Source organism: Cygnus olor, chromosome 1 (genome assembly GCF_009769625.2).
Source record: "Cygnus olor isolate bCygOlo1 chromosome 1, bCygOlo1.pri.v2, whole genome shotgun sequence".
Taxonomy (NCBI): Eukaryota; Metazoa; Chordata; class Aves; order Anseriformes; family Anatidae; genus Cygnus; species Cygnus olor.
The window spans coordinates 133989397-134133575 of record NC_049169.1 but is presented as its reverse complement, the minus strand read 5'-3'; the positions used below and the strand labels follow the sequence as shown (position 1 = coordinate 134133575).

General features: G+C 38.7%; 1 protein-coding gene and 1 long non-coding RNA gene across 2 annotated transcripts in view; both read right to left on the bottom strand.

Annotated features, from left to right (window-relative positions):
• NLGN4X (neuroligin 4 X-linked) overlaps positions 1 to 56055 on the bottom strand; it is a 156950-nt gene extending 100895 nt beyond the window's left edge. The window contains 5 exon segments of the mRNA XM_040534216.1: positions 55221 to 55311; positions 55313 to 55456; positions 55458 to 55498; positions 55501 to 55577; positions 55579 to 56055. Coding sequence (XP_040390150.1) covers positions 55221 to 55311; positions 55313 to 55456; positions 55458 to 55498; positions 55501 to 55577; positions 55579 to 55691 — 466 coding nt within the window. The 5' untranslated portion in view covers positions 55692 to 56055.
• A 19808-nt stretch (positions 56056 to 75863) lies between these two features.
• Positions 75864 to 122977, bottom strand: LOC121058545. Its single transcript, XR_005814234.1, has 4 exons — positions 122567 to 122977; positions 81558 to 81641; positions 78219 to 78282; positions 75864 to 75924 (listed from the first exon to the last, which is right to left on the bottom strand). It is a non-coding gene; the product is annotated as an uncharacterized LOC121058545 (long non-coding RNA).
• Between the last annotated feature and the right edge of the window lie 21202 nt (positions 122978 to 144179).

Below are 144179 nucleotides of genomic sequence, written 5' to 3'. Positions count from 1 at the left end.
ATATTGTTCCTTCCAAATAAGACAGAAGTAATGACTCCTCCATGCCCTTATTATGTGTTCCCCACAAGCTGTTTCCCTGGGTAACAATAACTACATTAAATCAGACCTTAACTAGCTTTGATACGCTTTAAAAGAGGTTATAGAATCATAGAATCACAGAATATCCTGAGTTGGAAGGGACCCATAAGGATCATTGAGTCCAGCTCCTGGCACCACACAGGTCTACACAAAAATTCAGATCATGTGACTAAGAGCACAGTCCAAATGCTTCTTAAACTCCAACAGGCTTGGTGCCATGACTACGTCCCTGGGGAGCCTGTTCCAATGCGTGACAACCCTCTCAGTGAAGAACCTCTTCCTGATATCCAGCCTGAACCTCCCCTGTCACAGCTTGACACCATTCCCTTGGGTTCTATCACTGGTCATTAGAGAGAATAGATCATCACCTGTCCCTCCACACTCCCTTCGTGAGGAAGCTGTAGACCGCAATGAGGTCTCCCCTCAGCCTTCTCTCTTCCAGGCTGAACAGGCCAAGTGACCTCAGCTGCTCCTCATATATCTTCCCCTCTAGGCCCTTGACCACCTTTGTAGCCCTTCTCTGGACACTCTCCAAGAGTTTCACATCCTTTCTGTACTGTGGTGCCCAGAAGTGCACACAGTACTCGACGTGAGGCTGCACCAGCACAGAGTAGGGCGGGACAATCACTTCCTCCGACCAACAATGCCATGCTTGATGCGCCCCAGGATACAGTTGGCCCTCCTGGCTGCCAGGGCACACTGCTGGCTCGCATTCGTCTTGCTATCAACCACAATGCCCAGGTCCCTCTCTGCTGGGCTGCTCTCCAGTGTCTTGTCACTCAGTCTGTACGTATAGCCAGGGTTGCCCCGCCCCACGTGCAGGACCCGGCACTTGCTCTTGTTAAACTTTATGCAGGTGGTGATTGCCCAACTCTCCCATCTGTCCAGCTCTCTCTGCAAGGTCTTTCCACCCTCAACAGAGTTAACAATTCCTCCCAGTCTAGTATCATCAACAAATTTACTCAGTACACCTTCTAGTCCTACACCCAAATCATTTATAAAAACACTGAAGGGAACTGGCCCTATAAAGGAGCTTTGGGGGACCCCAGTGGTGACTGGCTGCCAGCCTGATGCGGACCCATTTACCACAACCCTTTTAGTCTTGCCCGTCAGCCAGTTATTCACCCATCGTATGCTGTTTTTGTCCAGCTGTATGTTGGAAATTTTGTCCAGTAGGATCCTATGGGAAACTGTGTCAAAAGCTTTACTGAAATCCAAAAAGATTACGTCAGCTGGTTTTCCTCAATGAACTACATGGTGATATAGAAGGTTATATCTTCCAACAGGTTAGTACAGGGCAATGAAATATATTGTCACACAGAGTGATCATGTTGTTCCATAAAGTTTCAGAGAAGGAGGCAACCACTTTAGAAAGATAGGAACGTTTTAGACATAATTACTTACTAGTGTTTAATTACAGTTACTAGTTTTGATTGATTGATATGGGAATTCTTTTCCTTACAAGTTTATTCCAAACCATTGTGTTGAAACAGATTAATCTCAGTGAAGAAAATAGTATATTTATGCAAATGTCAGTGCAGGGAAAATCTTCAGACTATCTGTACAGTTGATATGTGATCCTGACCACTGGCTAAGACCAAAAAAAGCTTACAATAAATAGTAAAAATAGTTGTCATTCAGGAGCTATGTCGTTACAAAAAGTTTTGGCCTGAGTGCACTCTGATAATACTATTCTGTATTCATATTAGCAGCTCATTCCCATTAACCATTATTTATAAATTTCAAAAGATAAAGTCCTCATTTATGTTACTTTGGACAAATAGAGTATCCATTTCTTTCAGTCAAAGTTTCCGGAAAAGTAAAAGCTTGTGGGTTGAGATAAAGATATTTTAATAGAACAGAAAAGGAAGATAACTATTAATATTAATATTGATGATGATGATGACGATAAATATACAAAGCAAGTGATACACAATGCAATTGCTCACCACCTGCTGAACAATGCCCAGTGTGTCCTCGACCAGTGCCGCCCCACCCACCCAGGTCAGCCACCCCATATAATTGTTCAGAATGATGTCATATGGTATGGAACATCATTCTATCAAGTTTGGTTCAGCTGTCCTGGTTCTATCACCTCACAGTTTCTTCTACGTCCCCAGCCTCCTCACTGGCAGGGCAGCATGAGAAGTTGAAAAGTCCTTGACTTAGTGTAAGAACTGCTCAGCAACAACTAAAAGATCAGTGTGTTATCGATGTTATGAAGGGGCACTTCTTTACTGTGAGGGTGACAGAGCACTGGCACGGGTTGCCCAAAGAGTTTGTGGAGTCTCCTTCTCTGGAGATATTCAAAACCTGCCTGGATGCCATCCTCTGCAATGTACTCTAGGTGATCCTGCTTGGCAGGGGAGTTGTACTAGATGATCTTCAGAGGTCCCTTCCAACCCTGCCCATTCTGTGATTCTCTGGTTCTGTGATTATTCTCATCCTAAATCCAAAGCACAGCACCATCTACTAGGAGGAAAATTATTTCTATCCTAGCTGAAACCAGGACAATAATTTGACATTTGTCGTAGTTACTAAAAGAAACACAACTAAAAACTATTTCTTATTCTGAAAATATTCTCATTTATTTAGATTGTATTTATTCATTCTGGAAAAGGTGATAAAGCTAATCAGCTTCATCTTTCATTCTGTGTTAATACATATGACTGCCTAGTTCTCTCCCACCAGGTTTTATGAATAATTCATCATGTTACATATAGAAATACTTTAAAAAATCTAAACAAAAATCTGTAAGAGATTTATTTTAATCTACAAAAAATAAAAATGTTTTGAACAAAAAATAGTGAAAATAGTTTTTAAAAATATTAAATCACATTAAATCACAAAAAATACTTTTTCGATAAATTTTAATATATAAATCACTGTTGTTTTTGAAAATTAATAACTATCATGGAAATGAATTAGTTACATATGTTCAAGAAAAAAAAAAATGTCTTTGTTATGCAGTTACACCACATATAGAACTTAAATTCTTCTAAATAAAGTACATTGCTTTGACAAAACTGTCTACAACTGCTCAGAAGAAAGAAGGCTTTGTGTAGCCAGCTTATCCTTTCAATGACCTCCAACACATAAGGGTAGTTTTTTTTGTAGTTCCACTGTAACTGAATCTGCTCTGTTTGACTGAGGACTGGACTGAGCCCGCAGTGCTTAATGATGGAATAATGAAACATTCATTAAAAAAAAAAAAAAAAAAAAAAAAAAAAAAAAAAAAAACATATAGTTATTTAAATTAATTCAGGCAGAAGCACTTTTTTTTTTCTTTTTTTTTTTTTTTTTTTTTCTGTACAAGCATCAGGAGCAACATAGTCAGTATGAAAGTGTGGCAGTGACCTCAGACAGCTTACATGTCTCTCCTGAATTGGTGCACCTGATGAGGTGTGAATGTAAAAATGCTAACATGTCTGTGTGCACAATACTGCACAGCATTTGCTTCCACCCATCTCACCCCTCTCACCAGTGAAGTCATCTTGCAATTCAGAAAAGATACCTACATGCTACTTTCTTGAATCACAAAACTGCAAATCTAACAATCAGTTCAATATACTGAAATATTTAAATAAACACCCTTTCCTTTTCTGTTATATGTGTTGTCTCTAAGCTGGCAAAACTCAGGTTTTTAGCATATGAGCAGTCCTGTTGACTTCTAAGAAAATACCAGTATGCACTGTGATGAAACTGACTTCAGTCCTGTCTGAGGACCAAGAAGATATTTTTGCCAACTTTGCCTGAAAAACAAAAACAAAACCAAACAAACAAACAAAACAAAACAAAACAAAACAAAAGGTCCAAGAATATGAAAGCCCCTGTAGGATATATAAATCTTACTGCAGAGTTTGTCCAGAAGTATATGTAATATACTATACTGGCAAGTGAGCAGGTATAAGATATAGGTAATTCTTTCTCCTTGCTGCCCTCAGGATCCTAAACTGCACCATTGCATTGTCACTGCAGCCAAGGCTGCCCTTGAGCTTTACATTCCCCCATCAGCCCCTCCTTGTTGGTGAGAATGAGGTTCAGCATAGCACCTCTCCTCTTTGGCTCCTCTATCACTTGGAGAAGGGAGTTATCATCAACGCATTACAGGAAATCCTACCTATGCCCTGCTGTGCTGTCCCTCCAACAAATATTGGGGTGGTTTAAGTTCCCTATGAGGACCAAGGCTTGTGAATATGAGGCTGCTTCTGTCTGTTTATAGAAGTCCTCATCTGCTTCTTCCTGATCATGTGACCCATAGCAGACTCACACTATAATGTTACCTGTCCCTGCCTTCCCTTTAACCCTAACCCATAACATTTCTGTCAGCTCTCAGCTATCCCCAGGCAGAGCTCCATGCACTCCAGCTGCTCATTGACATAGAAGGTGATGCCTCCTCTTCATTTCCCCTGCTTATCCTTCCTAAAGAGCCTGTGTCCTTCCATTCCAACACTCCTGTCATGGGATCCATTCCACCACGTCGCTGTAATGACAGTGAGGTCATAGCCCTGCAGGCATGCATATATCTCTAACTCCTTTTGTTTATTTCCCGTGCATGCTATATGCATTAGCATAGAGATATTTGAGTTGAGCCCCTGAGGAATTTGACTTGCTGGTTGTAGTGGCTGGAATTCCTTTGTGCTACTCTTCAGGTGCTCTCCTGCTAACCTGTGACCATTCTCCAGGCTCTGAGCATCTATCACTGACACTGGCATCAAACTTGGAGGAGCAGGATGGACTGAGGTTCCCCTTCCCCAGCAGCTCTAGTTTAAAACCTTCTTCACCAGCTTGGCAAGCCTATGACCAAATATGCTCTTCCCCTTCTCTGCTAGGAGAAGGGGAAGAGCATCAGCTGCCAGCAGACCATATTTCTCAAAGCAAGTCCCATGGTCTAAGTAGCTGAACCACTCCTGTCTGTGGCACCAGTCCTGCAACCATCCATTGATTTGCCAGAGCAGTTGTCACTTTCAATCCTTCCTTTTGACTGGGAGGACTGATGAAAACTACTGCACCTCTGAGTCCTTTACTGCTGCTCCCAGGGCTCTGTAATACCTCTTGATATTCCTCAGACTGATCCTGGCTGCATCACTTATGCCTATGTGAAACAACAGCAGTAGGTAATAGTCGGACTGTACAAGGCTCGCCTTGGTGGCATCCCTGATACAAGCCCCTGGTAAGCAGCAGACTTATCTCAAGAGAAGGTCAGGTTAACTGCTATATGCCTCTGTACCTGAGTTCCAAGATTTTATCTGTTTACAAACATTAAAGCTGAAGAAGGATTGTTTGAATTCATGCATGTTATTAAATTATTAGTTACATTATGCTAACCTCAAAACAGATGGCCAGAATCATGATTTAAGCTTTTATATTTCAACATCACAGCATTTCTATCACTAGTATCTGCTCCAAGTGATCTCCATAACTCGATAATATCAGTTAGCTGATTTTGATTCATGTTTGTGGATTATATAACTGCTCTAGTGGAATAATCTTTTCTCTGTTGAACAATGTTAATGATAATTCATGTCTCAGTTTAGTTTTCCATTCTGCTTTCTAAATTCACTTGCAGAATTTAAGCTTTGTATTTCCAATGATGGTTTCATGCTTTACTAAAAATTTAGAAAAGAACCACAGTAGCTTGTAAATTTTCATTATGTGACAGAAGTACAAGATTAGAAACAATTTTTTATTCTTTTATTTTTAAGGAGTACTTATATGGTATAATTACTACATTGCATGTTCCATATGGCAACATATAATATCATATATTGATATAATAATTATGTTAAGTAATATGATTTTACTATTTGGCTTGAAGAAAGACAAGTTGAATTTTGCATTTAAAGGGAATCATAGGAATCACAGAATTATATGTTGAATAACAAGGCTTGTACATGCAATGAGTTCTGAGAAATCAAATTCCAGTATTCTTTGGATAAACATAAATGAATAGTTCTTACCAAAAAGAACAGGTCAAACTTTTCTTCTTTTGGTTTCTTTAAAGAACATTATTGTATGCGTACTGGTGAAATCTACTGCCATACTTCAGTTCCTACAGGCAAAAAATAGAACTTCTGCATTTGTATTCAGCTGTAAAAGAGTTCTGAATGTTTTTTGACTCAGTTAGTGCAATTTACAATTTTAAACACCTACCGTCTATTTGACGAAATTAAATATAATTGGGTGTTTTGCTGAGGAAAATAAGATACTGGATGTAAGTGTGTTGAAGGTCACTGACAAAGTGAGCTAGCAAGGGTGTTCAAACTATATCTGCCTGTCTGGTTTTGTTACTCAGCCACTCATATCAGTACTAAAACACACTTACAGAAACAAAACAGACATATGGGCACCACAGCCAGCTTCCTACCACTGACAGCATCAAGAAGAAAATATCACACTTAAAAATCCAGAAAAGAATGAACGGAAGGAAGGAAGGAAGGAAGGAAGGAAGGAAGGAAGGAAGGAAGGAAGGAAGGAAGGAAGGAGTCATCAAATCTCTCAGGGTATATCTTTATTTTTTTTTCCTAACATCAAAAAAAAAAAAAAAACAAACAAACTTTTACAGGCATAAAGCCTACTGACACAGGCCAAATTTTGTTAATTTTACTGTGTGCACGCATGTGTGTATATGTGTGCCTGTGTGGCATTTGCCATGTTCTCCATGCTCCTTTTAACACGCCATACCTGGACCTTTTAGCAACATGGGAAAATGATGAGAATGCTCATTTCTTTGCTTTTTTTTTTTTCTTTTGGGTGCCACCAGTATTGTCAACAAACCATGATTAAAATAGCCATAGAAAGCAGAAGAAGAGAACGGAAGAAAATCAGCTTATTGATAACCACAGTCATTGAATCCCTCAGAAATAAGAGAAGCTGTGAAAAATTGGGTGTCTTGCATATTTTTTGTGTGTAAAATTTTCTGTTTTGCTTGAATTTCAACATAAATTCTCTAATAGATCTTCATGTAATCAGAACAATGTTTATATAAAGATTACCAACAGCTTCTCATAACATTAGTGATGGGTGTGCTTTGATTTTGCACAGTTTCTAACAACAGAAGTTGTACCTAAAGTTCAGTGCAAACATCCTTCTGATTTCAGCATTTAAATATAGCTTTGCTGTCATACACATTTTAACTGATATAATATTCATAGTGACCAAAGTGCACTGCCCCTCTCCATCCCATATAGACTTTACCACATTGTATCTCTTTTCACAGGTCTCTACATGGCGTCCCTCTTATTATTAATTTCTGCTATTAAAAAAAAAAAAAAAAAAAAAAAAAAAAAAAAAAAAAAAAAAACTATTACAGTAACAACCCTTAATTTGTGATTCGGGCTCCTGCCTTTGAAAATAGGTTGTAAATCCATTAACATCAGCGGTATGGTATAAAACAGGCCATTAAAATAAGTGATAATGTTCCCTATCTAAACAGTAGCTTACAGATTTCCACATAAAGAAACTGACATCATCTGACAAGTTATTTTCTTGCAACTCTTTCTTCATTGTTCTTCATGATATTGCATCCTCTAGCATCATACTTTCTTCACACTGGGCAGCTTTCTAAAATGATGTTTTTACAATCAAGACTTTCTTACAAGTCTTTGATCCTTCTCTTCATTCATGTTTTTATTCCATGATGTTTTTTGTTTTTTTTTCCCATTTTTTTCAGTTAACTTTACTCTAGCTTTATGCTTAACTACCCATAATACATATTCTACTACCCTAGACTATCAAAATAATTAGAGCCCATCCTGTCTTCAGTTATTGCCCATCTTCAGCAATTCAGTAGTAACTGAATGTTATTTCAGTTTCTGTGATTTCATATTTGTTAATTTAACTTTGTTCTTCATTTACTCTCTATTTCTTCTCTGGGTATCTATTTTTATAATAAAAAATAACAAGATAACGTTAATTTATCTTATTAAAGTAATTTAATTAACAACGCATAAGAGAGAATCAAAATAATTTACATTTTTGATAAACTGAAGTGTCAGAAGAGGAAATGCTAGCACATATATCCTTAAATTCATTAAGAATAAACCAATATTGTATTCTCTAAAATGTTTTGAGGATAAAATTGTTGATTTGTCAGGAAAACAGAAATACTTCAGTGGCTAATTAAATTAAGCTATTATAATAGGAGATTAGTAGAAACAGATAATGTTCATATTAAAATCAAGAAAAATAATGTTACTATAGACTAAGGAAAAAAGAAATTAAAAGCATCATAAAGCATTCAGATACATTGATAGAACCCACAGCTGTCTTTAAAGAAAAAACATGGCTCTTTGATATGCTAGAAATCTTTAAGCATCTCTAGAGAATACCAGCTAAAAAGAAACTTACAGATAAAATTTACTGAGATTTCATAAAGTTTTTGATAAACTCATTTTGGTGGGAAGATGTTGAGAACATAATATTCACAAAGAAAGACGAAGTAATATCATGGATTAAAAAAAAAAAAAAAAAAAAAAAAAAAGCTATACAGAGTATGTTAAATTGTAACCAAAAGTAAATTTTCAGCGTTGCAAAAGATTAATGGTGTAATGAAATATTCTCTACATTAATCTCACACTGTTTAACATTTTGCTAATGATCTGGAAAAAAGAAGATAAATGATGGTATCTTCCAGGAACAGAAACGACATGAGTCAAGACCAGAAAGAATACGAATATCTTCATATTAGTTTATGAAGCTAGATAAAAGATGGATGACACATAAGGTGCTGCTTTTCAAACTGAAGTCAACATACATCTAAATGCCTATGGAATATGACCTATTTACCCCAGCAATTTTCTACAGTCAGTCAAGAGAAAGAATGTCTGCCCAAGGTTGAGATGAATTGCAAAATTGTTGTGTGCTTTTTTCTCTTTCTTGAACAAAAAGCAAGACTAGCACTGAGATGGAGGTTTAAGTAGGAAGTTTACAGTAGGAAGTTTAAAAATGAATCACCATGCACAGTGGAAACTACTTGAGCTAGAAATACAATTTCTAAGTTCCAAAGTATCCACAACTTCCAAGAAAAAAAGACTTGAGTGTTACTCTAGTCGTAGCAGTGAGAACTGTTAAAACAACAACAACAACAACAAAAAAAAAAACAGTCCTTAGAATGTCAAAGCATATTATGAAGTAATTCTGAAAATATAGTAATTTTGTACATTAAAGCATAATAACCAGATACGGCAGGTCTTATCAGAAATGATTGTAGTGGGTTTACGTGGCAAGGTTTTGGTAGCAGGGGGCCATGTGGGTGCCTTCTGTGAGAAGAATCCAGAAGCTGCCCCATGTTAGATTAGGGCCTCGTCTCTGGCCAGAGCCGGGCCAGTAAGCGATATTGTTTGTGCCTCTGTGAGAGCATATTTAGGAAAAGGAAAAAAAAAAAAAAAAGAAAAAAAAAAGAAAAAAAAAACTGCTGGGGAACAGCAGCTGGGAGAGAGAGGAAAGAAAAACAGCCCTGCAGACACCAAAGTCAGTGAAGGAGGAGGGGCAGGAAGTATTCCAGGTGCTAGAGCAGAAGTCCCCTGTGGCCTGTGGTGAAGCAGGTTGTCCCCCCTGCAGACCATGGTACACCACGGTGGAGCAAATTTCCATGCTGCATCCCATGGAGGAGACGACAGTGGAGCAGGTGGACCTGCACTGAAGGAGGTTGCGGCCCAGGGAAAACCCCTGCTATTCTGGGCTGGAGCTGCAGCCCGTGGAGAGGAGCCCATGCAGGAGCAGGGGATCTGGGGGGAGCTGCCACCAGTGGGGCACCCATGTTGGAGCAGTTTGCTCCTGATGGGTGGACCCCATGGTACGGACCCATATCTGGAGCGGTTCTTGAAGACCTGCTCCCTGTGGGAAGCCCCCGCAGGATCAGTTTGGGAAGGATGGCATCCTGAGGGAAGGACTCCACGCTACAGCAGGGGAAGAAAGTGACCATGAAGGAGTGGCAGAGAAGAAGCATTAGGGACTGACTGCAGCCCCTGTTCCCTGTTCCCCTGCACCGTTTGGGGGGAGGAGGTGGAAGAGGGTGGATGGGGGGAAGGTGGTTTTGGTTTCATTCCTTTGTTTCTCACTTTTCTAGCTTGTTAGTAATAGGCACTGAATCTTACTGTCTCCTTACTCTGAGTCTGTTTTGCCCGTCACAATAATTGTTGAGCGATCTCCCCATCCTTATCTCAACCCCTGAGCCCTTCGCATTGTATTTTCTCCCCCTTTCTTTTTGAGAAGGGGGAGTGAAAGAGCGGCTGTGATGGAACTCGGCTGCCCACCTGAGTGAAACCACCACAATGATACATTCACAATGAGTTTTATTTTCACACAGAATATAGCAAAAATATATAAAGTCTTACATCAGTACTCTAAATTTTTAGAAGAAAAAATTGACTTATTATTAAAAGAAATTGAAATGAATTTGATCTAAAGAGCAGAAAAATAAAAGGGATACTATTATTGTTCCCCTATATTATGTGTGAGGTAAGACTTAGAGTAACATTTCTGTGAACACAAGTGTTAAACTCCTCTAAATAATTTGGTATGTTTAAAATTTATTCATCTTCAATAGTTCAACAGCTTTTTTTTTTTTTTTAAAGCAATGAAGTCATATGACAAAGAAAGAAATACAACACGTTTAACATTTTGTATTGTTTTAAGCATATTACACTAACTGACTAACTACTCTACAGAAGACAAAACATAGTTATGATTGTTTATTTTATTGACTTAAGTGGACTGCTTTATGCTTAACATTATTCTTATAGGAAAAATCATGGATTGTATGTTTCACAAAATAAATCAACCACCAACTACCAACTACCTGGGAAGAAAACTGCAGTGAAGTTTAAATGTGACAAAATTCTTTTTCACTATCAGGATTCCTTATTCTGGCGCATTATAAAGCAGCCAGTTTGAGAGAAGGAGAGAAAGGATCAGGATAAAAATTAATGGTGTAGTTTTATACAACAATTTAAACTTCAGGTTTAATGATGGCATAGACTAATTTGACTTTTGCAGAAACATACTTACTCAACATGTAACAACAGTGAAACTAAAAGCAAGTGCTAGAGTGATACTAGGACTGAAGACAGGACCTGTTACTGTCCCAAGTACTCACCTGGAATGACTTTTCTAAATTTGGTTTTCAGTGAAAGAATGGGAAAGGGAACTTGATACCAGCCCCACCTTTTTTTTTTTTTTTTTTTTTTTTTTTTTATCACGGGAGGATCCTTTCTGCCTTCTCCCAGTCAATCGTCAATCTCTTAGAGACTGCAGCAACAGAAAATCAGCTCCTCTATTTCACTGCCATCCCCACAGTACAACAAGCAACACCGCTTCTCTGGGCAACATGTTCCAGTGCCTCACCACCCTCAGAGTAAAGAATTTCTTCTGAATATCTAGTCTAAATCTCTCCTCTTTTAGTTTGCAGAAGTTACACCTTGTTCTATCTCTCCAGTATCTCACCTTACTCTCCAGTAAAGAGTCCCTCTCCAGTTTTCTTGTAGGCTCCCTTTAAGTACTGAAAAACCATTGTAAGGTCTCCCTGGAGCCTTCTCTTCTCAAGACTGAACAACCCCAACTACCTCAGACTGTCATCACAGGAGAGGTTTTCTAGCCCTCTGACCATCCTCATGGCCCTCCTCTGGACTCACTCTACCGGGTCGCTGTCTTTCTTATGCTGGGGGCCCCAGAGCTGAACACGGTACTCCAGGTCAGGTCTTATGAGAGCAGAGCAGAGGGGAAGAATCACCTCCCTCCACCTGCTGGCCATGTTTCTTTTGATGCAGCCCAAGATAGCTTTCAGCCAAGCCCAAGATGGCTTTCAGGGCTGCAAACACACACTGCTGGCTCATATTCAGTTTTTCATTCACCAGCACCCCCAAGTCCTTCCCTGAAGGGCTGCTTTCAATCCAGTCATATCCCAGCCTGTATTAGTGCTAACGATTGCCCCAGTCCAGGTACAAGACCTTGCTCTTGGTCTTGTTGAACTTCATGAGGTTCTCACAGGCCTGCCTCTCAAGTCTGTCCAGATGGATGGCATCCCTTTCCTCCAGTGTGTCAGCCACACCACTCAGCTTGGTATTGTCAGCCAACTTGCTGAGGATGCACTCAATCTCACTGCCCATTTCACCAAAAAAAGACATTAAATAATACCAGTCCCAATACCCAATAGCCTGAGGAACACCACTCATCGCTGGTCTTTCCCTGGACATTGAGCCGTTGACCTCAACTCTTTGAGTGCGACCATCCAGCAAATTTCTTATCAACCAAGTGGTCCATCCAAATCAAATCCATGTCTCTCAGTTTTAGAGACAAGCACGTACTGTAGGGCAGTGTCAAATGCTTTGCAAAAGTCCAGGTAGATGAGGTCAGTTGCTCTTCCCTTATCCGCCAGTGCTGTAAGCCTGCTGTAAAAGGCAACCAGATTTGTCAGGCACGATCTGCCCTTAGTGAAGCCATGATGGCTGTCACTAATCACCACTCTGTTCTCCATGCGCCTTAGCATGGTTTTCAGGAGGATCTGCTCCATGATCTTGCTGGGCATAAAGATGATAGCAACTGTCTTGTAGTTGCCTCATTCTTCCTTTTTCCCTTTTTAAAAATGGGGGTTATGTTTCCCCTTTTCCAGTCACTGGGAACTTTACTGGACTGCCACGACTTCTCAAATATGATGGACAGTGGTTTAACTTCATCTGCCACTGCCTTCAGGACTCTTGGATTCATTTAATCGAGTCCCATGGACTTGTGCACATTCAGGTTCCTGGTGGATCCAGACCAAACTGGATCTTCTCCTACAGTGAAAGATTCTTCATTCTCCCAGTCCCTGCCTTTGTCTTCTGGGACTTGGGCTATGTCACTAGGTGACATAGGTGCAGGTGAAGACTGAAGCAAAAAGTCAATGAGTACCTCAGCCTTCTACATATCCCAGGTAACCAGGTCTCCCGTTTCCTTCTGGAAAGGGCCCACAGTTTCCCTAGTCTTCCCTTTATCACTGATATACGTATAGAAGCCCTTCTTTGTTGCCCTTGACATCCCTGGCCAAATTTAATTCTAATAGGGCTTTAGTTTTCCTAACCTGATCCCTGGCTTCTTGGACGATTTCTCTATTCTTTCCAGGCTACCCATCTTGCTCTCTGTAGGCCTCCTTTTTCTGCTTGAGTTTGGCCAGGAGCTATTTTTTCATTCATGAAGAACTCCTGGTATTTTTACCTGACTTCCTGTGGTGGTTTTACTTGGGTGGGCAGCTGAGTTCCACCACGGCTGCTCTCTCACTTCCCCTCCTCAGAGGGGAATGGGGAGAAAATATGACACAAAGGGTTCAAGGGTTGAGACAGGTTGGGGAGGTTGGTCAACAATTATCGTGATGAGCAAAACAGACTCAAAGTAGGGAGATAGTAAGATTTATTGCCTATTACTAACAAGCTCTCACAAGAAGTGAGAAACAAAGGAATGAAACTGAAAACGCCTTCCCCCCCATCCGCCCTCTTCCACCTCCTCCCCCCTCGAGTGGCATAGGTGAACGGGGAATGGGGGCTGCGGTCAGTTCCTAATGCTTTGTCTCCACTGCTCCTTCACAGTCACTCTCTTCCCATGCTCCAACGTGGGGTCCCTCCCACGGGATGCCATCCTTTCCGAACTGATCCTGTGGGGGCTTCCCACAGGCAGTAGCTCTTCAAGAACTCCTCCCATATGGCTCCGTAACATGGGGTCCACCCATCAGGAGCAAACTGCTCCAACCTGGATCCCCCATGGGCAGCAGCTCCTGCCAGGTCACCTGCTCCTGCGTGGGCTCCTCTCCACGGGCTGCAGCTCCAGCCCGGAATCTGCTCTGGCAGGGGTTTTCCCCATGCCGCAACCTCCTTCAGTGCAGGTCCACCTGCTCCACTGTCGTCTCCTCCATAGACAGCAGCCTGGAGATCTGCCCCACTGTGGTACATCATGGGCTGCAGGGGGACAGCCTGCTTCACAATAGTCCTCACCACAGGCTGCAGGGGACTTCTGTTCCAGCCCCTGGAGCACCTCTCCCCCTCCTTCTTCACTGACCTTGGCACCTGCAAGTCTGTTTCTCACTGCTCTCTCTCTCCCAGCTGCTGTTCCCCAGCAGTTTTATTTCCCTGTCTTAAATATGCTCTCATAGAGGAGCAAACAACATCGCTTATTGGCCCGGCTCTGGGCAGCGGCAGGACCCTTATCTAACATGGGGCAGCTTCTAGATCCTTCTCACAGAAGCCATCCTTATGGCCCCCTAATACCATGCCATGTAAACTCATTACACTTCCTCTTTGTAGGAATGCATCATTCTTGAGCTGTGAGGAGGTGATACTTGAATATTAACCAGCTTTCCTGAGCTACTGTTCCCTTCAGGGCTTTATCCCATGGTACTCTACCAAGCAGATCCCAAAGGCTGATCTCCTGAAGTCCAGGGTAGCAAGCTTGCTGCACTCCCTCCTTGCTGCCCTCAGGATCCTAAACTGCACCATTCCATGGTCACTCCAGCCAAGGCTGCCCTTGAGCTTTACATTCCCCACTAGCGCATGTCTTTCCATTCCAACACTCCAGTCATGGGATGGATCTCACCAACGCCCCGTGATGCCAGTTAGATCGTACCCTTACAAACATATGCACATCTTTAACTCCTCTCTATGCTATTCTCCTTGCTATGCTCATTTGCATAGAGTCATTTAAGCAAATGTCCCTGATGAAAATGTCTTTTTTTTTTGGATAACGAGGTTGGAATTCTTTTGTCCTGCTCTTCTGGTGCTCTCCCACTGATCTCTGATCCTTTCTGTGGTTCTGGACATCTATTACTGGTGCTGGCATCAAACTGAAAAGAGTTGGGAGTTTTGAGGTTCCCCTTCTCTGGCAACTTAATTTAAAGCTCTCTTCACCAGCTTGACAAGGCTGTATCTGAAGATGCTCTTCCCCTTCTCTGACAGATGAAACAAATCAACCCCCAGCAGACCAGATTTCTCAAAGAGACTCCCATGGTCTAAAAAGCTGATTGCCTGGCTATAACACTAGTCTTGCAAGTATGCATTGATCCACCTGCACATTTCAGTTCTATGAAATATTTTTAAAGAAAGCATGATTCCATTATTATTATTATTTTCATCAGAAATCTATGCTGTCTTATAAATAGCAACTGTACCTACATGGTATATGTAGAAATAAATATATGACTCAGGATTGAGACTATATTGCCCATATTAAGAAGGGAGGCTGTTAATGTATATAACAATAACAAGACATGAGCATTCATATACTGGCAAATGGGATGGGTTGTTAATTCCTGGAAGAAGAAGAACAGCTAAATCCTGCAAAGAGGAAGAGGGACAAAAGGTAACGTTGATGTTTCTTTAAATCTCCAATGTTTCACGACGCTTACATCATGCTGCGTTGGGTTACATCATGTTACGACTCGTGATGTAACCCGTCGCAATGCAATGCACACATCGCATTCAGTCAGCACTTTTTCAACCTGTCCAAATGATCACCATAGCCAAGAAAGATTTGGGTAATGTTAAGTAAAATTGTTGCATTCCTATAGTATTTCTATGTGTTCATGAATAGAAATGTCCTTGTTTCATGAAAAAGAAGGAAGTCAAATAGAAGTAAAATATTTTCTAAATATATAAAACAAGTGTTTAGAGCATGCAGATAGGCTCATTCTGATGATATGAAAGGCCATCTACATGAACATATTATACAGTAAACTTAGAAGCATATAAGTCGGGGAGAAATGTCAGATATTTCACTATCACTATAAATATTTATTCTTTAAGTATAAAATATAACTTTCTGTTTCTTGTTTGTTGTTCTTGTTGTTTGTTTTTGTTGGTTCATTGGTTGGTTTGGTTAGGTTTTAATGGAATGCATTAAACAGAACTTTAAAGTTAAGGGTTTTTCTGTATGACAGTGGTATAATGGTCATATACTGCCACATCAAGTTTTGGCTTTAGGTGAAGAAATTATTTCCATGCAGCAGCAGACTGCTGAAGGCATCGAAAAAGCACCACTGCCAGGGCTTACATTGCACACATGGAGTCTGTAGCAGTTAAACTGGGTCTGATGATGGAGTTGCTAGAGAGCAGGTTATTCAGGTAGCTGGGGCAGAAGCAGCAGTTGTGATTAGAGCCAGATATCACACACCAATAGTAATCATTGCCTATTACTACAACTAGAACAAGAAAGTTGTTGTTTCACCTTTTGACAGGTAACTTTTACAGCTATCTCGATTTTGAAGTGTGATAGATATTGGAATGCAGTAGTAGCTTTTCTCTGTCATACCACAGTAAATTTGTTATATTCCACTTATATATTCCAGACAAATTTTTCAGAAACACTCCTTTTAGATCTTTACAACAGAAGAGAGATGACCATTATATTCATAAAAGCATCAACATTTTTTTTAATTCTACATTCACAAATATTCAAGTTTAGATGGACAAAACGCCTCTAGCTTAGGGTACAAATAATATGGAAAGCAGATTATTACAGTATATGACAGTATAATTTTGATTTTTCAGTATTCTTTTCCTCCTGCCAGACTTAAGTACAAAATATATCTAGTAGAAAAAAAAACAAAAAACAAAAAAAACCCTGCATTTTCTCTGTTGCTTTGCTCATGTTCAGTTAACAGATCACCCATCTACTTGATCGAGGAAAACCAGCTGACGTAATCTTTTTGGATTTCAGTAAAGCTTTTGACACAGTTTCCCATAGGATCCTACTGGACAAAATTTCCAACATACAGCTGGACAAAAACAGCATACGATGGGTGAATAACTGGCTGACGGGCAAGACTAAAAGGGTTGTGGTAAATGGGTCCGCATCAGGCTGGCAGCCAGTCACCACTGGGGTCCCCCAAAGCTCCTTTATAGGGCCAGTTCCCTTCAGTGTTTTTATAAATGATTTGGGTGTAGGACTAGAAGGTGTACTGAGTAAATTTGTTGATGATACTAGACTGGGAGGAGTTGTTAACTCTGTTGAGGGTGGAAAGACCTTGCAGAGAGAGCTGGACAGATGGGAGAGTTGGGCAATCACCAACTGCATTAAGTTTAACAAGAGCAAGTGCCGGGTCCTGCACGTGGGGCGGGGCAACCCTGGCTATACGTACAGACTGGGCGATGAGATGCTGGAGAGCAGCCCAGCAGAGAGGGACCTGGGCATTGTGGTTGATAGCAAGACGAATGTGAGCCAGCAGTGTGCCCTGGCAGCCAGGAGGGCCAACTGTATCCTGGGGCGCATCAAGCACGGAATTGCTAGTCTGTTGAGGGGAGTGATTGTCCCGCTCTACTCTGCGCTGGTGCGGCTTCACCTTGAGTACTGTGTGCACTTCTGGGCACCACAGTACAGAAAGGATGTGAAACTCTTGGAGAGTGTCCAGAGAAGGGCTACAAAGATGGTCAAGGGCCTAGAGGGGAAGATGTATGAGGAGCAGCTGAGGTCACTTGGCCTGTTCAGCCTGGAAGAGAGAAGGCTGAGGGGAGACCTCATCGTGGTCTACAGCTTCCTCACGAAGGGGAGTGGAGGGACAGGTGATGATCTATTCTCTCTAATGACCAGTGATAGAACCCAAGGGAATGGTGTCAAGCTGTAACAGAGGAGGTTCATAATCATAGAATCACAAAATTGATTGGGTTGGACGGGACTTTAAAGATCATCTAGTTCCAACCCCCCTGCCATAGGCATGGATGCCACCCACTAGATCAGGTTGCCCAGGGCCCCATCCAGCCTGGCCTTGAACACCTCCAGGGATGGGGCATCCACAACCTCTCCGGACAACCTGATCCAGTGCCTTACCACCCTCAGAGTAAAGAATTTCTTCCTAACATCCAATCTAAATCTCCCCTCTTTAAGTTTAAAAACTTTCTCCCTTGTCCTATCTTTATTTACACAAGTAAAGAGTCCCTCTCCATCCTTTTTATAAGAACCCTTTAAGTATTCAAAGGCCGCAATGAGGTCTCCCCCAAGCCTTCTCTTTTCCAAGCTGAACATCCCCAGCTCTCTCAACCTTTCTTTGTAGGAGAGGTGCTCCAGCCCTCTGATCATCTTTGTGGGCCTCCTCTGGACCCATTTTAACAGTTCCACATCTTTCTTGTACTGGGGGCCCTAGACCTGTACACAGTGCCCCAAGTGGAGCCTCACAAGGGCAGAGTAGAGGGGGGGACAAACACCTCCCTTGACCTGCTGGCCACGCTTCTCTTGATGCAGCCCAGGATATGGTTGGCCTTCTGGGCTGCAAGCTCACCCTGCTGGTTCATGTTGAGCTTCTCATCCACCAGAACCCCCAAATCCCTCTCTGCAGGGCTGCTCTCAGTAAGTTCTTCTCCCAGTCTGTACTCATGTCTGGGATTGTCCCGGCCCAGGTGCAGCACCCTGCACTTGGACTTGTTGAACCTCATTCGGTTCACGTGGGCCCACTTCTCAAGCTTATCCAGGTCCCTTTGTACGGCATCCCTTCCTTCTGTTGTATCAACTGCACCACTCAACTTGGTGTCATCTGCAAACTTGCTAAGGGTGCACTCAGTCCCATCATCTATCTCATTGATGAAGATATTGAAAAGCAGTGGTCCCGAGACAAACCCCTGAGGGACACAGCTTGTCACCAGCCTCCACCTGGATGTAGAGCCATTGACCACTACTCTCTGGGTGCGTCCATCAAGCCAATTCCTTATCCACCAAATGGTCCACCCTTCAAATCCATCTCTCTCCAGTTTGGTGATCAGTATGTCATGTGGGACCATGTCAAAAGCCTTACAGAAGTCCAGGTAGATGACATTGGTCGGTCTTCCTTTGTCACCTGATGCAGTTGCTCCATCATAGAAGGCTACCAGATTGGTCAGGCACGATTTGCCCTTGGTGAAGCCATGCTAGCTGTCTCAGACCACCTCCTGGTCTTGCATGTGCCTTAACATTGCTTCCAGAAGGATCTGTTCCATGATCTTGCACAGAGGTGAGGCTCACCAGTCTGTAGTTCTCTGGGTCTTCCTTTCTACCCTTTTTAAAAATGGGAGTGATGTTTCCCACTTTTTCCAGTCACCAGGGACTTCACCTAACTGCCAAGTGCCATGACTTTTCAAATATGGTGGAGAGTGGTTTGGCAGCTACATCAGCCAATTCCCTCAGAATCCTGGGATGGAAAACCCCATGGTAGCAGCACGGGGGGGGGGGGGGAGGGGGGAGGTTGGACAGGAGATCCCCACATGCCTCCTGGAGCCCGTAAAAGTCCTGTGCCAGATGAGGCTCGAACTCACAACCTCAGCATTGCTCCACGTACTGCCCTAAGTACTGTGTGCTGACCGATTGTGCCACTGGAGCGCCCCAACATTTTTTAAAGTAGAAAATCTGGGCTGCCGTGTCCACTGGCTTGGCCCCCCTGAAGATGGAGGCCATCTGGCTGGACTGCAGCACGTGGGCCACAGAGGCCTTCTCCTCGGGCACGCTGCGTGGCTTCAGGTTCAGCTGCTGAAGCAGCAATTGTCGCAATCTTTATCCTGAGCTTGATCAGCAATGTCCACTCATATCTTTCTATTCCCTAGGGACTCTTCATTGAGGCTCAGAGCCTGGAGCAAGGAGTCTATGTCCTTAAACTCAGCATAGCCAAACCCCTTCAACCTCTCCAGGTTGATAGGCTCCCACAACAAATGCACAGCACTTATGTTGAGGCCTCGGAAGAAATCCTTGATGGACTTGAGTAGACGAGGTTGGCCCCCTCAGAGCTGATGCAGCCGAAACCGCAGTGCTCGTCCACAAGTTACAGGGGATTTGGGGCCCTTGCTTCACCAGGGATGGCCCGGAATAGCAGCACGACAAGGCAGCACCCGCCAGCTCTCATGAGAGAGGCTGACAGGGAGTAGATGTTGCCAGGGCAACGGTGACTGCACCCACTCCCTCTGCCTAGAAAAAGCATCCAGGAGGGAGGTGACAGTGTCACATTGCTGCTCACCAGGCACGGGGAGGGATGACCAGCATGTGAGAACCAACCACAGCATGCTGCAGTGGTGGGCGTGAGAGCTTGTGTGGCGGGGCACTGGAATTCTGCCCCTCTTGGCTTGCAAGTCCATCCTATCTACTGGCAGTCTCTGTGACCACAGTTTTTGCCATGGTCTCCACCAGGCAGAGAGATTGTGGTGACCCAAATGGAGGGCCTGTCCAGAACTGTGGCTATACAGGTCTCTGGCTGCAGGAAGTGCCAGAGTCTGCTGCTGCCATGCAAAGGCGGCAGGTATTCCACCTGTGTGAGGTGCAAACAGGTGGAAGATTCAGTTAGCATGGTGGCAGAGCTGAAAGAGGTTGAGAGACTGAGGGCCATCGTGGACTGTGAGCAGGAGATCGACTGGTGGAGTAGCTTCCTGGTGTGCCAGAGGGAAAGGCACCAGGGAGATACCCCACAATTAGTGCTGGACCCCCTGCCTTTTCCCTGTTGGGCAGAGAAGGGGGACCTGAGGGAGGGGGAGGGTTGGGAACAGGTCCTTGCTTGGCATCATGGGTGAACCCCCACTCTGCTTCTCTTGCATCCCCAGGTCCCCCTAAGCAATAGGTTTGTAGCATTGGACATTGATGGGGAGGTAAGTGGGGAGGCACAGAAAGGTTCCTCAAAGAGGTTACCAAGGATGAGGCAGTCAACTCCACACATTCAGACTGCCTCTGCCGCGAAAGAAAGAAGGGTGGTTGTGGTAGGTGACTCCCTTCTCAGAGGAATTGAGGGTCCTATTTGCAGACCAGACCTGAGCTGTATGGAAGTGTGCTGCCTACCTGGGGCCCGGGTCAGGGACATATATAGGAAACTCCCAGAGCTGATTCACCCCACTGATTACTACTCATAGTTCAGGTGGGCAGTGATTAAATCACTCAGAGAAGCCTCTGAACTATGAAAAGAGATTTCAGGGGGTTAGGACATATAGTTCAAGGAGTGGGAGTGCAAGTGGTGTTTTGTTCTGTACCTTCTGGGAAGGTGAAGGACATGGAGCGGGCTAGGAAAACACAGGCAATGAATAATTGGCTGAGAGGCTGGTGTCAAGACAGGAACTTTGGGTTCTTTGACCACGGGGCAGTTTACTCGACCCCTGCCCTATTGTTGATGAATGTAACTCACCTGTCACAAAGGGGGAAACGAATCCTAGTGCAGGAGCTAGCAGAATTCGTTGAGAGAGCTTTAAACTAGCTATGACGGGGGAAGGGGATAAAATGGGGCTCACCAGAGAAGTGCCTAGGAGCACAATGCTGAAGCTGGGGGTGAGGCAGATGTCTCATCTGAAGTGCATCTATACCAATGCACACAGCATGGGCAACAAACAGGAGGATCTGGAAGCAATTGTGCGACATGCTAGCTTATGACCTAGTCGCTATAACTGAAACATGGTGGGATCACTCCCACGACTGGAGTACTGTGATGGATGGCTACAAGCTCTTCAGAAAGGACAGACAAGGAAGGTGGTGTGGCTCTTTGTCGTCGTTGCCATCGTTGCTGTGCATGGTGGTGGAAACGTCTGCCTCCAGGTCGTCGGTCTCATCAGGCTAGATATCAGGAAGAGGTTCTTCACCAAGAGGGTTGTCTCACACTGGAACAGGCTCCCCAGGGATGTAGTCACAGCACCAAGCCTGTTGGAGTTTAAGAAGCATTTGGACTGTGCTCTTAGTCATATGGTCTGGATTTTTGGGTAGACCTGTGTGGTGCCAGGAGTTGGACTCAATGATCCTTATGGGTCCCTCCCAACTTGGGATATTCTATGATTCTATTGCTTATATTGTCTACCTTTACAAAAGGTGTATACAGTGGATCTATAGAGCTATATGATCCTGAAGACAATGGCAGATGAAGTTGCTAAGCCACTGTCCATCAAATTTGAGAAGTCATGGCAGTCAGTGAAAAAAAAACGGTGACAAGAAAGGAGAAACAATGTGCGCTTGCAGCCCTGAAAGCCATCTTGGGCTTGGCTGAAAGCTATCTTGGGCTGCATCAAAAGAAACATGGCCAGCAGGTGGAGGGAGGTGATTCTTCCCCTCTGCTCTGCTCTCATAAGACCTGACCTGGAGTACTGTGTTCAGCTCTGGGGCCCCCAGCATAAGAAAGACAGCGACCCGGTAGAGTGAGTCCAGAGGAGGGCCATGAGGATGGTCAGAGGGCTAGAAAACCTCTCCTGTGATGACAGTCTGAGGTAGTTGGGGTTGTTCAGTCTTGAGAAGAGAAGGCTCCAGGGAGACCTTACAATGGTTTTTCAGTACTTAAAGGGAGCCTACAAGAAAACTGGAGAGGGACTCTTTACTGGAGAGTAAGGTGAGATACTGGAGAGATAGAACAAGGTGTAACTTCTGCAAACTAAAAGAGGAGAGATTTAGACTAGATATTCAGAAGAAATTCTTTACTCTGAGGGTGGTGAGGCACTGGAACATGTTGCCCAGAGAAGCAGTGGATGCCCCATCCCTGAAAGTGTTCAAGGCCAGGTTGGTTGGGGCTTTGAGCAACCTGGTCTAGTGGAAGGTGTCCCTGCCCATGGGCGGGGGGTTGGAACTAGATAATCATTAGGGTCCCTTCCAAATCAAACCATTCTATGATTCTGTGACACTTTTTGAAAATTGTGATATCTGGACTAAATCTCATCCTTTCTGCACCTTCTTTCATTCTGTCTTCTTACTAGAAGATAATTCAACTGCACATTTGTTTTCTCCAGTGTTCATCTCAGACAAACGTGTGTCAGGTTAGCAAAAAAACCACTGTTTAAACTGATTGAGTTAAAAAACGGTTACTGAAATGGTCTAGGAGAAAATCATCTGAGTAGTTTGTCTAACAGAGGCAGCAATTAATATCTTAGAGTGTGACAAGCAGTGACTTTTTTTGCTGCCACAGCTGCAATAAAAAAGGATGTATTCCTTGAAATATTTGAGCAGGTGAGAAGTCATTAGCAAACAAGGAAGGATTAAGATTTTTTTCTGGAGAAAGATAAAACTAATTTTATCTCTAAGAACTGAATCTGAAAACATTATGTAATCAGGAAGCAAGAGCTACAACTGATAAAAGAGTAGATGCCTGGGAATGACAAGCCTTTAGACACTTAATACAGTTGATTCTCAAAAATCTCTGATTCCAAGTTGCAACAGAAAAAATATCAACCGATTTCCACTCATATTGTTCCTAGTCCTTCTTCTATAATGACAAGCCATGCCATACAGATATAAATCAAGTAACCCTATTCTTCAGAGCATCTTAAAAATGTTAGTGAAGTATCTGGAACCAATTTACAACACAGTCAAAGTGACTTACTGTGACTGAAATAAAAAGACAAACACATTTCTGGAATGGGGTCATGATTCTGGTATTTTTGAAAAGTGTATGTATGTATTAGGCACATAGCTCCTCTGAAATCAGGCCAATTTACAGTCAATTTTTCTTGAAGTAAAATTAGTGCAAAGATTTACATCTTCAATGACTGTCCTGGTTTCAGCTAGGATAGAGTTAATTTTCTTCCTAGTAGCTGGTATGGTGCTGTGTTTTGGATTTAGGATGAGAATAATACTGATAACACACCCATGTTTTAGCTGTTGCAGAGCAGTGCTTACAAAGAGTAAAGAACTTTTCAGCTTTTCATGCTGTGCTGACAGTGAGGAGGCTGGGGATGCACAAGGAGCTGGGAGGGGACACAACCAGAACAGCTGAACCAAACTTGACAGGGTGATATTCCATACCATACCATATGACCTCATGTTGAACAGTTATATGGGGTGGCTGACCAGGGTGGGGGAGACCACTGGTCGTGGACACGCTGGGCATTCGTCAGTGAGTGGTGAGCACTTGCTTTGTGCATCACTTGCTTTGTATATTCTATTATTATTATTATTATTATTATTATTATTATTATTATTATTATTATTATTTCTCTTCCTTTTCTGTCCTATTAAACCATCTTTGTCTCAACCCACAACTTTTACTTTTTTTTCACACCCCATTCTCTCCCCCTCCCCACTGGGAAGGGGGAGAGGGTGAGCAAATGGCTGTGTGGTGCTTAGTTGCCTGCTGGGTTAAACCACAACAATGACCCATTCAAAAAATAAATAAATAAATAAAATAAAATAAATACAGTGGTCAAGTCAGAGAAATTGTATTAATGTCAGTAGGTTTAAATGGAGAATACAATATTTAGATGCTGCATTTTAACAGCAATCAATGTTTACCTCTGCTATGTTAAAATAACTGAATTGCTGCAGGAATTAGGGAGCAAAAAGGAGACTGAGCTTGCAGGTTGTCTCTGATCCACTAGACAGGCTTATTCTAGGGCTCTTTCTGGGACAATGCTAATTATGCATCAGCTGTCACTCAAGACTTTTCTTAAATGAACAATCTGGCCATAAGTAATTGTTTATATCATTGACTCTAGCAAATACTCATTCTTTTCTGAAGCAAAATTGTTAAACTCAGAACCAGCTCAGAATCCTATAAACATTGAGTAAGCTGAAAAGTCTTCCCTTCTATATTAAGCAAAACCTTTAAAGGAAAAAAATTGCGTTAATGGATTAACTTCTTGCTCTAAGGTTTGTGTTAAAACATCTAAATTTCCTTTTCTTAGAAGGATAATTTATTCTGGAGTTTTGTTTGTTTGTTTGATTGGTTGGTTGGTTTTGCTTTTTCCCCCTTTATCAGTAGGATAATTTATTCTGGAGTTTTCTACCATCTTTGTTAAAACCACTATGCCTTCCCTTCATCAAGCAGCAAAGATTTATGACATGACAGGCAAAGTCATAATAATAAAACTTCTGTTAATGAAGGCATTGCTGTTTTGGCTTATGAAGTCTGTGGCATCATATTTCACATTTGCAATGGAAATAAAAAAGATGGAACATACAGTCTGCGAATAGACTTTATGACACAGAAGTTACAAAATGTACCTTGGCATATGAAAATCAACTGTGATTAATCATCGAATCATTTAGGTTGGAAAAGACCTCTAAAATCATCTGGTCCCACCTTTGAGAAGCATATTCTTTCTTGTACTGATTTAGCTTCACAGATACTTGTTTATAGACACATTCTCATATTTACAAACTAACTACAATGTCAAAATTTGATGAAAGTTAAAATTAAGTACATAACCAGTTGAGAAGCAAGAGGGCTATGTGAAACCTTCAAAAAGTTCCATGCACCCCACCCCACATTTTTTGCGTAACATGATTTACTGTCTTGTATGTTGTAGATATAATCTTCTTACCTCATGCATTCTGAATAGACACGGAAAATTATTTATCTTAATGCATTACGTTGTCAATATTTTCACTGTTATGATCCTGAAGTCCCAATCCCTGTTTTAAACATGACAGTCTTACTGTCATGCACTTGTAGTGTTTATTGCACTTGTAGAAATGAATCTTCATATTCATCGTTAAAACAAATATTGACCTTAAGATAGTTTTGGATTACATTCAATAGTATTGCAAAACAATATGTCTCTTTCCTTATAAAATCTCATTATTATTTTGTGGAGATGGAATGAGAGGAGACTATTTTACAGTATTAATTTGCTGTAATAATGAAACAGCAGGGAGAAAGTGTGCCTTCAGCAGCTTTGGGAAAACGATCTAGAAAAGGACAAAATTACTACATTAAAATCCTTCTTCCTCAGCCCTCATTAAATTTATCATTCTCTCTTTTCTAAGATGGATTCTATTGTGCATGCACATGAGTCTGCTTGTGGGTCCTAAATATTGTAAAAGGATCAGCAGATAGCAGAGAGTCAAATAGGTTATTTAGTTGTTGGTCTTTGTTTTACCCTCAGCATGCCCAAGCATAGCACGAACTTTGCCAGAAGATGTGCTAGGCTAGCTGCAGTGTTTATTGTAACAGAACCATTTTAATGACAAACCATAAATATATACCCAAGTACTGCTTCTTCCATTGCTTATACACATACTATATGAAAACCTGGAAATGATACAAAGGAAGGCATGAATTTAGCAGAAAACTAATCTCAAAAACACTTGGTATTTAAGAGAGAAAAAACACATAAACAACTGTCCATGACATGCCACACCATATTGTTCATGCAAGTTACCCTCAGCAGTGTCAGAATTAAAGTCCGTCTCCAAAGTTGCCAAATGTGACTGAAAGACAAATCAGACTGCAAAACCTACCAATAAAAGATTCATTAACAGTCCAGAGGGGGGGGAAAAAAAAAAAAAAAAAAGAGTTTATCTGAAACCTCTGATGGGACTTTTATTACTCCCTGATATATACAAAAGAAAAAAAAGTATAAAAAGAAATAAATGTTTGTTCTTCAGGAATATGTTCCTTTATTAACATGCTCCCTCAGACCACACTATAAGACACTACCTTAAATCCTGTTCCCTTGGGAATTAATTCTGAAAACTTTGTGATGGCTGTGGGCCAAAAGCTGCTGTCAAATTTACTCTTGAAAATCCAGGACAACTTAGTCGTGGCCAACGTGACTGAATAATCTAGCTGCATGTCATGTTGTATAAAGTAGTTGTATTGCCTTAGGGTTAGGAACTGAACAGAAAACCAACAACCTATCAGAAATGTTAGAGGAACAACAAAAGTAACCATTGCAGCAAAATTCAGAATAGATGGGCCACAGCTGAGTATCTTCATTCCTTATGCTATGTTCAGAGGTATCAGAAAGAGTCAAAGAGCAGCAAAAGTCAGAAATCACAGAATCACGGAATGTTAGGGATTGGAAGGGACCTTGAAAGATCATCTAGTCCAATCCCCCTGCCGGAGCAGGAACACCTAAATCACATCACACAGGAATGTGTCCAGATGGGTTTTGAATGTCTCCAGAGAAGAAGACTCCACAGCCCCCCTGAGCAGCCTGTTCCAGTGTTCTGTCACCCTCACTGTAAAAAAAAAAAAAAAAAAAAAAAAAAAAAAAAAAAAAAGTCTCATATTTAAGCAGAACCTCCTGTGTTCCAGCTTGCATCCATTGCCCCTTGTCCTATCATTGGATGTCACTGAGAAGAGCCTGGTTCCATCCTCCTGACACTCACCCTTTACATGTTTATAAACATTAATAAGGTCACCCCTCACCTTCTTGAACTGAGGGGCCCAGAACTGGATGCAAGATGTGGTCTCACCAGGGTAGAGTAGAGGAGGAGAACATCTCTCGACCTACTAACCACACCCCTTCTGATACACCCCAGGATGTCATTGGCCTTCTTGGCCACAAGAGCACAGTGCTGGCTCGTGGTCATCCAGCTGTCCACCAGGACCCTCAGGTCCCTCTCCCCTTCACTACTCTCCAGCAGGTCAGTCCCCATCTTATACTGGTATCTGGAGTTGTTCTTGCCCAGATGCAGGACTCTACACTTTTCCTTGTTATATTTCATTAAGTTTCTCCCCACCCTATTCTCCAATCTGTCAAGGTCCCTCTGAATGGCAGCACAGCCTTCTGGCATGTCAGCCACTCCTCCCAGTTTAGTGTCATCAGCAAACTTGCTGACGGCGCACTCCATTCACTCATCCAAATCATCGATGAATATATTGAACAACACTGGTCCCAGTACCGACCCTTGAGGGACTCCACTAGATACGGGACTCCAACTTGACTCCGTCCCATTAACCACAACCCTCTGGCTTCTTCCCTTCAGCCAGTTTAAGGTCCACCTCACTACCTGATTGTACACACCACACTTCCTCAGTTTAGCTGCGAGGATGCTGTGGAAAATGGAGTCAAAGGCTTTACTGAAATCAAGATACAACACATCCACTGCTTTACCATCATCTATCCACCTGGTTATATCCTCATAAAAGGCTATCAGGTTGGTCAAGCACAACTTCCCCTTGGTGAAGCCATGTTGACTGCCCCTAATGACCCTTTTATCCTTGATATGCCAAAGACAAGGCCAAGGATAAGTTGTTCCATCACCTTGTGAGGGATGGACGTGAGGCTGACTATTCAATAGTTACCCGCATCCTCCTTCTTGCCCTTTTTGAAGGCCGGAGTGACATTTGCTTTCCTCCAATCTTCAGGGATCTCTCACGATGCCCATGACTTACCAAAGATGACGGAGAGTGGCCTAGCGATGACTTCCGCCAGCTCCCTCAGCACCCGCAGATGCATCATGACCCATAGACTTATGGATGTTCAGCTTGCTTAATCCCTCCTTAACCCAGCCCTCATCAACCAAGACAAACTCCTCCTTTATTCCAACTTCCTCTGGGGCCTCAGGGGCACGGGGCTCCTCAGGAGAGCCTCTTGCATTCTAGACAAAGAAGGCATTCAGTAACTCTGCCTTCTCTTTATCTTCTGTCACCAGGGCACCCACCTCGTTCATTAGTGGTCCTACATCGCCTCTAGCGCTAGTTTTATCCACAATGTATTTGAAGAAGCCCTTTCTGTTGTCCTTGATCCGTCTCTCAAAGTTTAATTCTAGGGAGGCCTTAGCTTTCCTAGTTGCCTCCCTACATTCTTTGACAACTGCCTTATATTCCTCGCAAGTGGCCAGCCCCTCCTTCCATGATCTGTAGACTCTCCTCTTCCACTTAAGTTTGCCCAGCAATTCGCTGTTTAACCATGCAGTTTAACCTGGCTCTCTTTCCTGACTTCCTATCTGTTGGGATGCTCTTTTCTTGAGCTCGGAAGCAGTCCTTGAATGATAACGAGCTATCTTGGGCTCCTTTTCCTTCAAGTACCTTGTCCCATGGGATTTCCCCTAGCAAATGCTTCAAAAGGCCAAAGTTGGCCCTACTGAAATCTAGAGTTGTGATTCTGTCAGTACTCTGTTCCTGCCACACGAGATCCCAAACTCCACCATCTCATGGTTGCTGCAACTAAGGCTGACCTCAACCTTCACCACTTCAATCAGCCCCTCCTTGTTAGTGAGGACAAGATCCAACAGCACTCCTCTCCTTGTTGGCACATCCACCATTTGCATCAGGAAGTTATCATCAGTGCACTGAAGGAATCTCCTGGACTGTGGAAGGATGGCTGAGTAGGCCTTCCAGCAAATGTCAGGGTAGTTAAAATTCCCTACAATAACCAGGACTTGTGTTCGCGAGGCTGCTATCAGCTGCCTGTAGGAGGCCCCGTCAACTTCCTCATCCTGGTCTGGTGACCTGTAACAGACACCCACAACAGTATCCCCCATGCCAGCCTGCCCCTTAATTCTCACCCACAGACTCTCAACTTGCTCCTCATCCGCCCTTGGACCGTACTCAGTACAATGCAGTTGCTCTCTCACATAAAGAGCAACTCCGCCACCTCACCTTGCTGTCCTGTCTTTCCCAAGCAGGACATACCCATCCATGACGACATTCCAGTCACATGAGCTGTTCCACCATGTCTCTGTAACTGACACTAGATCATAGTCTCCTGACTGAACACGTATTTCTAACTCCTCCTGCTTATTCCCCATGCTACATGCATTGGTGTACAGGTACTTCAGGGAGCGACCTAAGCATGCCAATTTCACCCTAGGGGGGTGGGAGGTCTCCCGGTCTTCAACACTGCTATGGCGCTGCCCTATCGCTGCAAGCCCAGCTACAACTCCCTCCTCCTTCAGATCTAGTTTAAAGCTTTCCAAATGAGCCCTGCCAATTCCTGTCCCAGAACCCTCTTGCCGCTGTGAGATAGTCTTTCATAATTCCCCTCAGACTACGGGATGCAGCTTCCTCCCCTCTTATCTGGAAGATCAGTAGCGGGCAGTAGTCTGTCGAGCACACCAGGCTGGGGAGTGTCCTGATGATATCCCTAATCTGGGCTCCAGGGAGACTACAGACTTCCCTTCGATGAGGGTCAACTCTGCATATCAGGTCCTCTGTTCCTCTCAGAAGGGAATCTCCTGCTACAATTATCCTTCTTTCTTTCTTTTCGGAGACTGTCTTGATGCATGGTGTCAACTGCCTCTTCCCGCGTGACTTCATAGGCGGACCTTCCACCACATCCTTACCTACCTGTCCTTCAAGATCCAGGGCCTTAAACCTATTATGGAGGGGCACCTGGGGAAGCGACGTAGGCAGGGAAGGGGATTGCCTGAAGCACCGAACTGGGACTCGCTTCCAACCCTCCTCATCTTTTTGGTCCCCTCCCTCTGCCCCCCCAGCGACTGGCGGGGGCTCCACCACACTCTGGGGGGCATCCCCCTAATGCCCTTCTCTCTGGCACATCAGGGAGTTACTTCACCAGTCAATCTCCTGCTCACAGGCCCTGATGCTTGTTAATCTCTCCACCTCTTCCTTGAGCTCAGCCACCATGGTGAGCAGACGTTCCACCTGAGAACAGGCAGTCTCCCCGTTGCCCTCCTTCCCTGGCAGTGGCAGGCTCAGGCACTCCCTGCAGCCAGAGGCCTGAACAGCCATGTCTCTGAGAAGGTCCTCTGTCTGGGTTTCCACAGTCTTTCTGGAGAGAGCTCTCTGCCTAGCGGAAACCATGGTAGGTATGTGATCTCGCAGACTGCCAATACTGGGTGCAGAGGTCCCATGCCCTGTCACACCAGCTGCACAGCAGTGTGCACTTGCTGCTGGCCCCTCCCTCCTCACGATGGGCAGGGACACGTCACCACCCTCACAGAGGCTGTTTTTAGTCAGAGGGAGTGGGTGCAGTTGCTGTTGCCCTGGCAACGCCCACTCCCTGTCAGCCTCTCTCTGGATAGCTGGCAGGTGCGGCCTGGTTACGCTGCTGTCCAGCGCCTCACCTGGCGAAGCAAGGGCCCAAGATCCCCCTGTATCTCATGGTCGAGTGCTGTGGCTACAGCTGCACCAGCTCCGAGGTGGCCAGCCTTGACTACGGTCCATGTAAATGCACATATAAAAGCTCATTCAAATGAACTGAAAACCTGTGAAGTATTAATTTCATGAGAATGAATGAAGAATATCAGTAAAGTAAATATATAGACAAGTTAGAACAACAAATAGGCATACTTACATTATTTGTCTACAGAAACCTAAACTGCTACACAGCTTGTGACCAAAATTCAGAATTTTTAATTTGCTTTAAAAATGTAAGTTGCATATTGTTAGATCATGTAGATCTGTGACTCGGGGTAACCCCCAGTTAAAGTTATGTTTCTGTTCTCCTGTTTACAACTGTTGTACCAAATGTGACAACTAGGAGTAGCCCCAAGTCCAGGCTCCAGATTTTACATCCTTAGCTCCTTTGTAGTTGTTTTCTATACACAATATATTAGTCTGTGAACAGGTGAGTTAGATTTTTGCTCCTTTCCCACATAATATATGCAAAATACTATTAATAGCCTAAAATCAATATAATTACTCACAGAAGTAAATACTCGTACAATATTAGATATAGAGCAGATAACCAGGAAGCAGAGAATTAAACCTTAGTTATCTACATATACTTAGAAGACGTAAAAATTCATTTTGGCTTCCAAAATCCAACTTAGGGCACTAAAGCAAAGAATGAACAGAGAGTCAGTGATCAGTGGAGAGAGGAAGCCTCTTCAGGAAGGAATTCATACTACCAGTGATAGGCAGTTTAGTACAAAATTTCTCTTGTAAACACAGTTTCTACAGTCCAGCTAGAAAATAGATTTAAGATCTGTCACAAAAAAAAATAATAAAATAAAATAAAAAATTGAAATGTAATAATAAAATCCAAATTGGCTTTCAGAGCAGTAACATACTTGTAAAACAAAGAAGGATGCATTAATAAATATACAATCTAGGCAATGTACAAAGATTTCAATTATGAAAAAAAAAAAAAGGCTTTTATGAGTTCATTAGATTTCTTCTATCTGTGAAGTAGACAGATTTATGGTCTGACATATCATAGGATCTATGTGTGTACAGAGATCCCTTCCCTGAGCTAGCACCGAACAGTCTTACTGGTGACTGGAAGCAGAATAACTTATTTTACATTCCTCCTGCCCAAGCTAATAAGTTATATTAAATGGTAACACTTAGTTTGGGTGAAGCAACCCTTTATGTTCCCCACACAGCACTGCACAATATAGATACATTGGTTCATTTGAGGTAAGCTTAGCAATATTTAGCAGAGTGTAGTATTTTATACTGAAGACCTTCTGCCAAGGTTTTGCCTCTAGCAGCTGACTATTAGACTACTACCTTAATTCACAGAAACATCTTACATTTCAAAATGTTATGGTTTTCTTTTATTCTTTTCTTTTTTAATGTTTTTAGTAAAAAAAAAAATCTCCAGCTCACAAATGTATACTTTTGATGGCAACTATTTTGAATATCATGGATTTATGATTATCAAATGGCAATGTTAACATAGGGAAAAATTATATTTGTAGGATGAAAATCCTTTTTATTACAGCATTACAAATATATAATGATTGTTACAATTTAACCTAAACAATACAGTGCTGCATGTTTTTTCCATGTCAGGGAAAACTGAAGTAAATGTAGTATTAGCTTAAATGAATATTGACAAACAGAAAAATCTGTTTCTAATATCTGATATCGCTAAATTGAATTACTACTGTTTACATGAAATTAAGATATCATTTGGTTTATTAAATGAAATATTGTTTTTTTCTAATTATTGTGAACATGAAAAGTCAAGTTAAAGTTGATCAGTTCCCTTCTTTCTCTAATAAACAGAAACTGTGTTTTTAAAATATTTTACACACAGACACACAGAGTTCAGCAACCTTAGCTTGCAGTACAATTTAGATTTCCAAATAAAATTTGATAAATTCTACTTTAGGTTAGCCTTTTACTTGAATTGACTTTGAAGGTTAAAAAAAAATGTATATGTTTCATATACATATTTATTTTGTTGTGTGAACTCATCTAAAATAGTACAGGGTGACTGAAAAAACATCGCCAGTAATATAAAGAATTTTTGTTCACCTCATCTATGTCTTTCTGTTTCTGAGAGCAAACATATCATTTATTTATCTGTACTATTTTCAGATGGCTTCAGACCACTTAAGTCCCAGATGCCATACCTTTTTGGTAATTCTCAAAGCTAATCATCCTGGACTCACAATCCCTCACTGTAATTATAACCTCACACATCACAGCACCAAGCTGTACCTAGGAAATGGATCTACAAGGTGATGTGATGGAAGGACCATATAGGGGACACAAGTCCTCCAGTTCCACCCCTGAGTTACACATCCATACTTGCAATGATCACATCTCCTGTCGTGGAGCTTTCCATGCAGACTTCCAGTGAGATCTCATATATTCATCACTTCTAGTGTTGAGAAGTCGGAGGAAATCTCAAACTTTTTGATATATATTCTTAGGTAACAATGAAACACCAAATTGCAGTTCCAGTAGAGATGAAACACCAAATTCTACATCCTGGGAGATGCAATTAAACAACAGTGAAGGGTGCTGCATAGGCATGAACGGTAACACCTGCAGGGCAGCCTCGTATAAATCCATTGTGTCCTACTTTATTCAACTTTGACAAGTATTCATTTCTTCAATATTCCAGTTGAACATTTATACAATGCTACCACTCTGACAAGCTCTGAATGAGGTTGGTATCCCCATATATTATTTGATGTCTTTTCTGAGACTGGACTACCTACCTGACTGCTGTCTTCCAAATAAGTTTATTGTGGAAAAATCTTTCACTTTTGTGAGATCTTTTATAGTTTTGCTATTACACTTTTTATTCTGTTATTATAATTATGCAAAATATTTTTCTCTGTTGCTCTAATTAGAGATCTAGAAGATAAAACAATATTCCTTTTAGCTCTGTTCTATACCTAATGTAGTTATTCACATGATATTGCTGGTCTTAACTTACAGTCAAAGAGCACATTTGGTCCAGCAGAGTTTTGCTGCAATTTGTTTGTTATCAGTGCCAACCAATGCTACTCTGTATTGTAAGCATATTAACAGTTTCCTGGTACTATTTTCATCTAGTGTGTATGTATGTAAAAATAACTCTTTCATAAAACATTAATTAAGCAAGTAGCTTAGAAACATCCCATGAAAACTGGAACCAGATCTTTTTTTTTTCTTTTTTCTTTTGTGATTGTCATACACTCATCTGTTCTATTTTTTTTTTCTTAGAAAGACTATAAGATTTCTTTTGTGATTACATTTTTAGTTAAGTTTCATAGGGAAATGAACCTTGTGGAATTATGTCCATCATTCCATAAAAATAATTACATTGCTAATTAATTTCAGCTTCAATTTCAATGCTTCATGTTGCTACACATTTTGCAAACAAGCAAACAAATAAACAAAAAATCAAACAGTAGTTTGAATAGCAAAGATCCAAATTAATGTACCCATTGAGGAAAGCAAAGATTAATTTAGGAGCTCTACCTTCTCTACTGCAATAACCATCAGCCCAGTCAGCATAATCATATTAACCAGTGCAGCATGCACCAGAGGGGGCAGGGATAAGCCACTGTACTACTTTGTTCTTATCATAGAATCATAGAATATCCTGAGTTGGAAGGGACCCATAAGGATCATCAAGTCCAACTCCTGGCACCGCACAGGTCTACCCAAAAGTTTAGACCATGTGAGTAAGTGCACAGTCCAAGCACGTCTTAAATTCAGACAGGCTTGGTGCAGTGACTACTTCACTAGGGAGCCTGTTCCAGTGTGCAACCACCCTCTTGGTGAAGAACCTCTTCCTGATGTCCAGCCTAAACTTCCCCTGCCTCAGCTTAACATCGTTCCCAAGGGTCCTATCACTGGTGATAACAGAGAATAGGTCACTTGCCTCTCCACTCCCCATCGCGAGGAAGTTGTAGACTGCGATGAGGTCCCCCCTCAGCCTCCTCTTCTCCAGGCTGAAAAGGCCCAGTGACCTCAGCCGCTCCTCATATGTCTTCCCCTCTAGGCCCTTCACCATCTTCGTCGCCCTCCTCTGGACACTCTCCAACAGTTTCACATCCTTTCTGTACTGTGGTGCCCAGAACTACACACAGTACTTGAGGTGAGGCTGCACCAGCGCAGAGTAGAGCGGGACAATCACTTCCCTCGACCGACTAGCAATGCCGTGCTTGATGCATCCCAGGATACGGTTGGCCCTCCTGGCTGCCAGGGCACACTGCTGGCTCATATTCAACTTGCTGTCAAGCACAACCCCCAGATCCCTCTCTGCGGGGCTGCCCTCCAGCATCTCATCACCCAGTCTGTACATATAGCCAGGGTTGCCCCGTCCCAGGTGCAGGATCCGGCACTTGCTCTTGTTAAACTTCATGTGGTTGGTGATCGCCAAGCTCTCCAATCTGTCAATTCACATATAGTGACTCAATAGGACCAAATTAAAAGAAGGCTCTAAGATACTATGAAAACCTTTCTGTAGTTCTTTTTTTTTTTTTTTTTTTGGTTTGTTTGTTTTTCTTATCATACCGGGTGGTAGTATTTTGCTCACGTAGTTTTGCATTGATGGGCCACACGAGAGCTGCTGACAGCAAAGAAACCATAGAATAATAGAATATCCTGAGTTGTAAGGGATCCACAAGGATCATTGGGTACAACTCCTGTCTCTGCATAGGCCCATCCCAAAATCAGACCATATATCTGAGTGTTGCCCAAACTGTTCAACTCCAGAAGGCTTAGTGTTGTGACCACTGCCCTAGGGAGCCTGTTCCAGTGCCCAACCATTCTCTCAGTGAAGAACCTTCTCCTAACCTAAACCTCCCCTGTTGCAGCTGCATGCTGTTCCTTTGGGTCCTATAGCGATAGGTCATCAGAGAGGAGACCATCATCTCCCTCTCCGCTCCCCTTTCTGAGGAAGCTGCACACCACTATAAGGTCTCCCCTCAGTGTCCTCTTCTCCAGGCTGAAAAAAAACAAGTAACATCAGCTGCTCCTCATATGTCTTCCCCTCTAGACCCTTCACCGTCTTTGTAGCCCTTCTTTGGATGCAAAGAGTTTAGTATCCTTCTTATACTGTGACACCCAATACTGCACACGCTACTCGAGGTGAGGCCACACCACTGCAGAGTACAGAGGGAAAATCATATCCCTCAATCGGCTAGCAATGTTGTGCTTGATGCACCCCAGGATACAGTTGGCCCTTTTGTTTTCCAGGGCTTACTATTGACTCACATTCAACTTTCCGTCAACCAAAACCCCCAGATTCCTTTCCCGGGGACTGCTCTCCATCTTCTTGTTGCTCAGTGTGGACAAACATCCAGGAGTGCCCTGAACTGCATGCAAAATCCGGCACTGTTTAAAATTCATGTGGTTGGTGATTGCCCAGCTCTTTAATTTGTCGATATCTTTCTGAAAAATCTTGAAGGAGTCAACAGCTCTTCCTAATTTAGTGTTGTCTGCAAACCTACTTAGTATGCATTTGAGTCTTGCTTCCAGATCATTTATAAAAACATTAAAGACAACTGGCCTAGTGATTGGTCAAGAGCCTGATGAAACCCTATTTACTCTAAGTCTTTGAGATTGATCCATCAGCTAAGTGTTCACACATCGTATTAAGTATTTTTCTAGCTCTATGATGAAAATTTTGTCCAGAAAGACATTGTGAGAAAGAGTATCAAAAGCTTTGCTGAAATCCAAAAAGATTATATCAACTGGCTTCCATTGGTCAACTAGGTGGGTTGACCTTTTCATAAAAGGATATTAAGGACTTTCCCCTTGTGAATATGTTAGCTATGAATAATGACTGTGTTGTTTCTCTAGTGTTTTTCAGTAACTCCGAGAATTATCTTCTCCATAATTTTACCAGGCACTGAAGAGAGACTGACAGCCCTGTAATTACCAGGGTCTGCTTTCTTGCCCTTTGGGATAACATTTGCCAGCTTCCAGTCAATGGGGACCTCTCCAGACTCCCAGAACCACTGAAAAATAATTGAAAGAGGTCTCATGATGGTATCAGCCAGTTATTTGAGCACCCTGGGATGAATCCCATCAGTTCCATCAGGCCTTTATATGTATCCACTTGGAACAATAAATCCAGCACAACTTCAGGGTTGGCTTGGAGTCTATCATTCCTGCAGTCATGGTCCTCCAACTGAGGGCTCTAGGGGTCCCAGGGCCAATCTTCAGTGTTGAAGACAGAGGGAAAGAAGGCATTAAATGTCTCTGCTTTGACTATATCCCTATATTTCAGGTAACCATCCTCATCAGTTAACAGACCAGTGTTAGCTCTGGTCCTCCTTTTGCTGTTAACATATTTTTAAAAGCCCTCTTTATTGTTCCCCACAGTACTGGCCAGCTTCAACTTTAACTGAGCTTTGAAACTTGACAAATTTTCTCTCTACAATGGCAAACTCTGAAGTCCTCCCATGTGACTTGACCTTGCTTCCACTGACTGCTCACTTCTTTGTTGACCTAAGCTCTAGAATAAGATCCATCCAGCCTTCTGTCCCTGATACTTGACTTCTGACATTTTTGATTTGCCTGTTTCTGTTCTCTTAAGAGGTGATACTTGAAAAGTGACCAGCACTGATGAACCCCAATATCTTCAAAAGCAAAATCCCAGGGAACTGTACTAACTAGTTCCCTGGGCAGCCTGAAGTCTGCTATCCCCATATCCAGGGACGAAAATCTGCTGCTCTCAAATCCAGGATTGAAAACAATACTATCCACACAATGTAATGGTGAAAATGTATTAAATATTTGTATTAGGATGGAGTAAACCATAGAACTTTCACAAATAAATTTTCCAGGGAAGAAAGAATGCCTTACCTTTTTAGTGGAAAGAAAAGGAAAGAAGATTGAATAAGGTATCCAATGAGAATTGAGTGCATTGAATTTTTCTTGCATTCCCAGAAAGGTGTCAATAAGGAAATCAATTCTGATGAAAGTGTCAAGACAGAGAGGAAAAAAAAAAATAATAAAAAGAAAAGAAAACAAGAAGAGAGAGAGAACTTGAAGAAAGTGACAGAGTCAAAGGAGGTTAAAAGGAACAGAAATTGATTTTAGCTGTTTTTGTAACTGATAGGCTTTCTACTGAAGTATCACTTCTACTTCTTCAAAATAAACTTCTTGATGTAGCTTCATTTCCCATGCTCAGAATGAGAAATAAGTAAGTATTCATGGAAGAAGGAGTTAGAAACCCTAACTCTCCTTCCTCCAACAGCACATGAGCAAAGGTTTCTATGATGCTGTCTAGAGCAACAAACATTCGACTCTTATGTCCTCTAAATGGAAATGGATGAGAAAAAATTACTCTAAAATTGTGATAACCTTATTGCATAGTGATTGAAGAACTTTCTCTTAAGAAGAATGTGTGGGTTCATGCTCCCTTAGCAGAGAAAACAGACAGACTAGACTGCCTGCCTTACTCTTAATAAATGCCTTAAATGCCAATAATGAATACAAGAGTCTCCATTTCTCTTCTGCCTTCTTTTACTTGAATCCACCCCAGAAGACACTCTTAAAAGTTTGAGAATATTTGAGAAAATTGAGAATGTTATTATAAAATTATATATATATATATAATTATATACAAATACAGTGAAATGAAAAGTTCGCTAAAAATGTCAGGAAATACAAAAACAAAACAAACTAAATTACACAAAAGCTTTCCTAAAGGCCATCTAAATTGTCATACAACTTGGAGGGTGCTCTGCAGGCTTTGAGGCTGTTTGTTAATTTAAAAGGTTTACATCTATTTATTGCTAATGGATGTGCTATGCTGACAGCTCTAAAGACATAAATATTCTTTTTATCTACAAGATTGGTACAGAAATATATATATATATATATGTAATATATATAAGTATGACTGTACAGAGTCAGATCAAAGATTCTGGTACCCCTGCTAGTGACCTGAATGTGACTATGATCAACAAAAGTGGAACTAGTTTCTTGTAGTGAAGATATCCATAAGGGTAAAATCACATCTATATTTTACTTCAGATTACCTATTTCCAATTACTTATATGCCTGTGCTTGAAGAAACAGGTAAAAGAAATTAACTAATAATTACTACACTAATGTTAACTACTGATGTTATCAACCTTGTAAGGTCATAATTTTGTGCTTCTTTAGCAGCCCAGTGAAATCTTAAGTACATGGCTGATACAGAAATCTCTAGTGAATACAATTCTGTAATCATGGAACGGGTAAGTACACAATTAAAAGAGATAAAGATGAAAAAAATTATTTTTGTTGTTGTTATTTGTTTATTTTATAGGAACATCCATCTGGATAGTTAGAAACAATAAAGAAAAGGAAGAACAGATAGTCAGATGGCCACTGTGTGCAATAAAGTACAGCAATACTATTTCAGAAACACCAGACACATTGGAAAAGAAACTAGTGATCTGGGGAAAGAGAAGTCCATGAGATAGCAAAGCAGTAACAAAAAACGCCTTAAAATTAAAGGAACTACTAACATATCTGTAACAAAATTCGTGTAATGTATTGATGAAGTAAATCAACCAAATAAGAAAAAAGAAACAACTAAGAGTACATCTTTACATGTAATATGTACAAATATGATAACTGGAGAAGAATGAGAATGAAAAATTCAAGAGACAGAATGCACAAGATGTTCCAGGCTGCACTAAAACATGAGAAGTTTCTAATTATCCAGGTACAAATGCTCATTAATAACTGCAAAGTTAATCAATTTAAATGCAATGGAAATAGATTCCCTTAAGCTACTCAAATTTCCTGATTCAGAGTAGTCATGATCTTCTCTGAGATGGAAATCCCTCATTAGCCCTTAAAAGGGATCAAGTTGCACCCCTAACTAAAATATTTCAATTCAGATTACTAAAGTATGGGTTACATAAAAAGAAATTAGGCGAAAGTAATAGATTTTTAAATTAACGTATATACTTGGATATATTATAAATTAAGAGTTTGTTTATGTAGGAACTCTTTACCAGTTTAACTGCTCTTGAACTGAATACTTTCAATCTAATACAAAGCATTGCCTGGACCTCATTTCCACTATTGCAATATACTTAATCTTTTAAAATATGATGTAAATTCTCTTTACAAGTCAATGTCAGCCTATCGTACAGTCATTTGCAGACTACAAAACTAGTATCTGTACCTGCAGAAACCTAAGACAACATCCCAATATCAAAGCGTAGGTCAGGACTTTTCTAGAAAACAAGAATATACTTATGAATAAACAAAGGACTGGTTTTGGCCTATATTGAAAGATGAAAAAGAACTACCAAATATGACTGAATAAATGTCCAAAAGATAAAATAAAAAGACAAATGTTTAGAGAAGTAACTTATTTGCAAATAAAAAAGAAGATAGATATAACTAATGGGATCACAGCTAAGAAATAGTTAAAATGCTGTTCTATTGAAAACAAAAAAGAAAAAAAGTGGGAAAGGTTGTAATGAAATGTCTGCATCTCATCACAACCTTTCTAAACCATTTATCCTTTGGTATCTGTATTATTGTTTCTGGAAATATGTAGGTTTTCTTTAAAAGCTTACCATGAGCCTTTCCTACCAGACAGGTGAAATGATGTGCTCCACATACCCTTTGGCCTGGTAGGAATTTGGGCCAGGACTTCCCAATGAAGAATGTGGATGTCCCAACCCTGAAAGTGTTTAATGACAAGTTGGATGGGGTTTTGAGCAAGCTGGTCTGGTGGAATGTGTTCCTGACCATGGCGGGGAGGGGGGACAGGAACTAGATAATCCTAGGTTCCTTCCAAACCATTCTATGATTCTACGACTGTAAAAAGTACTCAAGTTTTTGTATGTCGCTGCTGCTTACTCCTTCAACAATTATGCTAGCAAGTCAGCCCTGCCCCATGAGGTCCAAACTAGAGAAATATATTGTTGTGGGCATTTGCTAAGTGTTAGTAATTCCCCACATCGCTAAAGTTTTGGATTGCTCCCCAAACATGCCCTGCTTCTTCCATCTTTATGCCTAAATATTTAACTTGGACACACTTTGTGACTTGGCTGCTATCAGATATTCCTTCCATGGGAGCTCTGAGAGGAGACTGGACAAGATCTGACCCACCATCTACTGAATTGAAGAAAAGAAAATGGAGTGCTTAAATTATATCTAACAGAGCATATAACTGCCCCCTCCTACCTCTCCCTCCCACCCCCAAATAAAATAAAATAAAGTAAAAGTAAAAGTAAAATAAAATAAAATTCATAATGTCTGCACTCAAAGATTTCTTTTCAGAAGAACTGAGAGGTCATCCAGCTTTCTTAAAGTAATTTCTTCCATTCTATAACACTGACAACCCTGTTCATAAAATAAAGAAACACTTTGCTTTTCTTACTCATTTCTTAAGCCAATAGCCTTACCTATGGAATATGACATTACAGAAAAAATGTGGAGTTTGTCTTTAGCTTTCCTACATGATGTTATCTATGTTACCCTATCACACAGTAGAGAGGAAAGAAGAGTAATGAGAATTATCTGAGTATACAGGTAACTTTGCAAGAAATATCCATCAAATACAAAATTAACTTTCAAAGAAATTATCAGTCAAATATGTCAGTGATTTTTCATTCTTCATGAAAAAAATCATAAGATCACACAAACTTTCTGGGTTATAGGCAAGCCAACACATTTTCGGAAAAAAATAAATAAGGCTCTTAATACTATTTCTTCATAAACTTTAAAAATGATCGTAGGCTATATGAGTGACATCATCTGACATCATCACCACTGATAAGCATATAGGGTGGTAACCCTTGCTCTATTGCTCTGTTTCACCTGAAGTTCATATTATTTTCAAAAGCAATGACTAAAATTACCAATTACATATTTATATGTCATCTTAATTACTAGATCCAACACGTTTAAATTACCAAGGTGCAAACAATTACCATTACAACTCAGATGAGATATAGAATGAAATCATGGGATGTATACCTTAAATCACAACAAACACAAAATAAATGCATTAGCTTAAATATCATTAATACTTCTTATATTTTGACTACAAGTCAGCATATTTATAATAGATTAAGAATGTGCACATAGCTCATGTAGCTGTTTCTTATACTGCAATTGACTACTCTTAGCTTTTTTCTGCCATTCTAGATCGTGGAGAAGATAGAACAATGTACCTGTCAGTAGAACGGAAACACATCCACCATGGAAACATTTCAGCTTTGAAATCAAATCAAAGTCACAGTCAAGGCTGCAGCTAACTGATAAGAAAAAGCAAATTAGGGACTACATGACCAAATTATTTTTTATTTATTTTTTATTATTAAAGAAGCGGGAACAGGCTTGCCTCTTGGGTTATCTAAACAAAGTCATTTTCTAGTTCTGCACAAAGGAAATGTGATGCATGCAAAAAGAACATAGTGTCTTTGAAGAATTAAGCTCCGGGGAGAAGGGAGAAAGGGACGTGTCGATTGCTCCCAGTGACATTTGCTTAACAACCACAAGAAAATGAAAATTGTCAACACAGGTTAAAGCCTTAGATCTACACTGTCTTAGCTCACTAAAAAAGGACACTAAACAAGTTTTGTGCTTAAAAAAATCATTTGGAATTCCAAAAGTGCTGGACCAATGTACAAGTACATATCTCATTAGATCCAGTCTGAGGAGAGTGTTTATATGTCGTGAGAAATATGCATTTCAGAATGATCTGCAAGAATTACACCAACTAGGTCACAGCCACCTGGCAGGTCTGTTAGAGCAAACACTTTATATTGTACTCAGGAGTAATTTCTTTATTACTTGAAAGACAGTAAAGAAAATTAAAAGACTGATAAAAATTTTCCAAACCATTATGTTGAATAAGCATGCAAACAGCATACTTTCTTCCAAAATCCATTTCTGACTACTTAATTTTATTATATGCTTTGCTGTCATTCATGCTTTTGATAAGCTTTGTGAAGAAAAAAAAAAGACTATTAACTATGCAACACATGTTACTAACAGCTTTTCTTTCATTCATCGTTAAGCTATCTGACCTCTTCTGACTTAAATACATTAGACTGGCATCTTATATGCCTTATCCAACCACTAAGTTTTCCCCATCTTTCAATATCTAAATGTCTTAGGATCTAGTATAAGTCTTATTTCCTATAGCATGTCTTCTATCTCTTGTAAAACAAACAAACAAACAAACAAAAAAACACTCTTTGTGAACATTGAAAGCAAAGGATTAAATGTAAATGTTGATAGCAAGCTTAAACTCCTCTATCTGTCAATGAGCCTAATCAACTTTTAGATGCCCCAGTTTTAAACCTCTACTGATATATTTTTTTAAATCATCATGGTATAATGGTAGTAAAGCCTTTTACCACCCAGAGACATTTCCTTCTTGCAATTGTTCTAATCCAAATCAGAAAAAGCCATTTGGATCCTCATTTTCTAAATGGGCAACTGAGGCACAAAGGCAGCAGATTGTCTATCTATAATTTCATGGGATAGCTGTTTGAAATACTCTCAGTTCCCCTCAGACTCTATGAAATCTGTCTACTGCATTGATTAGAAAAACTATCTTGTAAAGTTCTCACCTGTTGAGATTACTCACACCAACAAGTATAGAAATAATCTTTCTACATATCCCAAATCATATCACTTTAGAGACAAATCAAATTTTCTGAATTCCTGAAAACTCATATTTTATGGGTCTTTACCTAGGAAAGAAATCAGTATCGACAACGTTCCTGTAACAGCCTAACTTAATAGGAACTTGTTTATAGGGAAGAAAAAAAAAGATGAAGAGAAATTAGAAGCCTAAGGAATAGATTTTTTTTTTTTTTTGGGGGGGGGAGAAATTAAGCAAATATGACAAAATACTCTTCCAGTTCTTCTCCAAAAAAAAAAAAAAAAAAAAAAAGTTTCACCAAAAAAATGTTGCCTAAGGCAAACAAGACTTTAAGACAAAATAAAATAAATTGAAATAAAACAAGTCTTAAGAAATATAATAAAACAATCTTAGCAAACATGGTGCAGTGGAAGCACATACTGAAATCTGTAGATATAAAAGGTGACTAAAATCATCTCAATCAAACCCTGTAAAATACAGTACATTTGGTAGGGAAAATACATAATTAAAAGAATGAAAATTCAGGTAATTTTGCTTCACCCCTGTGTATTTAGAAATAAAGTTGTTATGAGCCTGTACATAAAATGGAGAAGGTAAATTATGAGTTGTGTATGGTACCACAAAAAATTTACACAAGAAACTTAAAATGACAAAACAGCCAAGAAACTAGCTTACTTGTGGTAAAATATCACACAAAGAAATAATTCAGTGCTTCAGGATGAAAAAAAAAATACTTTAAAATAAACCCACTTATAGTGCAGGAAAAAAAAAAAAGAAAAAAAAAAAAAGGTTTGTCGTCTGGTTTTAGGATATGATAGCAACTATCTTATTTTTGTTGAGGCAAAGAAGAAAGAGGATCGCAAGAGGCGATAGAGGCAAGGGGGGCGGTGGGTAGAGAGAGAGAGAAGCAAAACCAAAAGCTACATATTTAGATTTTTTAAAAAGTCAGTTAATAATCACAATACTAAAGCCATCCTGATTATTATTTGTGTTAACATAATTAGTATTATTAGCAAAAACAAGTAAGGTAAAATAGCATACATTTAGAAGTTTGATACACTATTCGGAAACGTGTGGAAGCAACACTCACAAGAGACATAAACTATTTCATAATATTTCTAAAGCTTGATATATGCTGGTATCTTTTACACTTATCATTACTTACTAACCTCTTCAATTATGTAAATGTAAGAGAAAATTATCTTAAGTATTACAGGCCATATTCTCAAAGGTGCAAAAAGATTAAATGACTGCTTGAATTGTCAATTGACTGCAAGATGGGTGTTACATGATGGAGATCTTTCACTACTTTCCTAGATGTATATACATTTTTAAGGCCACTGGATGCATTTAGAGAATTAATGCTTGCAATATCTGAATATTATCCCTGCCTCAAGTCTTGCAATATCCCAAATACTTGTTGGGCACATTCATACAATGGGATGTAGGACAAACATTTCATGATGACAACCAAGTTGTGAGCAAGAGTTGCTTGAATAAAAATGGAAAATGAAATAGAAACAAACCAAACCCAAACCAACAAAACCATAAGAACTAAATTAAAGAAAATTCCAATGTACAACTATGGACCTCATGAGATCCTCATAGTTTCCTGCAGTACAAATGCAGACTGCTAAGCATAGCTGCAGTGTCCCTCTGAAGGAATGCAGTACAGAGGGACTAAGATGTGAAAGAAAAGCAGGCTCCCTCGTACACCTGTTTCATTCACACCCACTAAATAGCTCATTTTCTGGTCCACCTATTTGGTAGCTGTCTCCCTTCCAAAAATTACTTAAGACACCTTACTGGTGTTTTCTCAGCTTTTGCTTCTTCTTGCAACTTTAATAAAACAAGAGATAATGAAAAAGATCTGGATAACATTTTTTGTGGAAATTGAAATTGAGGCTATATCTTGTGTACATATGACATTCACTTGTAATGTGAGCAAAGAGACCATGACAGAACTCAGTAACAACAAGAAGTTGCAACAAATAGTGAGACTGAAGAAAGAGAAAAATGCAGTTTGAAAATCCCATAGTGGTTTACTGTGAAAATGGTTATAAACAACAACAACAAAAACAACAAAACAAAACAACAACAACAAAAACAGATACAGTTAAGAATAAAAATTTACCTATTCAGTCCATATACCATATTTTTGTTCTGGGAATAGGGCTGAAGGTATTACGAATAATCCCTTGTTAATTAAAATAAAGAATAAGCCATCCATGGTGAATTGTTAGATTATTTATTTATTTATTTATTTATTTAATTTTAGTTCACATTACTGCATTTATTTGTATTCAGTTCTTTCTTCAATCTGTGTTATTCAAATAATCCCACTGAGAGACTGTCATACTAAGCTGTTCTCTTTTGTACAACATTTGTGTCATTTTCTTTGACTTAAATATACTTTGAGGTAATTCTTAGTGACTAAGCATAACAATTATGCCATATGCATAGTTTTAGATGCCATCATAGTAAACATCTGATGTGATCCAACTCACACAGACACACCCTAGTCATCAATTACTACTACTCAGCCTCCTGTACCTATTCTCTAAAGGCAGCACAAGAACCCTTACCTTACCTACAACGTAAGGTAGAAAGAGTCCCGATGAGAAAAGCATCTCAAATCAGCAAGAACACTAATGTACCAGTCCTTTTAAAGGACCTACATTATGTCTGGAAGCAGGATATTTTGGAGGGGAAACCCTTATTTTTGCAATTTGGCACTTTGCATGACTTAATATAACTTAACTCCAGTATGATGACAGTGAAAACTAAACTCTCTATATTATTAGTGAGGCAGAAACTTAGGCATGCTTTACATTTTTTGCCTTGGTGAAATAAAAGGGTGCAAAATGCTTTGGTGTTTTGCATATAAAAAAAAGAAAACGGAGAGTCAATGGCATTCATTGACAAAAATCTGACTCTGTCTAAAGCAAGGCTATAAATTAGGAGTAAAGAATGATTCCTTTTTTAATTAAAATGTTGCAGCTAACTCACCATAACTTAACAGACCAATTTTTTTTCTACTTTAGAATCAATTCTGCTATTCAATGAGTTTAAAATCAAGTAGTGTCATTTGCTATTTGATGGTTTAACTGGTGCATCCTCAGTATGCTTCTCATTTAAAACTTCATCATTTAATTTAAAAAAATAAAAATAAAAACTTTGGTGTAAATTTGTCAGTGTGAGTGCATATTTTGATTGGATAGGTTTTATTTCGTACATAAATTCCTCTCTCCACAAAAATAGAACCAACGCCCACAGTGTTATTAATTTTCAGGTTTGAAAAGGTAAGCAGGATCCCTTCTGATCTATTTTAGGGGCATTAACCAGGACCTGTCTGCATGTTTTTTTTCTACTGAATTCACCAGCACCATTTGCAAAGCTCTTAAAAAATGAGTTTGCTGGAAACTTGTGCTCCCTCTGCTGGATGAATAAAGCATGAATAGCAAGTGAAAGCAGAACCATTGGGACAGTACTGCGAATGCAGAATTAACTGCCTAAAATTTTGTAGCCACTCTAAAAATACCACATAAAAGATAATTAGATTCTAAGTTATTTGTAAGAGGATAAAATTTATATTTTTGGATTGGGCTTTCATTTGCCTAACTGAATATTTACTAAATCAGACAATGGATTTCCAGCTACGATGGCTTGTAAACATTACAAGTGATTATTAGATATTCATTTGAATCAGCACAAAGTAATTTCTCTCCATTAGATTAAATATGTCATGCCCTGTCAATTAAAAATCTATTTAACAACAACCCAGCGATAATAACTAGTTTGGAACAAGACACTAGAAATCCTATTTTTGACTAAAATTCCCTGTACATAGTGTAGGAAGTTGGCTTACCATTGCAAATAAATTTATTCTTCACTAGACGTATGCCTACAGCAAGAACTTTAAAAGATAAAATGTCCTTTTATTATAACATTTCTATACTGGATTTTTAACACATCAGCACCAGCAGATAGCTGTAAGCATTAGTTCATGTTCATGGTTTTGTGATAATTATTTCTTATTCTTTGTCTCTTTGTGTAACAGAAGAGCAAGAGCAACCTCCACACTAAAAAAAAAGCCCTAAATATTAAGAAAACAAATACATCCATATTCTCTCAGATGATGATAATATCACAAACCAAATGAAATATTTTTTTTTTTTTTCCTATTTGGCTAAAAATTAATGCATTGTCATCACAAAATGTGAACATTTAATTCCTTATCTGTCATCTGGAGAATATTATGCTTATCTGGAATTATAAGCAAGAAGCACTGAGGTGAAGAATTGAATGCTGGAGTTATTCTTTCATTTTAAAAAGGATGACAAAACAAAGTACAGTGCAATGTTGCAATGTTCAGGAGCATTTTTTTTTTTTTAATTTCTTGATTTATTTAGTAGATAATTAAATATTTATAGAGCAGAAATGAATAGTTGTTTGGTTCACACATTACCCATGACTGCCACATTGTTGTTCTTTATTTATTTATTTATTTTTCTACTTCTCTTCCAGTCTACTTTTAAATGTCCAGTGAAAGCATGCTTTTCCTCTGAGGGTTATAACAGGTCGGATCCCTGCTAATCAGAAAAAGGATAATTCCTTTAAGTATTTCCACAGATGCAGACTGATTCATGAACCTTGCTAGTTAGTTGAGCTATTCAGCAAATGTCAGTTTTGTCTGAAGCTGCACTTAATGTACTAAGGGAGAGTGAACCAAACCAGAACAAAAAGATACAAATAACTTTCAATAAGTGTGCAGACCTATGCAACAAAACAAAACAAAACAAAACCTGAAACAAGATTAATGAGATCAGAAAGCCTTATTTTTTCCAGTGTAATTTTATAGGTGGAATGAAATCAAAGCTAGTCGAAACGGTGTAATCAAGATGCCACTAACATCAGAGTATTTTTAGTATCCACTAAACAGACATCTGCCAAGGACCTACTCCACTGCTTGTAGAACAGAAACCCTCAGTTTTAGATGTCAGGTTGTTAAGTGTTTTGGAAGAAAGCAAGAAGACGCACAGTAGACAGGGCCAGCATATAGAGGAATGTTTTGCAGGAATGCAGAGGAAAATGTTAAAAAAAGAAAAAAGAAACAAAACAAAACAAACAAGCAAAAAAGCACTCTAACAAGACTATTGGGAGTCAATGGGCAGAATGAAGTAAAATCACCTGTCTGATCTGTCTCATGACCCACATGACTAAAGACTGTTGGTTTTTTTTTTCATCACAGAGCCAAATGGCACAGCCTCTACATCTCCAAAGGCACTGTTCTTTGACTAAAAGGATGATAACATTAATTTCTCTTTGTGGTAGAAGCATTAATTTTTAACATTTTAAAGGACATTTCCCCCCATCCAGCAGGTTTTTCAGCATGAGGCATGATGAGACTCTGGGGAATTCTGCCAAAAGTCCTGTTCAGATTAGATAATGCCATATTGAATCCTTAGCCTTCTTTCCAGGCTTCATTGCATATCAATTCCTGAAAAAGCCATTTGGGTACAATCCTGTAAAGTGCCTGTGGAATGGGTAACTCTTGAAAGGAAGAACAACATTTTGAAATCAGCAACTAAATCTGAGTTTATCTCTAAGGATTTAAGAACTTTATTTCATCTAGATTAGAGTCCTGCTCTTTGCTGTCAAAAGGTGTTTGTGACTGTTAAAAGCAACAATGTGAAATAAGGGCCTGGATTACCCATAGCTTTATCCTAGTAGGCAGAGGGTAGTGAGACATATGCCTTCTTCTTTCTCACAGATGCTGCAATATTTTTTTTGATTAAGAAGAGGGGATATGTTGAACCCTTGCAGTGAAAGGCTTGAGGTGTTCTGACACAATGGGAACTCTATCTTTCACAATGGAAAAAGATTTTCTCTCTGTTGTTAAATTTCGTGGTTCTTTTTGACTGGGATTATATGCAGTAATTCCAGCATTAGTATTTCATGTTATAATTGTTATCTATCATTAATACACTTTGGATAGCTACACAAGCTTTTCAAAAAGGGATACTTCTATTTGTGTATAATTTTTGTACTGTATGACTGAAATATATTTGAGTAACAAGGCAATTTTGATACTCCATATACAACTTTCCAAAGAAGACAGAGATTGACTGAAAGGTATTGACAGGAAGTGTGACAATCTTAAAAATGAAAACAAACTGTTGTTATATTCTTTTTTGTTGAAGAAAAACATTATTTGTAATACGAAAGTGTTCAAACATTATCATCCATAAATTAAAATAAAAAAAAACTAAATATATTCAAAAAAATAAACTCCTGTATTTTAAATATAACTAAATACATCAAACAAGAGAAGTAAAACTCTATGTTTCTATATCGAGTACACAAATAATAATTGATTTTAAAAAGCACATAAAGATTTTCAGGAAGTATCAAAACTACAGATATGTAAACAATAGATATTAGTTTTTGGATTTCTTCAGGATATTTACATAAAACCTGGATTTGATTTCTTACATAGCTACTTACATTTACAAAAGCAGAAAATAGAAATAGAATACGATAGAAATAAAAATACAATAGAAAAAATTGCATTTTTGAGATTACCTGATAAATTCCAGATACACATATACTGAAACTTGAAATTATATAAATTCTAGGAGGATCAAGACTGTAGAAACTTAATAAAAATTACATATATCTTTCATTCTGTTACTATTTTAGATAGGTACCTTTATTCCTCATAATAATAAAGAACCCACTGGACAGCTTACTTTTTTTTTTTTTTTTTTTTTTAATGTCATCAAATAATTGTTAAGATGACATCTTGTTGTCTTTGTCTTTCTCTCCCCTCCCACCCCCCCCCAAAAAAAAAATTAAAGATAAATTTTTGAACAGATTTTTATCAATTTAATTTTACAGGGGCAATTTTGATAAAAAGCATTTTCCAAATTAAACAGACGCTGCAATTCAATAGAAATTATGTGAAGAAGGCTGCAAACATCCAGTTATATACTGAGCAGACATCTGCCTAATACCAAAAAGTGGCACAGCATGCAAGTTATAGAAATCACCTAACACACCTCTTCTTTATTGGCTTTAATCAAGTTGTTGATTTCTTAATTGCTTATTCAACTAGAAACAGAGTCTAAAGAAGCAAGTACCTTTCCTCCACACTACTACTCAGAGAAGGAATACTGTTGATCTCTTTGCTGTTACCCAAGACTTTGTTTCTTTCCCGGTACCCTACAGTTATATACATCGCTAATCCTGGACAGCATTCTCAATTTCTCTATTCTAATGAAAAAATCATGACCTACCCCTTCAGCCTTAATATGTATCATTACCTATCACTTTTTGTTGTCACTTTAGCAGTATTTATTGTGATGTAAATGATACAGAAGCTCACAGAGTGTTTTTACTGAGCAGTTCTCTGAAGATTCCAAATACTTCAGGAATCAATCCCTAGTAGATGTATGGTGGCTTACTAGCTACCCACTTGTATAAAATGTACCCTTTTCCCATATAACAAAGTAATATATATATGTTTACAAAAAAATCCTTTTTTGTTTCGTTTTCTTTTTTGATTTGAAGAGAGAAGGTTTTAAACAACAAAAAGATGTTTTAGATTTTTTTTATCTCAACTTGATATTAATACAACTTTTAAATTTACCATGAAAGAAATCCAAATTAAAGTTCTTTTATATATATAGCTTATTAAAGTTCTTTTAAATATATAGCTTTTGCTATATATTTTTCCCAATTATGATAGGAGTTAGCAATCTCCTTCAGCATCCACAGATTCAGATGATAAAGGCCAGGGATTAAGCACAGCTGATTAACAGTCTGTGTCCTCTTCAATCTAGCATTTCTACTGCAGATAAACCTATATTCAGACTGAAGTTATAATAAACAGGCTGTCCTTAATATCATTTCCCTAGATGACCTCTGACATTCAAGTATTCTTGTGGAAAATTGCAGTTTATAGTACTGGAAAAGCAGACAATGCAACATACACTCCCCACAATTTTTTTTATTATTTTTATAAATTGTTTACTCAGAAAATCAAAGTAAATGTTTAGAAAACAGTTTGGACAGACTGTTAATTTTACTATAAATATTTCTTTCAATTATCACTTTCAATTATCATTTCAATTCCTTATGATTATAGATTAGACTTTTTTATTATTTCTTTATTGCTTATTCTTATCTTTAAAATAACCACCTATTTGTTTATACTTATTATGAGAAATATTATTTATTTATTGTTTATACTTATTATGAGAAAACAAATATATCTTGATGGATTATAGTGATAGCAAAACTCTTCCAAAGTCAAAGGAAAAAAAAAAATCAAACACCAAAATACTCTACCTACTGAAATATAAATGTTACTCTACAGAAAGTGTCAGTACAAACAATTTCTCCAGTGAATATCAGCAAAAGAATAAAATTCTACATGGACATAATTTGCATAACATTCTGTTAGGTATGTGCTTTAATTTTTACCATAAATATATTTTTGCTTAAAATGGAAAAAAGAAATCTAAAAACAAGGACCCTTTTTGTTTTTTTTTAGGAAGATTTTAATACAGAAAATTCTGACAAGTTTTTCAGCCACTGCCATTTGATGTTTGAAATCCAGAACTTATGAGTCAGGAAAAAAAAAAAAAAAGTCAATAACTATTACAGATATAAAAATGTTTAATGGACATTTTAATTCCTTTACCTAGATGCTCCAGGTATTTTAAGGAACTATTGAATTTTGTGTTGTTTAATTTCAATGTGTTTCTTTAAACTGAATCATGAGCATTTAGTATATATAATAAAACATAAAGAAATAAATATATAAAACAAAATATAAAATATAAGATTCAAATATATAAATCTTATCTATCCAGTTAAAGGGCCTGGGTTTTACTCTTGTTTCCATTAGTTTATACTGGCAGAATTCTAGTGAAATGATTCTGAAATCAGATGAATTAATGTGTGTGTTTATTCTTCAGTTCATTATTCAAAGCACATGACCAAAATTTGGTTCCCTTTGCCCAAACCACAGAAACAATCAGAAACAGGTCATGTTATACAGTGGGAAAAAAAAAAAAAAAAAAAAAAAAAAAAAAAAAAAAAAAAAAAAAAAAAGGAGATGCAATTTGGTTATTAATTCCCTGGAACTGGTTTGAAGCAAGCACTGCATGTGGCCATAGTTAATTCATTAGAGTTGTTCATCAATTCTTTTCACTGAAGGTGTTTTTTGTCTTTTTTTTTTCTTTTTTTTTTTAAAGGCATAAAATGATTCAGATTAAGTTTCATAGTCAGAACATTAATTAGGTTGTGATGATTCCATTCACCTTTATTGCAGACATAAACAGTTTCAAAGCTTTTCTAAATAAATCTGTACTTGAGAAAGAATTGGAATTGTTAATTTAACTCAAAGTCACTCACTTTGAGACTGCTTCAAAAACTAATTTCATGGTCTCTCTCTGTAGCAACATAGTTTATTTCTGCCAACTATGACTCATATAATGAAGCTTAATGTGTTTAATCAGATTGTATGGACTACAATTTAAGGCTATTTATGTTTACTATGGTTAGAAGACACAGTAACTTAGGAGGTGTGATTTGTAGGTCAGTTCTCCTTAATCATCTTTATGAACAGAAGGTTGCATATTTTCCTTACCAAAGAGCTACACTGAGTTATAATTAAGTAGTGATAAAATTTCAGCATACAATTAAAACATCATGTATTCCATATATTCATTTTGAAATTTCTTGTTCTCTGCTGGAGCTGGTTAAAAACACTTGTCATATTGTACGGGAACAATCTTGCCTTCAGCTCATTACCAACACCAAACCTTTTCTGTCATTTATTCAACTAAATACCTAAATACTCTTTTTTTTTTTTTTTTTTTTTCCCTGAGAGAGTATATAAAAGACAATTGATTCCCATTATAAGAAGTTATTTTGTGTAAATAAAATAAAATCTAAAATGATGAGAAGTTAAGTGGACATAAAGGTGTACAAGAGTGCAATTAAATTTATCAGTCCTTTTTATTTATAAGCTAACAGCAAATCTCATTTGCTATTACACACAATACAAGGAATTTTATAGGCTGTTAGTCAGTCAGCACGCAGTATTTTATTATTACCCACTTGATACAAAATATTCTTCTAAAAATTTATATATTTTTTTTTTCCATTTCTAATTTTCTGTCTTCTTTATTTAATGGAAGAAACGTATTTTTACTAGATTAGAGGAATATATGAATGTAATGACATTGGCCTTTAAAAGGACATGAAGTTAGCAGAGTGAGAACAATTAAATTCTTAAACTGAAATGTTTTCTTAGGACAAAACCACCATAGTGACAAATTAAAAGCTGCAGACGAAGTCCATAATATAAAGAATTATAGGAAATATATATGAGAATAACCTAGGAGTGAGGTACAGTGCAATGAAACTAGAAGAGGGAAATAGCCAAGTGGCTCCTTCTAGTAAATACACATGCGTGAACATAAACACACATACATATACACACATACAGAGCAGCCTACACACACCTTGTCTTTCAGAGTCCTGTGATTTAAGCAGCTTGATAGTATCTGTTTGCGGTATTCCCAGTATTCCCAAACCTTACCCCTTTATTTTTAGCTTTTAGGTTTTTGCTTCAGTTGATGAGAACTGGAAAAAAAGGTGGTATGTTTACAGCTTCCAAACAGCTTGGAAATTCTGAGTAAAGAAGCCAATCAAGTCAGAAGGATTACAATAAAGAACAAATTTGCATATTTAGAATATGGTTACTGAGAAATAACAATGCCTTAGTTATGCAAATCAAACCCTCAGCTGAAGTGAAGGGATTTGCATATCTGGGAGAAATCTGTCACTTTATGCACCAGTAACTACATTCTAAGTGGCTGAAAGAACTGGCATTTAGCAGAATATTAAATATAATTGCAGAAGAGTTTTTTATTTCCTTGGGATATAAACTATAATCATTCGAGGATTGGTGAAAACAGGTCTTGTTTTCTGTAAGAAGAAATACCATTTTGCACCTCAGAAGATATATCTAGCATGCCAAAACACTAGAATATTTAAGACTGAGATCATGAAAACTTTCAAGATGTTGTGTGTTGCCATTTGTGTTCATCCTTTTTGTGGATGAAGGTGATTTATAGTAGTCCTCCTGAGAGAGGAATGCAGAAAACATGAAAATTTAAGGACACCTGTTCAGCTCTGTGTAATAAAAAGCACTTTTACTCCATTTATATGTAATGAATGAAGAAAACCAAGTTGGACTGAAAAGCTTCATATGTAAAAATCCTGGAGTAAACCCCCTATAGACTGAACCGCTGTACAGTTTCTATCATATACTAAAATCAAACAAAGTTAACCATAAGCTCCAAGGTAATAAAATAAAATAAAATAATAATAATAATAAAAAGTAATAATAAAAAAAAAGAGGGAGAGAGGAGAATTCTCCTTTAAAATGAATATGCTGCAGCATTTGTACCATCCATGCAATGAAAAATACAAAGTTACTTCTGGTTAATGTTTATTTCCCTGTTCCTCTTTCCTCTCCTGTGTATGATACTCAGCTCTAGTTCAGAAGTAAGATTACACACCCTGCCCACTGGCTGCAAATGAAATTGTGGTGTTACACTGATACATGAAGGAGAATTCATGCAAACATGTTCGATCTGCAAAGTATTCTTTATGATGAGTATTCAGGGACATGATCCATTTCTACAGATAAAACATGGGAGAAACTGAGCAAGATGCTTTAAAGACCTAGCTACTCAACTCATGCAGGAACTGGTGAGTGAGCTGAAGTGTGTTCCTTAGAGTACTTACCATCCTCTGTGGGTACATAGATATTCAAATACAGGGCAGTCTTCATTTGATCTTGAACATATGTCACCACAGTATCCAGATTGGCTGTAAAACCAGACTGGCAGCATGTCGTTGAGCAGTGACCTCTCATCCAGGTACTGTGGGCAAACAGCAGCAAACTGTGTGGCATTTCGGACACCCGTCCAAGATGATGGAGGTTCTGGAGGTTGAAATCGCCTTTCTCCAGTTGGAGGAGAGGGCATAAGGAACACCCAGATACTGTTCCACTGGACCAAGATCTCATTGGGCAGAGGTGTTCTTAAACCACGTATTTTGCCATAATTTGTGGTAACCACTGGGTATTGTGCTTGACCATCATGAGAGTAATCTTATAGCCAGTGCAGTTATCCACAGGAGGAAGTTAGAATTCAACATGACACACACTGGGGTGAAGATCAAAGGCAGCCATAGAAGTCCCATTGGTTTCGACATTATTTAAATGAACATCAGCAGTGCTCTTTTCTTCCACAACCAGGAGAAAAAGGAATCAAAGAAAACAAAAATAATAAAATAAAAAAGCAGGCAAAAGTAGATGAAGTGAGGCAAAAGTGTAATCTTGTTCAGGCAGTGAAAAAACAAAAGCTAATGTGTGCCTCAGTTGACTGACTGTAGACAAATTCCGACATCTGAAGAAACAAAGGAATGTTTGCCCCCAGGGACCATCCCAGACTTGAGTGTTGGCTTACTCCTGGCAACACACAGCTTCTCCCAGCCAGTAGAGTGGGGACAGATCTACAGTTACTCTACTTCCCCAGCAAAATGACTCCTTCCAGTCAAGTCTAGCCCACTCAGTCAGGCCTGTAGCCAAAAGAAAGCAAACAGTTAAAATCAACAGACATTTTATTGGCATAAACCTACACAAATAACAAATAAATCAAATTCATTCTTTATTTACACAGAACGACCCACATATCTTTATGAACTATAAGCACCTTGGTTAGCTATGTGTTTCTGAAGATACACAAGGTAAGAAAATTGAAAATTGAAGCCACAAACTTGTCCAAGGCTATAAAACAAACCAAACACTCTGCTTCTGTATATACTTCCAACCAAACCACAGCCCAAATGTTAATGCTTTTAGGAAAGTTATCCCACATTTAATTGCTAGCTCCAGGGTATTTTCTGCCCTGAATAAACATCTCCTTTTAACCATACTTGTATTCCCACAGCAAATGCTCATTAGATGTTTTGCTGCATTGGATAATCTCTCTTTGTTGTTATATGACTTCTATATATATTTTTCATAGGTATGCGTAATTTTCTGTATGATAAACAATTTACCTCCACATAATTCAGAGATTCCAATGAACGTAATAGAATTATCTTAGTTCAAAGCAAATGTGACAGTAGAATTAGTTAAAATTAGATACTATGGTATTGGTTTTCATATTGTCTTTGTTTGTTCAATTTCTGACAAAAAGGAACAAGTGCAACTGAAAAATAATGTGTAATACAATCTCTCAAAAATCAGATCTTGACCTACACTGTTACAACTAGGAACTTTGCCTTCTACATGCTCCTACTTTAAATTCCTAGACAGAAGGCAATTCATAAATTAATTGTTATTTTTAATGAAAATACAAGTCACATACCATTACAAGAAGCATAAATAACAATACAACACTTGTTAATACTTACATTCTTCTCCCTAACCCAAATAAATGGAGGAGTTCCCTTTTTATATCAGTTTTTCAACTTAAAATCACAGATGGCAATTCCACCATTTGAAAAAATCCTTATTATAGGAAACTGATACTGATACTATACATTTTATAGGATGAACACAAACTAACATATAAGCCATATATATGTGACTACGAGGTTCAGTTTTCAGTCAGGAACCTGTCTCACGAAAATCGGTTTTCAAAAGCAGAAAAATCCAAGTTGAGTAGTTACTGAGAAGTGGTTTCAAATTATACAAACAGATAAACAAACAAACAAAACCAGATACACAGAGATATTTATGTTGATTCTTTGAGACAAGGACAGGCATCTGTGCAAAAGAAAACACAAAAACTAAATTCTTTCAAAACCCCTGGCATTCTTTAATGACTTTATTTAAGCATATGTACCACAAACGATGTAAAACACCTGAACACTAGAGACCAGAAAAATACCAGGTACATATTATTTCTGGTCAATCAAAGTTTCATAGAATCATAGAATCATAGAATCACAGAATATCCTGAGTTGGAAGGGACCCATAAGGATCACAAGTCCAACTACTGGCACCACACAGGTCTACCCAAAAATCAGACCATGTGACTAAGTGCACAATCCAAAATGATTCTTAAAACTCTGACTGGCTTGGTGCTGTGACTACATCCCTGGGGATCCTGTTCCAGTGCAAGACAACGCTCTCAGTGAAGGATCTCTTCCTGATGTCCAGCCTGAACCTCCCCTGTCACAGCTTGACACCATTCCCGCAGGTCCTATCACTGGTCACTAAAGAGAATTGATTGGCATCTGCCCCTCCACTCCCCTTCGTGAGGAAGCTGTAGACTGTGGTGAGGCCTCCCCTCAGCCTTCTCTCTTCCAGGCTGAAGAGACCAACTGACCCCAGCTGCTCCTCGTACGTCTTCCCCTCTAGGCCCTTGACCATCTTTGTAGCCCTTCTCTGGACACTCTCCAAGAGTTTCACATCCTTTCTGTACTGTGGTGCCCAGAAGTGCACTCAGCACTCGAGGTGAAGCCGCACCAGCGCAGAGTAGAGCGGGACAATCACTTCCCTCGACCGACTAGCAATGCCATGCTTTATGCACCCCAGGATACAGTTGGCCCTCCTGGCTGCCAGGGCACACTGCTGGCTCACATTCGTCTTGCTATCAACCACAATGCCCAGGTCCCTCTCTGCTGGGCTGCTCTCCAGCATCTCATCGCCCAGTCTGTACGTATAGCCAGGGTTGCCCCGCCCCACGTGCAGGACCCGGCACTTGCTCTTGTTGAACTTTATGCAGGTGGTGATTGCCCAACTCTCCCATCTGTCCAGCTCTCTCTGCAAGGTTTTTCCACCCTCAACAGAGTTAACAATTCCTCCCAGTCTAGTATCATCAACAAATTTACTCAGTACACCTTCTAGTCCTACACCCAAATCATTTATAAAAACACTGAAGGGAACTGGCCCTATAAAGGAGCTTTGGGGGACCCCAGTGGTGACTGGCTGCCAGCCTGATGCGGACCCATTTACCACAACCCTTTTAGTCTTGCCCGTCAGCCAGTTATTCACCCTTCGTATGCTGTTTTTGTCCAGCTGTATGTTGGAAATTTTGTCCAGTAGGATCCTATGGGAAACTGTGTCAAAAGCTTTACTGAAATCCAAAAAGATTACGTCAGCTGGTTTTCCTCGATCAAGTAGATGGGTGATCTGTTAACTGAACATGAGCAAAGCACAGAGAAAATGCAGGTTTTTTTTTGTTTTTTTGTTTTTTTTCTACTAGATATATTTTGTACTTAAGTCCTGGCAGGAGGAAAAGAATACTGAAAAATCAAATTATACTGTCATATACTGTAATAATCTGCTTTCCATATTATTTGTACCCTAAGCTAGAGGCGTTTTGTCCATCTAAACTTGAATATTTGTGAATGTAGAATTAAAAAAAATGTTGATGCTTTTATGAATATAATGGTCATCTCTCTTCTGTTGTAAAGATCTAAAAGGAGTGGTTCTGAAAAAAATTTTCTGGAATATATAAGTGGAATGTAACAAATTTACTGTGGTATGACAGAGAATGCCTTTCCACCTCACAGAGTCAACAGCTCCTCTAAGTTTAGTATCATCAACAAATATTCTCAAAACACCTTCAAGTCCTACATCCAAATCGTTTATAAAAACATTGAAGAGGACTGGCCCTAAAATGGAACCCTGGGGGACCCTACTAGTGACCGTCCGCCAGCCTGATGCGGCCCCATTTACCACAATCCTTGAGCCCTGCCCATCAGCCAACTGTTCACCCCATTGTGTGATGTTTTTGTTTAGCTGTATGCTGGACATTTTGTCCAGTAGGATCCTATGGGAAACAAAAGCTTTACTGAAATCCAAAAAGATTTTGTCAGCTGGTTTCCCTTGATCGACTAGATGGGTGATCTTCTCATAAAAGGAAATCAAGTTAGTGAAACAGGACCTACTCCTTGTGGACTCGTTTTGTCTGGCACCAATGACTGCATTGCCCCCAGGGGTGCTTCAATAACTTCAAGGATAATCTTCTCCGTAATTTTAACCAGGCACTGACGTGAGAATGACAGGCCTGTAATTGCTAGGGTATTCTTTCTTGACCTGCTTGAAAATTGGGACACATTGCCAGCTTCCAGTCTACTGGGACCTTTCCAGATTCCCAGACCATTGAAAAATAATTGAGAGAGGTCCCGCGATGACATCAGCCAGCTCTTTAAGCACCCTGGGATGAATCCCATCGAGACCCATGGACTTGTATGGATCCAGGTGGAGCAGCAAAACCTGCACACTTTCAGGGTCGGTTGGGAGTTTATCATTCCCACCATCACGGTCCTCCAGTTCAGGGCACCCTGGGTCCCGAAGCCCATGATCAGCATTGAAGACATAGGCAAAGAAGGCATTAAACGTCTCTGCTTTGCCTATGTCCTTGTCTGTGAGGTGACCTTACCCATCAAGAAGCAGACTTATGTTTTATTTGGTCCTCCTTTTCCTGTTCACATATTTAAAAAAAAAAAAAAAAAACTTTTTATTGTCTCCCACAGACCTGGCCAGCTTCAACTCCAATTGGGCTTTGGCTGCACAAATTTTCTCCCTACAAACGTGAACGGCATCCCTGTATTCCTTCCACATTGCCTGACCCTGCTTCCAGCAGCCATACACTTTCTTCTTCTGCTTAAGCTCCAGCAGAAGTTCCTTGGTCAGCCAGGCCAGCCTTCTGCCCTGCCTGCTTGACTTCCGATATTTTGGAATTGCCTGATCCTGTGCTTTTAGGAGGCAGTGCTTAAAGACTGACCAGCACTGATGGATGCCAAAACCTTCAAAAGCAGTTTCCCAGGGGACCTTGCTAACTAGCTCTCTGAGCAGCCTGAAGTCTGCTCTCCCGATATCAGGGCTGAAGTTTTGGTGGCAGTTTTCCTCCTGTCACCAAAAATTTTAAACTCAACCACTTCATGGTCACTATGACTGAGACGGCCGCCAATTGCCACGTCTCCCACAAGACCCTCTCTGTTCTCCAGCAACAGATCTAGGAGGGCACCTTTCCTAGTTGGCTCCCTTAGCACCTGCACCAGGAAGTTATCATTGGAACTTTAGGAACCTTGTGGACCTGCTCATGTCAGCCGTGTGGTAATCCCAGTTGATGTCTGACAAGTTGAAGTCCCCCATACGGACAAGGGCAGTTGATCTCGAGGTATCTCTTAGTTCCTCAAAGAATAATTCATTGGTGTCATCATCCTGGCCAGGTGGTCTGTATTAGACTACCGCAACGACATCCCCTTTGTTCATCCCTTAATCCTTACCCAGAGGCTCTCAACTTTGACATCGCCCCTCCTTCACGTACATCACCACCCCACTGCCTCGCCTGCCCTGCCTGTCCCTTCTGAGGAGCCTGTAGCCATCTATTGCAACACACCAGTCACAGGACTCATCCCACCAGGTTTCGCTTATGCCAATGATGTTGTAGCTCTGGGACTGGGCCAAGACTTTTAGCTCATCTAGTTTATTCCTCATACTGCATGCGTTTGTGTAGAAGCACTTCAAATGCACCTCATTCTACACAGCACCTTGTGGAGCAGACCAAAGGATCTCACTAGCACACAGTCCCTCTGATTCTAGCATGTCATCCCTTAGCTTATCACTGGTGGGCCTGGTTTTATCCCTTTCACCCTTCGACTTTAGTTTAAAGCCCTATCTGTCAGCCCTGCTAACTCCTGGGCAAAAATCCTTTCCCCCTCTGAGAGAGGTGCATCCCATCTGGTGCCAACAGGCCTGGTGTTGCGTAGACCTTCTCTTGATCAAAAAAACACAAAGTTCTGCCAGTTTCACCAGTCTCAGAGCCATGTATTGATGAGCTGAGTCTGCCTCTCAACACTGATCCCTTCTATCAGAAGGACAGAGGGAAACATGACCTGTGCCACTGATCCTTTAACCAGGTGCCCCAAAGCCCTAAAGTCACTTTTGATTGCTCTCAGACTTTTCCTTGCTACTTCATCATTACCAGCCTGAAAAAGCAGTAGTAGGTAGTAGTCGGTGGACCATGCCAGGTGAGTGACTTTCCTGGCAATGACTCTTACCCGAGCCCCAGGGAGGCAGCAGACTTCCCTGTGGGTTGGGTCTGGTTGGCAAATCAGGCCCTCTGTCCCTTTCAGAAGGGAGTCCCCCATGACGATAACACTTCTTTCTTTCTTGATAGAAGATGCAGTGATGGGGGGGTGGGGGGGAGGGGGAGGTTGCCTTCCCTTAGGCACTCCTTCCAACTGGGATGGGCTTTCTTCTACATCGTTTTGACTGTCATGTTCTAGAGCCTCATACCTGTTATGTAAGGGCAGAAGCGAAGGTGAGGTGGGCTGAGAGAGGGCTCGCCTACCACCCCGAGCAGAAACTTGCTTCCATTCCCCACCTTGATCTAGGCCCCTCCTACTGCCTGGCAGGATGGGGGAACTTTTGTCCTTTTGTGTAGTGGCTGCCTGGTGGGATAAGGGAACCTTTGTTACTTGTGTTGTGGCAGGCTCATGAGTCTGTCTCAGGGTGGGTAGAGTGTGCTTCCACCAGTCAATTTCCCTCTCTGACTCCCTGATGTTCCCCAGCCTACTCACCTCCTCCTGAAGCTTCACCACCAGGCTGAGCAATTCTTCAAGCTGGGCACACCTCTCACAGGCACACCCACTGCTGCTGCTGTCAGACACTGACAGAAGACTCGGGCACACCCTGCAGCCCAAGACCTGGATGACTGCGTGTTTCTCCGAGACCTCTGTCTGGGTACCACACCGGTGACTGTGGCTGGAGAGGCCGCAAGAGATGCGGAGGCCATGGCTTTCTGCCGGGTGGATACCATGGCTGGGCTCTTCACGAGCAGGTTACAACCACTGTTGGAAAAGACCGTTGGAAAACAGCAGTGAGGCACCCTGCCCTCCCTGCTTACCCTGCGGTGTGCACTGCCACGCCTCGCCCTGACTGCCATGCCACGCCCTGTTTGCCCGTCCTGTCCACAGCTCTCCTGGTCCCTTGCAGTCCCTAGGGGCTGTCTTTTTACGGCCAAGGAGGGGGCGCTGCTGGCTCCACCCATGCCTTGTCAGCCTCCCTCACGAGGGCTGCCAGGTCCTGGCGGGTCCTCGTGGCTTCCTCGGCTGCCTTGAGTGGCCTCAATGCTGGAAAAAAAACCCTGGCCGCCTCAATCCCCTGCTCTGTTGCAGAACGTGTCTGCCCCGGAACCGATCAAATAATGTTTGTGTTTCTGATTCATTGCATGCATGGATCAGAAATGAATGAGAAATTTTGATTTTAAGGATATTGAATGCATAAAGAAACACACTGCTGGGTAAGACAAATAATATAACTAGTTATCTCAACCCCACAGTCTGATCCATAACAGCCTGACCCACAGCCTTTGCCAACCAGTGCAAAGATTTAATTTAACTAGGGAAATTGCCATTTTCATGAAGTCAATTTTACACATACACATTTATACACATAGAACGACACATGGAAAAAAAAAAAAATCTGTAAAATATCAAGACATAAGAGAAGATATTCCAGGTATTCATGAACTAGCTGATGTTGCTATGTACATCCTTAAAATTTTTGGAGGAGGTAAACAGATAATCAGAAATTGCCATTAGATTAATCTTAAGTAGAAAAATGTATGCATGTAAGAATGTCTTAGATATTATGACAAAAAGTTAGATGCATATCTATATTCATCCAGTCAACTATTTAATACACCTTTACATGCTGAGTCTACATTAAGAAATGTAACTTATCTTCTTTATTTACTAATGGTAATAGCTGCTGGGACTTTTGAAGACATCACTCCCAAACTAGGTGCTAGTGACATGAGTAGTGGGTTGCAGTAAAAGCATGTTTCCTTTCATCCCATACTGATAACATGGTGACTTTCTTTTCAAAGTGTGATCATTTTTTCCTCTGTTAATTACTGCATGGAATAAAAGCAAATACCATTTCTGGGCCTACCTCTGACTGGAAAGAAGTGTAATTGGGTAACAGAAAATTATGCATCTTAGACATATATTTGGGATGAACTAGATAAGAATAGACTTTAGTGATGCACTTACTATGTTAATTGCCGAGAACCACGAGAATATTGTAATTATTCACTTGTTACATCACAAATACTGCCAATAAATAAATAAATAATAAATTCCAGACTTTATAATAACCCTAACTCAGCGTTATAAACCTCAGTATGGACAAGAAATTGCTGAAATCAATTGAAGAACTTTGAACAACATATCTACACTTATTAATGGATCAACCAAGCTATATGTCAGTGTGATTAGACTGCTGTTCAGTCACAGAAGTTCATCAGATAATAGGGACTGGAGGGGCTTTTTAGTAATTCACAATACTGTCATATGACTTTTACATCACATTCTAATGCATCCCTCATTAATTCACAATTAATATTCTCTTGCGGATTTAAAAATTTGGTGACACAAAATAATAATAATAGTAGTGATACAAAAAAATATATTAGGCATTTGGATTTAGTTATAGGTGAACAATCACAGATTAATGGTCTTCCCTTATTTTTCCCTGTAATGTAAAATGATAAAAACTATTGTTACCCAGGAGGACCCAAAGCTAACAGGACATGCGCAGTTAGACAGTTTGACTTCTTCCATTGATATTTATACTGTATTTTAACTACGATTACACACGAGCATGGAGAATTTTAATGGGTAGGCGATTCTCATGATTTTATCTGCTTCTTGAAATAAGTTGGTAAAGATTGCAAATAATTGGGTCATCAATTATGCCATGGAGTGACAAAAAAAAAAATCAATTGTTTCAATGCATTGAAAAAAAATACAAGGTATAAACTGTTTAAACTCTTTAAGTTACTAATTATGCGAAAATTCCATGCGTGTTCTATTCAGGTCAAAATTTGACTATTCATGACATGAATTTAAGCTTCTTATGACTGAATTGACACTAGCTGTTCAAATGCTTGAAGCTAGAATTTAAGAGAAGTCATAAAAAATACATAGTCATGAAAAAATATATAACAACATGAAATGTTATTGCAAGGCAGTGTGACAGGGTACTAAGTCTTTTTTTGTTCAGAAGGAGTCCAATACTTGAAATATGACCATAGGCATTGATCACAATGTACATTTAATTTATTTGTTAGTCTTTGTCTAATTGTGATTACAAAGTCTAAGAAAATATTATTCGTCAAGTTTATATATTCAGGGAAATGTACAAAAATATAATCAGTACAGTCTAGCATGGCTGCTGACTTATTTTCCAGCTCTTACTTCTGTTATGACCTTGTAAAAGAAATGTTGTGCCCTATGGGTCTCTCTATTTCTTTTTGCCACCTCTGTTTTAGGAAATTCAGATGTGTTACTCCAAAAGAAAAGGTCATGATCTGAAAGAGGATGTTCAGCTCTGAGTTTCTTTATTGAAAAAATCTCCTGTAGAGTAAAATTTCTTATGCCTTCAGTAAAATTTAGAATTATGGATATAAAAAAAATAAATAAAAATGAAAGAGGTTCATACACAAAACCTTTATTTTATGCATTTCTTAGGTTTGTAGAATTGACCTTTATAATTCACATAAAACCTCACATATGTCAAAGATCATCACCTACTACCACTTCAAGACACAGAAAATAAACATTCCTGAATGAGTCTGACTTCTCTCCAGTAAGTAAGGTCAAATGACTAAAAGGGAAAAATCCTGAGGGAATGAGGGAATCTTTTTTTTTATCTTTTTTTTTTTTTTTTTTTTTTTTGGTCTACCTATGGATCAGGGCTCTTTCTGTCTTCTCCATTAAGCCTACATGTGTGTCCTTTTCAAGGATGCAAGAATCTAAAACCCATGTTGGACTAATTGAGAAAGGGACTCAGACCAATTGTTAGGCAATTCGATCTCTTGAGACTATTTAATGATTAGAATTTGATATCTTCCTGGTGGCATTCCAGTCCAGGAAGAAGAAACATTACAAGTATTATAATTACCAAAAACAGGGTGAGAAAAGCAATTTAATCCGGCTGAACACATAGCTATCTCTACCCTAATACATTATACAGCAGAAAAACAGTTGCTGCTCTATTACACACATTCATAAAACTGAATACGCAGGAGACAGGCATGATATTTTCATTGTATTACCTAGTTCAGTTACCAGGTGGTAATACTGTCTTCATTTATATGATAATGTCATTATTATGTGCTCATCTTAGAAATGGGAGAGTTGAGTGACTACCCTCATTAACCTGAAGAAGTTTAAACCCACACCTCCCAACTTTAGTGTTACAAGCATTAGATTTCAAATAAGGCTGGGATAGTTGTGAGGACTATGTGCAGCCTTTTAATCCTAAATTCAAAGACTTTTACCCTGGGAATTTCACCTTTGAACTATGAGAAAGCTATGACTTTGCAGCCTCGTAAAGCTGAAACTCCACGAGATAGATATTCTCTCTTTCAAGCAAGCCTTAATACAGTTTGTGGTAGAGTCATTTCATGAAGCACTCTGAAAATGAAATTGGGACTCAGGATTATTTTACAATGCTATCACATCATCACTTTTTCTCACTTACTCTTCCCCTTAAATTTTGTATTTGCTAGAAAGTAGACAAATTCACAAACAGAAGGGAAGAATGTCTTCCAACTTCTGTTCCTGTGCTGCTTTCTTTCTAACTTAGTCGTCTTTCTTCTGGCAAATGCTGGGTTGAGCCTCTTATCTTTAAGAGGAGAGACAGCTTGCCTCAGCAGTTCAAGTCTCCACAAAGTGTTATACAGGATGGGGTCACCAGAATCACTTGGGGTCACCAGAATCACTAGATCTAGGAGACAAGAGCAAGACAACCGTTCCTATGCTGTCTGCTGCCTTCCACACTCTCCATCAAACAATGAGCTTAAGAATCCACGCAAAAGAAAGTCTATGACATATAATCTGCTTAATGTCCTGCTTATGCTGAGTTCACAATGAAGTGTGATCTTCTCATTAGTTTGACTTAAGAACTTGAATTCTATTTTGTAATTTGGACCCCTAAAAATTAAGCATGATATTAACATAGGGAAGTCTGGTTAAGGATATAGATCTTTGTTCTCAGGCCACTGCAGTAGCACTGGAATTTAGGTGTAAGCAGCAAACTAAACAGGGCTAGAACATGGGCTACAGCACTGTCCTACCAAAGCATTCATTCTGTGTGGTTGTTAGCAAACTTCCAGGCACAGTGTTACCTTTCAGCCAATGCCCAGGCATGATCAGAGAATAGCACAGGCCAGAAGTTTTCATAGTTAATTATATTTTCTTGCATGAAAGATTTTTCAGAACTTTAGCATAGTATATTTTAGTTACTTTGCAGTAAGTAGAACTGGTAACGGAGTAGAAAACAAAAGCCAACAATGAATGTTGAAATTGACATTTCTCCTCCTTGCTCACCTTGCCACTCCCATTACTGGAAAGGTTCCATCTTTGCCTACCACAATGAGAATATACCTCCACTAAACTAAGCTCATCGGTGAAGCTCATGTTCTTCTCGCTCAGATGTGAAAATTTAGATATTCTGTCATAAACAGAAGCATACACTTCAGGTAGCAACTCCTCTTACTGTAACATAAGTATTTGACATTAAAAATGTGTTGAACCCAGCCACCATAAAAACATCCAGAAGGTTATGTGTAAGGAGTACAAGTACAGCTGAAATACAGAACTATGATTTCTTCTCTTACCTCTTACCAATATATACAGTTATCCCCATGACCATGACATACAGTATTAAGAAAAGTTGTAATTTTCCTGTTATTTTCATACATGAATCAAATTATCATGAATAAAATCAGAAAGAGCATATTCTGCTTTCAGTTTCTAATTTTTAGAATTGTTCTTTGACTAGTTCTACTGGTGGTAAATTAAAAATGATGTGGCATCCATTGGTAAGAGATTCAGTACAGAGAATTTAGACTAACCTTCAGCTATTTCTCTCATAACCTTCCATTCTTTTTATCCTTCAATACTAACTCTCCCTCCCAAAATCCTCCTGTGTGTTATTTCAGAAAAACAACAACAAAACTACTGCATGGTATCCTCCCTGAAGCAAAGACACATCTCAGTGAACAAGGTAATCAGTTCATTTTCACCATCTACACCTAACATAAAACTGATAGGTTTGAGGAAAAATAGAATTATGTTAGAAATTTATAGTTATTATGCTTATATTTCTCAGTTAGACAGAAAATATAACTCTTTTCTGAATTGTTTCCAATGATCTTTTTGATACAGTAAGTACTATTTATGAATGACTTTCTAACATGATATATGAAACATCATTATCATTATACTATTTAGCACACTCTATTTCCACAGGAAAGCAAAACTATGAGTACTGTCAAAGTTGCAAACAGATGGAGATGTGAATCATATGATTTTTCACAGATTTCTTTGACCACAAAACACATACACGTAGCAATATTCACAGTAGCTGTACTGTGGATTCATAGATAATATAAAGTTCTGATCACAGTTGAGAAAAGAGAACAGAAGGTGAGCAGATACACTAGTACATTTCATAATTAAGAAACAATTCAACAACGAGGAAAAAATATTTTTTTTAACAATATGATATTATGACAAAACATTATACTACACTGTCTCATCCATCTCTACTCTGTGCTGGTGCAGCCTCACCTCAAGGACTGTGCAGTTTTGGGTGCCACAATATAAGAAGGATATAAAAGTATTAGAGAGCATCCAAAGGAAGGCAACAAAGATGGTGAAGGGTCTAGAGGGAAAGACATATGAAGAGCGGCTGAGGTCATTTGATTTAAGTCAGACTGAGAATCTGACCTACGGATTCATCACAAGGGGAGTGGATCAAGGCACTGATCTCTGCTCTCTGGGGACAGTGACAGGACTTGAGGGAACAATATAAATATGTGACAGGAGAAGTTCAGGTAGGATGTCGAGAAAAGGTTCTTCACTTAGCTGAAGAACAAAGGGTGGCTAGGCACTGCAACAGGCTCCCCAGGGAACTGGTCATGGTACTGAGCCTGTTGGAGTTCAAGAAGCATTTGGACAACACTCTCAGACATCTGGTTTGATTTTTGAGTGGTCCTATGTGGAGCCAGAATTTAGACTAAATGGTCCTAGTGGGTCCCTTACAACACAGGATAGTCATTGCTTCTATGTTCTTTCCTAGACTGGTCTGTCATGATTCAAAATGTGTCCTCTTACCAAAATATCTTCCATCTTTTTCCTCTTTTGCATGTGGCCTTCTCAGTCCCATGTCTAACTCTCAAACCTTTCTCACAGAGTGCACACCACTAGCTTGTTCTTTTCGCTAAGTCACAATTCTTTCCTACAGATCTTTTCTTCTCCCTTGTCATTTTTTCCTACCTTCTCTTATTCTCTTTACATATGTAGAATATATAAAGAAAGATATATATGTAGAATTGATTTTTATATTGTAAAGGTAATTGATTTCATTTATTTTATAAAGGATATTTTTATTTTTTTTTATCATTCCACATGGGATGATATTGAAGAAACAATGGATGAGAATACAATTTGCAGCTGCCAAGTTGACTAGGAAGAACTGATATATTTTTCCTGCCCATGGTCAACTGATTTAGGTTAGGATTGAAAAAAATGTACCTTGTCACATGGCAGGAGTTACAGCTTCCTGTGTGCTACTATTATTTCATCTTAAGAAATCCCACTAATAAGACATAATACCAACCAAAAATATCTGCCACAAACTAATGCAGTCAATTAATTGAACAGATGGAGGTCAGGGCAGACAATTAAATCCGTTTGAGAGAGGAGAAGATTATTCTACCTCATACTGGAGATATGTCAGTAATTCCTGTCTGATCTGACTTACACTTTTATTCTTCAAAATAATTCCTGCTATAATGCCTTCTTTGGCATGAGAGGGAGAGATCTATCATCTAAAGAACTTGCTTAATGCTTTGTATAATTATTTATTTTTAAAGTGGTGGGAACGCGTACATATGTGTTTTCATCAGTAATTTTACTGATTGCTAGAAAACGAAAAATCAAATATAATTTTTGCTTTTGTTTGCTGCTAATCTCCTTGAAGTCTGATTCTCAAATGGATGATATAACTATCACTTTGGCAAGTTGTTAACCACCTTTTTTTAAAAAAAATAAGAAACAAAAAAATTATTATTGTCTCTCATATGCACTGGAGTATACAATATTCTTCATTCATTATTTCTCTGGCACTGATTTCCTGGTATATTTAAATCTTATAACTATTTCAACGTATTTGTAACAATTATTTTTCCTAAACTCTGTCACCAAGATACTTTTCTCTCTGTACATCAGGTCTGCATTGGTAATATTAAACATTTTAAGTGTTGTTGTCCATTCTGGTTCATTGATGTCTATTGACATTCTGACAATGTTGATTAAATATTTAATATTTCCAAAATAAAAGGTTAGTACCACCACAAACTCTGAGTTATTTCTATATTTTCTTTATATATGTGCAGCTAAGAATTTAAATGAAATTTTCACACACAAAATAAAGCTCCTTATCAAATGAACCCTAGTTTGTTTTTAACTAGAAATCACTTGAAAAAAAATGATAATAATAATAATAACGAATAATAACTAATAATAATAATAATAATAATAATAATAATAATAATAACAATAAACGTTTTCTTTCAGTCCAGAACATAATCATAACAAACACAAAACATCTGATCTGAGTCCCCTGTTCTGGTGGGCCACCTGGATCAGGTTACACAGCAGGTATTCAGAACCACCACAGGTATTCAAAACCTGCCTCCTCCATGTGTCAGTGCTCAGATTTCCTGATGGTCAAACAGAAAAAAAAAAAGAAAAAAAAAAAAAAAAAAAGGAAAAAAGATATCAATATGTAACAGTGTTACCCAAATAAACTACTCCTTAGTCTAAAAGCAAATATATTGAGAAGACTGGGATATACAAAGTCAATAGTATTTTTCACTCACAACTGGTATATCAGAAGCACTGAGAAAAAATATTTACAAGTGCATTTTTGGTAAAATAGCCTTCCAATCAATTTGTTAAATATGTATGTTACCATCTTAGAAGACTTGACCATCATCCACTTCTTTCAATGTCACTGAAATAAGCCAATCAACTGTCATTCAAATGAAAAATAAAAGACTTATAAATCCCCAAGGATAGCTTGCATTTTCTAGGAAAATAAAGAAAAAAAAATGCAGCATTTGAAACAAATATTTTAAAAACTGAATGTTAGCTGAATTAAAGTTTGTTTATGGTCAGTTTATGCTATGATGTGATATTAATTAGCAAGCATTGCAGAGTAGACAAATTTCTTTAGAAGTATTGTCATATCTATAGATTTTCAAATTTTAATATCTTAGTAGTGCTTAATTACTCTGCCAAAATCTTGAATTTATGTGTTTTTTTTTGTTGTTGTTGTTGTTTTGTTTGTTTGTTTGTTTTTTTCTCCTGTCAGTGATATATATATGATTCCCTAAAATCAGGAAAACCAAAGTACTTGGATCAAATAACATGAATTTCATATCTACAGATAACTTTATTTCCCCAAAGAAATTCGGGGAAGTATCCCAGTGTAAAAGGAAGAAAGCCAATGTCACACCAGTCTTAAAAAAGGGCAAGAAGGAGGACCCAGGTAACTACAGGCCAGTCAGCCTGATCTCCATCCCTGGAAAGGATCATCCTTGGAACAGCTCATCCTGGAGGTCATCTCAAGGTGATCGGGAATAGAATAACATGGATTCAACAAGGGGAAGTCATTTTTGACCAATCTGCTATCCTTCTATGATGAGATGACTGGCTGGGTAGATGAGGGGAGAGTGGTGGATGTGGCCTACCTTGACTTCAGCAAGGCTTTTGACACTGTCTCCCGTAAGACTGTCTCCCGTAACAGCCTCATAGGCAAGCTCAGGAAGTGCAGTCTAGATGAGTGGATGGTGAGGTAGATTGGCAATTGGCTGGATAGCAGAGCTCAAAGGGTTGTGCTTAATGGTGCGGAGTCTAGTTGGAGGCCTGTAGCTAGCAGTGTCCCACAGGGGTCAGTACTGTTTCCAGTGTTGTTCAACATATTCGTCAACGACCTCAGTGGTGGAACGGAGTGCACCCTCAGCAAGTTTGCTGACAACACAAAGATGGGAGGAGTGGCTGATACCCCAGAGGGCTGTGCTTCCATTCAGAGGGACCTAGACAGGCTGGAGGGTTGGGCCAAGAAGAACTTAATGAAGTTCAACAAGGGCAAGTGCAGGGTCCTACACCTAAGGAGGAATAACCCAAAACACCAGTACAGGCTGCGGGGTGACCTGCTGGAGAGCAGCTCTGCAGAGAGGGACCTGGGAGTCCTGGTGGACAGCAGGCTGACCACGAGTCAGCAATGTGCCCTTGTGGCCAAGAAGGCCAACAGTATCCTGGGGGTGCATTAGAAAGAGTGCTGCCAGCAGGTCAAGGGAGGTGATCCTCCCCCTCTACTCAGCCCTGGTGAGGCCACACCTGAAGAACTGTGTCCAGTTCTGGGCTCCCCAGTACAAGAGGGACACAGAGCTACTGAAGAGAGTCCAGAGGAGGGCTACGAAGATGATTAGAGGACTGGAGCACCTGTCGTACAAGGACAGGCTGAGAAAACCGGGCCTGTCTAGCCTGGAAAAGAGAAGACTGAGGGGAGACCTCATCAATATGTATAAATGTCTGAGGGAAGGGTGTCAAGAGGATGGTATTTTCCATTGTGCCCAGTGACAGGAAGAGAGGCAACGGGCACAAATTGTAGCACAGGAAGTTCCGGCTGAATATGAGAAGGCACTTATTTACTGTGAGGGTGACGAAGCACTGGTGCAGGTTGCCCAGAGAGGTTGTGGAGTCTCCTTCTCTGGAGATATTCAAAACCCGTCTGGATGCCATCCAGTGCAATGTGCTCTAGGTGATCCTGCTTGGCAGCGGGGTCAGACTAGAGGATCTCCAGAGGTCCCTTCCAAACTTGGCCATTCTCTGATTCTGTGATTCTGTGATGGGAAGTCCATTACTTGAGTTAGGACAGCATTCTGATCAGCTTCAGAAAAGCAAACCTTGACATGCAGATAATTGTATATATTACATTATATTATATATACTATTTGAATTAATTATCTATAAATACAGTGCAAGTGTTTTTCTATGCAGGGAAAATTAACTTTAATTGGAAATAAGCTTTGGTAATAGATATTTGCTTTTATAACACTAATTATGAAGTAGATGTGCTTCATTTGCCTATTAATGTGTTATATTGTTATATCTGCAAGTTCTTTCCATCTTTTTGTTTCTTTATTTTTTTGTTTTGCATTTACATTTCAGGTCATTCTATGTGTATGTGTATAAGTTTCTGGAGGGAAGAATGACAAACTCAAAAAGAGTTAATGAGTTAACTCGTTAGAGCCTTATACAAAGAGCCTTATACAAAGATTTATGTATTTTAGAGCCTTATACAAAGATTTATGTATTTTATATATATATATATATAATTAGAAATAGCTATAATGAAAGAAGGGAATTAATGTCTCCTTTACATCTGTCTTTACTAGTCAGACCACTTATCTTTGGGGTACTCAATCTCCTGATCTGGAATTCTGGGACAGGGAGCAGAAGAAACCCCCCACAGATCAGGTGGAAACAGTCAGAGACCTGCTGCTCCACCTGGACTGTCACAAGTCCATGGGGCCGGATGGGATCTACCCAAGGGTACTGAGGGAGTTGGCGGATGTGATTTCTGGGCTGCTTTCCATCATCTATCAGCAGTCATGGTCATCTGAAGAGGTCCCAGATGACTGGAGACTTGCTAATGTGATGCCCATCTATAAGAAGGGTTGTAAGGAGGACCCAGGGAACTACAGGCCTGTCAGCCTGAACTCAGTGCCAGGAAAGGTGATTGAACAGGTCATCTTGAATGCAATCACATAGCATATGTGGGACAGCCGGGGGATCAGGCCCAGCCAGCATGGGTTCATGAAAGACAAGTACTGCATGACCAAGCGCATCCCCTTATATGACTGGGTGACCCATCTGGTGGATGAGGGAAAGCCTGTTGACATGGTCTACCTAGAATTCAGCAAGGCCTTTGACACAGTCTCCCACAGTATTCTCCTGGAGAAGCTGGCAGCCCATGGCTTGGACAGATCCACTCTTTGCTGGGTTAAAGACTGACTGGATTTCCGGGCCCAGAAAGTAGTGGTGAATGGAGTGAAATCCAGCTACTGACTGGTCATGAGGGGTGTTGCCCAAGGGTTAGTGTTGGGTCCACCCCCTTTAGTATCTTTACTGATGATTTAGACGAGGGAATTAAGCTCACCCTCAGTAAGTTTGCAGATGACACTGAGTTGGGGGGAAGTGTCGATCTGCTGGAGGGTAGGAAGGCCCTGCAGAGGAACTTGGACAGGATGGATCAATGTCCAATGGGATGAGGTTCAACATGGTTAAGTGCTGAGTCCTGCACTTTGGTCACCACAACCCCATGCAACGCTACAGGCTTGGGGCAGAGTGGCTGGAAAGCTGTGCAGAGGAAAAGGATCTAGGGGTGTTGATTGATGCTTGCCTGAACGTGAGCCAGCAGTGTGCCCAGGTGGCCAAGAAGGTCAACAGTATCCTGGCTTGTATCAGGAATGGTGTAGCCAGCAGGGCCAGGGAGGAGATCATCACCCTGTACTCTGCTCTGGTCAGGCTGCACCTCGAGTGCTGTGTTCAGTTTTGGGCCCCTCACTACAAGAAGGATATCAGGGCCCTGAAGCGTGTCCAGAGGAGTACAAAGGCTCTGGTGAAGGATCTGGAACACAAGTCTTATGAGGAGTGGCTGGGGGAACTGGGGTTGTTTATTCTGGAGAAGAGTAGGCTCAGGGGAGACCTTATTGCTCTCTACAACTACCTGAAAGGAAGTTGTGGTGAACTGGCTGTCAACCTCTTCTCGCAGATAACTAGCTATAGGACTAGAGGGAATGGCTTCAAGTTGCACCAAGGAAGGTTTAGGTTATATTTCTTCTCAGAAAGAGTAGTCATGTCTTGGAATGGGTTGCCCAGGGAAGTGGTGGAGTCACTTGGAGTCAAATTTCAAGTAAAGTTTGGACATGATGCTTAGGGACATGGTTTAGTGGGTGACATTGGTAGTAGGGGATGGTTGGATCAGATGATCTTGGAGGTCTTTTCCAACCTTAATGATTCTATGAATTCAGAATAAGGAAACACTTCAGTAACATTTCTAATTAAGACAAAGTCATGCTCTTTGCAAGGACACTACATGCAAAAGATGAATTTTAAAGGCTGCCTATATACAGTCTAAATATATGGCCTTAAGACTAGCACCTTATTATGATTACATTATTTTTAAGTAACAGTAGACTGCAGCTCAGAGTAATATTTACATTTCTAATTATTAATGGAAAATTTTCAAGTACTTGCATTTCATCTTTTTGAACCAAAGTCATGATATAGCTTTACCCATGAGCAATCATAATGATATGACATAACATAGGAAATATCATTTACATATCTTTAAAGCTAAGTACAAATCTCAAATCATAGAAACATTAAAAGCTTTTCTATTCTATTAGCTCCAGTGACTACAGGCTACACTAAAATTAAATGTGCAATTTAGTTTCAATTAAAAGAGTTTTGTTTCCACCCAGGACAGCTGAAACTCAATTTGAACAGATATTTTGTTGCAGATTATTAATTTCTTCCAACGACAAAAAATGCAGATTTTTTAAGATAATAACTGAGCAACAAATTTTATCAATTATTTGCTAAAATCATGTTAAAACAAAGATTTTATATGGTTTTGATAACATTCTGTGAATAGTTGTGTAAGCTTTAAATCCATATTCATGCTGTGAGCACAGATGGATAAATTTCCATCATTATCATTGAAGATGCAACCAGGTGAAAAAAAAAAAAAAATGATAGTTCGTATCTGATCAGGAGAGGAAGACACTATAATATGTGAAAACAGATGGAATCTAAATTTGATGAGACCTAGGTAGTTTCACCTACACACAATAATTCTGAACTTTATTTCAAGTAGTGGATAACAATATTGCACATCATGTTGTTTTCTTTCTCTCTCACTCTTTTTTTTTTTTTTTTTTGTGTGTGTGTGTGTGTGTGTGTGTGTCCTTGGGAAATAATAAGGAATGCAAAGCAGCATATATGAAAGAAAATATCATTTTTGAAAATGTCATTTTTTAGTAATGAACCTTTTACATAGACGCTATATACTTATAATAATAAATTAAAACTTATTACTTATAATAAAAGATTAAATAGAAAAAATGCTGCATATAGTTATTTTGGGCACAATGTCAATAGAAAAAAAAAAAGCTGAACAATAACACTAGGTGTCTGGGTCTAAACTGTCATTTAAACTGTCAAATCTAAATGCATATTATATTCACGTCTGCAAACAAACAAATTTGCCTTCGGACTCAAATAATAATTTTCAGTTCTAAGACATTTCTACAAATAGTTTGACTTCCTGCTGGAAAAAAAAAAAAAAAAAGTTTTATTTTATTTTCATTTGAGAGAGAAAGCAATATACCATCATCTACCCTAGTCACTCAACACCTGTATCAATATGTTTTCAGGGCAGTGATTAGCATAATTGTGGTGGATTTCTTGTATTCGGAACAGAATAGAAATAATTCGGTAATTTTTCACTATTAAAGAACTATGCTACATTGTTTCCTCAAGCAATACAATACTAGGCTTTTTAAAGGCACTTAATCAAATGAGGTATCCAGTCAGTTTGTCAGAAACAAAACGCAGACTATTTCCTCTCCTTCAGCCATCTCTGAAACAACAACATTCCCAAATTCACTCCTAGCAGTTCAGAACAGCTATGTGCAATCTTGTCAGTGCCTCTAAGACTAAAGACCGCTTCAATTCTCTGCTTCCTATAAGATGCACTTCCAGGGGGGTGAAGTTAAATAAAAACAAACAAACAACATCAACAAAAAATGGGTATCTACCACAAGATTTATATTCAGAAGAGGAGCCACATAGTCTTCATGTTACTTACTAATGAACCTCAGAAGCCCATAAACTCATGGAGCCCCTCTCTTTTACATTGTAAGGCTCTGTGAGGCCCAGAGCCACAAAATCCCAGGTAATATTCTAGGAACCTGAAAAGCTCACAGGAATCACAGTTTTCCCTAGACACACAAAGATAACTTTCTGTACATACCCAGATGTTCACCATCTTGTTTGGCTTGCTGCTTACCTCACACATATATCTCTTTTCAGATCAAAAACTAGGGACAAATTTAAGTTCTAGATAATGGATATTTTATTTATTATTTATTTTATTTTATTTTATTTTATTTTATTTTATTTTATTTTATTCTGTCTAAATGAAGTAGTCTACCTGTGAGCTAGGTGTCTAGTAACTCAATAATGATCTAGCTTATTTAGTTAATGTACCCTAGGGACTTATCCAGAACATGAACATGGTAATGTAGGTGCGTATGTTTGAGGATGCAACCCTTCTACATAGGGCTAGCTGATACAACATAATACTTGTGGGAGATCTGGTCCTTCTGGAGCGGTGCTGGCAGTCTAACAGACAAATACAGGATTCCTAAAATTGCACCAGAAGACAGATTTTAAGAAACCAAAACTGTCTCAAAGAACCAACAAGCTTAATTCTCCTGATATGCTGTTTGATAAACAGATGAGTCTTATTCAAACAGGTTTTATCTTTGTACAATTTCTTTAAAAAATCACCAAAACAAAACTTTGAAATTCTAACTTTATTGTTTTTCTACCTACTTTCTCCCCAAATTGCAGTACTGGTGCTGAGTTTTTTATAATGCTACATGTGCATTAAAAATAAATAAAATAATAATTAAAAAAAAAATCAGATATGTACATACAACACCATTTAATTTGAGACTTTTCCATGTTTTATAAATGTGTCTCTTGATTTCATAACCTACATTTTGGGTAGACCTGTGCGGAGCCAGGAGTTGGACTTGATGATCCTTGTGGGTCCCTTTCAACTCAGGATATTCTATGATTTTGTGATTTTAATCTGCATTAAAAGTCTCTATGTGATTTCATTGCCTCCTACTCTAGAAACTAGAGCTGATAATCCAAGACCTAAAGGGGTATTTAGCAAAGGATATTGGAGATGGTTTTCCTTCATCATACCACTGAGTTACCCAAACAAAATGAGCAAAACTTATCACAGTTGTGATATTGCTTAATCATATCACTTAGTAATGAAGATGGAGTGTGTTTTGAACCTTGATAGCATGAAGAACAATCTTGTGCATGTAATTTATTTGCCCTAGGACCTTATATTCAAAGGTCCTTTACTATTCTTCCTTATTAAAAATAATAATAATTTAAAAAGAGGTTTCTGTTGCTCAGTACAGTACATTTCCTATTTCAACTTTCCAAATAATAGTAAAATCTGCACTCCAGTTCTTTGAATTTAACATGAAAACATAAATAATAATAATAATCTAATCATTCATACGAGCTGCCTATGCAAAACACGGTGTAATTAATTTCTATTTCTCCTTCACTTGCTTGCTGATGATGTTATGATTCAGTGAACTCCAGTTAGCCGTCCAGTCTGCATAACATTGAAATTACATTATTTTGAGTTCTTCATTATCATCATTGTACACTGCTTTAAGTAATGTAATGTTCAAATTAATTGCCTAAAAAATCAATTGTATTTATGGAATTGTTACTTATATAAGAGCAGTTTATAGTTCTTAAAGATTTAAGGAAATCATGGAAATTTTATTTGTCATCAGAACTCACCACTGAAATTATACTTTTAACACCTTTAGGTAAAGGTGTTAAATATATCCAACTGCATTGCCACCTGAAAAAATAAATAAATAAAATAAAATAAAATAAAATATAATAACCCCCTGGAAAGTTTTGGTGATTGTTATTTCATATTTGCATAAATCTTGCTCACTTGGATTATTCAGAAATCCACATTTTGGTGGAGATCATTAGAGTGTGCATACATTTAAGTAATTTAGATCAGTCACACTGAAACACATAACTAAATGTTGCAATAATAATAATAATAAAAAGATATATCAGTTCTACTTCACACACCACAATATCAGTGATGTCATGAACCTATTGAGATTGCTACATAGAATTTGTAAGGTTAGATTTACTGATAATATTTCAGAGCAAACCATCTGATGAAAGTACTGTTTAACAAGAGTTTGGAGTACTCAGCTGAGCATGTTGATATTTGTGGTCATAAAACCTGACAACAGGAAGCAAAGCAAAGATTTTGATCAACAGCATTGAACCCTGAGAGCTGAAAAAGAGACTGAAGTAAGCTGACAGCTCTAAGGATGATAGTTCTATTGTGCCCTGGTTTTCCTCAGAGAATTAAAAACTGATCCATTTCCTAAAACTCCTAAGTCTAGAATTGGAGCAATTTATAGCTCCCTTCCAATGTGAAGGCTTTATTATTCCTTCACATTTGTTATCATAAATGATGCAAGGCAGAAGGCTTGACCAGAATCTGAGAACATGATCAAGAATCAGACAGTATGTGGCTACATTAAAGAAACTGCACAGCGTTCCATGGCCTACCATAGGGCTCCATCTGCACAGTCAGCTGTCAGGTCAGGATTTTAGAATGAAATCACACCATTTAAACAGACATCTACCTGTGAAGTAAGATCAAAATCTGAGGACTGTTTGCTTTCTTTCATGTTTATTTCCATATTATGTATGGCAAGTGCTTGCTGCATACTCTAAACATAAATTGCACTTTTCTTTCCATGAGAAATATCATTCTGATTGTTGGTTCATGATGAAGAATTTTATCTGGTTTATGATGAAGAAAAATGTAGAAATGATCAAATCATGGGGACTCCTTTCTGCATTGCTCTTAAATGCAAGTACAATATAGCAAAAGTCACTACCATTATTTTTGAAACAACATTGAAAATGATTCACATCACTCTCACAGTTCTTCTGTTCATCGAAATGGATCCCTATCATCTGCTGCAAATACTGATCTTCAGAGTTAGTTTGGGTCATCACTTTTCTGAAAGCCTTAAGATCCACTTCAGTTTGTCTCTTGACAAACTTCTCATAAGAATATAGCCTTCTTCTAGACAAAATAGAAAATTCTTTAACATATAGTAGCATATTTCGGTCATGTTTTTGGGGAGTAACTTAATGTTGTCAATTGAATATATGCTTGTGACAACATACACTTCAGGATATCAGCAAGCAGAGAAATTGAAATAAATTTGAAGCAGATTTACAGTTTTACGATTCTGGTTTCTTTTGTGTATAGTCCAATTATTGTTTCACAAACAAGGAAATTTTCAAAAGACACAATTGGCTTCTGATGTCCACAAACCTAAGTTGGAGTTAAAAAATAGACATCAGTAGGCTCTATCTCACTTTTCTGTTTTAATGTTGCTTGCTTCCCTTTCTTCTCATTCTCCATGAATCCTCTGCATTATTACAAAAACAAAAACAAACAAAAAAAAAATTCTGAGAAAACAGTGAAAACTACAATCACACTACCCCTCTGCTTCCCCTCCAGACCCTTCCCAGCTTCTGTGATTTATCTCAGTATATTCTGACAGATCTTGAAATGAGAGTTTCTCTCCCTTCTTGGAACTTGTCTGTGGCTAATTTTGTCCAAGAAAACATAAAAATGCTATAAACTTTTAGTTACAAAGAAACTAAGTCATTATTTTGACTTTTACTTCAGCTTTGCTTTCTTTATATCAGGTTTGTATTATTTATATCATTTGCTTTCCTTTTTCCTAAAAGTTATAAATATATATATGTATATACATATATATATATATATTATGAGTTCTCTGAGGAGTATAGGTAACTGAATCCTATGTTCCATACTCATGCATATGTACTGTTCATTATTGTAACAACTAAGAGTTCAGCTACAATCATGATCAGCATGGATGCTAAACTATTAAACAGGCTCCTGTTCAAAAAATGTTTTATTTTATTACATTTAAATTACAACAAATTGGAATAAACATGGCTCAGTGATGCAAAAATCACATGAGTTTTCAAAGCTGTTATATTATTCATCTGATTTTTACACTTCACATAATGGTACCCTCATATCTCATAACTACTCTGTCATACTTTGAATTATTGCTTATTCACAACTCTATTATCACATCAGACACCTTATTATTTCTTCTCCTTGAATGTAGGACTGAATGATAATCCTAAATTGAAGCTGCATCTTGTGCAATGATTACAGAAAAAAAAATCACATCTGCTTCAAAGTTCATAGAACATGTAATGGAAGTGCTATGTCATCAGAGAAACTTTTCTGGTCATTTGTTTATGTCCATCCTTCCTTATAAACCAATGCATCAGGCATGGTATGAAGGAAAGGCAATAGATTAATCTGATCTCTTTTACAACTAAGATATAGTCTATGCGTAGATTTATAATCTAAATCCGTGCCACATTTATCATATTGATATCATAGGAATGTTTAAATATGTGTGTATATATATAAATATGCATATATAGATATGTACATTTGTGTCTATGTGTACACTATATATTGAATTATGCTATGTCATATGTTGCTAATAAAGTGAGAGAAAATATCGATCCTTATGGTAACAATATAAAACAGAATATAAAATGAAACAGCAACCAAGGTCCTTTATTTAAATGTCCCCTTTTAAAGAACTCCAAGAACTCCAAGAGTTCCAAGAACTTTGGAACCCAAACATTTTTTGAAAACTGAACGTTATCAGCTCTATCTGGTATAGGATGGCCTGGAAAACCGAAGTCTTACTGGTTAACAGTGTCACAATATCCAGGTTTAATCCAACATCTTTTAACCACATAGAGGTACCATTCCATATTTCAAGAACTGAAAAATAATATAAAATTCATGCTTATCATGAATAAACACTAATATTTAGAATGGATTATATTCCAGGTCTTATTCCATGAACACATGGCAGTACATAAGCATTTTAGCTGGAAGTATACATCACAAGTATATATTTCAAACAAATTTAAGAACACTAGCAAAAGAGACTTGATGTTCATCTCTGTGATTTATTTTTCAGATAACTTAATTGTTTTGACTATATTTTTAGTACTTACCACTGTGCTGTGTTTTTGAGAAGCCTTCAGAATCCCCGCATAGGAAGCAGCATATTGTCATTTCAGTTATAGCACAAGTTTTTCCTGTGAGGAAGAAATATATAATGTTCTTCAGTAAAGGAAGAAAATAAAATATATGCTTATGAGTCATCGACAGTGAAACAATACACATATGAAATCACCCGTAATTCTGATTTTCAAGATTAAAAATAAAAACAAAAATAAAAAATATAATATTGATACCCAGAGGATAACTACATGGATAATAGTGCATTAACGTTTGTCCTAACAGTTATTAGTAACATTTTTTCTTTTCTGATCAATCTTTGCTAAGGAAGTAAATTGCCTTTAAACTTTTAAACCATAAAAATATTCATTTTAGGGAAAAAAAAAAAAAAAAAACAAAAACTAGAGAAAGTACTTTAAGATAAAAGAAGTGAAAAAAAAATGCATGATCCTTATAAAAATATTTCTTTAAATGTACGTTGTATACATTCAAATATAGAACGTGAAATCATTTGACTATTATTTATTATTTCTTGAAATTAGTTAGCATAGACTTTTACAGAAATTATCATGGCAAAGTGGCAATAGTGTACTTCCTCAGCTGACCCTCAGTCAAATTTAAATATTTTAGTCTCAGAGAAGCCTGGTTCACTTCAAGGACTTCAATTACTTTCCCTGGATTTAACTATCCTCTCACTAAATTTTTAGTGGGTTTGTTTTATTTTTATTTTCACAAAAGGAATTATGACCAGAATAAACAATATGAATGTCCCAGAAATTTCTTTGTGAACAGTGTGCAATTCAATACTCTAGCTTATACTCCAAATTACTTTTCAATGGATATCTTATTTACCAATATGCTATCCTTTTAGGTAGACTATTTCAAATGACTAAATACTAATACTTACCAATAGTCTCTTTTGTCAGGACTATGTTGAGACACTGCAATTTAAACCTCAAAAGGTAACGTGTCAAGAAAGTTATTTCAGGTAATTTGCCTCAGTTCCAAGACTGCATTAGATGAAATACTTTTCTTCCCACAAAAACCAGTACAGTTGAATTTATAACATAGATACATATTCTGCAGGGGAAATGCATGCACTGCTTGTATTTATTTATTTTTTTTTTCCATTTCTCTTAATGCACCAAGGAACTTCATATCTTCTATTCATATTTTAACTATGTTGATTAATACAGACAAGCACTTTATGTGAAAAGTACAATTTTAAAACAAATTGCACAAGAAAGGGTGAGGCCATCAAGTAGTCCTACTAACCTGTTAACAAAGCAGTAAGCTGACAAATGTGTTCCACAAATTTCCATAGCTTTCAGAGTCCAACCTGCCTGTCAGTAAGACATGCATGACTTGCAGATAACTGATAAAGTATAATCTATCTCAAAGTATGTATACCTATACACACACACATACAAACACAGACTTTCCAAGTATGCATATGTATAGTGACTAGAAGAAATTATCAGTTCTATCAATAAGATCCTAAGGATCACAGCACTGAGATTCCATCTAATATATCAGAATATTTTCTTATGTCATTTAAAGAAAAAAAAAAAAAAAAAAAAAGAAAAAAAAAAAGATTTTGGACTTAACTTTTGACCTATTTTGACCTTTTGACTACACTATTATTTTATAATGTAAACGAAATCAGGATTTAATACTTACTTTGTTAATAGTGGATTCTGCAATCTTAAGTCACAATGAATAACACAATTTTTTTGACTTACTAAAGCCAAATCAATCCTATAAATGCAATTCATTGTAAGAGTTGAAATACAGTCCTTAGTCCCATATAATGAAGGTGATTATCTCTAAAAACTGGAAATATATACCTGTGGATGGATATCTGAATATACATATCTCAGTCTGAAAGGGACAAATTTAGGAATAGGGAATCAAAGCACATTCCTTATGAATAAACAAAGCATGAAACATGCCAGCTAAACTGTGAAAGTGTCCATCTGGACACTTATCACACAGAAAACCTGGCAACAGTGTAAATTTTCACACACACAGCCATTGAGGAATCAGATGTTGAAGTTTAGGGCAATCTTTATTCCAAGCTACAGTAATGTCTTAAATATCTCCATATAACAATTTCAACTTTATTGAAGATTTCACTGCTCACATAGATTCTGACAGACATTCTAATTCTCCAAGAGTAGTAGTGAATAAACCCAGGACATAAGAAATAAGGAAGGATTTAAACGAATGGCTGGACAGTGAAAAATCCACGAAAGCTAACACAGTTTCCTTTCTCAGTTATTTTAAACTTGTATTTCTTTATTTTGTCAGTCTTTATAGTTTAATTTCTGCTACAGTTGAATGATACTCAACTCAGCTTTGCTGGTAAACACAGGGGGCTGCATTTACAGTCTCTCCATAGCATCAAATAGTCTTTAGCTTAGAAGAATAAAAACTAAGAAAGTGCTGTTTGTAAATTAGGTTTTCCAAATTTATCTCCTATACTGTTCTTATCCTTCTCACCTTCATTTATCTTACAGATCGTCTAATTCGCCTTGCCAGATTGATTTTAAGTGTAGATGACTAGATTATAGTTTAGACTTTATATATTCTACTAAACCACTCTGTTCTCACTGCTCTGTCTATTTACACCTCTTGTTAGACTCTATCTCTATATAAGCAATTGCTCTGTATAAAAAACAACTGCAAATACTGCACTTCCTTCTATCAATAGGCTCTTAGAGCAAGTATGGGCATGCAGGTAGAGGAATAATAGTCAAGTTCTAAGACAAAACATAGAAGTATTTAATATATATTTTCCTTTAGAAGTGACATTTTTCCTGTATGTTTGTGACAACTGTTTTCCTTGGAATACTAAAAGTCTAATATAAGTGTTAAGGGGAATTTGGCAGTCTTTCTAAGCTTATTTTTCTAAAGTCGAAAATTGTCTTCGTCAACAGTACAATGACTCATAGGTAACTTAAGTCCAATGGTACTATAGTCAGCCTTAATGTTACTACTCAGTTTAAGCTTACTTATTTGACTCATTTCCTAGAACTATCTGAAGAGTCTCTGATTTAAGAGTGATGGAGCAAACATACTCAAAAGCAACTAAGACTGGTGTTCTAACAGTATATTTATATAGTTATCTTAGTCAATACCTGAGATATTTGTCTTATATATATATTTTTTTCCCAAACATGATGACGCCACTCTCTCCAGCTATACTAAAAACCTCTGACTCTTCTTTGTAATATCCATTTACAAGATCAATTCTTTTTCTTTAATTCTCAGTTTATTCATCACAATGATTGGAGTATTGTAAGCAAATTCAGTTTGAGCAGTCAAGTTCATAAAGTGTGTGTGACAAAACGTAGCATTTTAAATGCAGTCAGCATCTTTAAACACATCTTTAAATGTGTCAGTTACAGTGTTTACACACTTTTGTCTATTTATTCAGCTTCATATCAAATTCATTCTATATGACAATTTTATTAATAAACTCTCCCCATGGTTCAAACATTGCATAAACAATTGTAACTATTTTTTTTTTTTGTGTATACTATAAATAGAAAGTTATAGAGGACACAATAGGAAAATGCATCTGGGCAGTTCTGTGATGCTCTTTCAACATCACTAGCCCAGAAGTCGGAATATCTGATAAACAGATGATGCTCTTTCAATGGTTTATTGTCTGGAAAGTTGAGGGCAGCCATGTTCAGAAGAGGAAAGATGCAAAAATGATCTAAGATGCTTAAAAGATGCTAAATGATGCTGCAACAGGAATTGGAAACAGAACAGGTTGGGAAGAGTATCGAAAGCATGGAAGTGAAATCTACTTTTTTCCCTAAGTTAGCTAGTGAATGCTAATAACTGCATCAGACCTCAGGCATCATTTGTAATTAGTGTGGAAAATAGGTATCCTGGATGGTAGTCAAAGAGTGTGGCTTTCATTAAGAAAACAAACGCACCCACTCTTCATGTATATCAACTGAGCTAATGTTGATTTACAGTTATCTAAGAAATGAGTGTTGGTACCTTACTTTTCTTTACTTAAAACAAATGCAAGTATCTAGTGCTGTATCTAAGTGTAAATGTAAGTGTAAAGGCTGTGAAACGTGACTTCTCTTTTGCTAAAGGTGGCTGATCTCTTTGGCCAGACAGCAGAATTCAGCAACAAGACAAACCTCCTGGGGGGACACATTTTTCAACTTGAATTAAAGTAGCACATCAGAAGAAGACAGGAAGCCTGTAATTTACACAGTTCCCCTAAATTATTATTCTCTCTGTTTATTCATTGTCTTCAAGCACATCAGAAAGATACAGTGGAAGTTCTTGTGTTGCTTTTTTCTCCCTCTAATATGGCAGGTTCCTCACGATCCTCTGCTTTATCTCTTTCTGCTTTAAATAGTTAATCCTACAAACATACGTGTGCCTCTGGTCTTGATTCCTGCCTGACACATTCAGATGTGGTACACACTCAGAAAAGCAGAAAAAAGAGACTGACACTCCTCTGAAGTCAGAGTGAAGGACGGCATCCTCAGCCACAAGCCACTAAATATCCCACAGAACAGGTGGGTGGCTTCAGAGATAAGCCACAAGAAAAAGAAAGAGTGGGAATATATGAATCTGTGCAAGGTCTGCAAGATCAGGAAAACCCTGACCAGAGATGAAAGAGAAAGTAGGCAGAACGAGTAACATAAATGACAGATTTCTCTTCAGAGAAAACAGGCTGCTACCAAACACATAACTGTAGTGGCAGAGGAACAATACTACAGCAAGTGGAAGGCTGAGGCTATCTCCACAAGAAGTAGTCCGTGAGAGGAATTAAATTCTTTGTAAGGCACAATGTCAGTTAGAAACAAGTAATGTGAATTTGCAGAGGTCTCAATTTTTATAAATAGAGCTAATATTTCTTGAAAATTCTTGCCTTCGGAAATGTTTAGATACTAATCTTTGCTAATAACAGACAAAATGCAGATTCATTTCTCATATGGGTTACATCTGAATTGCCATGAACTACTTGTATCAAAACAAAGCTATTATGTGTGATAAACAGATTAAAAACACCTGATCAGAAGAATGAATAACGTAATATTTGAATACATATAACTTCATTAGGAAAATTTGATATTTTTTGCAACATCAACAAATAGAAATCTCAAGGATCAAGGATGACAATGACACTGCAATATCGTGCAAACAAACCTTATCAGTTATACCACAGGTGAAATACTGAGAAGACGCAGATGAAAAGAAAAAAAAGAAAAAAGAAAAAGAAAAAAAAAGAGAAAGAAAGAGAAAGAAGAGAAGAGAAGAAGAAAGAAAGAGAGAAGAGAAGAGAAGAGAAAGAAGATAAGAGAAGAGAAGAGAAGAGAAGAGAAAGAAGAAGAGAAGAGAGAAAAGAAAAGAAAATAAAGAAAAGGAAGGAAAGGAAAGGAAAGGAAAGGAAAGGAAGGAAAGGAAAGAAGGAAAGGAAGAAAGGAAAGACAGGAAAGAAAGAAAAGCAAGAAAAGAAAAGAAAGAAAGAAAAAAAAGAAAAGAAAAAGAAAGAAAAGAAAAAGAAGGAAGGAAAGGAAAAGAAAGGAAAAGAAAGAGAAGAGAAAAGAAAAAAAGAAAAAAAAGAAAGAAAGAAAAGAAAGAAAAGAAAAGAAAGAAAGAAAAGAAAAGGAAAAAAAGAAAAGAAAAGAAAAGAAAAGAAAAGAAAGAAAAAGAAAGAAAAGAAAAAAAAGAAAAGAAAGAAAAGAAAAGAAAGAAGGGAAAGGAAGGAAGTAAGGGAAGGGAAGGGAAGGAAGAAGGAAGGAAGGGAAGGGAAGGGAAGAAGGACGGAAAAGAAAAGAAAAGAAGAAAGAAAAGAAAAGAAAAGAAAGAAAGAAAAGAAAAGAAAAGAAAAAAAGAAGAAAGAAAAGAAAAGAAAAGAAGAAAAGAAAAGAAAGAAAAAGGAAGGAAGGAAAGAAAGGAAAGGAAAGGAAAGGAAAGGAAGGAAAAAGGAAAGGAAAGGAAAGGAAGAAAGGAAAGAAAGAAAAAAAAAGAAAGAAAGAAAAGAAGAAAAGAAAGAAAAGAAAAGAAGAAAGAAAGGAAAAGAAAAGAAAGAAAAGAAAAAAAAGAAAAGAAAGAAAGAAAGGAAGGAAAGGAAAGAAAGGAAAGGAAAGGAAAGGAAAGGAAAGGAAGGAAAGAAAAGGAAAGGAAGGAAAGGAAAGGAAAGGAAAGGAAAGGAAAGGAAAGGAAAGAAAGAAAGAAAAGAAAAGAAAAGAAAGAAAAGAAAAGAAAAGAAGAAAAGAAACAAGAAAAGAAAAGAAAGAAAGAAAAGAAAAGAAAAAGAAGGAAAGGGAAGGAAAGGGAAGGAGCGGAAAGGGAAGGGAAGGAAGGGAAGGGAAGGGAAGGGAAGGGAAGGGAAGGGAAGGAAGGGAAGGGAGGGAAGGGAAGGGAAGGAAGGGAAGGGAGGGAAGGGAAGGGAAGGGACAGGGAAGGGAGGAAGGAAAGGAAAGTGTAGGAAAGGAAAGGAAAGTGTAGGAAAGGAAAGTGTAGGAAAGGAAAGGAAAGGAAAGGAAAGGAAAGTGTAGGAAAGGAAAGGAAAGGAAAGTGTAGGAAAGGAAAGTGTAGGAAAGGAAAGGAAAGGAAAGGAAAGGAAAGTGTAGGAAAGGAAAGGAAAGGAAAGAAACGAAAAGAAAAGAAAAAAAGAAAGAAAAGAAAAGAAAAGAAAAAGAAAAGAAAAGAAAAGGAAAAAGAAAGAAAAGAAAGAAAAGAAAGAAAAGAAAGAAAAGAAAAGAAAAAAAAAGAAAAAAGAAAAAGAAAAAAAAAAAAGAAAAGAAAAGGAAAAAAGAGAAAAAAGAAAAGAAAGAAATCTGAGAGAAACACAAACAAAGCAAAAAAATAAAAGCAAGCTGGAAACAATGATGGTAGATGCAGTTTGTATTACAGAAAAAAAAAAAAAAAAAGAAAAAAAAACTTCTGAAACATTTTTAGACTGCTACTACAAGTCAGGAAGAATTAAACTCATGAGGTCTGAGCCCAAAACAGCAACACACACAACAGAATTGCTGATGATGCAGAAGAGAGTGATTTGCCATGGCCATGTTAAGAAATTCTGAATAGTAAACGGAATGATCCCTTAGGGGAACTCCAGGCCAGAAAGCAGCAATGCCAGGAAAGAATGTAAAATAAAATCAGCAAAAACAAAGGGCATAAGAAAGGCTAAGTCTAAGGTCAAAGAAGGGGAGAGATTGCCAGGCTTGTGTCAAAGGAAAAGGTTGATCCTCAGGTCAGGGAGAAGAGAAAGGCCAAGCCTGAGATTAAGGAGGAGGAGGAAAAGGAGAACAAGATGCAGTTAAAGAAGAAAGTTTAAAGAAGAAAGACAGGAGAAAGGGGAGGGTAAAAGAGCAGTCCGAAGGGAAAAAATAAAAATAAAAAGATTAAGGACATGCCCAAAGTCAAAAGAACAGAGTCCAAAGAGAGCTTCAAGACCATGCTGAGACATACTGAAATTAAAGGTCAGTTGAAACAGCAAGAGCTCCACATAACAACCCTTAAGCTGTCAAGGTACAGTTTCCAGACATAGTAGATAGGGAATCAGATGAATAGAAGACAGAATAATCCACCCAGTGGCATGGAACTCAGATCATCTGAGTTCCTCACTTCAAGTATATAGTTAAGTCTCCTTGGGACCTTCAATATTTTCTGTGTTTCTAAAATAACAGCAAGAAATTTTCTGAAAGGCACTTAAACAACTATTACAGTAAGAATCTTGTGATGCTCAAGGTAATATTGACTATCTGTGTCCCTTCCAAGTTATTACTAGTAAAGCAATTACTCTTGATGAAATCGTGCATGCCTTTCTGTGCATAAGCAAGATCTGATAATATATCTACCCATATATCTTTTCTAAGAACGTGGGTAAATCAGGAGGAAATTCTCTTAAAATTTTCATAGCTATAAAGACTAAAATGAATGAAAATTCATACCATGAAAATGTATACATGAAAATTTTCTCATAAGTGAAAATATTTTTACACAGATTTTCTTAATGCACCAGATATTACGGTTGTTGCTTATTGGCCCCAGGGAGGTGCCTGATTTCTGAGACTGGGTCTGCTCCAGTGCCCCTGTCTGCCTCTGCTGGTGGGCCAGTGGGATGGGTTGCCAGGGCCCCTGTGCCCCCACAGGGAGTCCCGAATACTCCTGGCTTCAAGTCACTGTAGTGGGTTTACATGGCAAGGTTTTGGTAGCAGGGGGCCATAGCAGTGGCTTCTGTGAGAAGAATTTAGAAGCTGCTCCATATTAATTAAGGGCCCCACTGCTGACCAGAGCCGAGCCAATAAGCAATGTTGTTTGCCTCTTTGCGAGAGCATATTTAAGAAAGGGAAAAAATAAAAAATTAACTAAAAAACACGCACAAAACAAACCAACCAACCAACCAAAAAAACACTGCAACACAGCAGCTGGGAGAGTGAGAGAGTGAGAAGAGTCAGAAATAGCCTTGCAGGCACCAAGGTCAGTGAAGAAGGAGGGGGAGAGGTGCTCCAGGCACGGAGCAGAAGTCCCCTGCGGCCTGTGGTGAAGACCATGGCGAAGCAGGCTGTCCCCCTGCAGCCCATGGAGTACCACAAAGGAGCAGGGTTCCACACTGCAGCCCATAAAGGAGACCACGGTGGAGCAGGTGGACCTGCACTGAAGGAGGTTGCGGCCTGTGGAGGACCCCTGCTGGAGCAGATTCCGGGCCAGAGCTGCAGCCCGTGAAGAGGAGCCCACGCAGGAGCAGGTGACCTGGCAGGAGCTGCTGCCCATGGGGGACCCAGATTGGAGCAGTTTGCTCCTGAGGGATGGACCCTGTGGTACGGACCCATATGTGGAGCAGTTCTTGAAGAGCTGCTGCCTGTGGGAAGCCCCTGCAGGATCAGTAGGAAGGTTGGCATCCCGTGGGAGGGACCCCACGGCACAGGGGCAAGAGTGACTGAGAAGGAGCGGTGGAGACAAAGTGTTATAGACTGACCGCAGCCCCCATTCCCCTGCGCCACTCGGGGGAAGGAGGTGGAAGAGGGTGGATGGGGGGAAAGCATTTTTGGTTTCTTTCCTTTGTTTCTCACTTCTCTAACTTGTGCCTAGTAATAGGCAATAAATCTTACTATCTTCATACTCTGAGTCTGTTTTGCCCATCACGATAATTTTTGAGCTATCTCCCCATCGTTATCCCAAGCCTTGAGCCCTTTTCATCGTATTTTCTCCCCCTTTCCCTTTGAGGAGAGGGAGTGAGAGAGTGGCTGAGGTGGAGCTCGGCCACCCCCCTGAGTAAACCCAGCACAGTCACCAGCCAGGATGAGCCTCAGGGAGCCACCAGTCCCTGTGATGTTGTGACACAACCATATCATTCTCAGTAAATGGCTCATGTACTAAAAACCTTCCAAATCTAAACAGACCCATGAGAAAAATTCAGAGCACATCCCTCTTACAACAGCCATCACTTCCCATAACAGAATCATCAAAATCCACATATCCTAAGCCTGTGATACATTTTTCCCCAGACAACTCCATTGGAACTACATGGTTAAAAAATAAACAAACAAACCCCCAAACAACAACAACAAAAATACATGCTGCAACAGAATAAACTTAGATAATCTGTCAAGAATGGAAATAACTACTAGATGAGCAGACAATGAGGTGGATAGAAATCTCTCTGAATGTCTGAACCAATAAGGTTAGCACTGGCACAAAGTCTACCAGGAAGACAGTAAATAGCATTGTATCCCAGGGATCAATACTGGGTCCAATCTTGTTCAACATCTATCTACATTAATGATCTGGATGATGGGGAAGAGAGTACCCTCAACAAGTTTGATGATGACAAAAATCTGGGATGAGTGGCTGATATACCAGAGGGTCATGCTGCTATCCAGAAGGATCGCAGCAAGCTGGAGAAATGGGACAGCAGGAACCTCATCAAGTTCAACAAGGGCAAGTGCAAAGTCCTGCACCTAGTGGGGGAACAACCCTGGGCATCAGTACATGCTACATTGGCTGAAAAGAAGTTTTACAGAAAAGGACCTGGGGATCCTGGTGGACACCAAGTAGGACTTGAGGCAGCAGTGTGCCCTTGACACAAAGGCAGCTAATGGTATTCTGAGCTGCATAAGGCAAACTATTGCTATTGGACTGAGGGAGGTGATTCTTTTCCTTTATTCAGAGCTGATGAGGACACATCTGGAGTATTGTCTCTAGTTCAGGGCTCCAAAAAACGAAAGAGATATGGATTAACTGGAAGGAGTTTAGTGAAAGGCCACTAAAATTATTAAGAGATTGAAACACCACTTATACAAGGAAAGTCTGAAAGAGTTGAAACTCTTCAGTCTAGAGAAGAGAAGAGAAGGTTCAGGGGTGATCTCATCAATATATATAAATACTTGAAGGGAGGATGCAAAGAACATGGAACCAGGCTCTTCTCAGAGATGCTCAGGACAAGGGGCAATGGGCACAGACTGGAACACAGGAGATTCTGTCTGAACATCAGGAAACACTTCTTTCTTATGAGGGTGACTGAGCACTGGCACAGGTCACCCAGAGAGGTTTTGAAGTCTCCATCCTTAAACATATTTGAAAGCCATCTGGACATGAGCCGGGGCAACCAGCTGTAGGTAAGCCCCCTTGAACAGTGAGGCTGGACCAGATGAGCTCCTGAGGTCCCTTCCCACCTTAGCTATTCTGTGATTCTGTGATCTGTAAAGATATGCCTCTTTTCTGAGTAAGACAGAATCTGTCATCAAAATAAGAGTCTTTCCTGCCTTAAAGAAAGCCAAAGTTATGTTGCAAGGGATTTAGCAGATGTTCAGTTTTTGGTTATGCTAGTCACTCGCATCACTAATACTCAGATCATTGTTTCTGTTTCTGGAACAACGTCATTTATCTTAGCAATTGAAGAAGAGCTTGAACCATAATGTCCCACATCTCAATTGAATATCTTTGTGCAAAATTGAGCAAAAGCCTGGTTTAAGTCAAGTAGATCAGGAACTGATACATTCCCAAAACTCCAGGGGTTGTTCTGTCCTTAAAAAAATTAAAAAAAAAAAAAAAAAAAAAAAAAAAGAGAGAGAGAGAGAGAGAGAGAGAGAGAGAGAAAGAAACTTTTATTTTATTTATTTTATTTTTTATTTATTTTTTCTTGATTTAAATTATGGTACAGAATTACCTGTCTAGCAATGGAAAGGCATATGTTCAAAACAAGTGTAAAGAAACAGCTCCATCTTCTTCAGCACTACAAGAATTTAATGACATGAAACTTGATGTAGGAACCCTTCCACCTCTCTTACCCTTCCTGTCAAGAAGAGAAAGGCACTTAAGTCTTCATCTGGCAACTATAGCCTTGCAAGCAAAAACAACACAGTTTGAAGCCTGCAAGATCTTGTTTTTCATGACTGTTATGAGAGTCCCTCTAAGTTTGCAGTTTAATAATGGTTTGTGTCTACTGCCTTCATCATTTGTACAGTCATCAATGTTACCCTCTTGGTAAAATCAGAGTTCCTTTCCTCTTTGCATACGTGGATTTTTGTTTCTTCTATTCTTTCCTTGATTCCAATTACAACAAGTAGGAGTAAACAGGAACAGAGAAGTGAAAGGGAATACAGTGCAGTTCTATATCATGGCTTAACCAGCCCATAGCTTAATCTGCCCAAACTGTTCCAAATCCCACCTCAGCATGCAGTCTGAACATAGCCAGAGTTTACTTTGAGAACAAAGAACAACAGAAAATTACTCCGAATTTTTATCTAATGGTTCTAATTTTTGTTATCTCAAGCCCAATGAGGAGAGAAGTCTGGCTAGAAACCTTTCTTCTAATTAAATTCCATTCTGGTTTATCTGGGACTTACTTGAAACTACCAGTTTTTCCTTTCTCACTATCTGACATCAGAAAAGTCTTGGCAGCTTTCCAAAATCATAGCGTGTAAAAAAAAAGCAAGTATATATATATATATATTATTTATTTATTTAGCCAAAATATGTAGCAAAGATGGCAGCTGCTACCTTCATTACAACTGTGTTGGGAGTGCATGAGGAGACTAAGAGAGAAGGGATCCTGTATTAATAGGAACTTGACCAACCCCATTCTTTGATCTCTAGGAGCAAACAAAGCAGGGACAGGGGATGAGATGGAATTTTGGGGACAAAAACTACAATAGGTTCCCCCTATGACTGGGAGTTTACCTGCAGCCCAGCCTCGCTCTTTACTAACAGATTGCTCTATTGTCACCTGAAATGTGAAGTCTTGTTGCTAAAGTGGCAACAGGACATGCTGAGTCTTGAAAGTTTGACTTCAGGGTGTAATACAGAAGGTGTTGCAAATGTTTTACTTAATGCTATGGATTTATATATATATGTGTGTGTGTGTGTGTGTGTATGTGTGTATGTATTTATTTTTATTATTTGTTCCTTATAATCCCAGACATGAGTACAGACTCATTGAAGAACTCATAGAGAGTAGCTCTGCAGGGAAGGACTTGGGGGTTCTGGTGGATGAAAAGCTCAACAGGAGCCAGCATGTGGAATTGCAGCTCAGAAGGCCAACTGCATCCTGGGCTGCATCAAGAGAGGTGTTACCAGCAGGGGAGGGAGGTGATTGTCTCCCTCTGCTCTGCCCTTGTGAGGCCCCACTTGCAGTACTGCATCCAGGTCTGGGGCCCCCAGCACAAGGATGTATACCTGTTAGAGCAGGTCCAGAGGAGGGCCCCAGAGATGATCAGAGGGCTGGAGCACCTCTCCTATGAAGAAAGGCTGAGAGAGCTGGGGATGTTCAGCCTGGAAGAGAAGGCTCTGGGGAGATCTCATTGCAGCTTTCCAATATTTAAAGGGGGCTTATAGAAAAGGCAGAGAGTAACTTCTTGCTCAGGCAGATAGGACAGGGTGGAGTGGTTTTAGACTAAAAGAGGGGAGATTTAGATTAGAGGTTAGGAGGATATTCTTCACTCAGAGGGTGGTGAGGAACAGGAACAGGTTGATCAGAGAAGTTGTGGATGCCCCATCTCTGGAGGTGTTCAAGACCAGTCCGGATGTGTCCCTGGACAACCTGATGTAGTGAGTAGTATCCCTGACCATGGCATGATCTTTAAGTTCCCTTCCAACCTAAGCCATTCTATGATAATATGACCTTACAAATTTCTGTGAAGACCATACAAAAAATCAACAGAAAATCAAAGGTGCAAAGTTAAAAAAAGCATTGTTCATTTTTCACTAAATTCTGATTTCAAAAGTGGAATTGAGTTTACCCAAGCAATCTTAATTTTATCACTTTATTATTTGATGATACTAAAGGATATAATTTTTAATTAAATTACCTATTATGTTTTTCACAACATTCCGGATGCACAAGCTGGAAGAATTTGCTTTTCCTAAGCAACCTTAAGTATGAAACTTTCTGAGTATTTTGTCTTTTTCATCTGAATTATATCTGTAGACTAAGATAAAAGAAACAAACAAACAAAAGAGCATATCATCATTCAATTTGTTATTGTCATTGACAATACATCTCAAAATGCAAATTATTTAGACTTTCTTTCTCACCTCATATATTTTGGATGTGCTGGAGGGAAAAAAAAAATATATATATATATATGCCTATCAACCTTCTGACCATATGCTACAGTGCAATAACTTTCCTTTGTCCCTGTCCTGTTTTTTAAGATTAAAGAATCATAGAATAGAATCATAGAATCATTTACTTTGGAAAAGACCTCTAAGATCACCTAGTCCAACCTTTAACCTAGCTCTGCCAAGTCCACCATTAAACCATATCACAAACCACTACATCTATGTTTTTTGAAGACCTCCAGGGATGGTGACTCAACTACTTCCTCAAGCAGCCTGTTCCAATACTTCACAACCATTTCAATGAATAATTTTTTCCTAATATTCAACCTAAACCTCCCCTGATGCAACTTAAGGCCATTTCCTCTTGTCTTGTCACTTGGTGCTTCAAATCTCTCTACCTTTCTATAGCCTCCTTTCAGGTAATTGTAAGAGCATGATAAGGTCTCCCCAGAGCCTCCTTTTCTCCAGAATAAACATCCCCATCTGTCTCAGCCACTCCTCATAAGACTTGTTCTCTAGACACTTCACCAGCTTCGTTGTCCTTCTTTGGACACTTTCCAATGTCTCTTTCGTAATGAGGGACCAAAACTAAACACAGTATTCACGGTATGGCCTCACCAGAGCCAAGACCAGAGGGGCAATCACTGCCCTAGTCCTGCTGGCCACACTATTTCTGATACAAGCCAGGATGCTGTTAGTCTTCTTGGCCACCTGAGCACGTTGAAGTCTCCTATTCAGGTGGCTATTGACCAATACCCACAGGTCCTTTTCTGCTGTGCAGCTTTCCAGCCACTCTTCCCCCAGCCTGTGGCACTGCATGGGCTTGTTGTGCCCCAAGTACAGGACCTAGCACTTAGACTTATTGAACCTCATACAGTTGGCCTCAGCCCATTGATCCAGCCTATCCAGATCCCTTTGTAGATCCTTCCCATCCTTGAGTAGATCAACATTTGTGTCTAACTTGGTGTTGTCTGCAAACTTACTAAGGGCACACTCAATCCCCTCATCCAGATCATTAATAAAGATATTGAAGAGAACTGGCCCTGGTACTGAGCCCTGGTACTGAGTACCAGTACTGAGCTTGTGACTGACCTCCAAGTGGATTTATCTCCATTAACCAGGACAAACCAATGAACCCATCCAAGCCGTGAGCAGCCAGTTTCTCAGGAGAAGGCTATGGGAAACAGTGTCAAAAGCCTTACTGAAGTTTAGGTAGACCACATCCACACCTTTCCCTCATCCACTGAGTATGTCACCTTGTCTTAGAAGGAGATCAAGTTTGCCAAGCAGGACGTGCCTTTCATAAACCCATAATGACCAAGCCTGATCACCTGGTTGCCCTGTAAGTGCCACATGATGGCACTATGAGATAATACGCTCCATGAGCTTCCCTGGCATAGAAGTCAGACAGACCTACAGGCCTGTAGTTTCTTGGATCCCCTTCCAGCCCTTGTGGTAATTTTACTCAGCTGGGCAGCTGAACTCCACCACAACCACTCTCTCACTCCCCCTTCTCAAAGAGAAAGGGGGAGAAAATATGATGAAAATACGGCTCAAGGGCTGAGTTAAGGACAGGGAGATCACTCAACAATTATTGTCATGGGCAAAACAGAGTAGGGAGATTAAAATAATTTATTACCTATTAATCACGAGGTATAACAGTGAGAAACTCAAAACAAACTAAAAACACCTTCCCCTCATCCACCCTCTTCTACGTCCACCCCTGAGCAGTGCAGGGGAATGGGGAATGGGGGTTGCATTCAGTCTGTGACACTTTGTCTCTGCTGCTCCTTCACTGTCACCCTCTTCCCCTGCTCTAAAGTGGGGTCCCTCCCAAGAGATACAGTCCTTCCTGAACTTATCCTGCGTGGACTTCCCATAGGCAGCAGATCTTCCAGAACTGCTCCAAATAGGGGTCCATAACACATGGTCCATCTGCTGGGAGCAAACTGGTCTAACACAGGTCCCCCACAGGAGGCAGCTCTCATCAGATCACCTGCTCCTGCATGGGCTCCTCTTCACAGGCTACAGGTCTAGCCCAGAATCTGCTACAGAGGGGCATCTCCATAGGCCACAGCCTCCTTCAGGATACATCCACCTGGCCCACCTCTTTTTCCAAAGGTCATAAACCCTCTTTTACTTCCTGAGCTCTAGCCACAGCTCTCTATTCAGACGGGCCAGTCTTCTTCCATGTCAGTTCATCTTTCAGCACATGGAGATGGCTTGCTCCTGCACCTTTAAGATTTACTTCTTGAAGAATGTCCATCCTTCCTGGACTCCTTTGCCCTTTGGGACTGCCTCTCAAGGGATTCCACCAACCAGTTTCCTAAAGAGGCCAAAGTCTGCCCTCGAGAAGTCCAGGCTGGCAGATCTGCTAACCTCACTCCTTACTTTTCCAATAATCAAAATCTCTATTAATTTATGATCACTATGCCCAAGACAGTGTCCAACCTTCACATCACCCACAAGTCCTTCTCTGTATCTTCTCTTTTAAAACTAATGTCTCTCTATATATACTTATTTATGCCCACATATATATTCTTTTTGTCATAAACCAATTCTCAGGTTCCTTAGGCAAATCTTAGACCCGTGAGAGTTAAAATGTAGACAGGTATCCCAGTAAATAAATTGAAATCGTTATTTAATATCCCTTGAATTTGTACCATTCACATTAAGCTATACACTCAACTAATTGAAATATCTAAGGAAATAATTTAGTGGATAATTCTACATGCCTTCATTGCACTTGATGACTTGAGTCTTCAAACCATATATAACAGGTAAGAATGTGGCCCTAAATACTGCTGATATGTTTAATATATTCAAAAGATACTTCTGAAAAAAAAATGTTTAATGTTTCTAATAAGAATTAAGTGAAATGCAGAAAGTAAAATTAATTATAAATTAATCATTTGTTATACTTTTACTGGGTTGCATGAATAGTGTAGAAAACGATACATAAAGGTTAAGAGAGATGATAGATTCCTAGAATATCAGAAAGAGAAGCATTAGTCCATGCTATAAGATTATCTCAGACCTTTGTTAATCAGTCATTCCAAGTAATAAATGAATTTATTAGATTTAGAATTCTCCAAAATTAGCACCAGTGCAGAAAAAATAATTGAACAAGCTAATAACAAACACAATAATAATAAAAGCCCTTACATTTCCCCAGAGCAGGAAATCAATATATTGATAATTTTTTTAAACTCCATTACATGAACTTAGTAAGTTGACTAAAATGTTATCAGTGGCTTGGAATATTTGCTGAAGATTCTAAAGGTTCCCAAAAGTCTAATAAGTCCTCTCTTGTCTCCTATTAGAGCAAAATATGAAAAGATTTCTCTCACTGTAGGGCTATATGTAGTCACTGTTCTGTATTTAGAACATACTGTTTTCAACTAAACCTTGCTTGCTCAGTACTGTCAGTCATCTTTAGATCTCCTGCCTGCAACAGTAATAGGTTATATAATATTCTGTTGATTGCAGGTCATAACCAAAACAAAATTATGATTGTCATGAATCCTATATCTCCACTCTCTTTCCACTTATCTGGTTGAGAAGCCAATTGTTTTTCCCTGCCCTGCTGTTACTTGGAAGAATAGAGTTATTCAGAAGTGACTGAGTTATAAATATGTTGACCTTTTTGTTATTTTAGTTTCTAAAAGCCAAAGAAAGGCTAGAGTTTCTTTGAACAAGAGACTGATCCAAAGCCCTATGAAGTCAATAAAAGTTCTTATGAGATTAGCAGACTGCTGAAATCAGACTAAGTATCCATGTTTCATACCTGTCCTGTCACAATTTCAGGAGGAAATTCTGACGGGGCATAGGAAATTGTATGCAGTGGTAGGTGCTACTGGAAAATTATAAGTCATACCTAAAAACATGGTTGTGACAGTAAAAACTATCTCCAGCTCTGAGGTATAGTATTAAAGAGAAATATTCTTTTTAGAATTCTCTTATAGAAAAGCAAAACTGCTTCCATTTTGCAGACCACAAGACAAATTTTACCTCGAGAAGCTTTAAGAATTGATTATATATCCTAACAGTTATATAGAGAAACAAAGAGAACTCTGATCAGTCTGGTATATCACATAGTAAATTGTGGTGCTTTGCAAAGACACACTTTTCAGTGTGACACAACATCAGGTCACAGAAGCTGAATGTCGGAGGACTTTCTGACAGAGCAAAGCACCCAACATCTGGAAGTCTGAACACCGATACTTCTATAGTGCTGGTATGTGTACTGAATTTAACTATGTGTGTATCTTGGAGTTACACGTAGCACAGTCCTGCAAAATGTTTGTAGATGTGTTACTCTGAGTACACAAAGACTCCAGAAACATACATGTGCAGTCAATATTAATATAGAGGATAAAGTGTGAGTCCACATCAGGCAGCTAAATGGCTGGACTTTCAAAATTTTGGAAAATCAAAATTTTCAAAATATTCTTCAAAGATACTTCAAAAGATGCTACTGATGTCAAACCACAGCAGCAATAAAACCCTTGTCTTTTTCAAGCACTGCAAACTATGAATGGTATATATGTTACGTTTCAAAATTAATTGCCTATTTGTAGAAAACTTCCTCACCTTAGGTAACTACGTTAACAAAGATATTCTGCATGCAGTTAACCATTTGAAGTTTCTGTAAATACTCTGGATCTTCCATTAATACATAGCCTATATTACAGACAAATAAAAGTATTTCAGTTTGCAGTTCCTTTTTATTCTATCAGTCTGTTTAAGGTACAATTGAGACTCACAGATGGAAAAATAATAAATGCCTTTGTTGTAGTTATCAGATAGTTTTACTTAATAATTCAAGAACTAAATCAGATCAGTATAGCATAGGTTATCATGGCAAAAGCTTCAGTGGTGGTGGTGGTGGTAGTGTTTTTGCTAATAAAGCTCTTAACTTTGCATTATTTTAGGGAAAGCCTAAAATTGTTCAGATAATGTTCTCAGAAGTGGCAACAGAAATTGAGATATTGGGAAAGAACCCTATATAGAGAACACAGATAATCTTCCTTTGAAATGAGATTCTTGCTATGTAACCACTTCCAAACATGTGAACAGAAATAATCACTGATTATCTACGCCCAAAGAAATTCTTTGTTTTACAAAAAAATCTAACTGAAATGTTTGCCTTCACAAAAACACGCCCCTCCAGCTGATGTTCAAGAGAAAGATATTCACAGTAAATGAACCACTACAGATGGTTATGTTTTTCAGAATTTGAGTTTTCATTTTTTTCTAATTTATTTTTATCACTTATGTAATAATAATAATAATAATAATAATAATAATAACAATAACAATAATAATAATAATAATAATAATAATAAAGTATTCATGAAAACATTTCAAGGTTATCAAGTGGATACAAGTAAACTTGTTTGGCAATAAAAGACACCAAACATTTAAAAGAGATGAAGTATATATCCAATATCTAAAGGGGGCCTACAAGAAAGTTAGAGAGGGACTCTTTGTCAGGGATTGTAGTGACAGGACGAGGAGTAATGGCTTTAAACTAAGAGAGGGTAGATTTGGACTAGATATAAGGAAGAAATTCTTTACGCTGAGGGTGGTAAGGAACTGGAACAGGTTTACCAGAGAAGTTGTGGATACCCAATTTCGTGAAGTATTCAAGGCCAGATTTGATGGGGCTTTGAGCAACCTGGTCTAGTGGAAAGTGTTCCTGCCCCATGGCAGGGGGGTTAGGGGTTGGAACTAAGTGATTTTTAAAGTCCCTTCAAACCCAAACTATTCGATGATTCAGTGATTCTATGATATATATATATATATATATGCTCTTGCATAGAACTTTGAAAAGTTTTTATTAAAAAAAAAATAATCTAATGTATTAAATCCAAACATCTAAATCCATTAGTCTTTTCTATTTGAGAAGTATTAACTGTTTCTACCAAACTGAGAGACTCTGTGATGAAAAAAAATAAAAAAATAAAAAAATAAAAAAAATTATCTATTCCCTTGGTTGGTATAATTTGTAAAAAATAGAGTTGAAATATTTGTCATTAATTAAAGTTATGTAATGTTAATATTTGTGTTCAACCATGATTAGAAGTAGTGAAGCTTGTCTTCTTCTAAAAGTTTGAGGTTTAAAACAGTCAGGACTGGCTAGAAGTGGAAACTATTTGCTTTGTTGCTGATTTTGAAAGTTTAAATTTTATGTCTGGAATGAAATGTATTTAGGCAGACAATTCATATGAGGATTTTCCCTCTGAAATATCTATGAAATTTCCAGTGACTGTAATTTAAACTTCATTCTCTAAAAGTGTTCTACATTGCACTTAACCACTCCCCTCCACCCCACCCCACCCAGAAAAAAATCAGTCTTCCCTGCTATTTTCTGCTTAGCAAAACTTGCAAGTGACATAGAGATAGTAGTCTGAGTCCTTAAGCCTCAACCACAGTAAAAGATAAACATCATAATTATTTCCAATAGATGTTATGCCTACCATAAATAAATAAACAAACAAGCAAAACAAACAAATAAATCACACCTTTACAAATCAGAATAATAGAAAACCTTATGAAACACTGATACATATTTTTGCAATAGTATGTCACACACAGAATGCACTGATAGATGACCATCACATCAAATGCTCTCTGTATCCATCATAACTGAGTAGCTTCTATTTTTCACGTGGCTAAAACCACGGAATGAAAATTTTGCATGGAAAAAGGAGGTTTCTTTACACCAATAACAACTCCCAACAAACTTGTGAAAAAAACTGCTAACCATCAAAAGTTCAAAAAGGGCAATATTCTGATCATTCAGGCCTCTAATATGTGCAGTAACAACTTCAAATTAAGGCTAGAGCCCAGACAATCGATGGCATTCAAGCATATCAGACATCCAACAATACCACACCTTCATAAGAAAAATGTCTGAAAATGTCACAAATATCAAGAACTCTATTGCCATGAAAAGAGCTGTCTGTTACGTTAAAAGGAGACCCGTAACAGAATATATAACTGAAATAATGATAAAGAGCAATTGTAAGGGACCTCTGCCTATTGCTCCAGAAATAATATGGGTGTTTCAGACAAGGCCTTAAAACAGCAAAACAGCAGCATATAGTCTGTGGAAGAAGGTCAAATTTATATTCACTGACTAGGATTCATCTGGTCAAATTAATTTATGACCTATACACATTAATAATAAATGCTTAATCTTATTCTAAAGAAGGCCTTAAAACAGGAAAAATGCATCCCAAAGTTCTTATTTCTTCAAAAACAAAAACAAACAAAAATCTGTAAGGACAGCCTAGAATAGCTAGTTTGCACACAGCTGTCTAAAGCTTTGAAAGGAGGCCTCTGTGTTATGCAAGATGAACTGCTCCACATGGGGACTCAAGCAAGGTCTTTCTGTAAAAATCTTAGAAAAATCTTGCCAAGCATCTGCACATACTTTTAATGATCCTGCTAGAGGGTCAATCTGGTCAGTGTCTCATAGTATCTACACTGGAGGAAAGTTAACAGCTGTTAGACTTAGCTACCGATTTTCTTAACAACAATAACAAAAACACTGCTTTTCCAGGAGTTTCAGAACTATTGTACTAGTTTTCAGTGATCTGGTCTGAGCCAAACTAGTGGGATAAAAATCTGATTTAAGAAACCAAGGGCACTGACTGATGAGTAGAGCTCTCACTGACCCACTGAACGTGTCTCTGGGAGAAAGTTGCTCATTTCTGAGAAGCAAAGTCACAAATACCCAAGGTCTGTTTGTATCTCACACCAACAAGCTTCAGTGATACAGGTACAGGAAAAAGTCAGTGTGAAACTTTTGATATAGAGGTTGTATATGCATGTGTGAACAAACAATTATCTAAGATATGTAGACCTAAAAATATAATACCTTCCTTACTAGCTCTCCTAGTTTGTGCAATATATTCAATATGTATTTGATAAAAGTTATTTAACACAGTCTTGATATTATGGAGGTACTGAGCATGTGTATTGTTCACAGTGGAAAATGGTATAGGAGCCCTTCAAAGATCTTTTGTCAAGTACTAATCAATAAGTGAGGCATATAGTAATATAAAGGGGGTGGGGGGTGGGGGGGGTGTTTGGTGCTGTTGGTTGGTTGGTTTTTGTTGTTGTTTCTGTTGTTTGTTTGTTTTCCATTCTCATGAGAGAAGAGTCCACAACCTGTGGACTCATTATTTCTCAGCTTCCTCAGTTCACAACAGCTAACTTCTAAGAATAAGTAGTTTCATAAGCAGTTTGAATAAATAGTAGGCCTACTGTGCTCATGATCTGAAGTAGTTACTTGGACTATTAAGAAACATTTGCATTCCTTCAATGCCTAATTTTTTTCTGGAAAGGAAACAGGAACTAAGCTTAAAGATATGATGGAAAAAAATCATCATTAACAACAACAAAGTAAACCATTGGGATTAGTTTGGAAGACTGAATTGGTTGGTATCCGGCTCCAGAAATTCTGTGGGCAATTGTTCTTTTTTCGCCATTATAAAATCCAAGAGCATCAAGGATAAATCTGTAGTCCCTGTTGTGCCACCTCAGCCTCTAATGAATTTAGCCATCTGAACCTGCAACAACATTCCTCAAAGTACAGTGTTCTGAATGTAGCATTTCTGGGAATAGCACCAAGATCTGACAGCAATCTCTGTATGTGTTGTTAATGCCTGTGGCTAAATTTTGTATTTCAGAATACCTTAAGGCATTGGGTACTGTGGTGATTCAAAGTCAACTACATTGAAAGGTACTGTGGCAATTACTGTTTGATAACATTGTCTTAGGAAGAGAGAAGCCCCTTTCTTCCAAAGGATACGTTATGAAATACTAGAAGTTATAAGAGTACACAAAGTCACCACGCATTTTGAAAAAAATGTTATATTTTGTTGTATATTGTACTGTTATGCTGTGCCATTGTCTGGAGCAAACTAAATGAATTCTTTTTGCTTTCTTTTTGCCTTTTTTTTTTTTTTTTGGGGGGGTGGGGGAAGGGAAGGCAGGGGGGTGTTGTGGAAGTGGAAGGCAATATTCAGGAGAAAGTCCTAAGCTATGTCTATACTATCCTAATTTTCATATCTCCGATTTTAGGCTTATGTGGTCTAATAGAAATTTTTGATTCTTGAATGCTGTTAAGACATATTTTGCCTTACATACACTAGCACTTAGCATTATTAGTGCTACGGGCCTGCAGTTTGCAGCTCTGTAAGCTTCTCCCTAAGCCATTGAGGCAGTTTTCCAGAGCCTGCAAAGCAGTATTTTGCCCTTCCTGTTCTCATACTCTTCTCTCCTCTCCTCTCCTTTCCTCTCCTCTCCTCTCTTTTCCTCTCCTCTCCTCTCCTTTCTTTTTTCTTATCTTTTCTTTTCTTTTCTTTTCTTTTCTTTACGTATCTTTTGTTTTCTTTTATTTTCTTTTATTATTTTCTTTTATTTTATATTTTATTTTATTTTCTTTTCTTTTCTTTTCTTTTCTTTTGTTTTCTTTTGTTTTCTTTTCTTTTCTTTTCTTTTCTTTTCTTTTCTTTTCTTTTCTTTTCTTTCTTTTTTTTCCTTTTTTTTCCTTTCCTTTCTTTTCCTTTTTCTTTTCCTTTCCTTTCTTTTCCTTTCCTTTCTTTTCTTTTCTTCTCCTTTCCTTTTTCTTCTCTTCTTCTCTTCTCTTCTCCTTTCTTCTCTTCTCCTTTCTTCTCTTCTCTTCTCTTCTCTTCTCTTCTCTTCTCTTCTCTTCTCTTCTCTCTTTTCTTTTCTTTTCTTTTCTTTTCTTTTCTTTTCTTTTCTTTTCTTTTCTTTTCTTTTCTTTTCTTTTCTTTTCTTTTCTTTTCTTTTCTTTTCTTTTCTTTTCTCTTTTCCTCTTCCCTTCCCTTCCCTTCCCTTCCCTTCCCTTCCCTTCCCTTCCCTTCCCTTCCCTTCCCTCCTCTCCCCTCCTGTCCTCTCCCCCCCCCCTCCACTCCCCCCCCCTCCCCTCCCCTCCCTTGCCCTTTCTCCCCTTGTGCATTTCTGAGGCAGGAATGAGTGCTGTTGTTATTTTAATTATTGGTTGTCGTTGGCAGTGGTGGTGTGGGTTTTTTTCAGTCTAGATATCTGAAAATCATTTCCCTGATACAGAACATATATCAAATAAAATAAAAAGAAAATACAAGGAATTGATTCATTGATTCCTTTGCTCACCACCCCACCCCCTGCAAAAAAAAAAAAAAAAAAAAAAAAAAATATTCCCAAAGATTTATGAAAAACTCTGAAAAGCATGTAACAGTCTAGAAAAAGCCTACATTCTTCAACCTTTTTTTTTCTATTTTTTTTGTGTATCTTAACATGTTTCTTTCTGAAATAAAGAAAAAATATTGCTCTACAAAAAAAAAAAAAAAAAGAGCTCTTCTTCATCCAAACTTTTTATCAATCTTCTCTAGAAAACTTCTTCTGAGCTATCTCTTTACATAAAATTTAGTGTTTATTTATTCATAGAAAGTGTGACGTATAAATAATCAATCCTAGTGCATGTCCAAGCAGAGAAAAAAATGGTATAAGGTAATAAAGTAGGATGTAGGGCAATTTTTTTCCTCCTCCATTTGATGTTTTGTCCTCCTGTACACGAAACTTCCACCTGTCTAAACACAAAATTTGAGAAAGTACTGAAAGAGTTAGCATGGATTTGGAATTTAAAATATTTCCACCTAATTAAACAATCCTCCTGTTTGGAATCATCTAATGGAGTCAAATAAATATAACAGAGAATTTTATCTCCAAAAATCATTAGCTTAAGTTCTAAGACTATTTACACTCAGTAAAATGTGTGTCATGTTCAAGAATCTCATTTTCAACAATTTCTGTCCTTGTCTTAGCTTTTCAGAGTTACAATGTCAAGAAAGTTAATGCAATTACATGAATTTGTGATGGACCATTTCACTCACATTCACTAGGGCAAACATATATGGCTGGCTGGTAAACAATTTACTGCACAGAGAACAAGTTCTCCGTTGAAAAGAGGTATCTAACAAATTAATACAATAAATGATGAGATGTTAGCTGCAAAAAGATAAATCTCTTTTTTTCTAAGCACTAAATTCATACTTCTAGACAGTCAAATATCAGGTACAGCACCACCGAAGACAATAGTAAAAAATACTAAAACAGTGCTAATGAGAACTTAGTCATGTTTTTTATCTCTCAAATACACAGCTTACAGTAAGCGAAGAAAAAATGGCTCTTGTATACATTATGTCCCATTATGTGTATGGGGGAAGCTTGTTTATTAAGAACATGAAAGAAAGGTTGGTACTCTGCATAATGTGAAGAAAAACTGATGTCTGATCTTAGATGTCATCAAAGATCTACTCTTTTAAAAGACAAGATTTTGGGCTGGGCAGAGGCATGTCAAGTTATTTTGTCTGAAAAGGTGAACAAAGAGTATTTGTAACTATGAAATATAACTTAAGTGTGAAGTAATGGTACAGCAGCCTATGCACAGAATCTTCATCAACTATTACCTTAACATCTTTGAGTGATGTATTTGAGTAGGATGAAGATAAATTTTACACTAATTTTCGACTGTTTTCTATGTACCAGTGACAGAACCATCAAAACCCACATAGCTTGATAAGCCTGTCTTTATATAAAGTAAATTTCTTCACATTGTGTACTTAACTCTCTGCAAGACTAGTTTATCTCAACACCTGCAGGTGAATAATTAAATTTGCCATATTGGAAAAACAAGCAAATAAACAAAAACAAAACAAAACCCCTCTAAAACATGTATCTGGAAAAGAAAAAATGAAACCAAAAATGTGCTTTATTATAATTGAGAAAAAATAAGATAAAAGGTTACTAAATAGAAGTAAACTCATAGTGAATATAGTTTCCTTAAAAAAAAAAAAAAAAAAAAAGTGATATTTTAATAGAATCATAGAATCATTAAGGTTGGAAAAGACCTTCAAGATCATCTGATCCAACCATCCCCTACTACCAATGTCACCCACTAAACCATGTCCCTAAGCATCATGTCCAACCTTTCCTTAAAAACTCCCAGGGATGGTGACTCCACCACCTCCCTAGGCATTCCAATGCCTGACTGCTCTTTCTGAGAAGAAATGTAACCTCATTTCCAACCTAAACATCCCCTGGTGCAACTTGAGGCCATTCCATCTAGTCCTATCACTAGTTAGATAACTAGCGAGAATAGGTCGACCACCAGCTCCACACAACTTCCTTTCAGGTAGTTGTAGAGAGCAATAAGGTCTCCCCTGAGCCTACTCTTCTCCAGAATAAACAACCCCAGTTCCCCCAGCCACTCCTCATAAGACTTGTGTTCCAGATCCTTCACCAGAGCCTTTGTACTCCTCTGGACACGCTTCAGGGCCCTGATATCCTTCTTGTAGTGAGGGGCCCAAAACTGAACACAGCACTCGAGGTGCAGCCTCACCAGAGCAGGGTACAGGGGGATGATCTCCTCCCTGGCCCTGCTGGCTACACCATTCCTGATACAAGCCAGGATACTGTTGACCTTCTTGGCCACCTGGGCACACTGCTGGCTCACGTTCAGGCAAGCATCAATCAACACCCCTAGATCCTTTTCCTCTGCACAGCTTTCCAGCCACTCTGCCCCAAGCCTGTAGCGTTGCATGGGGTTGTGGTGACCAAAGTGCAGGACTCAGCACTTAACCATGTTGAACCTCATCCCATTGGACATTGATCCATCCTGTCCAAGTTCCTCTGCAGGGCCTTCCTACCCTCCAGCAGATTGACACTTCCCCCCAACTCAGTGTCATCTGCAAACTTACTGAGGGTGAGCTTAATTCCCTCGTCTAAATCATCAGTAAAGATACTAAAGGGGGTGGACCCAACACTAACCCTTGGGCAACACCCCTCATGACCAGTCAGTAGCTGGATTTCACTCCATTCACCACTACTTTCTGGGCCCGGAAATCCAGTCAGTCTTTAACCCAGCAAAGAGTGGATCTGTCCAAGCCATGGGCTGCCAGCTTCTCCAGGAGAATACTGTGGGAGACTGTGTCAAAGGCCTTGCTGAATTCTAGGTAGACCATGTCAACAGGCTTTCCCTCATCCACCAGATGGGTCATCCAGTCATATAAGGGGATGCGCTTGGTCATGCAGTACTTGTCTTTCATGAACCCATGCTAGCTGGGCCTGATCCCCCGGCTGTCCCACATATGCTATGTGATTGCATTCAAGATGACCTGTTCAATCACCTTTCCTGGCACTGAGTTCAGGCTGACAGGCCTGTAGTTCCCTGGGTCCTCCTTACAACCCTTCTTATAGATGGGCATCACATTAGCAAGTCTCCAGTCATCTGGGACCTCTTCAGATGACCATGACTGCTGATAGATGATGGAAAGCAGCCCAGAAATCACATCCGCCAACTCCCTCAGTACCCTTGGGTAGATCCCATCCGGCCCCATGGACTTGTGACAGTCCAGGTGGAGCAGCAGGTCTCTGACTGTTTCCACCTGATCTGTGGGGGGTTTCTTCTGCTCCCTGTCCCAGAATTCCAGATCAGGAGATTGAGTACCCCAAAGATAAGTGGTCTGACTAGTAAAGACAGATAAAAAGAAGTCATTAGGAACTTCAGCCTTTTCCTTATCCTCAGTAGTGATGTTCCCCCTGCACCCAGTAAAGAATTGAGTTTTTCCTTGGCCCTCTTCTTTCCATTAATATATTTATAAAAGCATTTTTAATTATCCTTTACCATAGTGGCCAGGTTGAGCTCATACTGGGCTTTTTCCTTCCTGATTTTTTTCTCTGCAAATGCTGGCAACTTCCTTGTACTCTCCCCAAGTTTCCTGTCCCTTCTTCCACTGGACATAAACTCTCTTTTTCTCCTGGACACTCAGCAAAACTTCCCTGTTCAGCCATGCCCCACCGGTTCATCTTATGGGGCATGGGGACAGCCTGCTCTTGTGCCTTTAAGACTTCCTTCTTGAGGAGCAACCAGCCTTCCTGGACCCCTCTGCCCTTCAGGACTGACTCCCAGGGGACCCTCCCTACCAGTGTCCTGAACAATTCAAAGTCAGCCCTCTGGAAGTCCAAGGTAGTAGTTTTACTAACCCCCCCCAACTTTACCAAGGGTAGAGAACTCTACCATGTCATGGTCACTCTGCCCAAGACAACTGCCTACCATCTGCCACTAGTCCTTCTCTGTTCGTGAACAGCTGGTCTAGCGGTGCACCCCCTCTGGTAGGCTCACTAACCAGTTGAGTCAGGAAGCTGTCTTCCATGCACTCCAGGAACCTTCTAGACTGCTTCCTCAGGGCTGTATTTTATTTCCAGCACGTCTGGTAAGTTAAAGTCCCCAGGAGAACAAGCACTGGTGATTGAGGGACTTCTGCCAGCTGCTTATAGAACACCTCATCCATCTCTTCATCCTGGTTTGGCAGTCTATAACAGACCCCCACTAGGATGTCCACCTTGTTGGCCAACCCCCTGATTCTTATCCATAGGAACTCTACCTTATCATTCCCAACCCTGAGCTCAACAGCATCGAAACACTCTCTATATTAGAGAGCCATGCCACCGCACCTCCTTATGTTCCTGTCCCTTCTGAAGAGCTTGTAGCCATCCATTGCAGCACTCCAGTCATGGGAGTGGTACCACCACGTTTCAGGGATGGCAAGTAGGCCACAGTTTGCCTGCCACTTCATGGCTTCCAGCCCCTCCTGTTTGTTGCCCATGCTGTGTGCATTGGTGTAGATGCACTTCAGCTGTGCCATTGCCCTCACCCACAATCCTGGAACTGCTCCCACAGGCTCATCTCTATCGAGCCTCTTCTCCCACCCCGTCCCCCTTCATACCTAGTTTCATTTGGAGAAAAAATATTTTAAAAGATTATTAAGAAGAAAATAGACTTTCTTTCAAAGAGTACAATCTATACCCCTGTGGAGTGATGTTGATACTGAGAATCATATTTTCATTCTTATCCATATAGTGAACCTATTTCTAGTATATTGCACCCCCTCAGACAAAACCTAACTCTGATCTTCCAAAACATCCCTCTTGTAAGTCTGTCTTGACTGATATCTTACTACTACAGGCTCTCCAGAACATTAATTATCATTGCTCTCACTATTCTACTTTCCCTGCTCTAGCATCTCTACTGTCCCTATTTGTCATCCCCTCATTCCTACACTTGCCTTACATTCTCAGTTTTTCTTTAGTGAGTGTCCTGTATTTGTTTTGGGAATCTACCCCCAATGGCAACTTACTTCTTACCTCATTCCCTCTTATCTCATTCTTCTTTTTCTATGAAAATCCTATTCAATGTTAACCTTCCTTTGAAACTGCTAATCTGTCTGCAACGCATTGCATGTTTATAGTCTCTGACTAGGAAGGGCATCTTGAGGCAATACGAAGTATGAAAAGGATAAACATCAAACCAGGCTAGGAATTTGGGGTGGGGAGAGGGGGAGGGATGGGTGTCATTTGAGAAACATCCCTTATCTTGCACAGAGGGAAAGGCAAAAATTAGAATATGAAGTCTCCTCATCTTACACATAATTATTCCATTCACTGCTTAGCTTTCAGGTCTTAAGAGGTAGAAATGGTGTTAAAAATGCCATCATTACTGTTGAATTTTCTTCCAAAAAGGAATTCAACCATTACTTCACCACCCTTATTGACTCTTCTTGCTCCAGACAGTATCTTCTCCAACCTCAATACAATTCATTGTGAAAACAAAACAAAATAAAACAAAACAAACAAAACAACAACAACAACAAAACAGCTTACTATTTGGTAACATGGCTAACTGGCTTCAGAAAGCAGTGAAATATCAAGCCTAGCCAAGTAGTAACTCTCCAGGGGCAAACAGAAACTAAAATCTACTATGGAAAGGTGTTTCTGTGAAGTGTTATGGTCCAGTGATCATAACTGATATACCAAGTTCAAGAGTTACTTAGCTTTCCATTCTTATCTGATAGCTAAGAGAATTCAGCACACTACCACTATTACAATTGCTCCCATCTTGTGTTCTCTCAGCATTGCTTGTGTAACTTCTATATTGTTAATGTAATTTCTAGTGCCAGAACAAGAAATCCTTTACAAAAAAGCACTCATATTCCGCATATCAGAAATGTGAATATAAATCACTCACGAGAAAAGAGTTTTTTGCTCTAGCTATTGAAGCTGCCACCACCATATTGACCACCTTTAATAACTCATAAATGGAAGAAAGCCTTGCGAGGGATCTGGGATACCAAGACAAATTAAAAACTTAAGAGAAAAGAAAGAGTATTTGCAGGTAAAGCATAAACACGGAAAATGAAAGATTGTAACTACATGTTCTAATTTCAGTTTTCCAGAGCCAAAACTCTTAGACAAGATAGATTTAAGCAGGACGACAATTCACTAGAACATTTTATTTCTAAAGTAAATAGAGAATGGAGAATTCAGACTGATAATTCCAACGAGAAATATCTATTTGCTATATTACAGAACAAATGAAAATGGGACAGCTCTTCTAGTAGACAGCTACTTTCACTTATACTTGCAGTTTACTCCATGACCATGGCAACTCAATGTAGGACAGTGCTACAAGCTAACTACACCAATAACTCATTGCATTTCAGTAACATCACACCTCTGTACCAGATCAGGACAGAAAAATCATTGCAGAATGTCTTGCACAGTCCTGTAAACTGGAGAAGCTGGCAGCCCACGGCTTGGACAGGTACACTCTTTACTGGGTTAAAACTGGCTGGATGGCTGGGCCCAGAGTGTGGTGGTGAATGGAGTGAAATCTAGCTGGTGACTGGTCATGAGTGGTGTTCCCCAAGGGTCGGTGTCACTGTCCCTGGGGGTGTTTAAGGAAAGGTTGGACATGATGCTTAGGGACATGGTTTAGTGGGTGATATTGGTCGTAGGGGATGGTTGGACCAGATGATCTTGAAGGTCTTTTCAAACCTTTATGATTCTATGAGTCTTACTGTCTCTTTAAATTTACTCTATTCTTTATATATATATATATGCCAGCTGACCTGCATTACCAAATTCCTAAAGCACTGTACTTGAAATGTTATCTATATGTAAAGATGGCATCAAACTGATATAAACTCTAAGCATTTTTTTCAAAAGTCATAATTCAAACAGTTCATATACAAGGTCTTGAGAAAAAGAAAGGCTTAACAAATACAACATTAAAAAAGTAATGTTTTCTTAATAACTAACCTCTTTAGATGGAAGCAATATGTCCACCTTTCCACTATAACTTCTGCACCTGATCAAAGTATTGTTACAATGAACATGAAATTAATATGCTGCATCTTACCTCAAGACATGACTTCCAGATCCAAGGTTAATATCCAGTTTCAATAAATACTAATATTTCATCTGTCAAAACCAGTGGATCTGCATCATCTGCGCCATAATTCACCACCTGCAGATTGGAAACTACAGACACTGAACAACTCTAATGTCAGTAGCAGACCTACTGCTGGCTGTGTTAAACAAATTCACAGCCTTGGGCACCACAGCTGTAGTGGGTTTACGTGGCAAGGTTTTTGTAGCAGGGGGCCATAGGGGTCAATCTGTGCATATTTTGCAGAAAGTTCTACTTCCCTTCACTCCATTGTGTATTGAGAACTTGTCTTTGCTTTCATGTAGATGATATAAAATGCAGCAGGAAGACATTTCAATAATTACATTATTGATAGAGATATATTTGGCTTGGGAGACTCCAACCAACCAATCAGTGACTACGTACTTGACTGAGATGCAATGCTCTATCTGATGAATGCTGTCCTGAAGTACTGCGCTGAACCATCTGCTCTAAATTTTGGGTGAAGGGAACATCTAATACCAGAATAACTTGCTAGCTGCTGCTTATGGCTGCCCATCAGCATTTCAGTGTTGCTGCAATTCTTTTGCTTATGCCAGAGACATCCCATGAAATACAGTAATAATCCTATTCATTACTAGTTTCAGAGAGTTTTGGTAATGGCACATGGGCATCACCTCCTCTTCCAATATTCCTCTGGAATCAAGGTGAAGTTTTTTTATTCTTTTTTTTTTTTTTTTTCCTCAGAATATCCTATAAAATAATATTGAAATCTCTAATGTAGAAACAGTACAACTGAAAATCCAGGGATATAACACACTATAATAGTATGACAAAGCTAGTAGGGAGATAAGGGCAAAGGAGTCCAGGAAGGCTGGGTGCTCCTCAAGAAGGAAATCTTAACGGCTCAGGAGCGGTCTGTCCCCACGTGTCCAAAGAGGAGCCGACGCGGAACTAGACCGGCCTGGCTGAGCAGAGAGTTGTGGCTCGAGCTTAGGAGAAAAAGGAGGGTTTATAATCTTTGGAAAAGAGGGCGGGCTACTCAGGAGGACTATAAGGATGTTGCGAGGCTGTGCAGGGACAAAATTAGAAAGGCCAAAACTCATCTGGAGCTCAATCTGGCTACTGCTGTTAAAGATAACAAAAAAAGTTTTTACAAATACATCAACGCAAAAAGGAGGACTAAGGAGAATCTCCATCCTTTACTGGATGCGTGGGGAAACTTAGTTACAAAAGATGAGGAAAAGGCTGAGGTGCTCAATGCTTTCTTTTCCTCAGTCTTTAGTGGCAAGACCGGTTGTTCTCTGGATACCTGGTACCCTGAGCTGGTGGAAGGGGATGGGGAGCAGGATGTGGCCCTCGCTATCCATGAAGAAATGGTTGGCGACCTGCTGCGACACTTGGATGTACGCAAGTCGATGGGGCCGGATGGGATCCACCCGAGGGTACTGAGCGAACTGGCGGAGGAGCTGGCCAAGCCGCTTTCCATTATTTATCGGCAGTCCTGGCTATCAGGGGAGGTTCCAGTTGACTGGCGGCTAGCAAACGTGACGCCCATCTACAAGAAGGGCCGGAGGGTAGACCTGGGGAACTATAGGCCTGTTAGTTTGACCTCGGTGCCAGGGAAGCTCATGGAGCAGATTATCTTGAGTGTCATCACGCGGCACTTGAAGGGCAACCAGGCGATCAGGCCCAGTCAGCATGGGTTTATGAAAGGTAGGTCCTGCTAACAAACCTGATCTCCTTCTATGACCAAGTGACGCGCTTGGTGGATGAGGGGAAGGCTGTGGATGTGGTCTACCTTGACTTCAGTAAGGCTTTTGACACCGTTTCCCACAACATCCTCCTCGAGAAACTGGCTGCTCGTGGCTTGGACTGGCATACGCTTTGTTGGGTTAAAAACTGGCTGGATGGCCGGGCCCAAAGAGTTGTGGTGAATGGAGCCAAATCCAGTTGGAGGCCGGTTACTAGTGGAGTCCCCCAGGGCTCAGTGCTGGGGCCGGTCCTCTTTAATATCTTTATCGATGACCTGGATGAGGGGATCGAGTGCACCCTCAGTAAGTTTGCAGATGACACCAAGTTAGGTGCATGTGTCGATCTGCTCGAGGGTAGGAAGGCTCTGCAGGAAGATCTGGATAGGCTGGACCGATGGGCTGAGGTCAACTGCATGAAGTTCAACAAGGCCAAGTGCCGGGTCCTGCACCTGGGGCGCAACAACCCCAAGCAGCGCTACAGGCTGGGAGATGAGTGGCTGGAAAGCTGCCTGGCGGAGAAGGACCTGGGAGTACTGGTTGATAGTCGCCTGAATATGAGCCAGCAGTGTGCTCAGGTGGCCAAGAAGGCCAATAGCATCCTGGCTTGCATAAGAAGCAGTGTGGCCAGCAGGTCTAAGGAGGTGATTGTCCCCCTGTACTCGGCTCTGGTGAGGCCGCACCTCGAGTACTGTGTTCAGTTTTGGGCCCCTCGCTACAAGAAGGACATGGAGGTGCTCGAGAGAGTCCAGAGAAGGGCAACGAAGCTGGTGTGGGGTCTGGAGAACAAGTCTTAGGAGGAGCGGCTGAGGGAGCTGGGGTTGTTTAGCCTGGAGAAGAGGAGGCTCAGGGGAGACCTCATCGCTCTCTATAGGTACCTTAAAGGAGGCTGTAGAGAGGTGGGGGTTGGTCTATTCTCCCATGTGCCTGGTGACAGGACAAGGGGGAATGGGCTAAAGTTGCGCCAGGGGAGGTTTAGGTTGGATATTAGGAAGAACTTCTTTACCGAAAGGGTTGTTAGGCATTGGAATGGGCTGCCCAGGGAGGTGGTTGAGTCGCCATCCCTGGAGGTCTTTAAAAGACGTTTAGATGTAGCCCTTAGTGATATGGTTTAGTGGAGGACTTGTTAGTGTTAGGGCAGAGGTTGGACTAGATGATCTTGGAGGTCTCTTCCAACCTAGACGATTCTGTGATTCTGTGATTCTGTGATAAGGAGAAAAAAACAAAACAAAACAAAACAAACAAACAAAAAATAAATTAAAAAAACCTGCCTCTTCAGCACATACACAGATATTGAGAACCCCTGTATGGAAAGGTGTACAAATTGGATTTCTGTACTTCATTAGTTTAATTACTAACAGGTACACAGCTTCTGTTGAAAAATAAATCCAGGAAACTTCAGGAAGAAATCATAGAAAATAGCAAGTCTGTGCAACCATTTGTCTTTATAAACACAGTCACCAACAGAACAAGAGTTGAGACAGTACATGCTCCTACATCATCTAGTATACTTTTCTAGTGTATATAATCATCTGAACCTGTAAAAGCTCTTCAAAGAAGAGATGGAGATACATAATTTCATATACCGTACTGAGTTGTTTTTTTTTTTTAATTATTTTTCAAATAAGGCAGTTTTATCAGCAGAACTTAACATGTTCTTATAAGCTGTATGACGTTGCCAGTCTTATACAAATACTACATACATACTTCATCCAAATGCTAGCTACTCATAGGGTGTAACAAAAAGCCTTTTGAAATCAACAGAAATCTTTGCACTGAATCCAACAAGCCTTGGTCCCGTAACACTAACCTGTTAATGGTCTGTTAACCTTGGTCCTGTTACATGAGTCTGTTAATGTTAATGGCCTATGTTACATCCAGTGAGAAAATGAGCAAAAATCTATTGTGCATTAGATTGCATATACCTTAGACCTTATATGGTCCCACATTAATAAAATAATGATTTTTTTTTTTTTTTTAATTCAAAATGACATCTGGAAATCTTTCACAGCAAATCAAAAAAAGGTAGATCATATGCCAAGTTATAAGTACATTTCCTATAAAATTTTTATTTTTATTTTTTGTAACGTGTCTATATACGCCCAAGTACTTGAAAGAGATATTTCACAGATAGAGGATATAGATTTGTGGAGAATTATAAATAAAGTAGTAGAGAATAAGTAATATATATAAAATATATTCAGAAAAACAAACAAAAACAAACAGAAACAAAACAAAAAACATCATTATATTATTGACAAATTTTAAGTAATTGCCTGCTCCACTTTTTAATATCAGAGTTCTGTGTAATGTCTGCAAAAAAAAAAAAATATTTAATAGATGAAAAACTGGCTGCTACAACTACTTTGCAAGTGGCTGTAGAAAAAAAAAAAAGTCTAAAATTTAATTTTAAAATGTCCGTATAAAATGAATACATAGAAATAAACACAAATAATCTGGTTCCATTCCAAATTCTATATTTCAAAATCACAGTGCAAAAGTATGACATATAATGTATTGTTTGTTTATTTGAAAAAAAAAAAAAAATAGGTCTTTGGAGATGATTACAGCACAGACTGCCTTGGAGGAAAAAAAAAAAAATCATCACAAAAATACCAAACAGAAGAGTTATTAAAGTTTGGCCACTTCTATTTCAACAGTGCTCAAAAGCTTAAAAGAAATCTTGTTATAGAAAATGTAAGTAATTTGTTTGAGCTCACTTCGTAACAGTTCTAAACAGTTTTTGGAAGGAACACTTGTTGCCATTAACTTGTCTATTTTTCACTAAGAGTCCAAAACTGACTTTAAGAAGCTTCTAAAGAATCTTGATCACCAGCCCAGAGATGTCTGGCAATGATATCACAACATCACCACATGATGGCACTGATTGACATGGCTGGTCAGTCATACTAGGACCATGAACTTGATAGAAAAAGTACAGAGCACAGTACCAACAGTTTGAAATTTGGTTCCTCCCAGGTCTGTATTGGGCCTGTAACCGACGCAGACACTAAACCAATAAGTATTTTCAAAATAATCAAACCATTAGACTACTTCAAGCAACACTTTAGGAAACAAATGACTGCTTATGATTTTTCTCTTCCATTTCTGGCTATAGTAGACTTCTTTTAAATGACAGTGGCTACCTGCACTTGGAGAAAAAAAGGAAATGCCTTACCTCTGAAATAATTTGTACTGAGAAGCAGTAGGCTACCTATTTTTGTCTACTGCATTCAACAAATGCAAATCTGAAATATACTATTAGAAGTTTACTACCATCAAAACATAACACTACAGTCTTACACATTTCATCTATCGTCCATTATGGTGAAATATTGAAGTGGCTTAGTTTCAATGATTTGTGTAATTAAAACTCAAAAATAGTTTTCATTATATTCATTATATTAAAAAAAAATCAAATAAAAGTAAATAAAAATGTTTTAATTCATTCTACATAAGAAATCAAGTCAGCTACTTCAGAAGTAAATATAATTGGATGTTGGCTGATCAAAGAAAAGAAACAAACATTATATTGCACAAATCCTTTATTGTTACATTAAAAGAAACAATCTTTAATATGACTCTGTTACAATCTGTGCAATATTTAAAAATAGTCCCTCTGCAAACAGTAAAAATGAATACTTTTAAATGAAGTTATATGAATAAGAGAAAATTGTGACAGCTATGCAGTACTCATGTTTTCAGATATAAATATTTTTTTTATATTTATCAACTATAACTCAAATATTTTTCCTAATAAAAAATGCCACTCACTTTCAAAGCTTACGTCTTGAAAGGCTAAAGTTCCCCATCAAGTTGCAAGTCTCAAGGAGTACATAAACAACAGAAGAAAGACAAGCATGGAAAAGTCCTAACCCTCAACTGAAGCTAGTCAGTGGTATGCACTTACCAAAATACATCCTATGACACTAAGTGGTGTGTGGGCTCAGCACAGAAGACAGCAGAAAGAAAGAATTATACATTGTGACATCAGTGACTACAATTTATTTTTAGATTATTACAGTACAGATCTGAACATGCTTAGCTAGGGATCACTCCAGCATGTGGTAATGCATTTGGTTTGAATTAGCCATGCTTGTGGTAAAGCCTCACTGCGGATCTCACATAAAAAGCCATCTTCTAGAAGGGCTGCTTCTATTCCCACGTGAGTTGTGCATGCAAAACATAAAGTATCTCTGGGTCATATACATCTTACTTTTAACGACAATATCCAGAAAGAATTCCTCCTAGTTTACATGGTATAAAGAGAGATAAGCTTGAATATAATATCTTCAGAATAATTTCCTACCCTTTGAATCCACTCACTACAAGCAGTTTATAAACTGTATTTTTCAATTTTCTTTTCTCTAACCTTAAATCCATTTCAAGTTGTGAAAAGTTGAATAACATTGTGCTTCATTTCAATCAAAATAACTTTGCAAGAATATTACCAATAAACCTAATTTTTCCTCTGCTAGACAGCAATGCCTTCTCTTGTGTGGCTTTTTTTTTTTTCTCCCCAAATCCAATCTGAGGACTTCTAAAACAAATACAATGAGAACTAGAGAACTATTAAAAGGTGACAGAGTTGAGTACATAACCCTGTCAGATGTGGGGATCGAAATGGCTCACAGCATAAATGCTTTACAAACATTGCTTGAATGCACCTGAGCTGAACTGTGACAGAGGATAGCTGCAGTTGGAAATGAGAGCCTTTATTGATTTTTGCAGCTCATGTTTATGTTTTGGTTTTATTAGGATTTTTTTTTAAGACTCGCAAATTTATAATCCAATGCACATAACTAACCAATCTTACTCATCCTGAAGAGATCTTGAATCTCGATGACAAGTCTTCGAGTGACAGAATGACTAAATTATATGCTGGTTATAGCATGATGCTTATTCCTGTCCTACCCAGGTGGAGCTGTTCTTTACACTATGTGATTCAGCCATCAAATAGCTGCATGCGTGTTTGAAAGGCCAAGAGGAGGCTGTATTGAGAACCTGTCAAAAACAAATGTGCAAACCTCTATGCAGCAGTCAGTAAATGTTCCTTGAATCACTCTTTTGTTAAAAAGAAAAAAAAAAAAAAAAGCGAAACAAATCCTTGTTTCTATATGATATCTGTAATACAAAGCTTTAGTTAAACAGCTTTTCTTTCTGCCTCGTGTCTTCATCTCTACATGACAGATCTTCAGCTAAAGGATGCCTGTTAAGACCAAGATATTTACCAAATGTAAAAACTGTGAGGTGAATTAATCTACCCAGGAATGTGGGACTATCTAAAAAGATAGCCATGCCATGAGGCTTGCTTTGATTTGAATGCATTGTGATGCCTTTAAAAAGATTAAACTTCATCACTGACCACCAGACTTAGCTAAAAAACAGAAATCATCAGGAACTTTTGCATTTACAGTCTACATGTTTGTAATACAGCACTTCACTTCAAAACAATACCAGGCAAGTAATCACTCCATCTAGAAACGTAGAAGGAAGAAAATGTATTTTCTTGTCTACGTATATGCTTTAGAGTAGAGATCAAGACTAAAAGGTTTTTATATTCAAAGGAAAATAAATAAATAAACTAGACATGTATCAGAATTCTCTTGAGGACCAATATGTTTTGGATGCCAAACTGAATTTAAGTTATAATACCTGGTGCAACTTAATAGGTTGCACTTGCATACAGCATACCAACAATGATTGCACCTATATAATTGCACCTATATGGTACACAGGCATATGAATCGAGAAGAAAGAGCAATAACAGCTCCATTTATACACAAAAGAGTAATAATTTCAAGATGCTAAGAATAAGTAGGTCAAAAAAAATGGAAAAAAAATATTCTCAGAAAATTCCATGCCATTATAGATCTTGCTGGGTTTGAGTTACCAGAAACTGCATGGCATGTTTTCATGCTCTCAGTCTTTAATGTTTATTTGGAATATGATTCATAAGACAATGCATATAACCCGTTACTCAGAGGTATAAGCAAAAAAAAAAAAAAAAAAAAAGTCCAGCATATCCACATAGGTATTACCTACATAGAGGTCTATATAGATGCTATTAATTGGTGCAATATCAAATACATATTTTGTAAGTAAAATTAAACGTAGGGTTCATTAGACATATAAAATCAGTTCGCCACTACAAAGCAAAGTTGTGCTTTCATCCAGGAATTAAAATTAATGGAAGTAATTCATTATTTTCTTATGGTGACAGAAAACAAGTTTATTTCTTTAGTGCTAACAAAAGATGTATACTCCTAATAATTAATAAACTTAATTTGTGGTGTCCCATGGGATGTGGACTATCGCCCTTCCATTTATAGGAGATATTTAAGGTGGCAGTTACATTTATGTTTCAGGAAGAGAATATACCAGAGATTTCCATTTCAGTCGAACTGCTTGTAAATTCATCCAACAGAGCTTTGCTTTCTAATCACCTACTTCTAAAAATATGCAGGTATACCCCTAACATTAATAATCATTTAAAAACAAAAGTCAGTCTAGAATTGCTTTGAACACCGATCAATCATGATTAAAGAGTTGTTTGTTTGTTTTTTTTTTTTTTTTTTAAGTGGTGATGGCTTGTTTTTAAATACAAACCATCTGAGCGTGTGTATGCATTCATGCCATCAGTTAGCCCACAAAGCCTATACATGAAAAAAAAAAAAAAAAAAAAAAAAAAAAAAAAAAAAAAAGCCATCGTTTAAACGTCCACATCCGCCGCTGCTCCGCTCTCTGTACCACCAAGGCTTAAAGGTTTAGACCGCTGCACTTGAGGTGCACCGCGGCGCTCCTTCGCACCTCAGCCTGCCTTTGGCGGCGTTTGGACGCCCCCAGCCCGCTGACCCCGCTCCCCCAGCCCCCCGCTCCCACACCCGGCCGCCAAACTTCCCCCTGCGCCTCGCGTCCTGCCTGCTCAGGGCACCGCATCGAGGGGGAGGGGGACGGGGACGGGGACGGGGACGGGGACGGGGACGGGGACGGGGACGGGGACGGGGACGGGGACGGGGACGGCAGCAGCAGCGGGCGCGGGCCCACACCGCCACCTCCTGGCCGCGCCCCGCCACCGCCGCGCAAACTTCTCTCTTTCCCCACGCCGAGAGCCGAAAGCGGCCAAGTTTCCCCGGCGTGGGGGTGGGGGTGGTGATGGTGGTGTGGTGCGGGGGGGGAGGTCGAGCTGCCGGCGCCCCCGCTCCCCCCGCGCCGCCTGCCGGGCGTCCGAAAGGGCCGCGGAGCCGCCCCCGCTCGGCGGGGCGCGGGGGGTGGCGGCGGCCTTTCCCCAGGGAGGGGGCGCAGCCCTGGCGCCTCCTGCCGCCAGCCCCCGCCTCGCCCGCCCCCGCCCCAGCTTTGCAGAGAAGCTGATTTACTGTCGGCCGGGGTGGGGGTAGGGGGTGCTTCTTTTTAATTCTGCCTTTTTTTTTTTTTCCTTTTTTTTTCTTTTTTCCTCCCCCCATTCGCCGCCGCCGCTCCGCGCATACTGGTGCTGGCTCTCCCCAGTGCCAGTCCCCGCTCCATCACGTGCGGGAACCCATGCCCATCACAAAAGCGGGCATTTTACCCAAGCCCGGAAAAGGAACGAAAGAAAGGAGAAAAAAAAAAAAAAAAAAAGAAAAAAAAAAGGAAGAAAAAAAAACCACCACAGAATAGGTAAACCAAAAGCGGGTGCACAGCTTAATCCAAGAAGAGCCAAGATTTCCTCTGAACAGCCGCCTCCCTCGTTCTCACCCTCCCCTCCCCCCCCCCCCCCCCCCCCCCCCCCTCCGCCATCCTCCCCCGTTCCCTTTTTCTTTTTTCTGGCTGTGGTGGCAGCGAGGGAAGTGGTTAACCAAAACCCGACGTGTTGGTTTTGTATTTCCCTGAAAACCACAAGCGCACACAGAGCATGAGGTACTGCTCCAGCCCCTCTCCGCGCTTGCAGAAAACTGTGGCTTCGTTCTTTCTCTCTCTCTCTCTCTCTCTCTCTCTCTCTCTCGGTACTGCAGATATTTTTCCCTCCTCTCCTCCACACTCTTCTGCTTATTCGGCTGTAAGGCAGAGCTACTTTGTAAACATCTCACACAGAACCCCAGAGCCTTTCCAAATAGCTGATTGCAGCAAAATGCCTCCAAACAAATTATGGTGCAAGGGGGCTATGGGGGTCGAGACCTAAGCGGATAAAAAATAAATACATTTGCATATATACACATATGTGACATCGAGATCATGTATGATGGTGGAGATAGCAGAAAGAAAGTATCGCTTTATAATGATGGGAAAAGTAAAAGCACAGACGACTGCAGCAAACTGCTCGCCCTTTGCCAGAGTATCAACTGCAACACCTCTCCCCCACCCCCGCCGGGAAAAAAAAAAAAAATGCAACTGAAAAAAATGAAAATGAACACGCAAACAGTAAATCCGGTACTCCTACCTTAACACTGGAAAAGCTGCAGAAGCATAACGGTCTTTTTAACACAGCCAGATTCTTTCAGGAAATCCTCTCAGGGTATCATGCAGCCGGGATTATTCACACAAGGTCCTTACTTTCCTTTTTGGAATCCAACGCGATTTGCTTCTCCAAAGGAATGCAACGACCATGAAGGGGGTAAAAATTAAAAATAACAATAGGAAAAACAACAACACTGGATCTGAAAGAAACTCGTGTTCTCGCTTGTCAGCAACCTACATTCAGGCAGAAAATTAATTACAATCAGTGCAAGAGGGAGAGTTGGGTCTGCGAGTAGGAGCTGTGATTGCCTATGCAGAGAGACCGAGCCGGGGAGAGACTGATCTGCAAGGCAAGGCAAGCTGGGAGAGGGGGAGAGAGGTCCAGGCTGTACCAGGAGCTCTCCTCCTGCTATTGGACCAAACTGAATGAAATTTACAAAGCCGGCAGCCAATAGCTCTCCGCAGTCTCCCCATCACTACAGAAACCATATCTCCATCCACAGCCTCTTGCAAGGAGCATCGCATCCCCGTGTGAAGCGTCAGTGGCAAGGCTGGCCAGGGCCTGGGGGGCTGAACAGGTGGGCACGTCGCACACAGAGAAATAAACATGCGTTTTCGTATGTGTGTGTGTCGGGGGGGGGTTATTTGTGTGCTCACACAGCTTGGACTGTTACTCCTCCTGCTCCACAATACAGCAAGTGCAGTCTTGGTTAACCCTTCTAGACAGCAGTTTCTCCAGTGCCAGCCTGTTGTTACCAAATTCACCCATATGCTGTTACACTGAGCTAACAGTTTAACTGTATATCAGTCGCCAAAGTGTTTTGTTTTTGTTCCCTTTCTTCCTATATAAAAACAAAAGAGTAGACATTGCTCAGTTGTGATTTTTTTGTTTTGCTTTTGATTTTGATTTTGTTTACATAAGGAGACTAGTTTAATGTCCCTATTTTAGTCAGCTAACCATTGTTGTGAAGGTCAAGCATAACAGCTGAAGAAGGGGCTCCATGGTTATTGCTCTGCACTGCCAAGTACAGAGTCTCTGGTTCACTTCCTGTGTACAATTTCAGACTAAGGCTGGTGTAGCAAAGATGTGCTCAGGCCTCCAAGAGATATACCTTATTTCAGTCCTCAGCATGTTCCTTTGAACAGTTTAGTAACAACAGTTAACGTTACCCAGAGTGTAGGACCCCAAACTGAAACCAGACATGGGTTGGCTGAGTTCTCCAATAAGGCAAAAATAAAAATAAAAATGTCTTGAAAATATTTTAATCATTTGAAATAAAAATCATATTCATCAATAAAAAAATCATATTCATGCCTTGATGAGATTTTCTGTCACAAGAGTTAGATTAGACTTCATACAATGTGTTTTTGACAGTTTAAAATGCTGAAATAACAAAATAAAATCAGCATCTCTACTGTTGTTGATGCTTTGTTTCTGCCACCACGTCAGATCCCCAGAACAGAACAGATAGTGCCTTATTTTCTCAAATCTGAGTTCTGTCTGTGATATTGGACTTAGCAATCATTTCTGTGCTTTCCTGTTTCAAGCAGTAGAGGAATACATACTATCTGATTTAAAGATACCACCTAGCCGACAAAATAGGCCTGTTATGTGTCTATTCTTATATAGTGTCTTGTTATATTGTATGAAGGGTCATATCAGGATCACTTCACTATCAATTAAGAAGGGATATTCTGTATTTAAATGTTGTAAATCTAAGTAGTGTAATGAATTGACTTAAAACCTTTTAAGCAATTCAATCGTTACATTAAACTGTTAACTTATTTGCCAGTGAAATAATTATTTTTATATTACTTAATTATATGTTTTGCCTTACTTACGTGACTCTAGCAGCAGGTGTTCATGCAAGTGAATTTTACTGCTTTTGTTATTTTAATACGCACCCGGAATGTGCAACCAATCATATTGCTTGACTGAGTGAACATTTTGACACATTTAGAAAAGATGTCATCTTGCACTGCCATCTGTCCCAAATTTTGCAGGACAGTCTTTATTTTGATGAATATGTCATGCTTTTTACAAGATAAATTTGGAAGATATTAAAGTATGCACTAGTTAATTTGACTAATGATCTCCCACCTGTATTGAAATGTCAGAAGACAATTTATTACAAGTTAGTAAAGAATTATCTCTTATGTTTGTAACTAATGTTTGCACCTATGTCCTAATTATGCACAAAAACAGCAATAAAATTAAAGTTTCCATAGACTCTAGCTAAGTATACGATCAAAAGTTTCAAGTAAAAAACATTTGTTCAGAACAGCGGAACGCAATTTTCTCCTTTTTACAACTTTCCAAAAGCTAAATGAGTAATTGGAAATTCTAGTTTATTTGGGAGGGTATCCGCAATGATCCCCTGCATATTTATAACACCAAGCAGGAGTCCAGGAGCAATCATTCGGAGAGAAGAATACCACTTGCTAAGTAATACCATCACTTCTTACAAGGAAACATTGTATTCTAGTGTTAACCCAACTTGACTCTACTCGTAAATTGTGAAATCTAAAGAAATCATGGTGCATGACAGCTTGACTGAAGACAGGCCAAACTCTGCTGGGTTCCATCCCAAGCAACCTCTTTTTGTGTCAGTCAAACTAAGGGATAATTTGGTCTCCTACATTTAATCACTATAGAATTTCCACACATTACTTTTTAAACCAGGTATTGTGTATTGTCTGCTGATGCTAGAAACATAAGGATGAAAAAAAAAGAAAAAAAGAAAAGGAAAAGAGAAGGAAAAGAAAAGAGACGAAAAAGAAGAAAGGAAGAAAGAAAGGAAGGAAGAAAGAAAGGAATAATAAAATAAAACAAAATAAAAGAAAATAAAAGAAAATAAAAGAAAAGAAAAGAAAATAAAAGAAAAGAAAAGAAAAGAAAAGAAAAGAAAAGAAAAGAAAAGAAAAGAAGAAAAAAGAAAAGAAAAGAAAAGAAAAGAAATTAGAAAAGAAAAGAAAAGAAAAGAAAAGAAAAGAAAAGAAAAGAAAAGAAAAGAAAAGAAAAGAAGAAAAGAAAAAGGAAGAAGAAAAAAGGAAAGAAAGGAAAAGGAAAAGAAAGGAAGGAAAGAAGGAAAGGAAAGAAGGAAGGAAGGAAAGAAAGGAAAGAAAAGGAAAAGGAAGGAAAAGGAAAGAAAAGAAAGTAAAAGGAAAAGAAAGAAAAGAAAGAAAGAAAGAAAAGAAAGAGAAAAGAGAAGAAAAGAAAAGAAAAGAGAAAAAAGAAGAAAAGAGAAGAAAAGAAGAAGAGAAAAGAGAAGAGAAAGAAAAAAAGAAAAAAAGAAAAGAAAAGAAAAGAAAGAAAAAAAAAAAGAAACGAAAAGAAAAAGAGAAAAGAAGAAAGGAAAGGAAAGGAAGGAAAGGAAAGGAAAGGAAAGGAAAAGGAAAGGAAAGGAAAGAAAGAAAGGAAAGGAAAGTAGGAAAGGAAAGGAAAGGAAAGGAAGGAAAGGAAAGGAAAGGAAAGAAAAGAAAAGAAAAGAAAAGAAAAGAAAAGAAAAGAAAAGAAAAGAAAAGAAAAGAAAAGAAAAGAAAAGAAAAAAGAAAAAGAAAAGAAAGAGACAAGGAGTCCCTCTCAAATTTTGTTTGCTTGGCTAGCTACTCATTCCAAACAATTCATATTCATAATGCAAACTTCAAGCAGAACAGTTGCATCAACAGCAATTGACTCTTTATCAGTCCCTGTTGTCTGTTTGGTCGTCTTACTCAAATATTCATAACGTCAATTCCCCTCCATTCCCTTTTATGCAAAGGCTAGAGTGGGTGGTCCTGATACATAAATCAGGATGGAATGAGATCTTTAACTTGCTTCATGGTGCAAAAGGCTCATCTAAGTGGATTGAAATCCACAAAGAATTTTCTATTCAGGTCACTGAGTAGAGGTCACTCAGGTCACCTTACTTGATAGATACAGTGATGATAAGTAACAAGTGTTGTTCTTCATAAGGCTTCAAGTAAAATGAGAACTGCAGAACAATTTCATGTCAAACTACAGAGCAGAACAAAATTAAAAGAAAGTAGAATGAGTCCATCAAGACCACCAAGTAAACTGGAGAAAAATCCAGAGACAACTTTGAAATTAACATTCAAAAACTTAAGTTTTGGGGTACATAGTAAGTGTAAATAGAAAGCCCCAAATTGCTCTTTACTAAATGATGATAAATAAATGTTTCCTGTGTGAATTATCTTGTTACATTTTGGTAATAAAAGAAGAAGTTGATCTGTTTTTTCACAGAAAATTGCACAGATTAACAAAAATAACATCCAGAAAATCATATATGTATTTTCAAATTCAGAATTTTTCATTTATAGCAAAATGAAATACTTACTGTGTTGTTGATTATGCTACATGACAAATAAATCAAAAATATACTGAAGAGTCCCCCCTGCATAACCAATTTGATAACTTCATTGTAGTGTACTGTCACAACTAATACCCAGTAGAGCTTCCCAAAGATACGAAGTTTGTTATGATATGTGCCTGGCTTTTGAGTTACATTCTATTTGCATTCTCCTTGGCATTTTTAGTGAAATGTTTTAATGTAGTTTTCTTTTCTAGAAAAACTTTTGGAAAAAAAAAAGTCGTAGAAGTGTAAATTGCCACAAAAAGATCACCTTTTTTCTTTTTTTTTTTTTTTTAGATAACAAAATATAAGAATTTGTAGTTATACAACTTCTGACATGTAACCATAAACTTAGTGATGGAGGTACAGACATTGACTTTAACAGAGCCAATGTTTCAATCCAGCTATTATGGTTTAACCAGTAGGTAGCCAAGCACCACACAGCTGCTCACACACTCCAACTCCTCAAAACAAGAGGTGGAGAAAATGTGATGAAAACGTTCATAGGTTGAGATAAGGACATGTAGCCTTGCAAAATTGGACTTCACTTTGACTTTGTTTATTAAACTAAAGAGCCATTTACCATTAATTTTTTTTTCAACTTACATACTTTACAGATCGTGATTACTCAACACTTTAACCTTCTTATTGTTGAGATAATAAGTTTCTGTTTCTTTAGTATCCTACAAAGCAGGTTTTACAAACTACAATTCATCCTTACAAGGCTTTTCTTAACCTTCACCACTTATCGGTATCCTCTTTGACGTGTAAACTCTGGAATAGGGTATGGAATTTTCATTCTAGTCATATTAATGCAGTATTTTGCTCTGAATTCTCATTTTTATTTATCCAAGGATCAAGTTTGGTCTTGGCCTCTAACTGAGATTAACTTAATATTGAGATTCCTACTAAGATCTTACATGCGTAGCCTTTGCTAATTTTCTTGACAAGACAAAGAGAATAATGATAAAAAAAGCTAATGTTTTGTTGCATGAAGTCTTTTCTTCCATTATCTGTGCTTGTGTAGCTTTACTTCACACAAAAGAAAATAAATTTATGAGTTGCTAGTGATGACACTGAACCAGAAACTGATTCCGGTTCTTGCATATCCTCTCTTTGCATTCATGATCATTTAAAACGAGGTACTTCTTTTTATCTGAAACTAGAAATAATTAAGGAATCTTTCTCCTGATCAGTATCTGATAAGACCACAATAACAGTACTTCTACAGTGTAGAATCTTTAATCTTCAAAATATCCTTCACACATGAACAAGTTGATTATTATGCTAATGTAATGTTTATTTTCATTTTGCGTGTTTAGAAACATATAATAGGACTATATGGGTTATTTCTGTGAATTATTGTCTGAACTGTTGAAAATTTGCTCTATCTATTCCTTTTGCCCACAAGCCACAGCATCTCAGTAACTTAGCTCAAGGCCTATGGTGGTCACAGCAAAAAGGCCAACTGTATCCTGGAATACAGCAAGCACAGTATTGCTAGATGGTCAAGGGAAGTGGTTGTCCCACTCTACTCTGTGCTGGTGTGACCTCACTTTGAGTACTGTGTGCAGTTTCAGGTACCACAGTATAGGAAGGACATAAAACTATTAAAGAATGTCCGAAGGAGGGCAACAAAGATGGTGACAGGTCTAGATGTATGAAGAGCAGCTGAAGTCATTTGGTTTGTTCAGCCTAGAGAAGAAGAGTCTGAGAGGAGACCTCATGTCAGCCTTTAGCTTCCTCACAAGGGAAGTGGAGTAGCAGGCACTGATCTCTTCTCTCTGGTAACCAGAAAAATGACCCAAAAGAATGATAGGAAACAGCACAAGGGAAGTTCAGGTTGGATATTAGGAGAAGGTTCTTCACTGAGAGGATGGTCGGGCAGTGCAACAGGCTCCCCAGGGAAGTGTTCATGACACCGAGCCTGCTGGAGTTCAAGAACCACTTGCACAACTCTCAGACACAGGGTCTGATTTTTTTGTGATCTTGTGTGGAGTCAGGAGTTGGACTTTTTGGTCCTTGTGGGTTCCTTCCAGCTCAGAATATTCTATGATTCTGTGATATTTATAATGACAATGAATCAAGGCAATCCCTATGCACATTCACAGTCTGTTACTGCTACCTTTTAGGTCTGTATCTTTGGAGGATGGAGCCTTGCCTCTTATGTATTAAGCACTATACAGTTACAGTACAACCAGGTTCTTTGGGTGGTCTGGATAAATAATATTTTAAAAGTTCCTACCACAGGCAAACAGACAAAACTATGTCTTCTTCAATAATAAACTCTCTGTGCAACACATTTTTTAAAGGCTTATATGGTTAGATTTTGATTCAGATTAATACTTTTAGAGGAATTCCACGTAGTGTTCACATAAATACCCGTAGAAATCTTGATCTGGTCTTGACAAATATGGCCTATTACTTTCATTGATATGTTAGGTTGAGCTAACCAGAGGCTAGTTATCCACTCCTGCTTCCTTTCTGTTTTAGATTAGATACAGACACTAAGTGCCCTGGAGTCAGACTTTACAAGCTCTGTCTATCCTTTCTAGTTTTAAAGTGATACACACACTGAGAAATTATTGATATTATAAAGAATTATTTATAGCATAATTCAAGGATTACAGAAAATAATATTCCTAAAACTATGCAAGGAGAAAAAAAAAAAAAAAAGATTTTAAAGAAAGATTAAAAAAAAAAAACACCTATCAACACACACATACATCTTTAACTGCACTTGAACATCATAGGAAGAATAGCAATATCATTACATGAAAGCTAAGTGAAATGAAATGCAGTCCCTAAATACCTAATGCTAATGCTACAGCTCACATTCATTCATAAATCAGATGTCTTCAGCAACTCAGGTTTCATCTACAGCCACAATGCTAAGGATCTGGATGTTCATAGCCGAACATAATAGCTCTGCAGGTAACTCCTTTGACAACTGGTGGTCTGTAAGACACTTCTCACAGACCTGTGAACTTCAAAAGAACATTATAGCTGTAAGTTTCAAAAGGCAAGTAAGTTTTCTGTAAAAATCATTCTTGGAAGCTGTTAGAAAATCTCCTGCTTTTGGATTACAAAGGGACACAATTAGAAGATCAAAAGTATTGGAATTATTTTTCTCTGCAAAATCATTACATGAAGGATGGTCTCGGTAGTAGGTAGTGATATCTGTTTCCAAATGCCTCTCTCACTGGATTATATCATTCATGCTTTTTCTAGCCAAAATAATCATCTTTCTTTTGTTACCCAAATTACCATTTTAACAGGAATGTGGGGAGTGCTTTCTACCTAAACTAGCCTCTACTGTCTTGCAGTCTTCTGATAATATATTATTGAAACTCCACAGACTAATGAACACATTAAGTCCATTTCCTAAATTCTGTCAGTGAATACTTGAATACAAAGAGCAACTATGTAGTGACCAGGCAATTTTGAAAGCATTACTGTCTCTGACAGTGACCTGCACAAGAAGTCACTTACAGGACGTTAGGTGTCAGATCCCGTAGTATTGAGAGCACTGTCAAGTTCTGCATGTCAGCTGAGAGACTATTCTTCAGCATGTTGTTAGTTCATCCCAAGAGTGGGGCAATTTTCTTCATATAGATTCCAAGTAATGTGCTTTACTTTGTAGTTAAAAGGTCTGAAGACGCTTACAGCACCAGTGAAACTAGATCCAAGTTGAGGTCTCCTCAGCCAGAGATCATTTCCTGAAATTAAATCAGCAAGGGAAAAAATAAAATAAACAAAACAAAACAAAACAAAAATTAAAAAAATAAACAACAACAACAACAAAACACATTTTCATATGAGTTAGCCACTTACTATAAGGCAGCAAACTACATTAAATAAGCAGTGAATAGGAATCTAAACTAACCTGTACAAGAAAAATAATATTTGTTCTGCCATACTGGCTGCCAGGATGGTCTTCAGCAGCTGAACCAAGTACAAACAATTTTGTATGGGGGAACGTTTTGTGGCAGTTGCAACTGTTTGATAAGTGAAAGAAAATCGGAGTCCTAACAGAGCTCACAACAAGCTCAGGTGATACAAGGTAGTACATTAAGCCACAGAAAAAAGCTGATATTTGTTTGTGTGCCCACAGTTAATGTTCTGGGTTTCTGTCTGGGGTTAGGAAGAGTTAGGTACAAGCTGGTCAGGTCTGAGAAGACCAGAAAAACAACCAGCGGCAAACTAGGAACTCCATAATGCAAAGGGGAAGTACATCATGAATTTAGGTACTTACAATATGGGCAAACCACTTCTGAATAACAATTTTACAGGAGTCTGACCTCTTCAGAAACAATAGTTTATGAGCCATTAAATATATATATATATATCTTAGTTTCAGTTATGAAAAGACATAAGATCATTTAGCTTAAGAAGAATATTTTGAGCAAGTAACTGACATACATAAACAGATGAAAGCCACTGAATGGGTTAAATTTGTTATGTGCAAGTTGCTGCCAAATCTTCAGCTAAGGACAGGAAGTTTATTGGCAATTTTCTGAAAGAGGAGGAATCCAATGATAAAATGTGAGCCATTTGTCTTCCTAGCCATTAAAGGAAATTCACTTTAAAGATGTTTCTGGAGTGGCTGCTGCTGTTGCTGTGCCCATTATAATTTATCAGTGTGTCTGCTGGTAGTATTATCATCAGTAGGGGCTCAGGTGGACTTCCATTAGTGCTATCAAAGTCCTCATTGGCAAAATATTCCACTGACCTAGACAGGATCTATTACAGCATTCAAAGTCTCATCTGCCCAGGATGTTTTTTTCTGCTAATTATTTACAGCAGTTTTGTAAGGTAATTCCTCAGGATGCATTACCTAGGGAGAAGTAGCAACAACAAACATATTTAATAAATAAAAATGTGTCAGTCATCATCTTCTTCATTTATTTATAGGTTATATCCTTCTCATCTTTCATCTACTTGTGTAGCACTTAGAATGTAAACTCTCTGGAGGAGATATTTTCTTACCTACTTCACACGGGTCCTATATAAAATAGGAGCCTTTAGACACCATCACAGTACACATATAGAAAATTAATATGACTATATCAAATAACTGTGACTAAACACACTTATTTAACCATATGTTGCATTATTGTTATGTCTCTGCTGCTTAGATTTACAACTTTCTTAAATCCATGCCAAGTAATGAAAAGTCAAGCTTGGGTAGTCACTTCAGCTTATATCACAGAAATATAGAATGTCTCAGGTTGGAAGGGACCTTAAAGACCATCTAGTTCCAACCTCCCAGCCATAGGCAGGGATGACACCAGCTACATCAGGTTGCCCAGGGCCTCATCCAGACTGGTCTTGAACACCTTCAGAGATGGGGCATCCACAATTTCTCTGGTCAACCTGTTCCAGTTCCTCACCACACTCTGAGTAAAGAATTTCCTCCTAAGCTCTAATCTAAATCTCCCCTCTTTAAGTTTAAAACCACTCCACCTTGTCCTATCATTATCTGCCTGAGCAAAATGTTGCTCTCCATCTTTTCTACAAGCTCCCTTTCAAGTACTGAAAAACTACAACAAGGTCACCTCAGAACCTTCACTTCTTCAGGCTGAACATCCTCATCTCTCTCAGTCAGTAGAGTGCTCCAGTGCTCTGATCAACTTCATAGCCCTCCTCTGGACCTATTCTAAAATATCCCCATCTGCTTCTTGTGCTGGGGACCCCAAACCCGGATGCAGTACTCCAGGTGGGGCCTCACAAGGGCAGAGTAGAGGGGGACAATCACCTCCCTCGACCTGCTGACCAAGCCTCTCTTGATGCAGCCCAGGATGCAGTTGGCTTTCTTGGCTGCAAGCGCACACTGCTAGTTCCTGTTGAGCTTTTCATCCACCAGAACCCCCAGGTTCTTCTCTGCAGCGCTGCTCTCAAGGAGTTCTTCTCCCAGTCTGTACTCACATCTGGGATTGCCCCAACCCAGGTGCAGCACCTTGTGTTTGGACTCGTTGAACCTCATTATGTACGTGTCCCTACTTGTCAAGTTTTTCCAGGCCCCTCTGGATGGCTTCCCTTCCTTCTCTTGTATCAACTGCACCACTCAGCTTGGCATTATTTACAAACTTGGTGAGGGTACGCTCGATCCCATTGTCTATGACACTGATAAAGGTATTAAACAGTACCAGTCCCAGAACAGAACCCTGAGGCACACCACTCATCACCAGCATCCACCTGAACATAAAACCATTGGCCACCACTCTCTGGGCACAACCTTCAAACCAATTCCTTATCCACTTTATGTTCCACCTGTCACATCCACATCTCTCCAGATCAGGATGTCCTGTGGGACCATGTCAAAGGCCTTACAGAAGTTCAGTTAGATGATATTGGTTGGTCTTCCCTTGTCACCCGATGCAGTTGCTCCATCACAGAAGGCCACCAGATTGTTCAGGCACAATTTGCCCTTGGTGAAGACATGCTTGCTCACCACCTCCTTGTTCTGCATGTACCTTGACATTGCTTCTGAGAGGATATAGGTGATCATGCTTGGCAGGGGGTTTGGACTAGATGGTCTTCAGAGGTTCCTTCCAACCTCGGTCATCCTGTGATTCTGTGATTTTGTGATCTGTTCCATGATCTTCCCAGGCACAGAGGTGAGGCTCACCAGTCTGTAGTTCTCCGGGTCCTCCTTTCTACCCTTTTTAAAAATGGGAGCAATATTTCCCTTTTTCCAGTCACCAGGAGCTTCACCTGACTGTCAGGACTATTCAAATACGACGGAGAGAGGGTTGGCAACTACATCAACCAGTTCTTTCAGGACCCTGGGATGCATATCATTGGGTCTCACAGACCTGTACCTGTTCAGTTTCAGCAGGTGGTCTCAACCCTAATCTTTGCTTACAGTGGGAAGGCCGTTGCTCCCCCGGCCCCTGCCTAGAGGTTCAGGAACTTGAGGGATATGGGAAGCCTGGCTGGCAGTGAAGACTGGAGCAAAGAAGTTGTTGAGTACCTCAGTCTTCTCTAGGTCTGTTGTTACCAGTCCTCTCTTCTTGTTTATCAGAGGGGGTACACTCTCCTTGGCCTTTCGTTTCTGAGCAATATACCTATAGAATTCTTATTATTCTTTACATCTCTTGCCAAGCTCAGTTCTGTCTGTGCCTTGGCTTTCCTGAACCCATCCCTGAACATCCAGACATCATCTCTGTACTTTTTCCATGCCACATGTCCCTGCTTCCTCTACCTGTGCATTTCTTTCTTGCACTTATTTTGACCAGCAGGTCCTTGCTCAGCCATGCCAATTTCCTGACCTCTCTGCCCACTTTCTTACATGGATGGATATGTAAGAAAGGGGGGATGGAGAGTTCTTGCATTTTAACAATGTCTACACATGTGTGAGATGCCTGGAAAAGGGGGGAGGGGAATATATCTAAGACTAGCAATATAAACATAATTCTGTGTCAAAGGGTAACACAGATAGTGTGCTCTACAGGACTGTAAACTAGATGCATTGTCTTTTCCTGTTAAAAAAAGGTGATGTGTGAAAATATCATCCTTATTGACATTCTTAACTGGTCATCACCTGTCTTTTCTGACCTCATACTACTAATAAAATTATGATGTTAATTGATATTTTATTTGCATCAACAATTATAAATATCACAGTTACATCCTATCAAGCTTAGTACCATCACAGAAAAAAGAGTGTCTACCTTGAAGTCCTTATTACATGTACTTAATGTGGGAGGCCACCACTGAGTACAGCCGGCAGAAGTAAATTTGCACACTATAAACACTTCAAAAGGGCGGTATGTAACTATCACAACTGTTGCCTAAAGATTTATTTTTAATGAGTGATTTATGGCACTCTCTTTTCCTTTCTTCCAACATATCTTTGCTCCTGTTAGCATGTATTGTTTCCTAGTATGGCTGTCAGGCATTTAATGAGGCTGACAGGGTTAGTGAAAACAATCCACTGTGATCAAATGCAGTTACTGTCTCTTGGTACCTCTTGATCACTTGCTGGACTCACAAGAGAGTGAGGTAAAAATCCTGAATTCCTGTCACTATTTGACTGACTCAAAAGACTTTGCAGTCCACCTTTTAAAATGAACTCATTAAGTCCAAAAATGTAAAAACTATTGCAGTTTACCTCTTTGACTAAATCTGTTCAGCTAGCAAGGTGGGGAAGAAATGTTGTATTCTGTTAAATGTTACCTGAGTGTGAATATAATTTTTCTACACATTTTGAATAATTTATCTTTCAATTATTTTAAAAACACTTTGTCTCCTGCTTTTTGGATGTCTGTTTTTTAAGGTATGTTCTGGGTCTGGCTGGGATTGAGTTAAATTTCCATGCAGCAGCCCATATAGTGCTGTTCTTTGCACTTGCACCTAGAACAGCATTGGTATCACACCCATGTTTTGTATATTGCTGAGCAATGCTGACACAACATCAAGGCTGTCTCCCCATTCCCCCTTCACCCTCCCAAAGGCCAGTAAGGTCAACAGAATGGATAGAATGTCTGCTCCTCAATTTTTGGAGTTTATCATTTTTCTGGCAATTAAGACTCATTTTCCTTACTACAAATGGCAAATTTTATTATAAAAGTTACCAACAAGTTGCCTTTATACACTGGGCTGTAAATGAATGAGACAAAAATCTCCCATCTATGGATCCCTTTGGGCTTATCTGGATCAGCTATGGGAGCAATACATTCATATTACAGACATTTTAAATATTTTGGAATCTAAACTTTGCCCCTCACAAATACAACTTGTAAGAGTTTGGCAATGTAAAGGAATTGAATGATATCTCCAGGCAGGAATATCCTGACACAAACAAATATTGACCTTTTACCAACTCCAGATGTCATGACAGTATGTTGGAGGTAGACGGGTCTTGAGCAGTGGGCACTGAGTAACAGTCTGGCAGAGCAGCTACTTGGACAATTCTGTCAGTGTAGATGACATAAGACTTAAAGCTGTGCTGGAGGCTAGCTGGATCTAGCCAGCATTCAAAATCCAATTTGTATATTTAACATTGTTCACTGAATGGACATGCCACGTGTGTCTATTATTTTTCTCCTCTAATTTCAGCCATAAGCAACTTTTCTGTTTAAAACACAGACAAGATAACCAAAGATGATAACAGATTTGCTAGTTTGTCACAAGCTAATGTTTTTTTTATGTTGTTTTTTTTTTTTTTTTTGTATGTTTGTTTTAAATGGTTTGTGCATTCTAACCTAGTCCCAGCTGAGAATTTAAATTTATAAACAATAATATAAAAATAGTCCTATTTGAAACCAGTGTTATATTTGTCAGAAGATAACTAACCTAATAACCTGTAGTATGCAATAAATGCGAATCAATTGACCTAAAAATATTTAGATTTACAGGCAATACACATATCCTTTTGATGGGTTATACTGTTATATTTCTTCTGTGCTTGGAAAATAAAGAAAACTGAGGATATATCTTACAGTATACATTTAGTGCTAGGAAAAAAAGTATCCTATGGATTATTTACAAGTCTGAAGTATTTATTGTAATTTATTGTTAACAACTTTATCGAATTTTCCATACTTAATAGTTTTTAACATTTCATTTATTGTTTTTTAGTCAAATATTTGGTATTATCAAGGAATGAAGAATGTCATAGTATCAAATTACCTCAAATAAAATCATATACAATTTTCTGTTAAATTGATATTTTGGTAAAAATCTTGACACTATTATAGTCAATACCAAACTCCAGTTAGTGCAGAGGGAGCTGGCATTTTACAAAGCACTGAAAATAAGGAAAAAAAAAAAAAAAAAAGAAAAAAAGAAAGATTATTTTTGTCTCTCTGTTTCTCTTTTAATCTCACATGGGCCATGCCTTCTTCCACTGGATTGAAAACCCACTATTATTTTTTATGCTTATTGTATGCTAAGTACTAAAGTTCATATTTGCTGAGTATAGTATATGCCTAATGACAATTCCTGTCCAAAAAATTATATGACCCAACAAGCAAATATAAAGAAGCTTGTTGTAGTAGTGGGAGGATTCCCATTGACTGTAGCACAGAATAAATAGTTACATAGGTTGGACTGGAATTCTTGATCATTTGATGGTGCATGGTTGGAGGACCTACACAACATGGAGAGAAAAAGATAACTTTCTTTCTCCCAAGTCATGAATAATAATAACACTTCAAATATTGTCACTTCTTCTTTTGTTGTGTCTGTCAAAAATATATAATAGTACTTTGCAACAATAACAACAAAGGGAGAGAATATATAAATGGGTATCTGTAACATACTATCATGCATTCTAGATATAATAGATGAAAATAAAAACTTTTATTATGGGAATTATTTTATAAAAATAAAAACCAATAATGACTGACTAATATTCATGGTAGAGATTCTGTGATACTGAAAGAAAATATGTCACAAATCCATAAGTCTTTGCTCTGGGATGCTCACCTAATCACACTAAGGTTATTCTGCAATCATAGTAATTGTAGTCATAGTAATCACAGTAATGCAAGTTTAGTCCTTTGCTTTTCAGCTGCATTCTTCTCCTTTCTCAGAATTTTCCAGAAGCTCAAATGATATAATGGCAAAGGAAAAAACAAAACAAACAAACAAACAAAAAAAACTGTATCATGGTCAGATGCAGTCCTTATGTTGCAGTCATTATGTCCTGATTGTGGCTACAGTTTGTCTTGAGTGAATTCAATTAAAATATTATAATAATAATAATAATAATAATAATAATAATAATAATAATAATAATAATAAACGAAATATGTCTTCTTTCACTGACTTCTGATGTAGAAACAGACTTTATTTATTTGTTTGTTTATTTATTTATTATATTGGTTATTGGTTTCTGGTAATTAGCCATCATACATAAAATTCAGGAAAGTTCTAGAGAAAGGATCATGAGTGCTAATAGTTTTCAACATATGTTTCAGGCTTTCATTGCCAAAATATACCCACAGGAAATTTTGTGATATTCTTCTCTAAATGCTCCTGAAGTTCAGATTTAACCAATAAACATATTTCATCATCTAATCTTAGTCTTGAAGCAAATACAAATGACCTTTCCAGATGAGTAAATACTGAAAATTTTGATCTGTATAGTATCCTTGGCATCCTGGATGAAAGCACATGTCACTAAAACACTGAGATCAATAAAGTACCAGTTGTTGACCTGCTCGTTACCAGAGAGTTGTACTATATTTCTCCCTAAAAATTGTAAAGTTTTACTGTTCATACCTGATCATCCAGCACCATATATAGATATACAATTGCATGTGCATGTGTAAAAATATGACACTATATTAAAAATAAAACACTGAAATATTTGCATTTCTAATCAATAACACGTAGAAGTGTTCAGAAGGGTATTTGTTTTGTTGTTACTGTTTTATGTTTTGTTTTTTTTGACAACTCTAGATTTTTTTCACTGTTTACTACAATACTTTCCTTTTATCTGGCATGTACAGGACATTGTTATTGTTTAGAATCTTCAGAAATTAAAAGCAAGAAGGCAGTTTCCGGTCTCTATTCTTTCATAGCTGTATCAGAACATAAAATGCTCACTTTTCTGTTTACCAGATGTATTAGAGAATCTGCAGTATGTTTCCCACTCCCAGGTCAGAAATATCAATGTGAAGTTGCCAGCAACCTCCTGTCTGTGGGAATCTTCCCCTCTGATACATCAGCCCAGGTACATGGAAACATTTTTGTGAAGTCAAGCAACTTCTTTAAAGGTCATGTATCTATAATAAATACTGTTTGTGAGCCATTGCATTCATTTTGCCTGTGAGGACCTCATGAAGTTCAACAAGGCCAAGTGCAAAGTCCTGAATCTGGTCTGAGGCAATCCTAAGCACAAATACAAGTTGAGTGGAGAATGGATTGAGAGCAGCCCTGAAGAGAAGGACCTGGGGGCATTGCTGGAGGAGAAGCTCAACATGAACCAGCAGTGTGCACTTGCAGCCCAGAAAGCCAACCGTATACTGGGCTGCATCAAAAGAAGTGTGGCCAACAAGTCAAGGGAGGTGAGTCTTCCCCTCTGCTCTTGTGAGACCCTGCCTGAAGTACTGCATTTGGCTCTGGGGTCCCCAGCATACGAAGGACATAGACCTATTAGAGAGAGTCCAGAAGAGGGCCACAGAATGATGGGGGGTTGGAGCACCTCTCCTATGAAGACAGGCTGAGGGAGTTGGGGTTGTTTAATATCTTTATCAATGACATAGGCAGTGGGATTGGTCAAGTTGCAGGTGACACCAAGCTGAGTGGTGCAGTTGATACAAGAGAAGGAAGGGAAGCCATCCAGAGGGGCCTGGAAAAACTTGACAAGTAGGGACACGTACATAATGAGGTTCAACGAGTCCAAACACAAGGTGCTGCACCTGGGTTGGGGCAATCCCAGATGTGAGTACAGACTGGGAGAAGAACTCCTTGAGAGCAGCGCTGCAGAGAAGAACCTGGGGGTTCTGGTGGATGAAAAGCTCAACAGGAACTAGCAGTGTGCGCTTGCAGCCAAGAAAGCCAACTGCATCCTGGGCTGCATCAAGAGAGGCTTGGTCAGCAGGTCAAGGGAGGTGATTGTCCCCCTCTACTCTGCCCTTGTGAGGCCCCACCTGGAGTACTGCATCCGGGTTTGGGGTCCCCAGCACAAGAGAGATGTGGACCTGTTAGAACAGGTCCAGAGGAGGGCCACAGAGATGATCAGTGGGCTGGAGCACCTCTCCTATGAAGAAAGGCTGAGAGAGATGAGGATGTTCAGCCTGAAGAAGAGAAGGCTCTGGGGAGACCTCCCTGCAGCTTTCCAATACTTAAAAGGGTCTTCTAAAAATGATAGAGAGGGACTCTTTACTTGTGTAGATAATGATAGGACAAGGGGAAATGGTTTTAAACTTAAAGAGAGGAGATTTAGATTGGATGTTAGGAAGAAATTCTTTACTCTGAGGGTGGTGAGGAACTGGAACAGGTTGCCAGAGAAGTTGTGGATGCTCCATCCGTGGAGATGTTCAAGGCCAGGCTGAATGGAGCCCTGGGCAACCTGATCTAGTCAGTGGCATCCCTGCCTATGGCAGGGGAGTTGAATTTAAATGGTCTTTAAGGTCCCTTTCAACCCAAGCCATTCTATGTTTCTATGAAAAGAGAAAAACTGTAAGCTTTTACTTTTTTTGGTTGTTGTTTGTTTGTTTGTTTGTTTTCCTTGAACACCTCTCATTGTTTTTGTTTGTTTGTTTGTTTGTTTTGTTTTTAAAAAAGTATTTGATAAGTTTAAGTAGAAAGTAAATATGGTAATTTCAGGAAAGGAGAAGAAAAGTATATTCTTTAATACTTTTTGTAATACCTAGGACAGATTTTTCACTTGGAACAGAAAGATTGCTCTGGGCATATCAGCAGGAAGCAATTCTATATAGAAAGGGAGAAGATGACTTACTGGATCAGCACAATTGTTCACATGGCCAAATATTTTTGTCTGTTATTGGCAATAGCAGACCCTATTTTGACACATGAACTTGGTCATTTTCCATGGTCCATTCCTCATGTACTCTCCTTGTCTGTATTTGTTATATTAGAAAACTATACAGGTCATGACAAATTGGCCTTTGCAATGTCCATTTATTGATATGTCATACATGAATTTGTGTAGCCCCTTTATAGACCTACTGATAATATCTGCCACCACAGTGGCAATAAAATAAAATGTTTGATTATAAAGAGAAAATGCATTAACAGAAATGTCTGTTTTGAATACATCCCAGTACAGAAACCTTAGACTTGGAAATACACCATATATGCACAATATTTAGCTTTTGTATGAATTAAACCTTACAGCTCTTCTGCAGATGATAGGACTGTTTATGCTTTCTCCGTTTTTTATTTTTTATTTTCTATTTTTATTTTTATTTTTATTTTTATTTATTTTTTATTTTTGTTCTGTCCTGGGACTTGAACTCTTTCCCTGTAAAATGCAGGATGCATAGTCCAGTCAAAGTTTATAAAGTTCTTTGGGACATTAAAAAGGAAGAATATATACAAGTGAAAAACATTTCCTATCATCTCCTTTTTGACCAGCACTGCCTGTTTGCTTTGGAAAAAGCTAGTGGAACATATTCAAGTTAATTTACACACTAAGAATTTAACTTAACAAGTCAGGAAAGAAAAAGTGGAAAATTGAGCTAGGACCTCTGTTTATAATCTGTTTAGATTTGCTTTACAAAAGTAGAGGTGAGATTGAAATGAAAATTGGAATGCAGCAGCAGAGTTGTTATTAAAGCTGCTTGTTTTTAGATGATGGAGAAAGGGGAAGGAAATCGGATGTTTCTAATAGGACATATTCAGCAATTTTATGACCTTTTCATTAGCACAAAGCAAAGCTCCTTCACAAGGAGCACCGGTTTAGTGCTACCAATGTTTTCAGTGTATTTTGACTGACCTGTGGAGTTTTGGGATGTACACATAAAGGACAAGTGCACCATGTTCACAAAGCAGCATGGATTAGAGGAAAGAAAGGGGCCAAATCATTAAGTCCCTTTTGGGGGTAAAGATTCTGTTTTTCTCAATAACATTGCTGCTCAGATAATAAGTTTCATGCAGAGATTTTAATCTGGCTAGCACAGTATGGAAACATACACTAGAACAAGGCAGACACACAGTCATCCACTTCATGATTTCAGTACTGAAAATAAGATTAGATAGAGTTTCTGTTATTCTATTCTGCTTTTACATTTCAACATAGTCACAGGTGTAAACGGAAGGAGCTTTGGAGGAGTTTATTTAAATGTAAAAAGTTTTCCTTCTATGACAATATTTGAGCAATGTCTTAACAAGTAATTACAACTGAATAACTTCATATCAGTCAGACAGTAAGTGAATTAATCTGAACCTGTGGTCAAGTTCACATATCCCAGCCTAGACAGCAGCCAGTTTCTGTATTCCATGAATACTCACGCCTGTCACAAGCTGTCTGCAACCAGTTTCTGAAGGAAATTGGTGTGCAGACTACCTCACTCCATATTTAATGCTAGCTTCAGTAATAATTAAAAATTAGGAGAGATCTTCAGGAAAAGCAATTAATTATGTATGCAAAATGCATCAGCTAAATTTGGACGCACAATTACATGACTAATCATAGCTTGAAAAGGTTAGGAATTGCTGTTGCACACTTAAAAGGGTGCTGGTGACCTAGTCTATCCCAGATGCCTGCACTTTCCTACTTAAAAGATTCATAATTTGTTTGCTAACCCAAGCGCATGCCTGACAAACTGTTTACACTGGCAATGCAAATGCAAATGTCCATATCAAAACTCCAGAAACATCAATATCAGAATTTCTTTGCTCACTGTTGGGAATACCTTAATCCCCAGTTTTGAGGAGTTTCCTTGCAAGTCACTTCTGAAACTTGCTTTTGCAGCAAATCATTGCTATAAATATATATAAAATAAAATAAAATAAAATAAAATAAAATAAAATAAAATAAAACAAAATAAAATAAAATAAAATAATAAAATAAATAAACCCACAACCATTTGGACTGGCATTCAAGTAATATTTATCTGCACACATTCCCATACAAAGCTGTGGGATGAAGGACAATTTGTGTCAGTTCTGAAACTATCATCACACTTCAAAACTGATTCCATTTGAAAACAAACATCAACAAATTTTGGAATAAATTCTTACTTCTAAAACTGCAGGTCCTGTTGTATTTCCCAGTGTGACATCACAGCAGGTTGATCTTGAGTCATTTGACAACTTTAATAGGTTACTGTCTAGCCATTTAATGAGTTCACCCCAAATTATTATTTTTATTATTTTTATTATTGTTTTGGTTGTTGTTGTTTGTTTGTTTCAGGGATCACTTAATCTTGTGATGGAATTTCCTAGTACAGTTAAATTTGGCTTGAAGTAAGATTTCAGTTTTACAATATAACAAATTATTGCCAGTTCAATCAAAGGATTTTTTTTATTATTTTTTTATTTTTTAATATGCTTATATTTAGAACATACAACCATGATGGAAGTGTTGTACTCCTCACTGTTTAGGTGCCAGCAATAAGTGCAAAACTGTTGTCATTAGCTGTTAAAGCATTTTCATTCAGCAGCTTAAAAGTACAGAACGGGGGTTCCTCAGGTCACAGAGCAAGTGAGTGATGAGAGGATGACGAGCTCTCACTTCTCCTAGTGTGTACTTAAGCTTCCACTGCTTTTTCTATGGAAGCTATAGCTCTCTTGTGTATCTTGCTACAAAAAATAATAAATAAATAAATAAAAAATTTAGTCCATGATTATAAAAAAAAATAATAAAAAAAAATCAGAGGAGCAGACTAGCTTTCTGTTTGTTTTTTTTTTTAAATTAGTATTTTTATTTTTTTTTTCCTAGTACTTTTTATTTCAGTACTTCTGGAAGCACCTTATTAATATCAGTTAATATCAATTGACATGAGTAAAATAGAGCCCTGAAGGCAGACTATGCAGCTATGTAACAGTGTAATAAGTTATATTATATGCCAATATATTATATGCCAAAATGTGACAAACAGATTCATATCTCACATGAATGTTAAAAAGTTAGTGCGGGAAAAATGATTTTTTTTTTTTTTTTGCTTCACCATTTAGACATTAATAGACATTAATATCTGTAAAAAACATTTCCTGTGAGAAATATCAGAGTGGTGTGGTCAGGTTTACCATTTTTATGGCGTTTCCCTACCTCTCAATCAAAAGGAAGAAATACTAAGAACACAGGACAGATTCCCTTGCTGTAGTCTACAATGAATAATATTTTACTCTGAAAGTAATATTTAGTAATCACATCCTCTTCAATGGAACAATTTGGAAATAAAATATCAGTTAAGACAAGTCAGTTGGAACCTTTCTCTCTTAGATGAAATAATTTTTCTACAAGATCAGAGTTAACAAGATCAGAAAATTCCTTGGAGATGCATCTCCAACTAAGGTCCTATCAGATATCTAAGTTAAACTGTATCTTCTCCACGAAAAGAATTTCATGACCCTCCTAGATGCATCAGACAATGGAAAGTAGAAGTAAATTGAATATGAATAAGAAGCTGATATTTGAAGTTATTATAGACAGGATATCCTGAATCCAAATCAAAAGGATAACTTATAATATTCAGGCTGGATTGCCCCACCTCCCCTTGGTAAGTATTCCTATTTCTCTCATACTAGTAGACATATCAAATAGCAAATCTTGCCCAACTCATCTTCTAACTAGAAACTGGGCAAAGTATCTATAGTGAC